At 43.0% G+C, this 118403-nt stretch overlaps 11 protein-coding genes across 33 annotated transcripts; 5 read left to right on the top strand and 6 right to left on the bottom strand.

Moving 5' to 3' along the window:
• Nucleotides 1-2856: 2856 nt before the first annotated feature.
• On the top strand, nucleotides 2857-13960 carry brdt (bromodomain, testis-specific). 8 transcript variants are annotated; one of them, XM_078790209.1, is made up of 20 exons: nucleotides 2857-2989; nucleotides 4303-4433; nucleotides 6287-6540; nucleotides 6606-6743; nucleotides 6829-6955; nucleotides 7458-7582; nucleotides 8918-9259; nucleotides 9323-9451; nucleotides 9727-9906; nucleotides 10508-10683; nucleotides 10773-11044; nucleotides 11135-11248; nucleotides 11406-11519; nucleotides 11654-11706; nucleotides 11780-11942; nucleotides 12070-12140; nucleotides 12280-12465; nucleotides 12687-12871; nucleotides 13022-13235; nucleotides 13311-13959. In XM_078790209.1, exons 3-20 carry the CDS (start codon nucleotides 6349-6351, stop codon nucleotides 13374-13376), a joined length of 2847 nt encoding a protein of 948 aa, XP_078646335.1. In that variant the 5' UTR covers nucleotides 2857-2989; nucleotides 4303-4433; nucleotides 6287-6348; the 3' UTR covers nucleotides 13377-13959. The 8 variants fall into 8 exon arrangements, with proteins under 8 accessions (XP_078646335.1, XP_078646338.1, XP_078646340.1 ...); XM_058073907.2 differs by lacking the exon at nucleotides 2857-2989 and adding an exon at nucleotides 3108-3274 and having other exon boundaries at nucleotides 7461-7582; nucleotides 13311-13960; XM_058073906.2 differs by lacking the exon at nucleotides 2857-2989 and adding an exon at nucleotides 3108-3274.
• A 730-nt stretch (nucleotides 13961-14690) lies between these two features.
• On the top strand, nucleotides 14691-24387 carry ephx4 (epoxide hydrolase 4). Its single transcript, XM_058073217.2, has 7 exons — nucleotides 14691-15011; nucleotides 15926-16011; nucleotides 18281-18438; nucleotides 19523-19651; nucleotides 20744-20847; nucleotides 21559-21707; nucleotides 23622-24387. The coding sequence occupies exons 1-7, from the start codon at nucleotides 14769-14771 to the stop codon at nucleotides 23860-23862; spliced, it is 1110 nt and encodes a 369-aa protein (XP_057929200.2). The 5' UTR covers nucleotides 14691-14768; the 3' UTR covers nucleotides 23863-24387.
• A 3523-nt stretch (nucleotides 24388-27910) lies between these two features.
• On the top strand, nucleotides 27911-37983 carry btbd8 (BTB domain containing 8). Of its 2 annotated transcripts, XM_058072457.2 has the most exons (6): nucleotides 27911-28223; nucleotides 30195-30679; nucleotides 32121-32196; nucleotides 32944-33056; nucleotides 33143-34888; nucleotides 37191-37983. In XM_058072457.2, the coding sequence occupies exons 2-6, from the start codon at nucleotides 30277-30279 to the stop codon at nucleotides 37685-37687; spliced, it is 2835 nt and encodes a 944-aa protein (XP_057928440.2). In that variant the 5' UTR covers nucleotides 27911-28223; nucleotides 30195-30276; the 3' UTR covers nucleotides 37688-37983. The 2 variants fall into 2 exon arrangements, with proteins under 2 accessions (XP_057928440.2, XP_057928441.2); XM_058072458.2 differs by lacking the exon at nucleotides 27911-28223 and having other exon boundaries at nucleotides 28231-30679.
• A 119-nt stretch (nucleotides 37984-38102) lies between these two features.
• On the top strand, nucleotides 38103-61443 carry lg4h1orf146 (linkage group 4 C1orf146 homolog). Of its 4 annotated transcripts, XR_013627292.1 has the most exons (9): nucleotides 38103-38394; nucleotides 39156-39249; nucleotides 39318-39489; nucleotides 39616-39694; nucleotides 57714-57834; nucleotides 58267-58392; nucleotides 59604-60039; nucleotides 60743-60799; nucleotides 61320-61443. XR_013627292.1 is itself a non-coding variant. In XM_078790208.1 (5 exons), the coding sequence occupies exons 1-5, from the start codon at nucleotides 38335-38337 to the stop codon at nucleotides 56167-56169; spliced, it is 429 nt and encodes a 142-aa protein (XP_078646334.1). In that variant the 5' UTR covers nucleotides 38103-38334; the 3' UTR covers nucleotides 56170-56184. The 4 variants fall into 4 exon arrangements, 2 of the variants coding, with proteins under 2 accessions (XP_078646334.1, XP_078646333.1); XR_013627293.1 differs by lacking the exon at nucleotides 58267-58392; XM_078790208.1 differs by lacking the exons at nucleotides 57714-57834; nucleotides 58267-58392; nucleotides 59604-60039; nucleotides 60743-60799; nucleotides 61320-61443 and adding an exon at nucleotides 56146-56184.
• Nucleotides 38834-45729, bottom strand: LOC131129198 (glomulin-like). The gene is made up of 18 exons (XM_058072467.2): nucleotides 45524-45729; nucleotides 45281-45406; nucleotides 44895-45005; nucleotides 44714-44822; nucleotides 44403-44634; nucleotides 44118-44208; nucleotides 43883-44049; nucleotides 43720-43773; nucleotides 43613-43643; nucleotides 43441-43530; nucleotides 43175-43216; nucleotides 43005-43078; nucleotides 42420-42504; nucleotides 41323-41432; nucleotides 41085-41148; nucleotides 40852-40987; nucleotides 40234-40322; nucleotides 38834-40157 (listed from the first exon to the last, which is right to left on the bottom strand). The coding sequence occupies exons 1-18, from the start codon at nucleotides 45563-45565 to the stop codon at nucleotides 40050-40052; spliced, it is 1761 nt and encodes a 586-aa protein (XP_057928450.2). The 5' UTR covers nucleotides 45566-45729; the 3' UTR covers nucleotides 38834-40049.
• LOC131129199 (zinc finger protein Gfi-1) lies at nucleotides 59246-62765 on the bottom strand. 2 transcript variants are annotated; one of them, XM_058072469.2, is made up of 6 exons: nucleotides 62640-62765; nucleotides 61955-62212; nucleotides 61476-61837; nucleotides 61259-61396; nucleotides 59851-60016; nucleotides 59246-59743 (listed from the first exon to the last, which is right to left on the bottom strand). In XM_058072469.2, the coding sequence occupies exons 1-6, from the start codon at nucleotides 62728-62730 to the stop codon at nucleotides 59565-59567; spliced, it is 1194 nt and encodes a 397-aa protein (XP_057928452.2). In that variant the 5' UTR covers nucleotides 62731-62765; the 3' UTR covers nucleotides 59246-59564. The 2 variants fall into 2 exon arrangements, with proteins under 2 accessions (XP_057928452.2, XP_057928453.2); XM_058072470.2 differs by having other exon boundaries at nucleotides 61476-61834.
• Nucleotides 62766-65081: 2316 nt separating this feature from the next.
• On the bottom strand, nucleotides 65082-83210 carry evi5b (ecotropic viral integration site 5b). Of its 10 annotated transcripts, none has more exons than XM_058072461.2 (20): nucleotides 83035-83210; nucleotides 78331-78557; nucleotides 76101-76290; nucleotides 74558-74782; nucleotides 74410-74484; nucleotides 74216-74341; nucleotides 74001-74144; nucleotides 73770-73859; nucleotides 73537-73634; nucleotides 73299-73359; nucleotides 73166-73219; nucleotides 72406-72438; nucleotides 71693-71842; nucleotides 71049-71180; nucleotides 70720-70860; nucleotides 70484-70642; nucleotides 69646-69792; nucleotides 69473-69568; nucleotides 67575-67670; nucleotides 65082-66272 (listed from the first exon to the last, which is right to left on the bottom strand). In XM_058072461.2, the coding sequence occupies exons 2-20, from the start codon at nucleotides 78474-78476 to the stop codon at nucleotides 65988-65990; spliced, it is 2448 nt and encodes an 815-aa protein (XP_057928444.2). In that variant the 5' UTR covers nucleotides 78477-78557; nucleotides 83035-83210; the 3' UTR covers nucleotides 65082-65987. The 10 variants fall into 10 exon arrangements, with proteins under 10 accessions (XP_057928444.2, XP_057928442.2, XP_078646326.1 ...); XM_058072459.2 differs by lacking the exon at nucleotides 83035-83210 and adding an exon at nucleotides 81881-82117; XM_078790200.1 differs by lacking the exon at nucleotides 83035-83210 and adding an exon at nucleotides 81881-82117 and having other exon boundaries at nucleotides 71049-71177.
• Nucleotides 83211-84481: 1271 nt separating this feature from the next.
• rpl5b (ribosomal protein L5b) lies at nucleotides 84482-88817 on the top strand. The gene is made up of 8 exons (XM_058073661.2): nucleotides 84482-84632; nucleotides 85093-85162; nucleotides 85247-85362; nucleotides 85529-85663; nucleotides 86639-86841; nucleotides 88246-88423; nucleotides 88496-88584; nucleotides 88659-88817. The coding sequence occupies exons 1-8, from the start codon at nucleotides 84630-84632 to the stop codon at nucleotides 88756-88758; spliced, it is 894 nt and encodes a 297-aa protein (XP_057929644.1). The 5' UTR covers nucleotides 84482-84629; the 3' UTR covers nucleotides 88759-88817.
• Nucleotides 88519-95342, bottom strand: dipk1ab (divergent protein kinase domain 1Ab). 2 transcript variants are annotated; one of them, XM_058073660.2, is made up of 5 exons: nucleotides 95101-95342; nucleotides 91075-91209; nucleotides 90867-90974; nucleotides 89980-90156; nucleotides 88519-89908 (listed from the first exon to the last, which is right to left on the bottom strand). In XM_058073660.2, the coding sequence occupies exons 1-5, from the start codon at nucleotides 95158-95160 to the stop codon at nucleotides 89093-89095; spliced, it is 1296 nt and encodes a 431-aa protein (XP_057929643.2). In that variant the 5' UTR covers nucleotides 95161-95342; the 3' UTR covers nucleotides 88519-89092. The 2 variants fall into 2 exon arrangements, with proteins under 2 accessions (XP_057929643.2, XP_078646325.1); XM_078790199.1 differs by having other exon boundaries at nucleotides 90867-90969.
• Nucleotides 95343-97587: 2245 nt separating this feature from the next.
• LOC131129792 (desmoglein-2.1-like) lies at nucleotides 97588-104859 on the bottom strand. The gene is made up of 14 exons (XM_058073659.2): nucleotides 104796-104859; nucleotides 104133-104246; nucleotides 103630-103785; nucleotides 102720-102858; nucleotides 102480-102649; nucleotides 102270-102404; nucleotides 101440-101625; nucleotides 100777-101357; nucleotides 100552-100694; nucleotides 99901-100122; nucleotides 99442-99681; nucleotides 98960-99093; nucleotides 98555-98800; nucleotides 97588-98484 (listed from the first exon to the last, which is right to left on the bottom strand). The coding sequence occupies exons 1-14, from the start codon at nucleotides 104832-104834 to the stop codon at nucleotides 97588-97590; spliced, it is 3402 nt and encodes a 1133-aa protein (XP_057929642.2). The 5' UTR covers nucleotides 104835-104859.
• A 3463-nt stretch (nucleotides 104860-108322) lies between these two features.
• Nucleotides 108323-117903, bottom strand: LOC131129872 (desmoglein-2.1-like). Its single transcript, XM_058073800.2, has 14 exons — nucleotides 117382-117903; nucleotides 114183-114311; nucleotides 113865-114023; nucleotides 113649-113790; nucleotides 113406-113572; nucleotides 113169-113303; nucleotides 112905-113090; nucleotides 111935-112335; nucleotides 111710-111852; nucleotides 111368-111589; nucleotides 111046-111273; nucleotides 110711-110841; nucleotides 110359-110598; nucleotides 108323-110249 (listed from the first exon to the last, which is right to left on the bottom strand). The coding sequence occupies exons 1-14, from the start codon at nucleotides 117433-117435 to the stop codon at nucleotides 109137-109139; spliced, it is 3450 nt and encodes a 1149-aa protein (XP_057929783.2). The 5' UTR covers nucleotides 117436-117903; the 3' UTR covers nucleotides 108323-109136.
• Between the last annotated feature and the right edge of the window lie 500 nt (nucleotides 117904-118403).

Here is a 118403-nt window from a genome sequence, read left to right as displayed (position 1 = left end):
ATGTTTTTGGAATGTGGGAGGAAACCGGAATACCCGGAGAAAACCCACACATGCACGGGGAGAACATGCAAACTCCACACAGAGATGCTTGAGGGTGGAATTGAACCCTGGTCTCCTAGCTGTGAGGTCTGCGCGCTAACCACACGACCGCCGTGCCGCCCACATCCTAAAAATATTCATTCAAATTCAACAAGAATGTTAAAAAAAAACAGCAGCAAAAAGAGAAAAAAACAGTCATTTTACAAAATGGCATTATGAGAATAACATGAAACTTTAGTAGCATAAAGTCGAAATATAAATACAATTTTTAAGTCGAGAAACGAACAAAACAACAAATAAAGTTGCAATTTTTGAAAAATGTTGTTGTTATATATAAAATATGAATTCAAAAAAATAAATTACAAGAAAGTTGAAATTTTACAAAATTAATGTCAAAATATGAAGAGAAAAAAGTCAGATTCTCACAAGAAAAAGTGGCAGTTTTATGAAGCAAGATGTCATATTGAATATTAAAGAATACATTATTTTTTAAAACTCATCAGAAAGTAAACACAAAGTTGTAATTAAAAAAATGTTCAAAAGCAAAATGGGGAAAAAGACTAATTTCAATCAAAGTTCATACTAATAATTGACTTTTAAAACAAGGCTTGGATGCATTTTTTTTTCTTTAAATATATTTAACTTCTTAGCATATCCACATGGACCAACACTAACTCTGCTACACTACTTAAATTGCCTGTACCCTAAACAAGCCTTTTATGGTGGCCACAATTTGATCCTGGAGCAGATTATTTTTTGCATAGTTTTTATGGAAGAAGGAGAGCCTTACTGTGACTTTTAAACAGACCCAGACAACGTCTCGGTGGCAGGAAAGATGAGATGACTTTCATTGTTGTCAAATGCTCCTGTAGGCCTTTCCTGTTCCTAAATCAAAACGGAGACGCAGCTGAGACGTGGACTTCCTACTCTGTGCATTTAAAAACCGAAGCACATGCCGGCGAAATACCTTAGACAGTTTTTAAAACTCCTCCTCAGCAAACATGGTCCTGTCAAAGAAATCCAGCCTGTTTACAAAAACCTTGCTGAAGTCTTCTAGAAACCTCTAATGCCCTGCAAGAGACTACAAGTAAATCAAAGATCTGATAAAGTATTGGGACCTCTGGTTGGTTATCTCACTGATTAGGAGCTTTATATTTAGTACAGGAGGCCGTCCAGTATTTACTCACAAATTCTTAGGCAATGCTTTCCTCCTGATACCCATCACTCAGGTTGACTTTTACTGAATTGACTTCCTGTCTTTGTGGAGCCAACACGTTCTCAACATGGCCACATTCAAGTCTAATTAACTCCATCTGACAATCTGAATCACCACCCATTCCTCTTCCTCCCTCAGTTTTCCTGCTGCTGCTTCTCATAGCAGTGCTGCTCTCTCAACTAATACGTGTCATTTGGTACACTGCCACTGCACACGTGTAATTCATCTAACTGTGTATTTATGATTGGTGACCTCAGCCAAGTATTACCAATGATGCTATCTACATATCACAAAATATATTTGGTCACCACTTTTTTATGACTAGTAAATACATATATGTGGTATTATACATCCCATTATAGTCTGTGAGAATTCATTTGGAGACATTTGTGATTGCTATAATTAGTACTACCTATATATAAAAGTACTACATAGGTTTTACTGTCGTTTTTGTACATTTCTACATGTACGTAAATGTATGTATTAAAAACATCTGTGGTCGTCATCTGTGTTAAATTCTAGTGGTCTTCACTCTTCGCAGTATTTGTTGCCAATAATTATAGTCAAAAGTGGATTGAACGTGCCTTAATGCAAAGGAACTTCAATGGCGCCATCTCGTGGATAAAATGAGAATGTATATGAAAAGTGACAGTTCACTTTGATATGGATCAATTGTTAGGTGATACGTGTTTTATACAGGTCTTTGGCACTCTGGAAAAAACGTTTAAGATTCTAAAGAGATTTCATTTGCTGGCCCCAAATATTTAAAGAGGACGAGTGAATGTCACGTCATAAAGAGAAAACACGTAACTAAATGTGTTTGTCGGAGCAAGACAACTTAACGCAGTACTGACCAATAACAATAGTTGAAAGTAATTGGTAATTAGTAATTAGTAATTAGTAATTAATTAGTAATTAGTAATTAATTAATCTGCATTGTATGTTTTTGCCATGTTATACACCGCCAACGTTATTTAGATGATAAAGTGTCAAATTCATACAAACGCGACAGCCACACGATGGACATTGCCAGTGAGTATGAATGATTTCAACTCATAATTGTATAAAATGTGTACTTGAGTACCATTTCTGCCCATTGTTGACACATTGGGCAACCATGTTTTGTGACGTCAGGTGTGGAAGCCATCTTTGTTGAGGTCCGAAATTGTGGGGTTCAGGGGGCATTTGGGGAATTGTTTACAGAAGTTGCACTTGCTTTTTACATTCATTTTACTCCTCAGGACTTTGTCATTTTCGTTCAATTGAGATGTTGTTGCGGTTGTTGTGTACGCTACGATGAAGAGCCTATCCATACAAAAGGCACGATTAATTTTCCATTGTTTTGTTGACATGATGTGTGTAGTTCATGGCCCGTGGTAATTTCATTATATCATGCTACTCTAAACACTTAATACTTGCTGTGCGGATGTTATTGGGTATCAAATGAGAAACCATATTTACTGTGGCCCTTTCTGCATGTAGGGAAAGTTCTGAATTATCATATCCTAGCCCTACGTATTGACGCATCTCACATGCTACTGTGTGAAAAAAACACGAGTATCGGTTTTTCCCATTGTGCAACTGAACGTGAAGGCATTAGCTCCGCCCTGTCTGGCGTTGTTGATGTGCTACAGCGACCAGTCTTCACTCAGTCAGTGCACTGTAGCTGGTCAACCTCTGCTGCATTCCCACCTCATTTGCTTGCGGACTGTGACTACCTCTCTTGGACGTCTGGTGATGGTTTGTTTTGGCTTTCACTTTGGCTATACATGTTCTAGCGTATTCTTTTGGTTTTGAACAACAACACACACGCGTAGCCAACGGCCCATTTAAAAAGTGGCGCGTGAAATTGACCAATTGGGTTTAAAGAGCTGACCTGTAGAAGAAGAAGTTTGAACTCATTGACAAAATCTGACCAATCAGTCGTAGAGCCAGCAGCACGGGTGTATAAATCTGGCAAGGTTTCTGTTAGCACATCAGCCGCTGAGGGGATGGTTGCAGGAGTCTGTGCCGTGTAAGGTAATAGTAGCATGATAATCTTTGTTGAGCATTCTCAGCCCATAGCAGAAAGCTTACGTTAACCCAGCAGTTGCAAACGTTAGTTTGTCGTTAGCTAGGGTAAACTGAGGTGAGTGGTCACCAGCATACAGCAGTTGTGGTCACTTTATGTAAAGAAATAATATATTATATGATAATGTTATGTATGTGACAATATACCCTAAACGGTGCTGATCTTTATTGTAATGTCGGTATGTACGTATAACGTTTGCCCTCTCGCCGATGAAAGTATAGTATGATTAGCAACGCTAACCGTTGTAAATTAACTACTGACATAACGTCACTAGCGCGGATTTGAAGTGAACGTTAAGTGCAACTGCTGTGCAATGTGCTATACGAGCGTATTTGTAAAAAAAAAAAGTGGAAGTAAAGCTAAATTTGGTTTGAAGTTGTAATGGTCGATGCTAGCTAATCGGCAGAATTAGCTTCGGTAGGCGGAGCTTTGGCTTCACGTGTAGGCATGAGTCAAGGCCATGCAGTTGACGAAAAATGCATTTGAATCATGAAGTGGGCATTTCTTCTGTTAATATGACACAGAGTACTATATAATGGATAAGTGACGTTTTATTACGCTTTAATATAAAACGTTGTTCAGACATTCTAGAACAGTGATCACCAACCTATGTGTGACTTTTTACAATTTTTGCTGTTTTTAATTTTTTAAATTTTGTTTCTGCAGTGACAAATGAACCAGATCTTCGGCGTGGTCGTAGGGCCCTATGATTACTGTGTTAACGGAATCTCCTGTTAAATGCGGAAATGCATTTTGTGCGGCATGGCCTCACAAACACTAACCAGCCCCCGCCTAATCCAAACATGTTGAGGCGGTGACCAGAAACGTTGGCTAAGTTGGCTAAAAAACATTAAAACTCTTACTTGTCACTCGGCCTGTCAGGATAATCAAATCGATTCATCAAACAATAAATAAAAACAAAGTCGATAATTTTGCTTGTTTGTTTTCCTCATTCTTTTCTCTGTGTACAACACAGGCCGGATGACACGAGGGTTCACTCTGCATCTTTTTGGCCGTGTTGGTTCCCTATTGGAATGAACGAAGAGAGTAAACCCTCCTCTCATCCATTCATCCTCTTTGTCCCAGCAGGTGGATGCGGGGCTGCTGGTGAGTTGATAAAGAAGTCCACCAGATTAGCATGAGCACAAGTTAGCGTTGTGAGATAACTTGAATATTCATGACAGCACAAAAGCGGTAGTTTCTAAGACAAATGCCACAACACCAGTATGGCATTGGTGTATTTCAACAGAATGAACAGGGTGAGCGCATGAACACCGACAAACTGATACTGCTACAGCTGGAGGTGCAGCAGAGCCTTTGTTGAGTGGAATTTTTGCTAAAAGAGACTTCATTTTATTTTCACTGGGGTTTTTCCTTTTTTTGTTTAATTTATTATGTTTATTTTATTTAAAAGGTTTTGACATTCCACCTACAATGGTAAATACAATGGAATTAAAGCTTCTTTTCTTTGGTACGATGTACTTGAATTACTATGCCATATATTTAATGGAAAAAAGGTCTCAAAAAATGTTTATCGACAATGATTTGTTGGGCAAATCAGTAAATCCAGTAAAATGTATTGTGACAGGCCTACTTGTCACCAAGCGTGAGAGAGCTTGGTTAGCTTAGTTAAGCGGCGCATGCTAATGTGGCTTTGCGTGCCACTCAGGCAGTAGGAGTTGTGCTTTTGTGCTTGATAATATAACCCCCTGACTTCACGCAAGCTGTGTGTGAAATGGGGACGAGGCACTTTGTTAGCTATCTCACTTAGTAACAATCAAAACATATTTTCAACACACCTCACTTTTCCGTTTTTCCAAAATAAAAGCGGCACATGTACTGTGCAGTAGTGGTAATAAAATAAGGGTTATAAAAATGGCTTGCATTAATAGATCTGTTAAGATTGCATCTGCAACTGTGTCTTCTTAAACCACAGACACAGATATTGTTGAGGATTTTGTAGCAATGAAAAGTTAGCAAAGCTACATCTGTTTCTCAAGTACTGATGTATTGCATGAATGCATGAATGTAAGGATCTTTGCATAACTGTAATTATATTCACTGACACAAGAAGCGCACGATCTATGATGATAAAATAAAAAGTAATATGGATTTTTTTGGGGGGGGGAATAATTTCAAATAATTAAAAATAAAAATAATTTAAATTAAAATGGAATCGGGCTTGTGGCGTCTGCTCTATGAGCAAACTACAAGTGCATTTGGATTAGTGTTGCGATGGTGGTTGAGGACAGAGGGTCTTGTCAGTGTTACAACAGTCAGCCTCAACACGTTTTTTGCAAACCCATAGAGTTATTACAGTAGTTTACAATAAATACTGTGCACAGGCACATTACTGTGGTCTGTCACTTCCTCTCTCCCACTCTCTCAACCTGTGAAGGCTTGCAGGGCTACGTGAGCTAGTGAGCGTGTGCTGGTAACAGGTTTAGGGGATTGGGCTCCTGGCTGGAGTTTGGCGGTTGTGTGCCTGGCGAGTGGTGAGACGTCGATCAACGGGTTGGTGACCCCTGTTGTAGATTATTCGAGACAATTCAAAACATTTTTTTTTTTTGCAAACTAGTGTACCATTTTAAAAAGGCCAACAGAGAAACAAGTCGCAAATTTCTCTAAATTACTTAAATAACACCAAATAACCTCAAATTAAGATATATGGAGTGGGTCTCCCACAACAAGCAAGAGGCAAGTTACAAACGTAACAAGATGAACATCCATAGCTGAACACTTGCAAGGGGTCGGTACGGCACAGAAAAACAATAACTACTAAAATATGGAGTTGATTTTGTGCTTAAAAATCTTGATATTTTAATAATATTGGTATACAGTATCACCCAGGCCTACTTACGCATATAAAAAGTCATAGGAGAAGCAAAAGTCGTGTGCAAATAGAATCCTAATTGTACCAGCCTTAGTGTGTCCTCACACTCTGTTGATTTCCTGTTCAGGTCGGCATGTGATGGTTTAGCGAGAGACCAGTGTCCCCTTTCAATGGTGTTTGAGTGGCGTCATGTCAGGCATGGAGGTCTGTCCCACGGTGAGCCAAAACCCGCCTCCACCGGAGGTGGTGAACCCGAGGAGGCCAGGACGTGTGACCAACCAGCTGCAGTACTTGGAGAAGGTGCTGCTCAAAGTTCTGTGGAAGCATCAGTTCTCATGGCCGTTCCGCCAGCCCGTTGACGCCGTCACGCTGAGGCTGCCCGTAAGTAGTCCTAATCCACCCACCCTATAGGACTTTTGTTCTCACGCTTTTTGCTTCTTTTCTAGGATTATTACACAATTATTCAAAAGCCGATGGATATGGGCACCATTAAGATGCGCCTCCAGAACAAATATTACTGGAAAGCACTGGAGTGCATACAAGACTTTAACACCATGTTCACTAACTGCTATGTGTACAACAAGGTAAGACCTGTCTACATGCTGCACAAATTAGGACGACAAGTCTGCTGTTTAGTTTCCTAATGAGGCGCACACCTCATCTCCTCAGCCTGGAGACGACATTGTTTTCATGGCCCAGACACTGGAGAAGCTTTTTCTGTTCGAAGTTTCCAAAATGCCTAAGGACGAATGTGAAGTTGCAACGGAACCAGCAAAAGGGAAGAAGACCAATACTGGTAAATTACTCTAAATTAAAATGTTATGTTTGGGTTTTTTTGTTGTTTTTGCAACTAAAATGCTGCGACCTTCACCCAACATCACTGAAAGAAATTACACAGTTTTAAGGGTCCATTGTATGCAGTGTGGGTGAACATGACAAAACCTGCAGTTTGTCAACTTAATTCAGTGTTGCAGCAGCTAAATGTGATGCAGTTCAGTGTTTCCTAACAGGGCTTAAATCCAACTGTGCTTCAGATATCTCTTAAAGCAGTAGAATGCTCACATGGGCAATGACTGACTGACCAGTGATTTTCAGTGACATGATAGAAAGTAAGCATTTGAGCACACATGCAGAAGTCATGCTTTCAAAATAAAGGTTTCAACATTCGAGTCTCTGCTTAAACATGAAGGTACCTTTATATAATAGGTAGCACCAAATGGATATACAGTAAACACAGCAGTGTGGGAAACACTGCAGTTACATAGACAGTGCTTTTATTCTTTCTGCTTCCTGTCCAGTAGGTGCGTTCAATGCAAGACCCCTGGTGTCAGAGGTCATCCTTCAGCAGACTGTGACAGTCATCCCGTCTGATGCCCATCACCCTGTGTCACCCATCCAAATCTCCACTCAAATGGATGAAACGGTAAGTAGTAAATGATACAATAAAATGTACTGATACAAGTCCATACAGTTGACCCTTGCCACTTTGCTCTTCGTATTTCACGGCTTCACTCTATCACGATCTCTCAGAATATATTAATAAATAACCACTGAGTACGTTTACATGCAGTCTGTGTGTTTTTTTGTTTGTTTATTTATTTATTTTTTTGTCACGCATGTACTGTAAATGGTTACTCCGAATGTTTCAGAAGCCGGAATATATACCTCAACCCCAATATTGACTGCATGTAAACATATCGATTGTTTTATGGTTGACTAAGACCTGTTATTAGTCAAAATATATACATATGTGTGTGTAATTAGAGCTGTCAAATGATTGTATTTTTTATCAGATTTATCACAGTTTTAAACTAATTAATCGTAATCACCATTTGTAACTGTCTGCCAAGTTTTACTGTAATTAATAGAACTATAAATGATGATATATACTGTGTGTATGTATTAAGCGCTCTAAATGAACTGAATAGGTAAAGCTAAAATACACCACAAGTCTATTTGTCCAACATTAGTCTTTTTAATAGCTTTAAAGCGTGTTGTTATGAGCAATGTGGGATAAAGGCATACTGCAAATGAGAAGAAATCATCAGTATGAGCTTAAATTCACTCATCTAATGTGCATATGATGATGTCACCAAGCTCAGAAATGGTCAGATCCATAGTCTTCTTTTCCCTCTCATGCTAACGCAGCCATCATCATCATTTACAGCTGAATTTTGAGCTGCCTACACTATATAAGTGCTGTGCATTCTGCCATGACTGTCCCTATAGTCATGTTTGTTTTTTTACACCCTCGCTCCGCACCCACCACCATAACGGTATTTTGACCAACGTTGCTACACGCACCATACGTTGTCGAGTAGAAACATGTGAATCCTTGGTGTCAGTTTCCGTGTGACTGCATGAGGACGCTCCACTGTGCCTCATGCTATTTGCTCAACTATGACATCTGACCCGAGGCGTGCTTAATATAAAGCGCATGTGTTAATTAGGACCCCAAAATTTAACGCAATTAATGAAGTGAATTAGTTGCCACCGTTAATACGTTATATAATATACACACACACCACGGGAAGTAATGTAAAGAACAGAAAGTTTAAAACAACAAGAAGGAACTCTCCCAATGCTAAAATTGGAGTCTAGAATATATCTTTTCTCATATATTTACTACAGTTTAGCAGTTTCATGTTTAAAAGGCTCTAATAATGATAAACGTATTTAGAAGGTTCAAACTCTATTTACTTGTGTAGTCTTGCCCAGAGATTACTCATCTTACTGATGGCATTTGATGTTTTTTCAGATAAAAAAGGGTATTAAGAGAAAACTGGACCCCACCCCTGCAGCAGTGATGAGCAGCATGCCGTCCGCTGTTAACGACCTGCCACCATCCTGTACACTGTTGGCGAGGCGTGGCAGCGGGAGGCCCATCAAAGTGCCAAAGAAAGACCTTCCCGCCTTCGAGGACAAGAAGGCCAGACTGTCTGAGCAGCTGCGGCACTGCGACGCCGTCTTGAAGGAGATGCTGTCCAAGAGACACTACGCCTACGCGTGGCCATTCTATACCCCCGTGGATGCCGTGGCTCTGGCCCTGCACGACTACCATGACATCATCAAGCAGCCCATGGACCTGAGCACCGTAAAGGTAAAGATGTCTGCTCAATATCAACACCAATGTCCTACTGACCAAACCATTTTGATTCAACAGAAAAAAATGGACCAGCGAGAGTACTTGACTGCCAAGGAGTTTGCCGCCGACGTAAGGCTAATGTTCTCCAACTGCTACAAGTACAATCCTCCTGCCCATGAGGTCGTCTACATGGCCCGAAAACTTCAGGTAGACTTTTGGATTGGCTTACTTGCCAAACAGGTCGTATTTCCATTGGCATACTTAATGTAAATATATTAATAGAGTATAACATGTTGAGAGACAAATGTCATCACATCAGGTGACATTTCCTGTCAGTGTGTAGTATCCATCACATTTTTGTTTCCTTACATCCAGCTGTCTCTCTCAGTGCCCCTTTTTTCTAATCCTGTTGAAGAACAAGAAGAGCATCATTCTTTTTTTTTTTTATTTTATTTTTTTTAAACGTGTCAACATTTGACCAGGAGGTTTTTGAGGCTCGCTACGCAAAGCTTCCACAGGAGCCACTCCGGCAGGTGGTGTCCAAAAGCGACCGAGTGGGAAGTCTGTCCACCGCGGGGAGTTCTTCCAAGAGTGAAAGTTCCTCAGACGAGGAAAGTTCATCAGAGGGGGTCGCCACACAGCTTGCCAACCTGGAAGAGCAGGTTGGTGTCAGGTAGATGTCAGGCATATTTGTGTTTTGTAGTGACATAAAAGATGCCTTTGGATTATATTCTATTTTAGGTGTGTACAACATACATTTTGTTTGTTTAGAGCAGTATTTTATATATAGTATAAACAAGACTCTGTTACAGCGTGCGACAGTGGCAGAATACACTGTCTGCTCAATATTGGCTGCACTAATATCAGTGCTGTGACTTTATGACCATCATTAAGCATAAAGATGGTATTCTAACTTCCACCCAGATCTTGTAAGAAAAACAAACAGGTGGTGGATCGACAATGTACTGCAAAAACACTAAACCACATCAAAATATCAGAACTGTCCTCACTGCATGCAGCCATCCTCCTCGCCCTGCACTGACACACACACAGTAAGGACTATTTCATATCCGACATTTGTTCTGTGACTTTTGGTATGGATTTTGTTCTCAAAGTATAATTTGACATAAAATGTGTCATATGAATGAAACTCATTTGGAACTCAAGAACCACCCGTGTGGGGAAAAAGTATGCTTCTATATCAGGTGGCATACATTGTGGTTGTCCACCACCTTGCATTTCTCATTCATTCGTGCGTTCTAGTTGAAAGCAGTCAGTGACCAGCTGAGGAGACTCACGCAGGATCCTCTGATGAAACCCAAGAAGAAAGACAAGTTGAGAAAGGAAAAGAGATCCAAAGAAAAGCACATCACTGCACTCAAAGACAAATCCTTGAAATATAAAAACATTGGCGAGAAACACGGCAAAAGCTCTTCTTGGTGAGTACGGTTGAACCCTTTAAGCTCATCTTACAAGTAGAAATTTTGGTGCTGATGCCTGTTCTTTGTGTGTGTGTGCGCGTGTGTAGTCATGGCAACACTATTCCCAGAGTAGCCATGGAGTGCAGAGCTGAGACGGTGCCTTTGACGCCCCAGGGGAAGAAGCATCCCAAGAAGGACGCTCTACCTGCGGACAAACTGGGCAAGCTGGTGAGCGTCATCAAAGCTGGTCAGGCCGCTTTGGCTGATGCCGCCTCCAAGGAGTTTGAAATCGATGTTGTGAAGATCAAGCCAGCGGCACACAGGGACCTGCAGAGGTTTGCAACCGCCTGCCGAAGGAAGTGCGACAAGACAGAGAGCAGTAAGTCCCGCGCCCACCCGCCCCCAGGCAACGATCAACACCTTGTGGGGAATGAAAGGGAATTCTCTGGATGTATGTGCATGTCTGTAGGGAAAAAGCAAGAGAAACACATGGTAGTGATGCATTGTGGGAAGGGGAAGGACACTGGCAGATGCGAGACGCTCGCAAAGCAACAACCGGCAGTGAAGAAAAAAAAAGCAGCAGGTGAGAGAAAAAGATGTGACACACTCTTTTCATGCATGAACCACAATAGATTCCTATAGTAATATGGGCGGGGGCAGTGATTAAGGACATTAGAAAATGGTCCAAAATGAAGGTGCCAGTCAAACCACTCAACCTGAATTGTTGGCGTCTTCTCCAGCCAAAGTGTCACCTGACTTCAGCTGTCCGTCTCAGCTGAGCAGCAGCAGCAGCTCGTCATCAACTTCTTGCAGCAGCAGCAGCTCATCCTCTTCTGACAGCGGCCGTTCTCCTGGTGAGCTTCTCTACTCCTCTGCAGCTTCAACATGACAACGTTTTTTTACTTTATTTGCATTTTAACCTCTGGTTTGTTGTCATAACATACAGTGACTTTTTTCTGACCCAGTGACACAAACAACTATCTTGCAGTGCCCAAAATGAAGAAGAGCGCCAAAGGGTGGTGTCAAAAGCCAAATAAAAAGGTAAACGTCTCCTGTGGATGTTGACCCGTTGACCCTTAGCGAGGATGCCAACGAGCTGCTTGTCACGCTGCAGGCTGCCAGTGGCAAGCAGACCCAGGGGGGGCGCTGTTTCCCCTCCTCCGGTGTCAGCCCATGTCATCCCGCTCCAGCTGTCTCGCTAACGCAGACCGGACGCCAGGCCGCACGGTCTCAAGGCGAGCCGTGGCGTACCGGCGGGATGACACTGCCGCCTCCAGGTAACTAATCCTGTTCTCATCCGTTATTTTTGTTATTAGCAGTAAAGCAATGATAGTGAGCAAAAATGGTAGTTACCTCAGAGAAAGTGCCATCAGCCAGAATAATCATGGTGTCACCTGTCAACAGACCTCGCCACACTTTTGTCCCCAATGACGTCACCTGACTCACTGCTGGACTGGACCGCTTCCAGATTTGAGGTGATGCCCTCAAACATGCTCAGTCTTATCACATCAAAAACACACATGAACATTAACCAATGGTCTGAACGTCTGACCGCCACATCCACATGCACCACCTTTCTCGTGTGTGCTAATGATGTAACTTTGTTTGTTTCAGATCTCCATGCTGTCCCCTCTGAAGGACAGTCCACAGCAAGCCAAATACGAGACAGCGTCCAGTAAGTCAGCAGAGGACGCTGACATGATGCCACAATTTCTTTCCAACACAAAACAAAGCACGGAAAATGGCCCCGACATTGGAGTGGCTGATGTACTGTCTCTACCGGAAAAGGGGCAGAAAAAGGTCAGTTTCTCCAGTAGAGATATTGTATTATATTATTGCTTGCTTAGCTATTGTGGCAGCAGATTTTTACAGGAAATGGACCACATTTTTCATGCTTACTATTCAGGTTGGGATTCTCTGGTTTGGGTTTGTCTTCTGCTTTTGAGGGGAGGGGGGCACAGCACTATTGGCTATCACCGTGATGTCTCATTGTGTTTGTTTTTTTAATAAATTTTTTTAAGGACATTGTTCTGAAAAACGCTGACTCATGGGCTCGACTGGTGAGGCAGGCCGCTGGCCCCCCAACAGCCATCAAGTCATCCAAGGAGAGCTTTGAGCACTTCCGAAAGGCCGCCATGGAGAAGGAAGAGCGCGAGAAGGCGCTGAAGAAGAAACAGCTGAAGGAGAACGAGCTTCCTGAACAGAGGTAATATTAGCAAGTTGATGCAGAACAAACTCAGCCTTTACTAAGTTAATAGTACTCACTTTTGATACGTATTCATTTCACCATATGTTGATTTTTTTTTGTGCCTGTGGTTTGTTGTCATGTATTAGCAATCTTCATTTCTCCTTTCAGCTTTTTAGGCCAAACAGATAAAAGTCTTCCATTGTGCAAAGAAGACGTTCCCTTTCCAGAGACAGTCTTCACCGAGACAGCGCCACACACGCCCACACACGGCGAGCAGCCGACATCTCCTGTGGAAACCCGGCTTGGGACAGCACAGGTCCCCGTGTGTCGAGAGCGGGAACTGGCCCGAAAGAAGGAGCAGGAGCGTCGCAGACGGGAGACCGTGAGTGTCTTTTGTCATATATCTCTGTCCCCAAGCGATGTTTGTTTTTTCTTTATTTCTATCTTTCTTTTGTAGCTGTCATGCATAGACATGACCATGCAGCAGGACATCATGACCACCTTTGAGCTTAACCTTGACTAAAAGGAAAGAAAACACTGACTAACTTGAAAAACGTGCCTTGAACGTGCCTGGAAGGAGACTAATGCGTCTCTGGGAGTATGGAGCCATGTTGAACGTCTTGAACACTTATATTACCCGATGAATGTCTGCACTGCTACACTTTTGAGAATGGCCTGAAACTGTATTTCACGTCTCAGGAAGTGCTCAGACGAGCTGTCCCACTGCTGGAAGCCAGCTGGAATTTAGTTGTCTTATGGCATTTTGTCGCCATGTTTGTGTTAAAAAAAAAAAACAAAAAAAAACGTGCACGCATTTGTCATTTTGTTTATGAAGAAAATGATCACTATTTTCCAAAGATCCTTTCTTAGCCACTGTGTACTCTTCTACAATCTCCGCACTTTACATCTTCTGTATGTTCCACTTTGGATATGTTCAAAACAAGAGTTTTTCTTTGGCTTGTTCGTTTTTTTTACTGAAAATAAAAGATATTTTCACAAAGCAATCATTGCCTTTGCATGGCCTTGTAGGCTGAATTTCCTCACAAGCCATCAATTGAAAGCAAGCAAGTTGACTCATTTATAAAGAATATACAGTGCAAGCTACGAATGCCATTGCAATTTGTAGAGGGGGGAAAGTGATGATAACCATAGAACAGGAACTGGAACTGCTGATGTTAAAATGTAGTCCACATGTTTGTGTTCTGGCCAGTAGACATTGTTAAAATAAAAATTCCAGGTACGGGTGAGTATGAAAGTTTTGTTTCACTCAAAAGCAATTAATTTTTTTTAATGCTTGTTTGACAGTTAACATTTTTAACTGGTCTCCAGCGAGCCTCCCTCTCCACTTCCTTAAACACCTTCTCATGCATCAAAGGGTGAAAAGTTTCATTTCTGTTTTATGTATGCCAGAGTTTGCCCTAGAATCGAATATTGGGGGGGGTTGTAGTCCAAACCTGGATCGTGTTCCACCTTAGTGCTGTAAAGCTTATTTTTCCATGCAGCACACACTTTAACCACAGGAGGGCGCTTGTGGCAACATTCTTGGTTTGTTTTGTTATAATGGCACGTTTTCCATTCCAAATTTGGATTGACCTCTGCAATCAAGTTTTTTTTTAATTTGTCAATTTGAACGTGTTTTATTCTGGCTGCAAAATATGAGCTAATAGCTCTCACATGCGCTAGCAGGGGTACCTGCCAGCAGTACAGGTGTCTAATGCATGTGTTAGCGTATTACCCTGTGTGTGTGTGTGTGTGTGTGTGCGCGCACCACAAACAATACTCCCCCTCCTCCCTTTGCTTTTTTTGCGCGTGAGCATGCACGCGCGTCCCTCTCCTCCGTCCCATTGAGCATCTCAGGGATCCTCCCTCCTTTCCTCCCCGCCTTCCTTCCTTTCAGACGGCGTCGGTGTTGAAGATGGCGAGGCTGCTGCACAACTTGCTGCTGCTCCTCGTCAGACTCGCCCTGCACGTCCGACTTTGTGCTTACTGGTCGCTGGTCTGCGCCTATTGTGCGCTTTGCACCGCCGTGGCGCTACTGAAACTTTGCTGGAGCGCCATCTTGCGGCCGACGGCCACCTTCCAGTGGACGCTGCGCGAAACTCCGCCGGCGTGTCTGCACGACACGTCCTTGGGCACGCACTGCTATGTGCGCATCAAGGTGAGGCGCGTGCACGAGGGCGGGGTGTCTGCGGAACAACCTGTCACGCGTGCGTGCTCGTGCGTGGATACACCTCTTTTGCTGCTGGCGTCGGTCGTGATCGCGCGCGAGCCCGATGCATGTTTGTTTTGGTTTGATTTGGCGCCGCCGTGCACGCGCCTCACGCAGCAGCACAACGTGTTTGCTCGAAGTGTGCGACTGTCACGTGACCGAACGCTTTAAACATAAGTTGTCATGGTATAGTCAGCTGTCATTGGCGCGTGCGTGTATTGATTATGGACACTTTTTTAGGTACACAAGCTCACGAGGTCTTCAAATGTGTTTGTTGTTGGGCTTGCTAGCTGAGACCTGTTCCTAATATTTTGACTCTCCTGCAACAACACTCATGATCACCCAGGCTGTGTTTCAGTTCGTACACTCCCATACTTAAATAAGTATACTATCCACACTGTGTACTTGTGTACTTAGTTCCTGAGGGCATCAAACTTGGCCGTGCTGCATGTGTACACTTAAGTCGTTTTTATGGACAAAAAGTGATCATGAAAACATAAAAAAGCAAAACAAATATGCTTAGAAATACAAACACATTTTGTTCTCTTGCTTCTTGGTGAGTGGCTATTTTTAGCTTTTATACCTGCTCTCCAAAAGTGTCCAGAAAGACCAGAAAAAGTTGCTCCATTTGTTGAGGAGTCTGAATACTTGCTAAAAAAAATGGCAAGTTAGCAAAACTGATCCCTCCCGCTACATCTTCTTTTTCTCTTGTAGTCCACTTGTGTTATGTACAGAGTTGGAAGGACATGCTACATTTACAGACGGTCCCTTACTATATGTTTATGAGTGAGTGCGAACAGATAGCGCCAAATCTAGTATTTGTGCCGTTCCGACCGTAATGTGTGCGTCTTGTCTTCCAACAGGAGTCTGGCCTCAGGTTTCACTACGTGGCGGGGGGCGAGAGGGGGAAGCCTCTCATGCTCTTCCTGCACGGCTTCCCTGAGTTCTGGTAGGTAAAGAAATTACCCACATTATTTTATTACATCCTAGTCCAGAAGATTCTTGACGTATCAGACGTCTGCGGCTGGCCTGATTATTGGTTTGTGAAACTAAGCGAACCGGAACTCCCTGAGGGCGAGAAAGTCGAAATCATTCTCTCCCCGCCCTTGATATGATAATAAAAACCCTAATGGATCGGGGTCAAAGAGGTTGTCAAGTTGTGTTCATGTCTCCTCGCCATACACACAGAACCAGAGCCCACCCAGCCATGGCGATTTGGGTCTTTCTATGTGACAGAAGTCAAGTGAGATGGAGCTCATTGTCTTAAAAGCCAGGAACTTTAAACCTCGTCTGAGAATTCAACAGTGAGATCTGATCCCGTTGTCATTACTGCAAGTGGAAAGTGGGAGAGAAGAGTTCAAGATTAGCCAGGAAATTGGGTGATCAAATAAAAGGTTTCTTAGCTTGCAGATGACTCTCCCAACAAGGCAAAAGTTATCATCATGGTAGTACCTTGGTATACAAGCGTCCCAACTAACAAGTGTTTTTTTTTTTGTTTTACATGTCGATTCAGAGTTTGCAGTGAAACATTATACATTTTACATTATAACCATCTAGTTTCTCTTATTTACTATGTGGGAAACATTAAATTAAAAGCACAAAATGAATACAGAGCCGCCATCCACCAGTAGGAGCCTGGACTTGTTTTTTTAGAGAGGTTGTGTACTACAAATATACACAGTAACTTTCCATAAGGTCATCAGATCTTACCTTGTTGCATTCCCATATAGTATCAGCATTTGGGAGCAAATATGAGGTGAAAGAAAAGGGTAGAATACAGTATAGTAGTCTATGTATCTGCGTTGAAAGACCGTCAAACACAGGGACACATTGACGCTCACATTAAAAATTAAAAAACTGGGGGGTTTCTAACTATATTATTTTTGAATTAATGGTTCTGGTTCTGCATCCAGTTTTGGGTCTCGACCCCTACTACTGTACAAAACTGCGTACTGAATTCCTAGTAGTATACTGATGAAAGTGGACAGAACCCCAGCATACAAAACAGCGATTGGAACCAGAAGTCAGCTACGTAGCCCATCTATGATGTCATCAGCAGTTGACTCTCAAAAATGTTAAAAATGACGTGTTTTTATCGTAATTCTAAATGAATTTAAATGATGAATGAAAGGGATAAATGAACATTTAAAGAGGACCTACTATGTTTTTCCGCTTTTCTGACCTATTTGTTTCTAACACTGCCTCTTTGTGACATGACAGTGTGCCAATAGTGAGCACAAGCTCGAATCGCAAAATCCCACAAAATACGACCAGTTTTCAAGTAGCTCTCCAAAGGGTCCATTTATTTATTATCAACTCAAAATTAGAAAGTGGGGTTCGGCAGTTGTCCGGAAGTCCTCGGGAACACTGTCACCAACCACAGCGGAATGGGTGAAATAAATTGGAAATCCAAGGAAATCCAGCTAGAATAGGTGCAGCTTCTGGAAAATCTAGACACGAACCACGGTTCCAATCTATTTCATTTGACACAGCTTGTGACCTAGTGTGTCCACCAATCAACACGCTGCACTGTCTAGCCCCACTCCTTTTGGTACCCTACCCCAAAAGGTGTTACTTTACTTGACAATTGTTGTTGATTAGCAGCAGAAATGAAGCAAACTACCTGAGGCGACTCGGTAGTGAGTGCTCGTTGTTTTGCATGATAGGAAATGCCCACTTCTGATCATCTGCTGTTTTTGCCTTGTGGGAAGGCTGTGAAAAATACCAATGACTCAGCTCTTGGTGACAGATTTCCAAACTGCACCACTCAGCCTGTGTGTGTGCTTGTGTGTGTGTGTCAACACCCAAGAGCCAAAGTCATAAAGCAGAAGAAAATTCCTGTGGGGCGAAAGGAAGTAATGACCATTAATGATCATTAAGAATGTTGTCCATCATTCTTGTCTTTGTATCAATGAGCTCAAGTTTGCATAGTTTCCAATTTTGCACCCATGTAGAACCACCCGTTAAAAGACAAAGTAAAATAAATGGAGTGAGGTTCCCAGGCTGGTGAAGTTAGCATGTCAATAACTTGTGGTTGCCCTCGTGTGCTTACCATATTTATTGATATAATCACATGTTTGTTACGTTTTTAGATTTAAATGTGAAGACTTTAAGCCTTGAGCTTCAGGTTCTGTAGCCTTGATGCGTGCTACTTTGGTGGTTGCGACAAAATGTCGTCGTAGTCCCATAAAGATATCATTTCTGATGTGCTGATGCAGGTTCTCATGGCGTTACCAGCTGCGGGAGTTCAAGAGCGAGTTCCGCGTGGTGGCCATCGACATGCGAGGCTACGGTGAATCGGACCTGCCGTTGGGCGTGGAGAGTTACCGCCCGGATCACCTGGTCACCGACATCAAGGACATTGTGGAGCACCTCGGTAAGAACACGACTGTTGTGAGCCACCATGACTGATAATGACATAAATGCTTTGAGGAGGCAGTAGCCATGGCAACGATATGACTTTTTTTTCTTTTTTTTTCTTTGGCCTTGATGCATCAGTGAGCTCTGAAAAGTGACCGAACTCAAGACGAGTCAGGACGTTGTTTTAGAAAGTCACATACAGCTAACATATATTGTGACTGGAAACATACACATAGAAACATGGCAACAATGCACACTTCCATGTAGCTGACTATAGTAAAAATAACAGTCATCATATAATGTTACGGGCTGCACGGCGCCCGAGTGGTTAGCGCACAGGCCCCACAGCTAGGAGTTAGATTCCACCCTTGGGCATCTGTGTGTGGCGTTTGCATGCGTGGGTTTTCTCCGGGTACTCCAGTTCCAAAAACATGCTAGGTTAATTGGAGACTCCAAATTGTCCATAGGTATGAATGTGAGTGTGAATGGTTGTTTGTCTATATGTGCCCTGTGATTGGCTGGCGACCAGTCCAGGGTGTACCCTGCCTCTCACTCGAAGACAGCTGGGATAGGCTCCAGCACCACAGCAACCCTTGTGAGGATAAGTGGTAAAAATGAATGAATATAATGTTACTATGTTATTGGTACTATAACACGCAGTGATTTTCTGCACACAATGTTATTCTTGTTATTCTTCCTTGCTCATAAACAAGGTGTTAATAGTCGGTATTAGCAAGTATAGCTAGTTCTTACTCTCCAAAACATGTTTCTTCAAATATAACAAGAAGCGAAATGTCCATGAGGGTAAAATGCATACTTTTTGTTGCTATTGTTTCTGTAACAATACCACTCCAGCCGAGCTCAATGGCGGCTGCTATCGGGTACTCCCTGCTGATGGGGATGCCATACAACTTCATGTCCAAAAATACAACCCATCCCTTTGACTGAATACTTTTACCCCAAACATCCTGATGTTGAATGTATGTGTCAATAAAGACACAATCAATTTTCACCTTCCCTTACTTTCTGACATTCCTTTCCTTTCATTCCTTCATCCAAATTCTTCCCCCCGTCCATCATCTTTGTTGCCTGTCTTCCAGGCTACAACCGGTGCTTCCTCGTGGGTCACGACTGGGGTGGGACTGTCGCCTGGTTGTTTGCAATCAACTATCCTGAGATGGTGACAAAGCTCATTGTCTTAAACTGTCCTCACCCATCCGTGTACGCAGGTGAGTGTCTCTTTAAGGAGGCTGCACTTTGGCCATGAGGCCCAATGTTGTAATGATGATGAATGAGGGATGTTGGTGGCATCCGTCTGCTGACTCTTCTTGTGGAAGATGATCAAGGCTAATTACAGGAGGATGCAGCAGATGCTTGGACTGCAAACAGCCCCCCCCCAACCCCATCCAACCCCCCAGCACCATCACTGCATAACCCTGCGATGTGACGTGGCCTTTGATTGCAATCTTAACGCATACTCTTCTTCTTTTTCTTCTTTCTCCTCCTTTGTCCTTGTTCTTCCTCTTGTGTCCTTCTTCTATCATACTTCAACTTGTACTCTTCCTCCGTTCTTCTTCTTCTTCTTCCTCCTTTTTCCTTTGTCTTTACTCCTCATTCTTTCTCCTTCTTTTCCTTCCTCCTCATTCGTTCTTCTGCATTCCTTTTTTGTCTTCCTCATTGTTTTTGCTCTTTCATTCCTTCTTCTATCATACTTCCTTCCTTCCTTCCATCTTTCTTTCTTTTTTGTTTCTTTCTTTCTTACTTTCTTTCCTTCTTTCCTTCTTTCCTTCTTTCCTTCTTTCCTTCTTTCCTTCTTTCCTTCTTTCCTTCTTTCCTTCTTTCCTTCTTTCCTTCTTTCCTTCTTTCCTTCTTTCCTTCTTTCCGTCTTTCCTTCTTTCTTTCTTTCTTTATTTCTTTATTTCTTTCTTTCCTTCTTTCTTTCTTTCTTTATTTCTTTCTTTCCTTCCTTCCTTCCTTCCTTCCTTCCTTCCTTCCTTCCTTCCTTCCTTACTCTTTCTCCTGCTCTCTTCTTTCTTTCTTTCCTTCCTTCCTTCCTTCCTTACTTACTCTTTTCTCCTGCTCTCTTCCTATTTGTGTACTTCTTTCATCTTCCCCCTTCTTCTTTGTCCTTCTTTCTACCTGTTTTTCATCCTTGTCCTTCATTCTTCTCCCTCTTTCCTCCTCCCGCCTTTTCCTTTCCTCTAACTTCTTTCTCCTTCTTTTTCCTGCCATTTTTCCATTTTTCTTCCCTCCTTTCATCTTGTTGTTGTTCTTCTACTTCTTCTACTTTTCATATTCGTTCCCTCCTTCTTCTTGTCCAGATTACGCCGTGCGTCATCCCAGCCAGATGCTGAAGTGCAGCCACTTCTTCTTCTTCCAACTGCCTCGCCTCCCTGAGCTTATGCTATCCATCAACGACTTCAAGGTGCCCCCCTCCTCCCTGACCTTGATGCTCAGGGTCAATCCTGCATAGACACATATATATGTGTGTGTGTGTCTGTGTGTGTGTTTTTCTGCGTTGCAGTCTATTTTAAGCGCCCATCAGAGTGGAGGCTAAAAATAGATGTGTGTGTGTAGGGGGGTGGGGGGTGCAATAATGCAGTGGAAATTCTCCTCCTGAAATAGTTTGAGTTTCATTATGGGATGGAGATCAAGTGTGTTCTTGTCCAAACATACAACTGTGATTTTATATTTTTAGCTAAGCTTAGCATTTATGGACAAAAGTATTGGGACGCAGCTTCCAATAAATGACTGACTGAGTGAGAGGCTGGGTTTGATTCCTTGAATCCTCGTTCTTCATCTCATCTTGTGTGCTTGCAGCATAGTGGGAACACTTTGGGCAAAGTCCTTTTCCGTTTCCAGCGAGCTTCCTGAAAACTTCCTGTTGGTGTCCCAATACTTTTGTCAGTGATAAATGTTTTCCAGTAGAGCAGACTAATGAAAAGTATGATTACATAAGACGTCCATATGGCGTTGCAGCAGCATGCGTGTCGTCGTGAACTCCGCAGGAAGTCACCGTGCCAGAGCGGCCATTGAGGGCATCACAAGCCAGTTTCCCGCCAAGTCCGCTTCCCTTCTCAGTGACTCGCATGGCGGCGACGGTGGCGCTGACTCAACACTTTCCTCCCCCCCACAGGCACTGAAGGCTCTCTTCACCAGCCGGAGCACCGGAATGGCCCGGAAAGGAAGATGGCTGACGGCGGAGGAGCTGGAAGCGTACCTGTATGCTCTCTCGCAGCCTGGTGCTTTAACCGCAGCACTCAACTACTACAGGAATGTTTTCAGGTATTTCTTATTTATTTATTGCTGTCGTTGATTTGCAGTCTGCTTATACAGTATCTCTCCACTTGCAAAGGATGCTGTGTGTTAGCGCTGCATACTTGGACATGCTCTATTGTTTCCACTTGTCACCTTGAAAACCATGTCACAGCTCCTCCTCCTGATGTGTTGCCATGACAACACACAGGACATACTGCCTGTGCATGCATGAGGGGGATACAAAGAGCCGGTGCCAAAAAAGCAAGCAAGGACTGAGTAAATGAAAATATATTTAGAATGAAATACCCATTTCATACCCAAGTCTCAAACATCCTTTTGGTTGTCAGTTTCACGTCTTATAACTCCCTTGTTGTACCTGAGACAGCATCTTAGGAGGAAAGCTTTTCCACCACGGGCCACATATTGGAAAAAACAAAGGATGTGTGAAGCCACTTTGATATTTTCATATACTGTTTATCTATATTTGTTTTATCTTGTAATAAGGCAAAAAGAGAGTTTTACTGTATATATACAGAAATATACAGTATATATATACATATATATTAGAGAGAGAGTGAATGTTAAAGACAAAGCTCTGTGTTATTAGTGTAAACAGTTCAGCCTTTTTTCTCTACATTGTGCCTTTTTGCCCCAGTTTTAAAAAAGGTTACCTATTATGTGCAATTTCCAGCCTTTGTATTTTATATAGATCTTCCAGAATCTGCACCTATTCCAGCTGTATTTTTGTTTTAATCTATTCCACTCATAGCCTGCCTCCGGGCACGCCCATTCGGCTGTGATTTTCCACTCAGCTTGGGCCCGCTTATATAAAGAAACCTGGCTCACTATGACGTCACTGGGAGTCGGTGTTTGAAAAAACTCTGAAACCCAGCGTTCAGAGCCATCTCAAACTTCTTTCAGGGCTCACTTTCAAATGTGCAAACCTTATTATATGAAGCTTTGGCATAGTTTAAAACAAGAATACAACATTCTAACTACATTTATAGGTCAGAAAAGTGTGAAAATTGTAAAAAAAAACTATAAGACTACCCTTGTTTCTTCAGTTTCTTGTGCATTTTAATGCCGGGCACAATTAAAGGTACCTTTGTTTGGACTGATATAATGATGAAAACAAGAACAGCTCATGCAAGTTCAATTTTCTCAGTCAGTACAATGCTATTGATGTAATAACATTAGCGATTTTGGTTATTACAAAGAAAACCATGGACGTTGCTACGTAGATATCAGTGTTTCAATGAAATTAAACTCTTCTGAGCTATTGTAGTTATCATCAACATATATTAGTTGTACCAGTCATTAAAACTGATCAATAAACTGAAGAAACAAGAGGTGGTCTAATATTTTATAGCAGCCTTGGGCCACTTTGGACACTCCTGTCCTAGAATCACAAACAAAATGTCATTAAGATGGTTCAATCTGAAGTCCTCACACATGACTTAGCACGCCATCTGCTGCCAACCAGAGTCCAATCAGACCTCTGCTCTATTTACTGTATACATGCTAGCAGCTATGTACGTCCATCTGTTTTATTAAGTAACATCTACCACCCTTTATTACCTTTAAGAACATGTGAAGGACATTGTATGGAAACAAGAACATCACAATATATATGTGCAGCCAATATGTGTATGTGTATGTGTATATGAAAAAAATTGAATTAACATTAATAGAATATTTATTTAATATAGTATACTATATCTGACACGTATAATATATGATAAAAAAAAATTAATACTTGTTTTTTCCAAAAGATGACAAAACATCATCACCCGAAGATCATAGAACTCACCTACACTTGTGCGTCACCAAGTCACTGCCCACAGCCACTAGGGGACACATTTGCATCTATGACACATATCTATAACTCCTTGACTTCTCTGTGTGTAAAATGTAATCTTGTGTTTGACGTTCCTCCCCCAGCTCCCTCCCGCTCCGGCAGCAACACGTCAGGTCTCCGGTGCTGCTGCTGTGGGGCGAGCGGGACGCCTTTCTGGATCAGGAAATGGCCGAGGCGTGTCGCTTGTACATCAGGAACCACTTCCGCCTCAACGTCATTTCAGGGGCGAGTCACTGGCTGCAGCAGGACCAGCCCGAAATCGTCAACACGCTCATGTGGACCTTCCTCAAGGAGGGCGAGGGGCGCAAAGGTCACAGGAACTAACACACCCAAACTCCCTCCCTCTCTCTCTCTCTGCAAGATGGCTGCGTTGCCTAGCAACAGAGTGATGATGCAATCAGTCGGCGGGATTAAAGCACACTTCAAGCCAGGGGGGCCCCAGCTGAGCAGGACACACGATGAAGACGTTCATTTTGACTGTTTTGATTTTTGCACTTTCAGCATCACACTTGTGACTCGTTTCTGTGTGGTGCTGTGTCACTTCTCACTTCCTGTAGGCGGGAGGAGGCGTCGCTCGCTCCAGAGTCCCACAAGATCCCTCAACCAGGTGTTGTTGTACATTTTCTTTGCTCCAAATGTAGAGAAAGTTGATTTTCCATGTGATGATCACTGTCCTCTTTTGTATCACTTCCTACTCTCCTCACTGCACACTTGGAAGTTGACTGAGCCACTATTTGCTTTTATAAATAAACACACTTGCTGTCGCCCTGTTTAAAAGTGCAACCTTTAAAAACAGAACTTTATACAGGCACTTATTTGTCTTTATCGGCAAAACAACGGAAATAAAACAAACACGAGAGATGGAAATAGATGGTTCTAAATGGACAGACTTCTACTTAAGTCAAAACATGCCCATATAGGGAGATTGTAGGATCATCAGGGCATTCCACAAGCCTGGATTATGCTTCAAGTTTGCTAGTTTTATATAAGTTTTTATTTATAAAAAGACTACAAAATTTATTTACATATATTTAAAGCGCACGGTTTGTGTTATTAATTACTTGTATCAGCATTTTGTGCTCTATTTTCCCCTTTTTGCTGTTTCATCCGTGTTTAGCTTTATTTCAACAATGTACCACAGGCCAATAAAGAACAGGTCACAGGCCACAAATCTCTTCTGAAACGCTCAGGCCGCTGTTTTCTGGAGTGGTTCAATTCCCTCCTTTCATCGTGAGCGAACAATGGCAATTAAGGAGCGATGGAGAGTGTTATGGGAGCTACAACTCATCAATGTGTTCAACAGTCACTTTTATTGCAAATATTGATCCAAAATCTCAGAGCAAGGAAAAGGCGGGCTGGAAATAAAATATTATACACAGGAAATAAAGTACTACAAGCCGACCAATCACATCCTTTACAGTCAGCACTAGTCTTCTCGCAAGAATTTCAATTTCTTTTTATGGTGTACTTTTATTTTGAAGGCCTGTTTTTACCAGCTACAGGATGAAGATGTTCTGCTCCCTGAATATCCAAGTGGATTTTTCCCCCAAAAAACTGGAAAAATACGAGTAACTATTAAAACTGGAGAGCACCAGGCAGAAGCTTTGTTTACACCACGCAGCGCAATTCTTATGCCTGGTGTCACGATTCGGCTTCATTGCTTTAAGGTTCGACCCCAGGATGCAGAGAGCAGGACCAAGTGCAGGTAAATAATATTTATTCTGTGCAATAACAGCAACAGAAGAAGAAAGCAACTCAGGGATTGACTGACAAACGATAATGATCCAACAAAGGGAGAAGCACACACCTGAACTAAATAGAGGGGACAAATTAGGGACAGGTGTGGGTAGCTATGGCAACGAAGGCAGAGGAGGCAAAACTGGAAGTCCAATACAAAACAAGAGTGTTCAAAAGGGAAACCAAAGCCCAGACAGGGAACATAGACAAACTGTCACACAGGAACCCACACAAGGCGTGACACCTGGGCTATGGGATCTCTACAGAGGCACAAAAGACAGCCGAATTAGCTAACAAATTAGCCCTCAATTTATTTATTCTAAACTTAAGAAAAGATGGGGAGAAGGGAAGAAGGACAAGAAGCCAAAAACGTACCACTTCCACATGGAATGGGAGGAGAAGTTTTTTGCACTGTCATGTCGGACTCTGCATCCATGGCTGACTTCATGCAGTGCAAGTTAAGGTAATGTAATGTAAGGTAATGGCTCATCATTGCATCCCATCAATTTGTAGACGAATGACAGGCCATAGTCAACCACAAAACTGCAATGATTTATAAATTAATTTTCAAAGCGATAAAGTGAGGGAGCAACAGAAATGAGGCGAGGGACGACTTTGATGTAAAGTACTACCAGTCTGTCTTTCTTTGGCACCATCAGCTCTCAGGATGGAGGTCATTCGAGGTTGAACGACCTTCCCGTCCTGCTTTGTGGCCATGCTGTAATCTCAGGCGTGATCCACTTAGGAGCTAATCATATCTAGATCCATCTCATTAGTGTTTGTGTCAGCAGGGCACGTCCAAAATGTTCACACAAACGTGTGTAGCGTTCATGATTTAGCATGGTTCATGACTACTGTCAAGCTAGCAGCAAGTGCTGGATTCAATGAGATCCTCAGACACAAGAGCACTTTAGAATCCGTCTTATGTCATGGGTGTACTTCCAGGTCTATATAATATCGTGGGTGTGTGTGTGTCCTCCCACATTCCAAAAACATGCTAGGTTAATTGGCGACTTCAAATTGTCCATAGGTATGAATGTGAGTGTGAATGGTGGTTTGACTATATGATTGGCTGGCGACCAGTCCAGGGTGTACCCCGCTGGGATAGGCTCCAGCACCCCCTGCGACCCTCGTGAGGATAAGCAGTAGAAAATGAATGAATGAATGATTTGCAGGACAACTCTGCATGCTATTCTTGAGCCAGGAAGTGCAGGAACAGTTAAGATGGGTAAGAATACTAGTGCTCATGGACCGTAGTCTCACTCAGTGTTTGCCTCCTGCTAAGCTACCACCTACTGGGCCGGGCATCATCCATCGTCCAAAAGAGTCCATGTGTCCCCCTCAGGGCATGGAGACGTAGCACTGTCCTCAGTATTGTTGATGCGAGGGTAACGTGGGCCGACACAGTGCGCCATCGTACATTGTACTGCCACTGAATGAGTTTACACAGTTTTTGTGGACTTTGTTCCCAGAATTCCCACTTGCTCCTTTATTCAGTGGAGTCGCACCTTGGTTTTCAAGTATACCAGTTTTATAAATGTTCCCACTTTTTGTAAACTAGCCCGCGCGTAACAAACTAGTTTGTGTTCTCTGTACTGAATCATTCCACAGTATCAGTGACTCACAGTGCATTGGAATGCTAAATAACTGGCCAGTCAAAGATGATGTTGCAAAGTCATGTTTTGCTTACGTTTGACTTGAGTAAATAACAAGAGTCTTCAATAAAGGTAAAAGCGGTAAATATTCATTTGTCTATTTCAGTTGTCATTTAGAATTAATTTGCATTGTTTTCTGCATGTAAAAATAGAATTTTGTAGAACATATGTTTTTGTTAATATTTTTCGGTGTCTAGAATGGACTCACTGGACATCATACATTTTGGTTTTCGTCCAACCTTTTGAAACAAAATAACAAAACCAGAGGCACCACTCAAGAGTAAAAAAAATAATTAGATTACCTGCCAGGTACAACTAAAGTCACACTTGTTTGGACAAATATAATGACGACAAAAATAGCTGATATGAGCGATTTTGGGGCAGTAAAATCCAAAAGCTATTGATGTACGAACTTATGTGATTTGGGATAGTTTCAAGAAAACTCTGACATTTTTTTTAACGTGTTTTAATCGTACCTAACTGTACCTTAGCTGCTCTAATTTCTGGGAGGGGACAACAAGGCCTTCCTCCTGCCTGCGTCGACTAAATATCATCTGATTGATTACCCCTTGTGTCTCCACAGGAAGGAAACATGAACATGATCTAATCAGAGATGGCCTTGATTCAATTGTCACTTATTACAGAGCAGCTCATTTAGGAAGAGGACGTAACGTGTCCGCACATGGGCAGTGTGGTGGATGTGGACACAGTCAGCCAAAACATCAAGTTGGCTCATTTGTGTTTTCGTCAGTGTATGGACTCTCACCAAAAGGAAGTTGCACACAAACAAACACACACGGATGAAAATATGACCTCCTTGGTAGAGGTAATAGACGCTAATCTTTGGAGGTGACCTGCAGTGGAAAGTAGCCCCCCTCCCGTCAAGCAAATATGGCAGCGTGCCCATATGGATTAAGCTGACGGCATCCTCTGCTAATCTGATGCAGCCGATACACACTAGCTCCTCCCGCCACATCACACACAAGATCTCCAGTGATTTCCAGTCTGCATTTCTGCGCCACAGACTGAGGAGGGAAGGAGGGACGGATGAAGGGAGGCGTGGTGTGTGTGTTGCCATGGGGATGAAAGGTCCATCAGGCAGCTGCTGATTCGCTGGCGCTGCACAGCACCATTTTTCCATTCTTGTCCCTTACCACGCGGTCCAATCACCAGAAGGAGCTATGCACGGTTCCTTTTGGACCTTCCCGAACCCGATCTGCTTCTGCCGCTGCTGCCATCACACATGGGGATGCACGATCCTGTAGAGTACAACTGAGGAGAGGATTCGAGCAGGTGAGCATTCTCTGTCGATGTTCCACTGTCTGCTTGCTTGCTGCACATCTGTTAGACCAGCCCTCCCGTTCTCTCATTGTTAGGCCTGTGCCTCGTGCTTGTATGATTTCTGGGGCTAAATGTGATCCTCTTGTTCCTGATGGGTGGGAATGCTGGGCTGAAATGGTGCACATGATTCCACTCATCCATGAATACAATTGCTGCGGTGAGCCAGCAATGTGCTGCATGAATAATTCATCATGGATGTATCGGCGTGTGCAGACTGTAATCAGACTGTAATCTGACATGCAAACACAACAAGCACACTGAACTGTCTCGATCCTACTTGTCCTCTTTTTAAAATAGCTGCTTTGTTCATGAAACAAAAAATTGATTGACTGAAGATCTGTTTTCTGTGCTCAGTGCACAATGAATGTGCTCAGCCTTGACAACGAAACACTAAACAAGATGCACTTAGCAGTGTGTGTGTGTGTTGTTATGACCATAAAAGAAAATGTATGTACTTAATTGCTAAGGTAGGCCGTCTAAGTGATTCTGCCTCCAGATGCTTTTAATACCACCTGACCAGAAGCTTGTTGGCACTAGCTCACCTGTAATTGTTGCCGTTTCCTTTTATTGTCTGAAAGGCGAGAATGGTCATTTCTTACAAAAGTCTGCTTTTGTGAGCCAGGATGCTATACTCTAGGATGCTATACTGTGGTCAACGTCGTAACCACTCGTCCACCATGCGGGTGAATACAACCAAATTTGCTGCCTAATTTATACAGCCATGACCAGTTTTTATACACATACAACTCTTTCTTCTGATGGCTAACAATCTAAAAAATATAATGAATGGGTGCATTTTGTTAGTTGCTGTGGTAGAATCTAAGCCCTTGAGCCTAGGGTAATACTTTGCACTTAACAGGAAGTCACTGTGTCACTAGACAGGAGTTACTATGTTGCTGTTGTTCACACGTCTTTGCGATAGTAACGACATTAACAATACTACAACACATATTGACTGAACTGACCCATTTTTCATTGAAATGGCCTCTTTGGCTCTTTGCTCTTGCCTTGTATGTCAACTAAAGCAATCAACCATATATGTGGACATCAACTTAAGCTGGCACTTTTGAGTAATGATAAGAACATGGTGGACCGGGACTTGACATTGGTTGTTGGCAACAGGGAAACCGACTTAAGCAGGTTCTACTGTATATATGTACAGTCATAATTTATTAATTGTATTGCTCCTATTGTATTGAGATTTCTTACTAGTAAATTCCGTTTTACTTGTTTCTCATTCATCACAATTTTACCCATCAGGTACTATTCTGTGTTGACTGTGGTCATCAGTCATGTGTTTTTTTTGGCTTACGTTTGACTTGAGTGAGTAACAAGTACAAACTTGAAGCATTATTGCCTTCAATTGTCTTTTTTTATAACTAATAGTGTGGCGTTAGCTAACTAGCGTACCTGTCACAAATGGATTGCATGAATTTGAATCACTTGAGCAAAGCTGTTGCAATGGTGGCCATGTTTCAGCATTGGCACGACGATCCCTTGACATTTGACAAGAAGCGAGGCATTGCAGCTGATGCAGCTTGTTGTAAGCGTGTTGTAATCTCAGCCAGTCATTACAGTGGCTTGCCATCAGACGCCATGTGACACAAATATAGGTTCAGCCTGAAATGAGCAGTAGAGCCTCTTTAAACAGATGTGTTGCTAAGATCCTCGTAGATGAGGCGGACTCGGCGGGATTGGGAGCAGCCGAGCTCGTTCTGGGTTTAGCAAAGGTCAGGCCTCTTAATGCTCATCTTTATAATCCTAATCACTTACAGGTCGATTCATTAGATTCTAATACCCATGAAACTAAACCAAGGGTTCGTCTCTTTAACTGCTGCAAGATGTTTTGTAGAATAAATGTTTGATCCTCCAATGAGTTCTGTTTCGTATGACCTTCCTGTGTTCTTGTCTCCTGAGCAACAGAGGGCAATAAAATGCCCTTCGGCTGCTGAGTCCAAGGGTGTCCAAGTACACTGATTCCTCCTCTCCCTGCACTGCATCAGCCATGAAGTCAGATGGTCTGGGGACTACTAATAAGTCAGGAGATGGACAAACGTCCAAGGCAAAGACAGAAAAAAAGCCAGGAGAGCGGAGTGCAGCGGCAGCAAAGCCAAAGATACCACCGGCCGGGGCGCCAGTTTTGAATGGCACTGGAGCGGCGTCAGGAGCCAGGCGGGAGGTCGCCAGCACCCATGTTTCTGCTCGCTCCCGTGCGGTGAAGGAGACGGAAAAGAAGCTGGGCACGAGACCTAAAACTTCTCCCCCGAGCTGCACTGCAGTGAGGACGCAGAGGAGCGTGACTGTGAAGGCCGACAGCACAACGCACCATGCCGCTTCTTCCACATCAGGTGGCGCCTCGCCAGAAAACGGCACCAGTAGCCCTCGAAACGGCACCCACGCTCTCCCAGGTACTCCTTTGTCCTTCGCCATTTTGATTGAATCGTTGCAAAGTCAGACTGATGGCAAGCAACAGAAAACAAGCAGGAGCAGACTGATGACTGAGACGACGATACTGTCACTACAGCGAGTAGTCCAGCATTGATAAAGCACACAGGTTGCTATCAGCGTGCCAACAGCTGCTGGATTGTCGGCGTCTAAGCCCTGCACAGCTGCTGCTTGACTGAGCACTTGGAGCTTTTGTAGCTTTGGTGGTTTTAGAATGACCGCTTAATCCCTGTGTCATTACTGATACCATTGTTCAATCCTTTGTGTACACAAACACTTGAAAAACACAGAGCGGAACCTCTAAGGTTGAACACAATTCCTTTGCAGTGATTTGTTTGTCAAATCAATATTTACCATAACAAATCTGACACATAATCTCTTCAGGGTCAAACTGCACTTTTTGGGGGAATTTTGCCCATGATTCACAATCCTTATGTGAAACGGAAATATATATTTATTTCCTTTTTCTGTGCATTATAACATGAGGACACAAGTTAATTTGAGCTAGCTTACAATGCTGTCACTGGGATACACCTACTATGAAGCCTACTATGAAACATTGCATCGTATTAAAAGTAGGCAGGTGCATACATTTGGGCACCCTAGTTGTTTTATTGATTTGAATACCTTTAACACATTTGTTTGGTAGGCTTATTGACCCTTGACCTGCAAAAAGAAGTAAAGCCAATCATGAAATGCATGTTGACTCTTCTCTGAAGAGTAGTAACATGGTAGCCTCAAACCAACTGTGAAATGACCTGGAAGCAAAGATTGTTCAACATCATGGTATAAGGGAAGGATACAAAAAGCTAGTGCAGAGATTTCAGCTGTCAGGTTCCATTCTGAGGAACATAGTGAGGAAATGGAAGACCACAGGCACAGGCACAGTCCTATCAAAGGACTGTTAAGGCCCGGAGTGATAGGCCAAGAAAAATCTCATAAGCAGAGGCCAAGGATGGTTCGAACTCAAAACTCAACCCACAGACCAGCTCCAAAGACCTACAACATAATCTTGGTGCAGATGGTGTCACTGTGCATCCTTCAGCTATTCAATGCACTTTACACAAAAGGATGCTGTACAGCAAAGTCATGCGGACGAAGCCGTTTCTGTGCACATGCCACAAACAGAGTCACTTAAGTCACTTAAGGTATCCTGAAGCACATTTAGTGTTTTAAATCATCAAAATATGACAAGATACTGCTGCTATTACATGTTACCAGTGTATGTGGGTGTTTTGGTTTTTTTTGTAAGTCACATTTTAACAGTCTTGTCAAACAAGTGTTGCCAAACAAAAAAAGCCAAAGAAAAATTTACTTTGGACAGTTTACCGTTTGATGCAGACTGAACTGATTGTAAGCTTTTATAGTCAACGTTTGCTCATGTGGTTTATGGCTGTGTTTTAGGAGCAAAGCCCAAACAGCAGGCAAAGCTGGTGAACAAACCCACACTGACAAAGTCAGATTCAACAAAGACCACCAGGTGAGTTTTTCCCATTCAACTCTACACGACACTCATCTGCTAATTGCTCCTAAGTACATATGGGAAAATGTGGTTGTTGTTGGTTTATTATAATGTGAAGATGCTTAACTCTGAGCATCAGATTCCTTCTTGTTTTTCTTCCATCACAAATTTACATGAAAAGTATCCAAGAATCAACTGGAACCCTACACATGCTTGCCACTTGTGTCCTTGGGAATGCCATTAGAAAAGCTGTGCTGCCCCCTGCTGGTGCTTATTAGTAATCCCAATTGCCTCTCCCTTAATCTCTCTTAAGTCTGCTTTGATCCATCCATCCGCTTTCTATGCCGCTTATCCTCACTATCCTGCAGCGGGGGTATGCTGAAGCCTATCCCGGCTGTCTTGGGCGAGAGATGGGGTGCACCCTGGACTGGTCGCCAGCCAATCACAGGGCACGCTCACATTCATACCTACATAGACAATTTGGAGCCAGCAATGAACACAACATGCTTGTTTTTGTTTTTGGAATGTGGGAGGAAACCGTAGAAAACCCACACATGCATGCACAGGGACAACATGCAAACTCCACACAGAGATGCCAAGCAGAGATTCAAATCCAAGTCTTCCCGATCTCGATCCCGATCATGAGGCCAACATGCTAACCACTCGGATACCATGCGACCAGTCTGTTAGGATGTTTGCAAAAATGATAAATTGGTACAATGACTGTGGGAAAACAATCTAGTTGTTGTGATTTTGTCCATTCAGTAGTCCTGCCAACAAGACCAGGGTGAAAGAAAGTGTCAACGTGAAGTCAGCAGAGGGTGCTGGAGCAGCATTAAGAGCAGAAAACAAAGGCAAAGGAGTCCAAGCCAACAATGGTGAGAGTGCTCTTCTCCAAATGTTTGTCTCTATCATGTACTTAAGTATAAGAGTCCGGTTGGCTTTTCTTCTTTCTGTTGTTTAGATGCCAAGCATGGACCTGCGGGGAAAAAGCTTACTTTGTCCAAGAAAGAATTAGACAGCAAGGAAGGGTTGAAATCCTCCACACCAAACAAGCCACAGGGTGAAACTGCCAAGAGGGTTCTCAGTCGAGCCTCTGCTAAATCCAGTACTAAACCTAGCAAAGTCTCTCTAACTCCTTCGAAGCAACTGACAACTGCTACTAAGTCAGGACCAAAGCTGAAAAACCGGACTGAGGCGACGAACAACACTGAAAAAGCCTCATCAAAATGTGGAGCAATTCTTAGAACTGCTATAGAGGCGAAAGAGACTGAGAATGATACAAATTTGGTCTGTAAAACTGAATCTGCGCCACATAAAAATGTAGAAGAAAATAATGATAGCAAGTGGCTAGCAAGCTCTGAGGAGCCGGAAGCACAACCACCAAGCCAAGACAAACACCAAGATTCACTAAGCCTCCATCTGGACTCAACATCTATTCACAGTGTCCACAAAAATGAAATGCAGACTACCACCCCACACGGGGCAGAGGAACTTAGCATTTCACCACAAGAAGTCAGATCTGTGAGTGCTATTAAACAGTCCGAAAGTAACACAAGGTTAAGGTCTCCATGTAGCCCTGTAGACACCCCTTGCAGTATGGGAAGCACTAGTACTCCTTTGGAGGACTCCTGGACCAGCATGCACCATCAGGTCAGCCCCGCGTCTGAGACTGGTAGCACACACTCCACTTCCTCGGACGACATCAAGCCCCGCTCTGAGGACTACGACGCTGGAGGCTCGCAAGACGATGACTGCTCCAATGACAGAGGCGTATCCAAGTGTGGCACCATGCGCTGCCATGACTTCCTGGGGCGCAGCAGCAGTGACACCAGCACCCCTGAGGAGTTGAAGATATACGAAGGTGGAGCGGGACTGAGAGTCGAAGTGAGGCTACGTGGCAGGGAGGCTGAGACTACAAGTGAGGAAGAGGGAACAAGGCGCCGTCCTCATTCATGGTTGCCAAGGGAGGAGCATTCAGGGGCCACTGTAACTACAAACAGTGTTCCTGAGCACCAAGCCTCTGAAGATGAGGACGATGATGAAGAAGAAACTGAGGAGGAAAGGTCTGAAGTTGAAGTGATCCCAAGTCAGGGCCCAACTGAACCCTCGCCACCGTTCCAGGGTATCGTCAACCTGGCGTTTGATGATGACACTCTAGACCAGGAGAACGAGCAACCAGACTTTCAGTCTACATCCAACTTCCGTCGATCCATTTTGCTCTCTGTGGACGAATGTGAGGAGTTGGGCTCAGAGGAAGGCTGCGCACAGACCCCGCAAGACCCTGACAATGCGGCCACACCATGTGATGTTTTTGAGTCCGATTCCATTACTCCTCAGTCACACTGTGCTCCCTCCCACTCGCCAAGTCAATGTGAACATTCAGGTACCAAGCATACAGAACAAAGTGAGGAACATCAAGAAAGGTCCTTGGTATTCCTGACGGAGGTTCATGAGCATGTACAAGAGGAGAGTAACGAAGCTCAAGCGGACGCAGAAAGGACCAGCCCCCCTCTGCTGAGCACTGACATCAGAGACCCCCCGCCCCAGGAGCGTCCATGTCACCTTGACCTGCGGCACACTCAACAGTACACCAATGGAACACTACGGAAAAATCAAGCAGAAACCAAGAAGGCCGATTTACATCTGGACTTAAATGAGCCACAAATTACAGGGGACTCTCCTGTTCATGCTGCACAATCTCCAGCAGGTAACGTATGATCTATGGACTCTTCCTTGACCCCAAAATCCATTCTCTTTGCCCGCAAGAGCCATTCCTCCGTTACGCTGACTCCTAGACCTTACCTACCTGCCATCCCTTCTGTAGAAAAAGGATATTACCAGTTAAAAATTCAGGTTCAAATTCAAATTAACTCAATCATATCTTCATGGCTAAACTTGTGCTCTCATCTCAACATATTGACAATTTGAATTTGCAACATCAATATCCTTTCCCAGAAATTACACTGTCATAATTTTTTTTTTGTGTTAGTTGCCCCAAAACGCACTTCTACGCACATAAGAACTTTCTTATTTTTATGATTTATTTCACTCACTTTTTGAGCAGCGAGGGATTGGACCTCTCCCGACTGAGGTTGCCACATATAGCATTTTAATATAAACACACTGTAGTCACTTTGAAGTTATGATGCAAGTTTTTTTTCAGCACAAGGTGCTCTGACTGCATTGTTTACAAAAGCACAGAAGAAAACCTCCTCCAAGGATTAATCCAGGGGTGTCCTTTTTCAGCCTGCACCTTGTTTTTTTTTTGGGCTGTTGGCAAATCGTAAAAAAATTAATCAGTATTAATTATATACTGTACGTTACTAGAAAGCACAATAATGGGCTTTGTCGGATAATACAAATCTAAGATGTGGATGTTTTGCTCAGATAGCCTAGCATGTATTCATTTATAATGGATTGGTTTTTAACTTTAAAATGGGGGCCTATCCTCCACTTTCAACAGCACACTCGCAATTCAGCCTCACATCCCTGGAAGTTTTCACATTTTTGGTCTTTTTTTTCTCAGAATATAGTAGTTTTTTGTCATTCACCAAAAGTCTGTAATAATTTCTACATACTTGATAATACATGTAAAATGCCCAGCATACATGTAGCACAGTTATGTTTATGTCTTTATGCTTTACTGATAATGTTTTTCAACAAGCATTCAGATTTTGCACTTTGTTCAGGAGCCCTTTAATGCACCATAGTACTGTGAAACGGACACCTACCTATGGTAAAAGAGTAGGCATGGTCAGGAAGCAGGTTGTGTTATCAGAATGTGTCAGCCAAGAGGAGAAGAATGCAGATTTATCCTGTGCACAGCTTATTTTCTGGAGTACTCTATCCAACACAATTTTAAAAGTGCCTGAGATGAGCAGGGCTCCTTTAATGTACAAAAATTGTACACCGAATCTTTACATTTCTTAGTATGTAGGCCTCGCTGGAAAACGTTTGGACACCCCTGGCTTAAATGTTTGTTTTGGTTATTACAGCCTCTGACCCAGCTTGCACATAAACAGTCTGTCAAACACGTATGACACTGGCAGATGATTGACAGCCACTGGTAACCAAAGATGATTGTGCTAAAAATCTATATTTTAATGTCATTACTTCCTAATATTGGTGTTCCACTCTAGTTAACTTTAACTGTACAAAAACGTTGCTGAAATGCTATATGTGATAACGATTAAAAATGTTTACAGTATATTTTTCATACAATCTGATTTATTTTATATTCTGCAGCAGAACAAGCTGACATAAAAAAGTAATTGGAGTCAATTTGCACTGCTTGTTTCTTTTGTTTTTTTTTTAAAGAGTGGGCTGGGAAACCTTTTGCTTTGCATCTCCTGGTTGCTCTTTATTTTGACTGTGACGACACCTACAGTGAGTTTTTATTATTTTGCACTGCACACATGCATGTTCCCCGACATCCATTTTTTTTGTGTTTGTCATGATCTTCTGTTGTGCCTGGTAGACTTGTGTCCTGATGCTTAAGAGATAAAAACAATGGTCTGTTGTCTATTTGCTTATGCTGGAGCGACATTGCGTAGTCTCTGTATTGTACGTTACGCCTATCTAGAGAAGCTCTCATGTGTCGCTTTTTTTCCACTGTCAAAAGAGAGAAAACCTGCTGAACTACAACATAGTTTGCATTTTGAAGACTAAAAAACTAAGAATATCTATGAGAGCTTACATTTTGTGCTGTTCATTAGGTCTTCTCAAAAGAAATTGCACATAGACTGGTGCGTGCAATGCATGGCTTTTTTTTTTTTAGATGCATTCAGAAGTGTGTTCCTCTCTACTCTACTTCACTGTAAATGCAGCCATTAAAGTCACTGCTTCCTAGTCTGTTTCACTGTGGGAAGTGTATTAAAGCTGCACTCAGGCTACAGTATTCTGTGTTGTTGTCGCCGGCAGTGGTTTATCTCTGAAATGTTAAAAACAAAAAAGACTTGTGAGCTTGTGATACACTTTTGTCATTTTGCAGTATTGTCAATTGTTTTTAGGCGACATTGCTTGTGACAGATTGGATCTAAGCGGCAATCATGAGCGGACGCCATCCAAAGCCCTCTCCCCCATTTACGAGACGGATGCGGGAGAAACGTTTGCGCACTGCATGGACAAGGACAGGAGACATCGGGCAGAGGAAGGAGAGCTGAGAGTGGATGATAAGTACAAAAGCATCGGGTTTGCCGAGCAGGACTGGAGCCTGCTCAGGCAACTCCTCTCGGAACATGAGTCCAATCTGGGTGTCATAAATCCGGTGCCCGAAGAGCTGAACCTTGCCCAGTACCTCATCAAGCAGACGCTGTCCTTGTCGCGAGACTGTCTTGACACCCAAGCCTTCCTGTCCCCAGAGAGGGAGACGTTCAAACGCTGGGCAGAGCTCATCTCACCCCTGGAGGACTCGTCCACCAGCATCACGGTGACCAGCTTCTCCCCAGAAGATGCAGCTTCACCACAGGGGGAGTGGACCATTGTGGAACTGGAAACCCACCACTGACTGCAAGGAGGGCCTGTCGCACAAATACGACATCATGTTTAGCCATTCATTCTGAGCATACAATATCATTTATTCTCATTAATACAAAATGCTATGTTTTGTCTGTTACACTCAATGGGGCTATTATGCATGCAGACCTTTTTTCCTTAATGGGTGACTCATGTTGTTTCAAAAGTTTTTAAAAAGTAGGGAAAAACACTCATGTCAGTTTGACTGATATACCTATAAGAAAACCAATTATTGGATACAGCCTTGCCTTTTGTGTCATGTAAAAATAAACATTTGTGTATAAGCAAGAGTTGACGTTGCTTGTTTATTTGCGTTAAAACAAACAGTAGCTGATAAACCGGAAGCTGTTATGTCTTCCGGTTATGCTACAAATTAAACGTGTAAGGGACCGGTTGAAACGTTAGACGAACAGACAGAAGCAAACTTCCATGGATAAGCATAATGACAGGAAAAATGCAGACAAGTACAAATGACGTGTGACACGTTCTAATAACATTTTACCTCCCCAAGTATGTAACCGAGTCGAATGAGTGAGTGTCTTTAGCTAGCGAGCTAACTAGCAACTCATACAAGACATTTTTGTGCCGTTTTGAACCGAATTTTCCTGTAAAAGAATACCCTCCAATTCTTCTCTGTTGATGGCGACAGCCGAAGAACCTCGGTGGACAACAACAATCATCATCAGCACGTCACTGCAGGTACAGTCTAATTTTGGACATCCGACATTGTTTGACTAGTGTATTACGTCAGAAAGGCCGCCATGCTAGCCCGACGTCATGCAAGCGCGCTAGCCCGCCAAAATAGAATCTCGATGTAACAAATGTCACAAATTCATCAATAAACCTTAACCCTGGAAGGCTAAATTGACTTAAATAAAGTTGGCTAATTTACCCACTTTCGTTTATTAACGTGCTGGCCCTCTTCAGCTGTAAACAACCACAATGTGTAAGTACACCACCGGCTGGCAGATGTTACAAATGGTGTTTTGATTTTAATGACACAAAAAATAGGTCAATAATATTTGTAAGAATTAAAAAAAAAAAAACGTTTCAAAAAATTGTTCGACCCAAATAAGATGAATGTCGTTCATGGATTTCGCTCACTGCTGTCTCCTATACACGTCCATATCCGTGGCAATTAAACATTCACTACAACAATCACAGCGAAACCACTGACAATTTGCAGTATAGTTATGATATGGACGGCACGGTGAGTGAGTGGTTTGCGAGAAGGCCACACAGTTTCCTCCCACATTCCAAAAACATGCATGCCTCTCGCCCAAAGACAGATGGAATAGGTTCCAGCATACCCGTGACATAGAAAGTGGATGGATGGTTATGATACGGCTATGCATTGAATGATAGTGAACATTAATAGCTCAACTTTGCCAATTGCAATTGCTCTTGTTAGCTGACAATACCGTGATTAATTTGTGTCTTTTTTTTTTTTTTTACCTCAGAGTCATGAAACAGTCAGGATGCTAACGGCTCAACAACACAGAATCCGACTGTCTTACGGCGTGGAGCGTGGATCCTTCATTTTTCCTCTGGCTGGTAAATTTGCTTTTTTCTTCTTTTCATTTAAATTAAAGCTAATGGGGTACATCTTCTTGGTTGTGTAGGTGTTGCATTCATGCTGGTGGAGCCTCAGGATTTGCCCCCAAACTTGGAAGAGTCTGGACTTATTGAACAGATAAAAAAGTTCTCGGAGGTCCATCGGAATTGCTTTGTGCTGCTGTATGCTCCTTTCAATGGCACGAAGGAAGTGGAAACACTGTGTCTCATTCAGCATAGGTAATTAAATTATAAGGTTGTTATCAGATAATAATTACATGCATGTGATTATGAAGTGTGTTGTTTATTTGTTTTTACTTCTAATCTAATCTACTAATCTTTGTTTTTTGTGTGTGTCTTTTTCAGATTCTTTGGCAGCACCCTCAGGATCTTGCCAGTGCGAAACAACACAGAGATTCTCAAAGGAATGTTGACCATAGCAAAGGTAAGTCGAATGGCACCCAGTAAAGACAGGATAGTATGCACTATTTGACGAAAAAGTACAGAAAATGTCCATCATACTTGTATTTTACTTGCATGCTTTTTATTGTTATTTTAGTATTTTTAAGTGTGCCAATGCACCTTAATCCATAGGCCACAAGCAAGCCTCATGTCGACCGTATACGGGACCGTATGGCTCTGGCTAGGGCTCACATCCTTGAAAGAAGTTCTGTGTGGGAGATGCTAGGAAACCTCATGTAAGCTCTTGTGTTGAGTCTTGAACGTGTTGCTGTGTTTGGGGTTGTTTTTTTTTTTTTTGACACAAACATTTACACTTGTGGAGTTAATTTTTTACTTAGTCACACAAATAAATGTTTAGCTTGTTGGGATGTTTCCTCCGTTATCTCCTCAATGCGCACAATGAGGCTCTCCATCAGGTCGAAGGTCACTAGAGCACTCTGGAGCACCTGAGGTACAGGAAAAAGGTCAGATGAATAGGACAAAGGCCCAATAATGTGATATACTGACTCATAATAGGGGTACCTGGTGCTTCACCTCTGGGGTCATCTTCGATAAATTCTCACTTTTTATTGTCATGCTTTGAAGGGATTTGCCAGTAGATGCTCTAGCCTCTAGAGGGCAGCAATGACAAGCAGAAATGATGGTAGCAACAATGCTCAACAGCATCCAAAAGCTCCAAATACAATAAATGATCCCAAACACACAAATGCAAAAGGGAAGTGCTGCAAATTAAAATTCCTTCATTCACATGAAGGATTCAATAACTAAAATAAATGCAAATGAAAAACCATGCAAATACCAAGTACACACAAACTACCAAAAACAACTGCACGAGAGAAATGCTGCAAATTAACGAAAAATATTTTTCTTTTGCTGCACTTTTCCATTACACCACAACTCCAGTGAGAATAAGCGGCATAGAAAATGGATGGATGGACTTTACCATTACAGATGTTTTATGGTGCTTTTAATTTTGTATAATTTTAATTCTGTGAATGTGCAGAGTTTATATTGCTCCAGACATACGTATATGACAAGTTACGCTTTAAGTGACACAAATACTATAATTCATTGCACTCATGATGAACTAAACTTAACTTCTGTATTGGCTCAACAATGGAGCTAACATTCCTTGCTTACCTCTCACTTTTTGCTTATGATCATCTCTCAGCGCCTTCAGTTCTGCCAAATAATAAGCTCTTGACATACTGATACACACGCGTAGCATTTTTGTGTACTCTTCTCTCATCCTGCTGAGTTGTTCCCACACGTCTGCCTGCGGATAGGTAGGAGGAGGAGGAAGAGGAGGACATCATTATTACCTGCTGCATTATCACCTCATGTGCGAGGAAGGTGTTATCCATTTAACCTACATTGCTGCTCAGTGGTTTGTCTCTGATCAGAAGGTAGCGCAGGAGGTTCAGACTCTCCATTATCCTGGACAGACAGAGCCAAGGTTCTGCTTTAATGGCTGCTTTCATGTTTATACAGTGAAGTGAGACTTCAGTGAGACTATTAGAAAGCTAGCATATTACATACATGTATTATAGACACATATAAGACACACTATGTCGCTGTTTCGTTTTATCGTAATGCTGCACACACACTTACTTGTCCATGTTGTGAAGCAGATCAGTTTGTGCACCCTGGGGTAAATTCAACACCAGCCCCAACAGTGAGAGAAGCTCCACCCCCAGGAACCATACTGTGGAGTTGCCTGGCTAGAGCATAATAATAGCATCATAATAATCAATTTTGATTGACAGTGTCAGAGAGGTATTAATTGTGTGAATGTGTTCAAATTCACGTGTTCATTCATGTGTTCAAATCCTCATTTAATTTTCAACTGATTCATACCTTTCAAGCATCACATCGTTCATCTTGTTGGGGAATAGTGTGTGACCATTTCATTTATATATATTTTTCATTCCTAGTTTTTCCAAAACCTCAAAAAATCCACTGCATTTTTCCCATTGAAAATGAATGGGCCCTTTCTCAAGCTTCCACCATTCGCACATGTCTCAACCGATTCCCACTTGAAACCACTCCACTTATTTGTGCTTTTAAACTGATAATTTTCAACATTCCAAAAATGTATACTTTTCCTGACATTCCCACTTTTCCTTAACACTAATTTCCTGTGATCTTAATTACTCTTACTCGTACTCTTACTCTAAGGTTTTCAACTGATTCTAACAATTCCAACATCAAATAAGTCAGCACAATCCAGAAATCCACATTTTTACCAAAATACCCACTTTTTCAGAAAACAAATTCTCTCATTACTTTTTAAAGAATGCTGCTACTTCAACATTTCTCAATTGCATCACCTCATTCCACCATCAACTCATTCTATAACTCAGGACCTTTGTACTGTTATCCATTACTGCAATTCCACTAGTTCCTTAATGCCTTTAAATCTATTTTGATCAAAGGCATTCAGCAACTACTTCCACATTTCTCAACAGACTCCAAACATTCCAACATCAACACTCTCCTGCCCATTTATGACCCCCCGCCACCCCCCCACCAAGCTCAGGCATTCACACGGGATGTCTCCTGATATTGCAATCATATAGTTTACCAGTATGTTATATTTTATATGGTTGCACATTCTGATGCAGCTTGATACAGGAACCAAAGTATTAGAAACAGTTGAGGTGCAAACACCCACTCCTCCAGGTTAGTTAGTGCATCGTTTGTCTCACCTTCAGGGAGGATTCTACTTGATTTCGAATGTTCTTCACAATGTAACCTTCCACTCCTGGATGATTGCTGGTCTTTAACAGACATCTGGAATTACAATACAGACAATTGATGGGAAACTTCATTCATTTTACTTATTATAGTTTTAATGAGTAACTTGTGATAAAGTGCATGCACAGGAACTCGCACAAGTGCAATCACTTCCCAAACCAGTGAAGCAACTGTCCGAGAGCACACAGTTAGATCACCAGAGGAGCTGTCGAGGCTTGTGAGTCAGTGAAACTTAAGTCTTCATGGAGGACCCAGGAGTCAGTGAAACTCCAGGCTTTTTGAGTACAAGTGAGTCAGTGAAATTTGAGTTTTCATCAAGTAACCATGAGTCTGTGAAACTCAAGTTTTTGTCGAGTACCCGTGAGTCAGTGAAACCAGAGTCGTCGTCGAGTACTTGTAAGTCAGTGAAACTCGAGATCTGTTGTTTTTTTTCATGTACGTAAATGCAGTAGAATAACAGCTCTACAATTACTGACATGTTAACTTGTAAGCGCAGCTGAGTAAGTGACAGCTATGTTAAATGCCCTTTGTCTTACCTGAACAACTTGTACTTTGCTTCAATTTCGAGTTTGTTGATGAGAAGTTGTAAAACCTTCAGGCCACTTTCTCTCTGAAGAAGGAGCAGCAACACAGTTTGTACTATTGTTACTCTTAGAAAGACAGGACTGCAGGCCAATGGCTGATTGTGCCAGACTAAGATGCTCACCAGATGTTGCATGGGACAGTCAGTCAGAACTTGCAGCAGGCTCTGGGAAATTTTATAGTTATACTTCAAATGCCACATATTACTTCAACAGCGGAATCTCTAAATCTCTAAAAGCCAATGTTCCTGGAGCTGCATGTTTGATTTATTTTTTTTTAAGCTTTTTCCGTGTCTTTTCCAAAAGTAGGATTAGCCTTTAGTGCTAAGAGAAGAATAAGGTGAGCAGATGGGCAATTCCTTTCTTTTGCTGAGTTTAAAGTGTGCCCCACCTGCTTCAAGTCGTGGAAGCTCTTCACTTCCAGCAGACTCCCTGACAGGCTGTTGTCTTGCACTCTCTCCAAGCTTCTTTCAAACAGTGCCTAGTCGATACAACTGTTACATACTTCCAATCTAATTTTCTTTCCTTAAACTGTATTCAGTGTTCAGTCCGCACGTTCTTACCATTCCTTTGAGCAAATGGGACTCCTTTTTACTGCCAATAAATACAATAAAACAATCAGATTTCAAATTAAAAATCGTGTTCTACCTATTTGGAGGTGATAGTATACCTGCTGAGGAGTTGATGGATGTATTCCACATTGCACTGAAGAATAAATTCTGGGCTGAGAACAACAGGAAAGATAAACTTCACCAAAATACATATACATCTTTTACATCATAGCTTTGCGGGGATCTCCTACATTGTTGGAATGTTTGGATTGGAGCGTTTACCTCAGTACTGTCGGGATGCATTCTATAGCCAGGAGCCTGACAAACAGGAGATACGCCAAACAGCCTTTGGACTCTGCTAACTGATTTTTGTCCATCTTGATGTTTTGTTTCACTGTGCTGAAGAAGAGGAGCTCTGTGATGGACTGTTGGATTGTAACTAAAGTGACCTGCGGGGTGACATGGCGGGAAAGCACTTATTTTTTATGTGTTGTCTTTGGAGGAAGAAGTCACCCACCATGATGTGTGATGCAAAGAGCCACAAGGGGGAGTTTCTCTGTGGAGTAAGTTCTGCTTCAAGCAAAGGTTCTCTGAGGCTTCTCATGCAGCTGTGTGGAAGAGATTAATACATCATCTTGCGTACCTTAATGTGCAAAAAACTCTTTGGCCTGAACTAGAAGAAGAAAAAACCTTAAGGCTTTCATTGTGCTGCATCTACATTATTACTACCTTAATGTCTCTAGGAAAGTATGCCAAAGTTGAAATGTCAGTTATTCACCAGGCTGGTTTTCAAGAAACTTACAAGTTGAGCAGCTCCAGCTTCATCTCTTGGTGATTTCCATCATTGCTCCTCACCTCCTGCAGGAACGGTTTAGTGAATGACGTCAAGGCAGCGCAACAGCGGCACACACCAAACTCATCATCTGCCTCCTGCTGCGCAGTGTATGGCACCGGCAGCCGAGACAGCTGCTTGTGCAGAACGGACAGAATCAAGCCTAGAGAGGATGCTCGATCTGCCTCCAGCCTGAGTAACCCTGTTGGATCACCATGGACTTTACGCTGTTGCACAGCAGGGGGAGCCAAATACTTTGCTTTACTCAGCATCACAAATACCTGTCTGAAGATGGGGGACAGTTGCCACCAGTGTCTCTGAAATGGCATCTGCATCAGCATCTTCGATGACTGCCAGCAAGTTCTGCAGGACTTCATGGGGTCTGCAGGTCTACACAACAGAAGTCTCATGAACACAAACAAGGATCCTTCTGCGTCTTGTCACGCTGATGTTTGCACTGACCGTGGTTACATGTGTGATGGATACACTGATATGGTCAGGACTCTTGTCCTTTTTCAGTGCTTCCTTCATGAGAGGGCTCAAGAGAACACAGCCCATGGACTTCACCATACTCTAAATATAAAGGAAAACACAGACTCATGATAGAAAGTTTAGATTAAATTGGATTCAGTGTACAAGCATTGTTCCCCTTTTCCTCAATCTGCCATTGTTCTTATTGTCTCTTCCAGAAATGACTCAGCAGGCCAAAATGGCCTCGCAGTTTGGGGTCATAGCACCACCTGCACGTGCATTTTCATGTGGACGTTGGTATGAATTTATATTTTTGATCCCCAAGGAGAAGTTGTGATTTTCATCTGGAGGATTGGTTGAGATTTGTTACTGTCTACCTGGTTTTTCTCATCTTGAAGGAATGTCAGAAAGTCTTGAATGCCTCCCTGAGTGAGACAGGCACATCCCAAATCCTTGAACTGCTGGTAGTCCTCTGGTTTCAGATCATCTTCTGGAGTAATTCTCTAGTATGAGCACATGACTGTTAGCTCAGCTGCATCCTACCACGTTTTAGCCATTTATTGCATACAATTTTACTGAACCGGACAGGTAATATGTTTTTAACAGCATTGTGGACTTACCCATCGCTGGATGAGGTCATTCACCAGATCCTCATTCATCATCTGTGTCACCTCCGTCCACTCAGCCAATCCGATTAGCGGTTTGCTTTTATTTGTGGTGCCCCAAACAGATGCTGGAAAAGCAGCAGTTGGTGTGGTGGAAGTGTCAGAACCAGCGTAGGGAGCAAGGTGCAGCTCTCTTGACACTGCGATTCAGTCTGAGAGGAGACCTGACATAAACCTCTTATCTCTCTTTGTGCTTGACATGTAAGAGGATTACTTGTTTGCTCACAGAACATGTTGGAAGAGTCTGGAAGGATCCAAGAAACCACTCAACCCAGTGACACAAATAGTGCAATGTGGAGCGGTTCTCATTTTACAGAAAATATGCACTTAAGGAACTTTCAATTCAAAGTATGTCACCCCATGCATGCACTTTAGGGGACAACTCGTGCTTTTGGAGAACAGTTGCCCGATACAATGGGCAAAACTACAGTAGTTCCTCAGGTTCTGTTAGTAATATGTTCCAAACTCAGTGAAAACTGAAACCTATGAAAACCAAATAGGGGATAATGTAAATCTAATGAATCCCTTCCAGGCACACACAAATGTAAACAAAAATAGATTTTGTCGAGAATAATTATAGCTTTTGAGCTCAATAGTGTTTATTAAAATTATTTAGGGCTGCATTCAATCAAAAATACACATAGTGAGTCAGCAGTGTGTATGGTGCTTTGTTTAAGAGCTTAATTCTGCTGAATGATGCAGAAGGACGAGTTTGTTTCTCATTATATTGTTTGATAACAGAGTGTATGAAAACTGGGGCAAAGCTTTTTTGAAAATGTCCGTTGTATTCCATTGAAATTTGGAGTTGTACCTCCTATGAAGCTACAACAGCTTCCACTCTTTGTGAAAGACTTTCTATAAGACTACGTAGTGTGTCTGTCCAAACTGTCACTGTTGGACCTGTTCTAGTTCTTCCACAACAAACTCCTTCTTCAAGTATGCTTTTATGGACACAGGACTTTCCCTTTGTATTCCTGCAAAGTTAGAAGCCTACAGTTGTCCAAAATATCTGGCTAATGTCCAGCCCTTATGGTCCACCACAGAAACATTACTGCAGGTCAATTCCATCCTGTTATTTCAGATTAATTTATTGTCCGCCTCATGGAATGAACAAGCTGTTTTACAAAGACTCATGTGGATTAAAAATGACTTTCCATGATTGCTCATATCAGCATTTTGCACTTAGTGTAAGCACCGAACCCTCTAAGACTCAGATCATCCCTTCCATAGAGCGTGTGCCAGTGTTTGTGTGTGTGTGCAACAATAGAAGGACAATCACAGACTTCCTGCTTGGGCAAAGCAGAAGCTCCAGTCTTGATTTTCCATGAAAGGGGAGGGATACGTGTTTGAACAATGGGATTTGGAAGCATCTGCTGCTCAGGTTGTACATCCGTGTGATGATAGAGTCCCACAAAAGCCACAAAGCAAATAAAAGTGCAGCTTGCCATTCTTAATTAGGAGCTGACGAGTTGTTTTGACATTGCTGTCAGGGTATAGAATTCAAGCATGCCCACAATTAGTTGAATTAGTTTTTATTTATGGCTATATACATCATTTTATAAGCAAAATGCTACAAACGTGCATTTATTAGCAGGCAACTTTTTAGATTTCAAATGATTAAAGAAGAACAAACTCATATACTGAAGACAAACAGCTCTTCCTATTTGTCTTGTTTTCAATAAGAGCAGAGACCACCTCCAAACTGAGGGGGGCGCTGTGTGTCCTAGATGCAATATGAAATGCACTTAGTTTAACCTAATTAATCACCAGTAAATCCCTTATACAAAAGCCAATTACCAGCCAGACCTTGAATGTTGACTGGCCAAGTTTTGGTATGATCTGGTTTTTGATTAAAACTTTTCCAACAAAATGTTCTTGATTATAGTACAATATTGCGTTAAATAAAGTAGTCTGTTTGCCCTGTACTGCTAGCACTGAATCGAGTATCCAAACAACGCAGCCTGTTTGTATCACACTGTCCATGCATTGTTTTTCTTTATTGGGTGTGGCTGCTGCATAACCCCCAAAAGAAAGTTGTGAGTGCTAGCAATTTGCTAAAGATGATGAGAAACACTATTGAATTCAAGAAAGAACTCATTAGAAAGAATGAGGATGGCTGCCGCATGACCGATCTTGCCAGGATGCAGGGGAAGTCCGCATCAGTAAGTTCCTTCCTGGCAAAGAAAAATAACTCAAGGAAGCTACTGCTGCAAACGGGGTTAAGGTGTTTAACAAAGTAGTGATCAGTAACAATTGGACATGTAGAGAACTTCTTGGTGTGGATCCCCACTCCTCCCCTCCCCTGCCTCCCTGTCCACTCATCATCGTCTTCACCAACAAATATCTGGCGAAAAAAATCAAAAATGTTAAAAGTGGAAGTAATGTTAATTGTTCATTTATCACTTTCATTCATCATTTATAATAATTTTCCATTGTTTTCTGCATGTAAAATTATAATTCTCTATAAAATGTAGTTTTGTTACTCTTTTTAAGTGACAGGAATTGATTAATTGGATTTGCTTTATTTCTGAGAGGAAAAATTGCTTCAGTTTTTGTACGTTTCTGTTTTTACCTGCCCTTGTAGAAAAAATTAACATAAATTGAGGTACCATTGTATTTGAATATTGTTGTCATAGTCATAGTTTTGTCAATGATTTAGCTAAATCAGTTTCAAATGTTCAGTCTTAGCCTGTTTCATGATGTATTTTCCAACCTGACAAATTATATTGCAGTAATCCCTCATTTATTACTGTTATTTTGTTCCACACTCGACAGTGATAAGTGAATTTCCTTATTTATAAATGGCAGATTGTTATAGTTATGTCATAGAAAACTTGGGAATGATCTGATCTTCTAAATACGTATATTTTTAACATTATTAGAGCCCTCTTAGACATGAAATGACACCTATATAGTCGTCTTTCCATTTGTATTACCAATATAGAAAAAAATAAACTATTTAAAGTGGACCTATTATGCTCATTTTCCAACCCTTTGTATTTAGTTGTGGTCTCCTATAGAGCAGCTACACACGATAACCCGCACCAAAAACTCTTTCGATTTTCCAGAATCTGCACCAACTCCAGTTGTATTTCCTTTGATTTGTGCTTCCTGCCAAAACGGTCTTGTTTTAATTTATTCCACAGTGGCAGTTTTACCATGCCTTTTCAAACTGAGTGTTTTAAGCCATCCTAAACTTCTTTCAAGGCTCACTTCCAAATGGGTAGACCTCATTATCTGAAACTTTGGCATTGTTTAACACGAGAATACAACATTCTAACTACATTTTTAGGTCACAAAAGTGGAAAAAGCATAATAGATATTCATCTCCAAGAGAAATTCATAATAGGTCCCCTTTAAGACCTAAATAAAAATTGTGGTCATTTCATGTCACAGTTTTCTGTTTCTATTACTGTGCCTGTTGCGGGATAATGTATTCCTGCAATAAAAGCCTGTTGTTTTGGCAGTCAAGTCACCAAAGAATTACTGACACTTGTAGAATACTACATTCACAATTTTAATAGTCTTCAGTACTGTAGATTCTGTTTGTATTGTAGTTCATTTAGCCATTTTTATGCTTGAAGGTGCTTAATTTAGAGCAAAAATACCTACAATTTGCTTAAATATGCATATTATTGGCCAGATTCAACCAGAAACCGCCATGATTTATTAATATATTTTTGTAAACCGTGATGAAGTGAACCTGCAAAGTTCAAAACATGATGTAACTAGGGAAGACTTTATTGAGCATGTTCACTGTGTAACCTTGTTGGCCTTAAGTATTTTTTCCATGATCCGTTGTTCAGGTCAGTAGCATGTGGGCAGCGCTTGGCCAGCATAACCCTGTCTCAGGTCACTGATATCAGATGTCCATTTATTTTTAATTGGGAGGTCTCCGTAAAGGTTGATACGTGGCATTGCATGGGAGCACATTTTAAATCATTGTGGGGTTTTTTTAAGATTTGGTTTGCTACAGTTAAACAATGCAAAATTCTAGAAGATATCCTACAAGAGTGGAAAAAAGCGTCTTCAATTTTCTTGCTTCGCATTGCTTTGCTTCGATGACCCTTTAGAGAGCACCAGTCTCTAAGTGAACTGTTTATCCAGTCCACTTCCCTCGCAGGCCTCTGCAGACCACCAGCAGCCTGCCTGCACTTGACAAGTTAAAAAAAAAACAAAAAAACGCCATTTTGACTCTCTCCTCAGGGGCCACTTTAGCTACACTGCTGCTTTCCACTGAGTTTGATTTGAAGATATTTTTATACTCTGATTTTCTTACGTGATTGATGCTTACGCAACAACACGTTTTTTGTCTATCTATGGAAGTTTTTCTTGTTGCATGGCTGTAGTTTGTCAATCAGGGAGTGCATATCGGGTCATCTGTCCAAAATGTGTACAGGGATTATGTGAATCTCATTGTTAATTTGTACAACTCGTATGAGTAGGCCATTGGATCTCAATAGCTTTTCTTTTGACCTGCTAAACATCAACCAAATAATGTAAACAATTCATTCGAACTAGAGGAGTGTTGGTTCATGCAGTACTTGGCGCTACCGTGGTTAATACGTGTTGTAATGAAGCAACAGTCGGCTCATGTTTAAAGAAATGGGGCACTATTGTTTTAAATAAAGAAATGTACAATGTTTACTTTTAACTTCAACAGGAATCCAAAATAATTAATTTATTTTTTAGCATCTACCAATACAAATTCTGTCCCACAATTCTAATGAGAACCCTTGGTGCAGGCTAAGTGTATACTACAGTATCATTTAATCACAATACATTACAGCCGTTAGTTAGTTAACAATTGTTCTTTTCTGCCTTTCATTGGGCTTTGTGGTGAAGTTGCCTCTACTGTGTTTGTTTGTTGTCACAATGTGTGACAGAGGTGCAAGAAGATGGCCAGCCGAGTGTAACGGAGATGATTTGACATCAGTCTTTAGCGCCTCCTCGTCTCTGGAATATCTTTGTGGCAGGGAGGAGTAGAGACCCCCCCAGTGGCCCTGAGAGCTAATGGAGTTGGTCGTCTCACCAGGGATATTCTTGACCTTTGCCCCCTTTTTGTAAAAGCTTTGCCTCTGTAGCAAACAATTGCATGGAGAACGGGAGCAGGGGCGCGGCTGCTCTGCGCTGGCTGTGTTTGTTCGCTGGCAAAGGCTGCTGGGAGAATCTTTTTCACATCTCTCAACATCCCATAATTTCGCTTTATGTAGCCGTGTGCTGTGAAGTGAAAGCTCCCAGGGTGAAACAGCGACAGCATCTGTCTGGTATCGAGCGCCACCAGGGTAGGTGTGTGTGCGTTAAGGGGGCGGGGGGGGAGTGTAAGGACCTCCTTGCACATCCCGCCACTGCTCATACTTTTGTAAATCGGCATTTCGATGACAATTCCCAGTGTCAAGTTGTTGCGGATCAATACACACAGACGGATGCTGGATCCCTGACAGCACCTCCTGATGATCAATAAGTGGCTGCGTGCACGCTCTGCCGGGGCTTGCTTTGCCGCCTGTGCCGGGCTAAAACTGCCCAGCAACTCCCCGAGGTGAATGAATCGAAGATGTTACATGTGAACTGGCTGTCAAAACGATTCTGTCATCCGGCCTCCTCTCCGGTGTTTAAAGATGCTGACACACCGTGTTTGGGGTACCGATGTCTTGTTGCAAGTGATGGAAGCTTTTAGACCCTTTTTTTTCTCCAAACTGCTTTAATCCATTTAAGTGTTCACTCGAGTGCGACCGTTCCTATTTCACCTGCCGGAGATGTCTCCTGACACTCCCTTCCTCTCACACCTTCCTTTCAGGTCATCCGCACGGGACCCTTTGACTTTATTTGGAAGCTTTCCTTAACTTTGGTCACTTATTTTAAGACATTACTGCATTTGTTGACATGCAATGGAGCAACTAAGTCACATACTATAGTGGAATCCGTTTACACCAATGCCCCGTCATTGCTCGCACCTGTACTTTCGCCCGAGACATGCAGTCCTCAATTTGTGCATATGTGTACAGCATCGCCTCAAGACATCATAATTGAGGCTTTATTATAGGGTCAGAAATATAGTCAATTTTATGGCCGTCTGTTTATTTCCTATTTGTGGGTGGTCCCGGTTGGTAATCCCTGCAAATCGCGGGTATCCACTGTAGTTGTGTTGCCCTGCTCAGGTTTGATACTGCTTAGCAATAATGATGACATTAACAATACAACACGTCGACATAAATGCTTCCACGGTACAGTATATAGAATTTCACTGTAGTAGTGAATATAGGGCTGCGACTGATTATTTTCTTAGTTGATTAATCTGATGCTCGTTGTGCTGATTAATCATTAATTGTTTGGACCTAGACCAGAGGTAGGGAACCTATGGCTCGGGAGCCAGGTAGGGCTCTTTTGATGACTGTATCTGGCTCTCAAGCATTTCTTACCACAATAAAAAATTATTTTTGCTAACATTTTAAACTAAACCATCACAGAAATGACTGTTAAAAATAATATTCAAAATCAACAACTTTCTTATGCATTTTAATTCGTCCATCTATATTCTGCTGCAATACGGCCAACCATATCTATCTTTCCTGATGATATTTTCCAGGTCAAACACCAAAACTTGATTATTACTGGGTAATGCTGTAGTCTACCTCGGTCATTGAGATGTCAAAAAACATGTAAATGTAAACTTTCCTCCTTTAGTCAAATAGCTAAAGCTGCAGAACCAAGCCTTCTGACGAAGATGGCCAAAAGAATGAAATACGTCTTTGGAGTACGGTGCAAAACTATGTAGCAGCAGAAGTTGTATTAATGGCAACAAGTATTTGATTTATTATTAGACACTGCGCTGCTCACGAAAGTGTGCTGGCCACACCCCATTGGCGTGGGGTAGTGTGCCTGGTCTACGTAATTAGAGCCCATTATCTAAAACTGTTGGTCTTACATAAAAATGCACACATTTTATTGCATTCAATGTTTATAAAAATGTATATGGCTCTCACAGATACACATTTTAAAATATCTGGCCTTCATGGCTCTCTTCGCCAAAAAGGTTCCCGACCCCTGACCTAGACGAACCAAACAAACAAACATTTAGTGGATTTCTTCACAACATATCAGAATGTTGATCACTGTTTTCCAAATGTGTGTGAATATCTTGTTTTTCTTAAAACACAAATATAATTCATAAATTCATTGATGAATAAGGAAATTAAAAAGTATTCACAAATAAAGGCTGAATTTAGAGGATATTTACATTTTTGAATTAAAAAAAAACAACTAAGCAAATATCAAAATAGTGATTGATTAATTGGATAATCAATGAATCATTGATTCTTGATTAGTTGATGCAGCTCTGAAGGGGTGATTTCAAAAGAACTTTTTTGACATGTAAACTGAAACAACTAATTCTGGCTGTGTGTTTTTGTTTTGTAATTTCTCCCCCCAAAATATTAACCAGAACCAGCAGCGTAGGCGAGGGGAAGAAGATTACAGATACTTGAACGAGGTCCTCCCATTCAAAGCAATAAGACTCTATGATAACCATCCATATCCACTTGTTTGGCCCAAAGACAGAACCCTAAGGATCTCTCGACTGAACCATTTACTAGTAATGATAGTCTTCTGTCTTTTTCCAATCCCTTCGTGTCATGATTATGAAACCTTTTCAGAGTGAGCAGAGTCGGATCAGATTCAGGTTGAGCTCATCAATGTTTCAGAGGATGCCAGAGGGACAATGGAAGAGCCGCTGCACTTCTGGGATCCATTTCTTTCAACGTGGCTTTGTCATTTTATTCAATCCCACGAATGCTGCATCTCTAATGGAGCGACATGCAACGAGCGGGCATTTGATGGAAAACAGACAAAGAATTTGTTACCAGGATGGTTCCACGGATAACTCCCCTGATGTGTGGAATTCATAAACATTTGAATATGATGTGTCTTACCCAGCGCGGACCTTTTGGGTCCCGTGGAAGTACTTCCCCTCCTTGTCTTTATGCCCTGATCTTTCACTAGAGCATCACTTTGGTTTGATCCTGCTGCAGTGTGACACATGACCACACAGACCCCTGAATGGGCATTAGTGCAGGCTTCAGCACACCCGACATCAGTGCCTCGCAGCGCCGCCACCGCTCAAATCATTCATTAAATCAGAACACAAAAAGTAACTTTACTTGAATGCCTCGGCATCAATATTTCATCACGGCTGAGGATAAATCTTTGTCATTTTGTACTGCTTCCTGCGGCTGTGGGCTACTCTTATAGATCCTCCTCGCCTGGCGGCCCTCTTTGCTATTTGGTTGCGGGCGTGCGCGTTCGGCTCGTTCATGACTGATGGCATGAATATTTTAGGGTGATTCATGGGCGCAATCGGATCACACTGTAACATTGTGCTCGCTCACATAGATGATGTATGCTGGAAGAGCCCCACTCCCCTGTTTGTGTTTTAACACATGGTGCTGCTTCATTTACATATGTATGTTTACTTATTTAAGCATAGGTGCATGCTAATGTGCACGCGTTAACCTGTTATACTACGAATCTGTCTGGTAGGGCATGAAAACACAAAAATGAGTCTCTGGCCTTTGAAAATAATACTTAAGTACTAAGTACTGAATGATTGAATAGAATGAACATGAATCCGTACCTGTCAGCTTTTTTCTCAAAGCTAATCTGTCTTTGTTAGTTCGGTAGCCCAATCAGTTATTGCCAGTTTTTCGTCTGTCCAGTCTTGAAATTTAGTTTGAATCAAAAACAAACTTTGCTTAGTCCAGTGCCGATTGCTGGCCTCCATTTTTAAAACTGAAGAACGTCTGGATCTGCGTGTTACGTCATATCTGAGCATGCGCTGAAAGAATGCATCCGGGATCAATTTAAACAGGAAAAGATCAAATTCAATCTTGCTAATATTTTATAATTAAACTCAGGACATGTTTTATATAGATATATATTTTCTTTTTTTAATAAAACTGCACTTGTGAATAAAGTATAGAAGGGTTTAGATTATGTTTCACAGATGGCGGTAATGCATACAAAAGCTGCTTGCCAACCGCCAATAAACAACAGAAGAAGAAAAACGCCACGAAAAAGAACGCACCCTGACATCTTTCCGTTTGAGCGGGCACAAGATACCTCAATCGGATTGGTTAAAGGAATATTCCATCCCTGTTCAATTCTTTCTGTTGGAGCAAATAAACCAAATGCAATTGGAATATTTGGGTCCATGTATACTATTGACATAATGGCTATTGACATAATATTTGCATTGATGATTAATAAATGTTAATTATAAAAAATGATATTGGATAATTCCTCACCGCACACCTGACGGTTTCTCAAGGTACACTAGTGTGCCACGGCACAGTGGTTGAAAATCACTGGTCTATGTAACCATATCACCATTTTTCAAAACTAATGGTCTTTCTTTCTTTAAAATAGTCAAGATTCATTAACTTTCATTCATTCTTTCTTGGAAACAAATCTTTTCTGGTACTGACTGGAGCAACAGAGTTTCTGTTCCACTTGGCCAACATTTTCGACACGCATCGCTTTTTCTTACCGCAACTAAGGTTCTTGTGTGGCAAAACAGGGCTGATTTCTAAAAAAAGAAGGTTCCAGCAAAGACAAGAACACGATCAGACACTCACTAAAAGGCCGTAAAGCCCCCTCACTTGTCACTTGTGTTTTATTCACCCCAAAGACAAGAAGCCTTCATCATGGAGCCTTTTAACCTTCAGTGCGCATCCTTTTAATGTCACCTATAGAGCATCCGCTGCCTGTCTTATCAAACACGCCTCTGGACTCAGTGGCCGGGAAAGAGCACGCCGACACGGTGAGTCGGGTCTTGTTGAGGAACATCACAAGCAGGAAGCAGACAAGCTGGTGGTTGGCAGCTCACATGCATTCATCTGCTGATATGTGATGCTAAATGAAGCGGCTAAACACACACACACACACACACACACACAAACCCTCCCTCTCCGACTCACGCTGTTCAGGGCCAAAGACCCGACTAATGGAAAGCTTTCAAGATGGCCACAGAGAAATGTTGTCTCTCATTTTTGGCCCCCACTATATTTTAATGCCACTGTGTTTGGGGGGGATTTCCGCTCACTCACACACAAGCACCTTGGGACATGCCATTATAAGCAGGTCCAAGTACTGAAAACAACACCTACCACCCCGACTCCTCCTTACACACACACACAGACGTCAGGGTATCGTTTGATGTCATTTTATCATTATCGTCCCTACATCATTTCTAAGGAAGCTTTTTGGAGATACGAATGTATGATTGTGCTTTTACAACTATCCTGCCTCATACTGAGCATACTTTGCCACAAGTATGGTGTGTTCAAGGTGCCAATGCCAAAGTGGGAAAAACATGTAAATGTTTTGCATGGGCTTGTATCTGTATGTTACACATTTTGCCTGTTTTATCATGTATTTATAAATTATTACTATTTATTATTATTATAAGAGTGTCTGAGGAAAAAAAACAGCCTATTTTTTTTTAGACTTTTTTCAGCCACAAATCAGCAAGGTTGCAGTACAGTACAGGTGTTCAAGGTGTTAAGGTTATTATCTTCATGCAGGTGTACATAATGAGGTGGCAATGAAGAAAGTCTTCCATAGGAAGTCCCGCTTTCCTCTTCTTTAAACACACCATCGGGGGGTGAGTAGTTTTTATTTAATTTTATTTTATGGCTATTCATTGGTTTACACTTGTATTACAGTGTTATATGGTGAAAAGTGTGCATGTGTTCAAGCTGCGTGTTATTATTTTCCTCTCATTCTGCAGCCTTTTCTTCCCGGCATCATGAATAATTTGTGGCCATGCCTTGTTGCACGCTGACAGCCGTGCAGCTGCTTTGCAGTGTTTTTGTCACATCAGGTGAATAATGAATAAGACACAACACAGGCAAGGCCTCCGTCCTCGCAGGGAGGGGCGGCCGGATTGTACACTTTCTCCCAAACTTTGCAGAACCTAGTGTGCAGAGACCGGTGTCCACCATCAGTTAATCAGTGCCTCCAGTTCACAGGTTTGATGCCCAAACTTGTTTAACCGGCGTGCTCGGCGCCAACAAAGCAGAGAAAAGAGCAAATATTATGACAACACACACACAACGTGCACCTCTGATGTGCACCCTCAGGGCAATCATCACATGCACTCTTTGTGGGAACTGATCATGATGATGATAATCTTTACATGTGCTGTTCTCTTTAAAAAAAACATGTTTTGACCAGAGGTGTCCGAAGTGCGGCGATATTTGTCATTCATTGTTTAAGGCAGGGGTCTCAAACTCAATTTACTTGAGAGCCACTGGAGCTAGGGTCTGGGTGAGACTGGGCCGCATCAGGTTTTCAAAAAAAAAAAAAAACGCATTTATTAAAAACAGAAAAATGAATAAACTTTGTTTTGGTTCCGATTTTCTACAAGAAAAGCTCAGATAAAACATTCCACTGTTCTCAAATATCTTACTTTTTATTTTTCTACACAAAATAAGATGAAAAATAAATAAACAAATCAAGAATAAAGAAAATTAATCAGTAATAAATAAAAAAATATAATAATAAAATAATAATAATAAAACGGCAAATAATAAAAACTGAAGAAACCACATATAGTTGGTGGGTAGGCAAATTATTTTTTTCAGATTATAATTAACAAAGCATTATCAGAGCCCTGTAGACATGACAAAACACGACTATAGTCACATTTATACTCTTTTTATTTACAACATATTGCGCAACTGCAGGGTCTTGAGACACATGCTAACTCCCAAACTAGAGAGCTAGCGACCTAAACGGTAGCCTGTAAGTGGACTCATGAACAGATCAGAATCAAGCCTTTAGCTTGGTCGTTAGGCTAGCGCTCGCAGGCTATATAGGGAAGGTGTCCCCTGTACTGTGGTCACCTTTTGGTAGAGATTTTACATTTATTTTGTAGCTCCCTCCTATAGCTCCCTTTGTTTCAATCTAGGGTTTAAATCCTATATTTCCAATGTGCAGTAACCCTCAAAGTGCCTGTAGAAAGCCTCTTTTATAATTCATTCTTAATTGAAGATGAATAATAAAGCAGCAAAAACCACAAGAGGTGAGCTTTTTTCCTAATTGGGCTTCATTCTGGCTGATGTCTGTCAAGACTGGTTCATGTGTGCAGGTCCAACGATGAGGCAGAGATGTGGGCCAGATCCAGGCGTGATTGATTGTGGACTTCTTCCATGGATGCACACTGGAACGTGGCCCGAGGCAGCGCGGGAATGTGGTCACGTTTAATGGAGGTTTGTTGGTCATGAAGCCTCTCTGAGATTGACCTGATCTCTGGGGAGTCTGATACCTGCATGCGTCTTGTAGAAATAATATTACTAATACATTAACTATAGTCAACTAATGCAGTCCACCATTTCATCATCATTTTTAACTTCATTGTGCTGATTGTGAAATTATATTCAAACAGCAAGAGCTGATGTTTTATATCTCGCCTGCTTCCTCTACTTGTTCTTCCAAGCCTTTGAAATATTCAAAGGCTCTGCAGGCCTCCTCCATGTTGAAGTGAGCCAAGCAGAAAGAAAATCTTTGTGAGTCACTGATTTCAATCATGGTGGATTAGTGGCGTGCAAAACAAAACTCATATTTTTATATTTCAACTCAAGTAGTGCAAACACTAACATTACCTTAACGTGTGTGTGTGTTTGTGTGTGTGTGTGTTGCAGACACTTCATCACCTTCCCAGCCGCCATGAGGGTGCAATCCTTGCTTGGCAGGGAAAGTTAAAAACCAAAGCAAACACACAAAAGAAGAAATCTGCTTGGTGTTTAAGGTGCAAACACATGATTCAGGTTGGCAAAACAAACAGCAGGCAGCAGGGACACAATCACAGCAACAACACAACTTTCTTTGCCCTCAATCTGGCCCTGTAGTACATTTTGCCAAAAAAGTCAAAATACATTTTAAAAAATCTTATTTTGGGGGTAGTTGTCAGCCTGGTTTTTTATCTATTTGTGCTTATTTTTTGCACCAGCTCTGTTTCATGTATTTGTCATCATTGTGTGTACACATTTGCCATACACACACGCGGAGATCATGGCCAATGCATAGGACCCCTATTGGGGGTGGGCATTTGGCAAATCCTCAAAGCATCAACTCATAACATAATGAAGGACATATGTAACAGACTTCACCTGTCAATCGCTGGTAGTGTAATGGTACAGCTGCTACCACTAAAGGAAGACAGCGCACGTTCAATTCCAGCCCCAGATACATTTGCATTTGAATGCATTTTGCACTACAAAATTATGCTTTGAACAATTTCTTTTCCTTGAGAGCTGTAACAATTAATCAATAAATCCATGATTAAACGACGATCCAATTAATTAGCAACTATTTTGAAAAGTGATTAATCGTTTTGTTTTAAAAATGTAAAAATCATCTAATTTTAGCCTCTCAAATGGGATTTTTTAAATATACTTAGTCATCCATGAAAGGAGATGTATTAAGTAATTGACTAATAAAATCATTGTTAGCTTCAACCCTATATTTGTTTTGCACTCCAAAACCTGCATGTGTATTTCAAAGATGTGGTGACCACACATGCCCACCCCCCACCTCCAGTGGCACACAATAATGACCACAATTCTGCTTGATACTAAATATGTTTCCCCAAATAAACAGAGGCACGTTTAATATCACATGTATAGTTTTAATGCAGCTGTCAAAGCAGGAAAAAAAACAAGCACACCTCCACCGTGTGACGTCATGACTTCGTTTTGTCAACAGCCAAAAGCTTCATGAGTGGTGAGAAGAAATGAAGTTTTTCAGTGCTCATCATTAAATGTCTTGTGTTGTTTTGCCAGCATAACCAATATGTCCATCTCTCCTCACGGTTAAATCCAACATTGTAGTGTTTAACGCTGCGCATAACAATATTTCGTTCATAAAAAATAAATTATGTTTTTGTTTTTTTTTACACAATCGATGATATACTGTACATTATGCGTCGCTTCCGGTGAAGCTATTTGAGTCCATGTTGCGTGTCTTTGTGTCTCCGCAGGTCCACTTTCCTCTGGAAACCTTTTCCACACAGCTCGCAGCCAAACGGCTTGTAGCCGGTGTGTTTGCGGCTATGGGTGATCAGGTTGGAGCTTTGGCTGAAGGCTTTGCCACACACCTGACACTTGTGTGGCTTCTCACCTGCAAACACACCACCACCCCCCAAAAAAATGAATGTCCAATCCCTCATCCCACCACCACTAACCTATTGGACTCCCCACCCCACCCACGCTCCTCAGACAACTTACCCGTGTGGATGAAGGTGTGCTTCTTCATGTCGGACTTCTGGTGGAACCTCTTGCCGCAGTACTGACACGGGTAGGGCCGCGTGTCCGAGTGGATGAGGAGGTGCGTGGACAGCGTGGACGACCTCTTGAAACTTTTGCCGCAAATTTTGCAGTCGAAACTTCTCTCCTGCACGAGGCGAGATGAATGCAGTAAGTGGACGGCGCTCATTAACATTTTCATTTTAGCATACCTAAAAAGGCATATCATGATAATTATTTTTATATGCATTACATATAGGAATATTATTTGAAAAAGTATGTTCATTTTATATAGGCCTACATGCAGTCCATGATTATCAATATATGATTATTACGATATGCGTTTTGGCATGCATGAGATTATCATTAGTATATCGATATATGCATATAATGATGATTATAAATACATGCACTTTAGCATACCTAAATGATTAGCATTTTATACTGTATAGAGCCCCGTGCATATAAAGCTATATGCATTTTATGTATATGCGATAATGATCATGATCATTCGATGCATTCATTATATACGCATGTGATGATTATGATTATATGGATTTTTATATAGCGTATAGCCTATGCAAAATGGTGATTATTGCATGCATTTTAGTACGCATGTGATGTAATGATAAATGCATATCATGATGACTACTTTAGCTATAAAAACAAATTGTTAGCAATTTTAATTGCATTTTCAAAATAATAATGTGACCAATTTTTTTAAAATAGTATTTTATGGGATAAAATAAGAAGTATATAGAGTACTTTAAAGCTTTAAATGAATAGGTTTTATTGTTCAGTGTTTAATGTATATTTGATGCAAATGGCATGCTTTGACATTGACATCCTTTGTTTTGTTTTATTTTTCTTACAGGGAAATATCCCAGAGATGTTAAAATATGGATGCACTTTTGGGCCTGAGTTCCAAAAGGTACAGTATGTTTGGCCTATAAGAAATCAGCAGAACTATCATCTGGGGGTGGGGTGTCAATCACGTTTTCATTGAGGGCCACATTGCAGTTATGGCTGCCCTCAATATAAATATGAATATAACCTTGTGATATTAATAGACAATTGTCCGTACATTTGATTATATTTTTTACTTTAATGTGCATTATTGACACACATTATTCCCAGGCTTCAGCAGGCTGCATAAATTGATTTTAAATTAATGTAGTGGCCCATTTGTGGCCCCCGGGCCTTGACACCTGTGATCTCATTCAGTCCATAACTGAAAGTTAAAAATCTTAGCAGTTTGCATATACCTGCACTAATTAATAAAGTGTATTACTGGGCAACACCATTAACTTTTTTTGTATTAATTGCAATTTGCACTATGCAGACCATGTTTTTTTATGAGCATCCCAATTGACGTCACAAGTGGACTCACCTGAGAGTGCACGGCCTTGTGTTGCTCCAGACTGACCGCATGTCCGAATGTTTTGTTGCAGATGTGACAAGCAAACGGTCTGGTGCCGCTGTGAGACCTGCGCACGTGGACCTCCAGGCCGTGTGGCGTGGAAAACACCTGGTGAACGAGCAGCATAAACACGTCATCACATCATTATCATCATCCAGCTGTGTGACGTGTCCGTCTGCATCCGCACCTTGCTACACTTGACGCATTTGTATGCACCATTCAACATCAGACTGGTGCACAGAACATCCGGCGGGGGCCGGGATTCGTGGACGTCGTGGGCCGCTGCGTGGAGGCCCCCCTCCTGGAAGAGCAGCGCGGCGGCGTGTCGACCGTACGTCCTTAACGTCTCATGCGCGAACACGGACGAGTGCACAGGATCACCGGGATAGAAACCCTGCACAGAGGAGGCCGGGGCCCTTTCCACCTCCACGCCGGGATAGAGGCCCTGGACTGCCGGGCCTGCGTAGCCGCTCCAGTCATACGGCCGGAAGGGTGCCGCGAAGGGCTGCGTGTCGTCCGCCAGAGGTGAGAAAGACTTGACCGAATCTACTGGAGGAAGACGAGGAGGACACTTTAATGACACAGAACATGTGACGTCATAGACAGTAATCCATGCGATCCTAATGATACTGTATATTATGGCTTCCCCTGCAAAGGTGAGCGTACCTGGCGACGCAGACGGGGACGGCGGCCTCCAGAAGCCCTCGTAGTCCGGTGAAGGAGCGCACAGACTTCCCGTGCAGCTCAGCGGAGACTTGGGCGAGAAGTCAGCAGCGTCCGTGACGTGAGAGCCGGGAGAGAAAGCCAACGAGTCCACGGTCACGTCCGCCGAGTCCTCTGCAGAGACGGTCTCAGCTGGACCAACGCGATCCGGGAGATCCGGGACACAAGGTGGGGGACACCCGGCATCTTCACTCCAAGGACCTGTATCAGAACACTTATAATATTAACAATAGTCATAATTGTCATTTGGGATGTACTTGGTCGGCTTTTTATTGTACATTAATTACTGTATGCTACATTCATTTCAAATATTGCCACATTTAAAATTATCTTTACAAAAATACCACAACTAAAACATTGTGCACATACACATGCTTTGCATGTGAAATAATACTGCAGATAAGGTTCTAAAATACCGTTTTGCTTCACTATGGGGGCTAAGCAGTCACATAACAGTGAAACAACAATTTTTCATATTTAACGGGTTTTACATTAGATATTGCTGAATAAAAGCTGAATTCCACTCCACAATTTCCAGACAATTTCACACCTGTCTAAAGATGAAATGAGGCAGCGGTATAATGAACTAAATGTGACGTCATGGCATATGGTGTATAAAAGTCGTTACCTGTGCAGAAGTGTGCCAGAATGTGGTCCAGTGTGCGGGGCTGGTGGTAACTGTGCGCCCTCTTACTCTTCACCAGGAAGGAGCGAGGCATCCTCCCTCCCTCGCAGCGTCTCTCTGCCGGGGAGACGCGCCTCAGGACGCCCTTAAAGAGGTCAGGCCGGAGACTGTGCGCATGCGCGCGTGGGGGTGGAGGACTGCGCGCCGCCTGCCAGGTGTCGCGCGGACAGGTGACGCTGGAGACGATGGCCCGCGGCTCTTTCGCTCTGGTTACAAGTAAGAGAAAAAGAAAAGATGCTTTTATTTACTGATTTAAGACGCACATAAACACCTGTGGATTCGACACGATGTTTTACAACAATATGTGGTCATTTTTGCATGATGCATGTTATGCTGCATATGCAAAACGTGTGTGTGTGTGTGAGAGAGAGAGAGTGTGAGTATGTATGTTTTGTGCTCGTGTTTATGTGTGACCGTGCACTGTTGTGTTTGAATGTTTGTGTTCAGTGTGACGTGTGCACGTGCTAACGATGTTTATGTTGTGTATTATAGGAGTTTGTTGCAGGTGCATGTTGCCCGTGTGTGTTGCTAATACATGTATATTATTTGTTGTGTGTTGGTGTATGCACCCATGTGTATGTGCACGTTATATTTGTGTTGTGGTTGTATACGAGGTCGTGTGTTTGTCCCGGGTGGGCTGGGACAAAAATTTTGCCCAGGACTTGATAGTCCAGACTTGTACTCCACTACAATCCACGCTCACAGACACTGTGCCAACTCGCTCTACTGATGAACACACAAACACACATGCCCTTAATAACACCACTACACTGAACAATACCCTTTTATATTCTATTGTCTTGATCGTGAAATCATTCATGCGTGGGCTCACGGGGCTGCTGTGGTATCTGATGAGATCAATTGGAGCGGTCACTGGGTCACAAATCTGGACATGAACGGTGTAGAGGAATAGTTTTTCAACATATTTACACGCATTAAATTAGTTCTGGTGTCATTAAATGAGTCTGAACTTTGACTATTTGACTAAAGAATAAAAAACATTAATATAACATCTGAGAAATGGACAAAAACGTTTTGATTTGAGAACTGAAACAGTGAAAAGGAAAAGGAGTGACAGCCTGAACGGCCAATTATACGTTAGCAAAAAAAAAACCCAAAACGCAGAGCCAATCGATGAGCTTGTGGGCGGTCTTAAAGGGAAACTCCTTCAGCTTAAGCGGTGTTTTTCAATTGGTCCTAGTACTTGACATGTCTCAAATGCCATTTCATATAGTACAATATATATTTTTGTGTACTATAAATGAATATATATGTTGTTTGTGTGTACAGAGCGAGCGTCCCTTAGTTTGAAAACCACTGTGTTACTGTTAATGTGTGGTTCGGCATGTGCAAACGTGTGTGTGTGTACAAATGTTGTATGGTGTAGTCGCCTGTTTTGTGCGCACGTGGTGCTCGTGTGCTGATTGGTTTGTGTATGCATTTTGTGCGTGTTGTATGCGCATGCACAGTTCTATCAAGTTGGCAAACGTCATAGTGAACCACGTGCATCCCCTTACATTGACACTGTGCACGTTTGTTCTCGGCATGTCTGTGTGTTTGTGTGTGTGGTTCGTCTTGCTTGGTTGCGTTCAACGCGGTCATTACAGTGACAGACACTTGGTGGGCTGCAGCCTGCGGTGATTCTTAATTATTCTCCTTTTTGGACACGCCCCCCTGCGCGTGCATGTAATGATCAGGTTAATCGACAGCTTATTATTTTTTAATGACTAGCTCTGTAGGGGTCACCAATCAGAAGGAGCAGACTCAAGACAGGAAATCAGACCGACCACATGCTCCAGCTCGATTAGACTTCCGCTTGGCGCGTGTCAGCTAGATATGACGTCGTGTCAGATAAACGTGGACGCACACTGGCGAGTTTCCTGCCTACACACGCACGATAGTGATGACTGGTTGCGTATTCAGCCAAGCGAAAGATGCGCAACTTTTACCTTATAGTATTGACATTTGTCTAAATGCTAACTCAAATGTTATCTTTCTTACTTGATGCCAATGATGCCACAGTCCTGATGGAAGATCATAGCACTTACCAAGTGGGCATATTAAACATACATCATTCAGTAGAGCCTCTAACCACAAACAATGTGTGCCAGGATGCTCCTGTTTGCTTGCATCCAAAGGAAATATAAATGATCTCTTCCACAGTCAAACCGTGGCCATCTTAAAAACTTTAAGAGTAAACTAAACGGCAGCTAATATTCTTAAAAAACAAATCACGGCCTAGATCTGAACATAGACTCAGCAGCTCTCAGCATGTCAGACTGTTCTTTATCTCCACAGTCCAGCGCATCTCCAATGTGGTTTGCAGCATGACATCAACAGCAGCCACAAATCACTTCCTGCCTGCATTCTAAGCACACCAAGATGTCTTGTCAGCGTTCATCAACCATTTTATTGTGAACTCCTCACACAACAAGCTCATGTTATCCGTGTGTGTGTGTGTGTGTGTTCTCTCACTGCACTAGACTCCCAAACCCCACCCTCCCCTCCCTTGCCCCTCAACACCCAGTGGACACCAAATTTGATGGGTTCACTGCCCCCAAGTCAAGTGTTAGTGTTACATTCAGGTCCAGGTGCGTGAAATGGAGTGAACACAACTTTGGTAACACAACGCGTCATTAAAACAAACAAAAACACAAACAATAGTGAACTTTTTGTCTGTTACCATGACAACCATCCCTTTTTTTGTCTTCCTCCCCTTGATGCAGTACAGCTAAAGTGCTACGAAGGCCCAGAGAAGTCATCAAGTCCATTTTAGTTCCATTTTCAGTTTGTATGGTAGACATGAGCATCATACAATAATGCATGATGTGATACACTCAGACCTCAAGGCAAATACATAACACATCATTACAAACTATAAACCAAACATGTACAAGACACACACACACACACACACAGTAGTATAACACTGAAGAGCTGTTGATTTATAAAATAATGTTAAGAAGTATAAAATCCCATTGAATGAAGTGTGATATAGAATAAAATGTTTTATTGTCTCTTTCTGTGTGCCTAGTGCCCACCCCCCCCAAGGGTGTCCTACCACCACACACACCCCCTTCTGATTTCTGTGGTCCAGTCCTGTTTGATAAGCTCCACAAATGTTCCATGTAAGGTCCAGTCCAGTTTCGAGCACCTCACAGCTGATGGGCGTTCAGCGACCTTACAAAAAAAGCTAACACGAGGTAAAGAGGGGAGGAAAAAAAAAGTGTGTCTCATGCTGTGAAATGATTCCCATTGGGATAATACAGCCCCGTCCCCGTCGTCTTCCTGTCACACGGTCGTGGACCTGTGGCTGACGGCGGCAGGCACACAGAGCTGCAAAGCCTCGCCGTCCTCATCTTCCTCCTCATCCTCGCTGTCCGTGTCCCCCTGTTTGGGGTGCAGTACGACTCGGCCGCCGCCCCTCCGCTCGCCGTCCCGGAGGTGACTGTCCTTGGGGCTGTCCTCCTCTGAAGAGTTATAAGACTCATCGTCATCGCCGTAGTGGTTGATAATGTGGATGCCGTCATAGGTTGAGGGCTTGGCCACGCCCCGTTGCCCCTTTAAGCAGCAGATCTGTGCAAAGAAGATAATTACATACAGACTGTACACACGTGTACTGATGCAGCGTTTCCCATTCATCTATTTCTGGTGGCCCCCACAAATAGATATGGCGCTACCTGTTTTTTTTGCTTTTTCAAAAAAGTCACAAAAGTGAAGTCTTTTAGAGACTCAAATAAAAGCACATATTTATAATTATTAATTGGCGACTCCAAATTGTCCATTGGTATGAATGTGAGTGTGAATGGCTGTTTGTCTTAGTGCCCTGTGATTGGCTGGCGACCAGTCCAGGGTGTACCAATGACAGCTGGGATAGGCTCCAGCACGCCCGCAATCCTCATGCGGATAAGCGGTAGAATATGAATTAATGAAATGGATGAACTGAATTTACATGATTTTCTATGGGAAAATTTGCTTTGGTTAGAGTCTGTTTTGGTTTGAGTCGGACCATCTGGATTAACAATGTTAACCAAGGCACCACTCTACTTATTTTGCTTTTTTTTATTGACTTTTTGTAAATGTGTCATGGCCAATCATGCAAACCCTCCCCCAACCGCCACAATGCAGTCCTGTGGAAAACTCTGATGATCCAAACACACATGATTCCAGAGCACTTGTTGATGAAACACAACATTAAAATTCTGATTTTGTATGGACACAAGTCTTGGGACACTCCCCTTAATTAATTTCTGTTTATTTTATTTAACCAATAAAATTCCACTAAGCTCTTTTTCAAAGTGTTCTGGCCAAGTTTTTCCCCACTTTTCCACTGTCAAAAGCAGATACCACCAGTAGTAGTAGTAGTAGTACCAGCCTTTTTCCTCTTCCGAAGACCCCATATTGACCTCACTTTTCCCTTCCTGTAGCTGTCCCAATACTTTTGTCCCTGTGGCACTATGCTTGTGCCAACTCACCTGTGTCCGCCGGCTGTGTGACACACACACACACACACACACACACAAGTAGAAAGAAACACATTAAGTTAAACAACTGAAAACAACCTTGGTAACGAGTGTGCATGCACATCTTGTAGTGGCCATGCAAAACCAAGGATGTTGTGCATTTATCCGATCGTGGCGGCAGTGTGACAAAAAAACTTGCCACCTTAACCTTAAAGTAAAAAGTAGTGGTCGACGGCTTGTTTTCACACTTGCCAGAAGGTGTGAAGATGTTGGCGTGGCGTGCAGGAAGTGTTTGGGTGTAGTTGACACTTTGACTTGTCTGTTCGCCTCAAACTAAACCCAAAGCAGGCACATCGGCAGCGAAACAAATCTGGACCGCTACGAGGTGTCACCAGCTGCGTTTTAAAAGACTCACCTCGTGTTTAAGCTCCGCTATTTGATCTTTGAGGTCCCTGATGTACTGGTTTGAGTCGCTGTGGTTCAGCTGGCCTTGGACCTTCCCTTCTTCTTTCTGTGGACAGCAAGACGTACAGGGTTAGAGGTCTTTCACAAGCTACAAATTCCACTACGTTTCTTCTAGTGCAGTTTCCCCACCTTTGGGAAATTTCATGGCACACCACAAATCAATTTGTGACCAGGTCACCTTTACTCATAAACATTATACTGTACATTAAGGGAAAGTCGCTTATGGTAACAATTCTGTACAGTAGATGTGTCGTAATGCTGCTCATTAACATAGCAACTACTACAGATATCTATCCAATATAACCACAAATCATTCATTCAGCTTGATCAAGTGATATTACTCAAACTTGGCAATAATCAGGAACAGTAGGTTTGAGAAAAATGGACCCATTTAATTTATTATGAATGTAATTTCATTATTATGCACCAATGAACTGAAATTGGATAGACATGATCTCTTCTGGCACACAAAGGGGCCGTGGCACAGTCGTATGGAGTCACTGATCGATGCACACCACCCCTATATAACCCATCGTATATACTGTAGTTACTAATAAAACTGTATGTGTAGCATAAAATGTCCAGCTAACTGCCTCCAAACTGTCACAGTGAGAAAGACTCAATGCTGTTGTACTAAAAATACTGCCAACTTCCTGCGGTGAAGAGGGGCTGCTGTGGCAGGTCCCAGTAGCCCTCCCCATGCCCAAGAAGTCCAAAACAAGTGCGATTGTGTTGTTTTTGTTTTTTTTTCAGCATTTTCCAGCTCCCAAACACGTTACAATCACTTCCTGGAGCTCAGCTGCGACATGCTCCAGGTGTCAGGCAACGGCCGTTAAACGTCTCCCTCACGTTCAGCCAGGAATGTTTTTATGCAAAGTGACAACAATGTCAGGACTTTTACCTTTTTTTTTGTTGTATCTGCCAGCCTGTCACCGAAGCCTTCAAAGTGCAGTGGTCATATAACATTCATATAACATATAACAAGTCAGGAGAATAGTGAAACCACTTCCTGTGAGCAGCAAACGTCACCACCGGTCACACACTAATGTGGTGCTGCTAAAGCACTAACAAAAAAAGCCACATGTTGACAAAGATGACACCTTCTTGTAAGATGCAAATCAAGTCGAACTTAGTGTACAGAATGTAGCCAATCAATTGCCTGAAAAAGTTACAAAAAAGACAAACACTAGGACAAGGTCTTAGTCACAACAAACAGCTGAAGCAGCCGTGATTTAAGCGACAATCTTTAATCCCATTGCAGCCAATCACAGAAAAACATGCATGACATCTATGTGAAACTGCAGCAGATGCGTGTATGTGCATGCTGCACCTCTTGGTGAGTACACCGGGGGTTAGTGTCATGCCTATAAATAGTGTTTTGATCAACCTGAAACTGCTTCACATTTTCACAACGTCAGTCATCACATTACTTCACATTGAGGGGGCGTCTGTGAGCTTGTCAGCCAAAGGGCAGGATCAAACAAATGTAATCTTGGTACAGTGGAACCTGCTTAAGTCTGTCCTGCTTATGTCACCAACAAGTCCGGTTCCAAGATGTTGTTATTGTTGAAGAGTGTCCACCTAAGTGACATCAACAGGCACGGTTGATTGCTTTTGTTAACATACAATTTGAGACACAAATGGGCCATTTCTTTCAAATTGTTTCGTATCGTATCTGGTTAGCAGCCTGCTGCAAAATAACTACCGTCTAGAGGAGCATGGAGATAGGCGGATTCCACTGTCATCTTGTTGTCACTGTGCAAGGAACACTGAATTGTGGCTATACATGCATTGGCACTGCATAATGAGTGTGGTGCAGTGAGCCCTCATATGGACAAAAAACATTACCTGAATCTCCAGCTCGGAGATCTGCTGCTGCAGTTCAGCCATGGCGGCGATGTTGTCAGCCTCTCGTAGCCTCACCGCCATCACTTCCTCTTTACTCTGAGAAATGTTTACATTCATGAGACTGGGCGTGACGACTCTTGAGTCACATTCTATACATTCAGGGTCAGTAGCACCTTGCATTCGATCTCCGCTTGTCGGCGTTTGATCTCTTGCAGTTGCCCGTGGAGGTCTTTGTTCTGCGTGGTCAATGTTTGCACGCGCTCCTGAAGACTTCGACCCTCTTGCTCCGCCCGCCGCAACTGATTGTTGTGAATTTGATTCTGTGGGGGAAAAAAAACAGTTGAAGGTTTGCACACAAGGCAATTTGTACCCTGCTGGCGCAATTCCCCGTGTCATGGCCCATTGTCCAATCACTTCTATTCTGCTGTATCTGTCATTTATCTGATTATTATTATTATTGGACTATTTGCTTTTTTTTAGTCTGATTATTATTCTGCACAAATTTGCAACTGTCAATTACAAAAGGGGTGATCGCATTAATTGAATGACATGTTTTATTTTGCTGTAATACTCCAATATGGATGACTAGTGGATTAATTCCAGTCTTATTTGGAGTGCTGATTATTCATCACATGCAAGGCTGCGGCTGTTCAATTTTGGCACCTACCGCATGAATTAAGAGATGTTTTTATTACCCACACACACAGATCTGAGTGATCAAGTCTGCTGTGGTTTTGACTGTTGACTATTCAAACTTTTTTTTGTATTTTGTTTTTCATTATGAATTGTGCCAATCTTCATTGAGAACCAGCTATAAGTCTCCATTATGTTGCGCTTGTGCATGGAATCATGACGGGCCCTTGACCACCTCTTCCAATCGTGCACCCATCCCTACATACTGTGTTTCCACTCAGAGAGACACACCGGCAGAGATGACTGCTGCCCTCTGGAGGCCACTGCATGCCAGCATGGTCAAAGTGCTTTTATTGTGAAGGTCGCAGCGTGTCTGACCTGGGTTTCCAGCTCCAACATCCTCTGCCGGTTCTCTCGCAGCTCTGCCTGAGCCTCAGCCTCCCGCAGCCGGACGGTCATTAGCTCATCCTGCAGCTCGCTCAGGGTGTTCTTCTTGGGGCTTTCCCTCCAGCGACCGGACGTGCGGGCCAGGTGGCGCTGCAGGGGGTGGAGCTACGGTCAGTACAACTGCAATTGTTTGTACCTTCCATAATGATGCAATAATCCATTCCCACCTGCCAGTGATCCTCCAGGTCTCGCACTTGTTGCCGCAGCTCCTTCAGGCCAGTGAGGGCTTCGGCCTCCCTCAGCTTGACTCCAATCAGCTCCTCTTGTAGTCGCGCCACATTAGTGTCATCCGGAAGCGACGTGTTCCTCTAAAGGAGGTAAAAAAAATACAAATAAGTAAAGGCATTGTCATGTTGTGTAGTTATTACCAGCACCAATGACTTTAGCTTTAGAAAAATATACAATGAACAGATTTCTACAAAATGTTGTGAATGAGTAGATGAGTTATCCAAAATAAGCTTGCTTGGCCTTGATGGAGGACTTTTCATCCACACACCTTCTCCATGTCCAGAATCTTGTCTTGCATCTCCTTGAGGGCACACTGGGACTCCGCCTCCTTTAGTCTGGCCTGCACAAGCTCTCTCTCCAGCTGCAGGACCGCCTCCTCCGAGCAGCGTGACGCCGCCTTCTGCGAGCAGCAAGCACCACAGGTGAGCAGGTCATCACTCGTTAACAAAATATCACGTGTATCGAGCACTTTCCCTCTTGTGAAAGGTCTAATTGGGAAAAATCCAAACACACTGGCCATGTTGCTTCCTGCGTGAATAACTCAAGGTGCTCATTGTGCAGCCACATGACACATTATGTAAAAGACACAGTGTGCATCAATAATTAACTGTGTCGTGTCAACAGATTTTGCAAACAGAACATGCAGTGCGCAGACGTGGGTGTGAAAAGTGGCCCTCACATGTCGCTGCACACTTGTGACATTTAAACAGAAGGGTATCTAAATGTGACTTCATGCATTGCAAATCCCAGCTCCTTTGCTCGCTCTGCCGCCGCGTCCTTGCTGTTGCTTGGTGCGGCAACAGGACATTAGATTCCTATAGAACACATCCTCAAAGGTTTTTGCACTACACAAACAAGTTTGGAAGACTCCTGTCCCAGCCTGCCAGTAGCGTCATCCTGTGGCCATCTTACCGCTTGCGGCTGCTGCTGCTGAAGCTGCCAGATGGTTTTCTTGGCCTGCTCCAGTTGAGCACCAGCCTCCTCGCTTTGCTGTTTGATTGTGGCCAACTCCCGCTTGACCAGGTAGTTCTCCTCCGCCTCCTGAGCCCGAGTCACTTGTCCCTTTAGGACGCAACCAACCGAGGCCAGGGGGACGGTAAAGTGAGCACGACAGGAGGTGGAAGAGAAAAGAACAAACGAAATGGGGGGGTGGGGGGAATACATTAGAAGAAGAGAAGGAAGTTGGGGTTGTCTGGAATAGCATGCTTGTTTTAAAAGGAGCATTTTTGTAAACACCTGAACAAGCTAGTGTGCTTGTAATACCAATTTGTTCCTCCAAAGTTGATACAGCCATCAGCAGTGTGATGATGGTTGAGTTTCACTTCAATAGTTTTCGGGCATTTTTAGGGGCATTTTTGACAGCATGCCGCCCCCTGTCGGTTAGAAAACGTGCTTGCTTCTTCAGGTGAAATACACATTGTATATTTTGGTTATATTTTATTATTCTGTCAGTGTGATTATTTCATGCACTGATATGACCTGGTTATTTTTTTAATGATAATTATGCCCTTTGTTAATGTTCCCAAATTGTCGTCATCTTCCTATATGACTTTCTTCATGGTGCTATGATTACTTTAGCATGCGATGCTTAAGAGAAAGGGTGCGGGGAAAAAAAAAAAATATACCTGGATCAATCTATCTGCCAGGGAAGCGCTTTCCTACAAAACAGAAATATCGACAAGAGAGCAGAGAGACAATGCAGAGGACAGTTTAAGCACACACAAGATAACTGATTTGGTTTTCAGAAAAGAAATGCAATGTTCATTTCCCCCCTCCAGGGCTTGGCTAAGCATTTTTATTGTGCACACCGTGCTTGTGTCGGGGGTTGCAAAAGGAACATCGCATGCAAGATGTGGTAACAGATGAGGGTGAGAATGAAGATGAAGGGGGGTGAGTGGGAGGAGCCAGTTATACGGCGACTGGAAGCAGCGAGCGTTAGTGACATGAGAGCGTGCAAAGGGCAAGTGGGCGCAAAAACGAGCTTCCAGATATTGTGGGTCCACTTGGCTTTTGGGCCAGTTAGTGACAAGAAGGTCCAAAGAGTTATGAGATGAAGAGCGATGAAGATAAGGAAGCATCCAGCTTCTTCTTGTAAAGAACTGTTCACTAATCTGAGGTGGGTTAGACTCCCCCCACCCTCCCGAATACATCCGCCTCATGCTTGGCATTGGCGCACAAGGCTACACGGTGCAACTTCACATGCACAAGCACACTGTCGGCCTCAGTTAGTGATGTCAGCGCAAATGATTGCCATGGCAACCAACTGTCCACTTGTCTCTGATGCTATTGCATCAGAAAAACATCCAGCTCCGTTAGTGCAAGCTGATGCGCCACCACAGGGGAGTGACGATGGAGATATGAGGATGAAGAGCGTGCGCCACTCACCTTCTCCAGCGTGTCGATCCTTTGCTTGAGGAGGCGGTTCTCCGTCCGCAGCCTCTGCAAAGATGCGGCAGACACAGGATGTGAGGAGGCAGCAACGAAATTTCGCAACATGAGGCAGACACGCTCCACTCACCTTTATCTCCACCTGCTCCTCCATCTCTTTGGTTTTGATGGTCGTGTACTCCTTCTCCAACCTGCAGGGAGTCAAGACAAGAAGGTGAAACAGGTGCACTGTGATATTTCCATACTTGGCCACACGGTGGCGATGCAGAGCAACTATTCATTCTTCTACTCTTATCGCCACCCTTTAATGCACATGGAGGAAATGGAAAGATTATGTTTTCAAGCATAAAAATGGCACCTCGTCTTACTTTTTCATTTTCTTGGCGTTGTACTTGACTTGATAGGCCGCCTGGATGACCTTGTCGGGTCCGCTGTCCATTTGCCGTGGGATGACCCTCTGAAAGTGCTGCAATTTGGGAGCAGAAGCCGCATGAGTTGCAAGAAACTGTCAAAACATGTACCCTGATGGGCTGGTTCTCTGACCCCACCAATCCGAAATCACAGATCATGTCACAACAAAGTGGGCAGGGCCGAGACGTACCTGTAACATTCCCTCCATGTCGAGCTGGATGAGCTCCGCCTGGTTCATCTGCAAGATGGCCAGTCCCACTCGGAACACAATCTCCAGACCCTGATGATGGATGGCACAGTTAATTATGTTCTGATTCTGTCGAGTGAATGGAGATTAGCAACTTGCCAGTGGGTGGTGCTAAAGGTTGACAATTCCAGCCAACTGAACAAGATATCAGAAGGTAAACATTGAGGAACCAACCTCACACATAAAGATGTCAAAGATCCTGGTGGCAACGGATAGCGGAAAGCAAGTGAGGAAGATGGTGAGAAACCAGGAGGAGGCATACATGGAGGTGTGAAAGCTCTGTGCCTGAAAGTGCACATGGAGCTCCGGCAGATGTTCCTGTAGGGCAGATGTTCACATGGTCACCATGCCAGTGTGACTATTGTCATGTGTGTATGCGAGATTCCTACCTGGATCATGCACTCAAATTGGTACATGCACAGGCCCAGCTCTGCCATACTTGGCTTGAAGAGCTCCCGTAACCTGTAGTCCTGCATCAGCTTCACAAAGACGCAGAAGGCCTCCTCCTCTGGCATCTGGAGGGGGACCTCAGTGAGGAATAGCTTGGGGGTGATGTTGTCGTGCATACATGAGCGAATGTTACCTGCATGAGCAGCAGCCCGACGATGAAGGCACTTCCTTGGCAATAACCCACCTCACGATCCACCAGAGAATACGCCTCAAGAGCCAAGATGCAATCATTCTTGGATTCATCAATAAATGATACTCACAACATCAGAACTGAACTTTACCTTCATGACATTGAAGAGAACCTCCTGGCCAAGGCTGTCCTTCTCCTTGAAGAACTCATGTTCGGGATAAGTGCGGGCGATGTCTCTACGAATCAGCTTCTCGCAGGGTGAGGTCATCTTGAGGAGATCCGAGTACTGATCCTTAATGGGCATGTTCTGGGCATTACACAACAGTTGCCACACGATGGCCCGGAAGTGGTGTGGGATCCCTTTTCGGACAAGATCCTAGAGAAGGAGGTGGGTCAGAAGGTGCTGGGTGTTTTGGAAACAATGTGGTTCTACTTCCTACTTTCCTGGGACGACAGCAAGAAATGCACACGCATAGCGTCATCTATATTCCGTGACAAACTGACCGGTCCAGAACCACACAATTCCATTACATGGTAAAGATGCTACAACTAAATCTGACTCTCAAGCACGTTGTGGGGTTTGTTTCCTCCTATTCCTGCTGACACAATCTGATGAAGCAACTTCCTGTGCTGACGAGGCACACTGGTCTTTCCTGCTATGGCATTTGGATGCACGTGAGCGTGCATCTGGACGGTCCAGGGCGCATCTGGGCCAGAGGTTCACTTTCAGCAGGACTTCTGCAAGTTTAGACAAGACACGCGCACACACAATGACTTGAAGACAAGTCCCATGCACACAGATGTGCCTCTCCATCCCATTAGGGAGCATGTGCAATGTTCTTCAGCACATCTTCATTCTGCGACTGGCAGAATGTGACATTATCTGACAGCAGTTGGTGGTATCAGTAGTACAGATGGTGAAACATTCCTTTGTTTATGGCGGCCCACCAAAATTCATTTTGGACAGCCACAGAAAGATTTGGTGCGCTTTTTTTTTTTTTTTAGATTTACATTTTTATATCTGGTCGCAATTACATGTGCCTAATCCAAAGTACTTGCTTGGCTAAGGCTAGGCGCTTGGCTAAGGAAGGGGAGCACAATTTGCAAACGGTAGCCAACAACTAGCATGGCAATACGGTGCAAAGGGACACAGCGCAACACATAACGGACACCCTGGACTGGTCGCCAGCCAATCAAAGGGCACATATAGACAACCATTCACACTCACATTCATACCTATGGACAATTTGGAGTTGCCAATTAACCTAGCATGTTTTTGGAATGTGGGAGGAAACCGGGTACCCACGCATGCACTTGGGAGAGCATGCAAACTCCACACAGAGGTCAGAGGGTGGAACATATTCCACACTATTTGTTCCACACTACTTTTAAAGAGGGTTTCACAAGTTTTACTACTTCTCCGTCTCCCACTGGAGCTTTAAAGAGGGGGCCGCAGGAGAGAGGTGCTCTAAAATTAGCTTTAGATGTCGTCGGCTAAAATAAGTTGAAGGACTCGTGGCAAGCTCGCCAGGCACAAAGATAGCAAAGGAAAAACAGTTCTGCGCAAACACAACACAGCAGCCTGTTGAATATGTGTGCGTGAAGCTCTTTCCTACAAGTAATTATGTCTTCCATCACAATCAAAACCAGCACAAGCTTTTGTCTCACGTTATGTACAAATGGCTTATCCTCACCTTGAGCTGCTTCTCCTTCTTCTTACGCACATCCTCCCATTCATTGACGATTCGCCCCCACAGGATCCATGTATCCTCCTCCAGGTGTGAGAGGTTGGACGAGGCAGAGGAGCTGGACACCAGTGACGAACCGCTGTTTCTCCTGGAGCCGTTCATGGAGCGTAGTGACTTGCTGTCCGTCTCCAGGAGCCTGCAAACGTCCACACACAAGTTAGATCATCAGTTACACACACATACACACTTACAGTTAGTTTGAAAATTATTTAAAATGTTTCTTGTATTGACTTTCGCTTTGTGTCTTATTATCGTCAGGGTGAATGATAGCCCGTACAATGTGTAGTCATTTGACGACAGCTTGTCACATGCTAAGCCTATTCATGCCAGCGTGACTTTTTGGAATTTTTGTTTACATGCATGGCTGGTAGCATCTACTGTAGCCAGCTCTGCAGTACAAGTGGCTAATACATTCATGGGATACATCAATCATTATCACATCTTACGTTATGAAACTGTCACTAAACAATGTTGCTCTCTTATCACAATAATACTTATGGCTTGTCTTCAAAACACTAGTTGTGTGTGTCAAAGCTTTGGCACGTGTTCTATTCCAACCCATTATTATTCCAACTCAATGCCATTCCAAATGGTTCCACAGGCCGGATGAAACTGTGGGGCGTTTTACGGGTACGTTGTCTGTTTTTTCGCCATTGGCTGGAGGTCTTGCAACGTAACCCTGACAGTGGGCAATCGACTCTGTGTGTACTGTATCCTGCTTGGTTGCTTTTCTCCATGCAGGCACACAACAAGGAAAGGACTCGGAGTGTAGAGGAGTCTTGGCATCAATTTCAATTGTACTGGCACCAGAACAAATCCAGACCAGGGGAGGTCTGTCAAATATTTCCTGTGTGGTGTCTACAGTCGCTGTCTGAAGCAGCTCCCTGGGATGCCCCCCCCAAAAACATTTCTTGTGACCTTTGACAGTGCACACACAAACTCTCAGGCACCTGATCTTGGAAAATGGCAGCGGCCGTCAGCGCACAACAGTGGACTCGGGTTTCAGCAGCATTTGGGTCGCGTGGGCGGAACCCGCGGCCACAAAGAGCAAGGGAGCTTCTCACTCGGCTCGGACAACAAGCTGAACAAAAGGAACGACTTTACGCTGGATTTTAGAGAGCCTGTTCGGAAACACACCAGCAGCTCTGCAAATAATTCACCAACATGCATATTTGGATCAAGCAGGGTTTACCATAAGCACGAGGAACTACAAACCACAGCTGGGTGCTTTCCGTCAACACCATGACACACGTTCTAACTCCTTCAAGTCCACAATAAGTTCCCCCTAAAAAGCCATACCATGACAAGTTCATGATGTTACCCTCATGGTGCTAATCTTCAAGAAGATCCAGAGCAACAGCTGCTTGAAACAGACTTCCTCCTATATGTGTGTTACACACGGCTGGACTGGTTTATCTGCAACGGCAGGGTCCAAAGGCCTCAGCAAACACACAAGCACAAACGGACCGTCCCTGTGTCCCAAGTGCACAAGCCTACCCAATCAACTCTTTAGAACAGAATCATGAGAAGAAGCTTGATTGGCCGGGCGTCGACACAGAGCCGTGTTGTTGAAGGGTCCAGCTGTGTCTCTACGCGCCGGAGTGGTGGTCAAAGTTCACATGAACACTACAACCTCTGTTGCACACGAGAGTCAATGAGGACATGACTTTCTCATCCTCTTTACTGGTGAGTCCACATTACTGACGAGCACAACAAATCCATTGTTAATGAGGATATGTTGTAGAGTCGCTACGTTGGACAACGTTATAGGAAGCAAACAGCAGTGTAGACTGAATGGACTGAAGTTCCCCAGGTCGGTGACGTTAACACACCAGTGTCTGCTGCACTGACTCACTAGACGGCTTGGCAAGAGTCACTGGACTGGACCTTAATTGATTTTGTTACACTCGGGTTGTCAATTTGAACTTGAACATGTTTAGCTCTGAGCCTCAGGCAAAAACATTTCTTTGACTGCCCATCCCAAGTCAGAGCATTTGACCCTGCTTTGCCTCCAGAGCTGCACAAACAAGCCCTCGGTGAGCCAAATGAAAGATTTTCATCTGAAAGGTTTCTGTCAGGAAGCAAGATCATCCCGTGCTCCTCTTTTGAAAGCACTGACCAATTCGACTTAAACCCACGGCGAACAATGCGGGGGAATTTTCTGCGGCCCACTCACCTGTTCTGCTCCTCCAGCTTGGCGAGCAGCTCCACGTCATCCGGGCTGAGCAACGGCGGCGAGGACGGCGAGAGGGCCGGCGAGGACAGAGACGTGGAGGAGGAGGTGGTCGGCAGGGACGTGGGCGCGGCCACCTGGCTAGCCATCTGACTGACCGTGTGCGACACAGAGTTCTTCACCCATGAGAGAGTAGAACTCAGCTTACCAGCAACCTTGTCTGTCGCCACCTGCAGAGGGCGCAAGCCGGAAAAACACAAGGACAAGTGTGCGTTTAAAGAGGTTGAAAGCTTCAGAGACCACACACTGATATCTCATTGTGTCCAAGCAGGACAACAACACAATTACTTGAACCTACACAAGACAAAAGCAAAAGTGAAAAAGTAGCCTCCACCAGGAAATTACCCCGGAAACTCACTCGGTGACAATGCCTATTTGGCGTTACACTTCTGAAAGATAGCACCTCATCATTGGACGTCCTCTGCTGCACTCACCTGGACAACTCAGTGATCGACCCAAGTGATCCCAGGCAGCCCAGAAACCTGACTGAATCTTTTAATTTCCCCACAAACGTCCCTTTTAATTCAGCCCCTCCCATGTGCAACTCCAGGTGGCTGTGGAGGACATTCCTTCTCTTTAGCCCGGCGAGGCTTGCCCATAAATCCTCAAGGCTCGCAGCCGACCCTCCTTTGTGTGCACCGGGGAACTCAAAAAGAAGCAGGGGCGGTGGGGCGTTGAGACGCGGCGAGCATGCTTAATGAGTGAGAAAAACTCGGGCAAGGAAACTTTCGACTCATTCAGATGTTTCACAATCAGAGGACGTCGGTGACACATGACTTATTTTAAGCTTTGTTCCTGTTTGCATGGGCTGCATAGCAACTTACATACAACTACATGAAAAGTACACATTTTGTGTTGCTTACAGCAATGATACAATACAGTCCACTAAGTCGATAATGTGGCTGTGATGGATCATGGGGTAGATCAGGTTGTCCAGTAATCCGAGGGTTGGCAGTTAAATCCCAATCATGGTCAGATAGGCTGCTGCCCATGTTTCTGTCCCTAAAGTCACACTGCGGTACTTTTTGGTTGCAATATACATATGTGTAGAGTCTGAGTCATTCAAGTCATGGTAATCCGCACAGGTTGAATAAAAGGCATCTGGACTCTTCCTGTTTGCCCCATTCCATGGAAGAGCAGTGGCCAAAGGGATGGTTTTCCACCAGCCAAGCTGACAACTTCAGCATACGGTATGCAGGACGGTCATTGGGGGTGATAAGGGATTTATGTAATGTGCCATATATTGTAAATCCAACCCATTATGAGAACTAGCAGTGTGTGCAAGACAAAAACATGAGGACTTGTCATTAACATTCAGTTACAGTCCAGACTGCACACCTCAAGCCAACAGAGATGACATCAACTTTCACAGTGAAACTTTCTTTGCATATGAAAAAGGAAGCTTAAAGAAGCTGCAAAGTTTGCATGCAAATGTTGTCCTGCTTTCTCATTCGACGGACTGTGCTTGACTTCTGGCTACATAAACATGATGGCATTAAGCTGATGACAATTTAACAAAATAAGCACTAAGTACGGCAGTGGAACCCCACTCTGCAATGTACAGTACTCACAAGTACAAGTTAGAGCTCATCTACACCTGGAAAATGTTTTTGTGAGAATTGTTAAAACAGAAGTGTCCAAAGTTTGATGTATTTCAAGAAAGGAAACTGCACCTCAGCTTTGTCTTCACTTCTTGTCCCCCATTTTTTGCTGTGGGTCTTTCTTCTTAAAGGGGACCCATTATGCTCATTTTTCAGCCCTTTGTATTGAGTTATGGACTCCTATAGGATAACCAGCACAGAAAGCTTTCTAGATCTTCCAGAATCTGCACCTATCCAGCTGTATTTCTTTGGATTTCGTGCTGCCTATGAAAACTGTCTTTTTTGATGTATTCAACTCATGGCCCGCGTGGCGTCGTTATGAATTGTTAACAAATGTGGCCCTCCCTGACGAGCCGTTACTCGCAATGTAAACAGAGAAGCAGAGCTTGGGAGAGGACAGCAAGTGTATCTCACCGACAGGCATGCCCATAAGGAAGCCCGCTCCTCTGTGACATCCCAAAGAAACAGTTTTGCAACACCCTCTGGAACCGAGCGTTTTGAGACATCCCAAACCAGCTTTTGTCATTTTTTTCTCAGGTTTCTGAATTTATTCCAATAACTCCACACAGAGATGGCCGAGGGTGGAATTGAACCCACACAGAGATGGCCGAGGGTGGATGGCCCTGGTCTCCCAGCTGTGAGGTCTGCACGCTAATCACTTGACCGCCATGCCGCCTACTAGAATGACATTTCCCTCATAATATTACACTATTGTAATCATCATATTGTGAGCTTTTCTTGTGAAATTACTTTTTTCCATTTTGGCTGCTACGAACGATATTTTTAGAATGTGCAGTGGGCCAATTAAAAAAAACGTTTTTCTCGTACTTATGAATTTATTCCCATAACATATAACTATATATAACTATATTCTCGTAACATCACCTTTTTGGCAACCTAATGTTCCAAACAACTTCATTTACTGTTTTGTTTGGTTCCCATGATAGTACAACCTTAAAAAAAACAATGTTGCTTTTGTTTAATATTTCAACTTTATGTTACTAAAATGCCATTTTCTTCCATGGTATATCATCTTCATAAAACGTATACATTTTCTCATTAGACTACACCTTTTTCCTTGTAATATTTTCCATTTATCCTTGTAAAATTCCTGTTTGCTCTTGTTTTCTTGTTGAATTATATTTTTAGACTGTGCAGGGGGTCAATAAAAGAACAGCCACAGGCCCAAATGGCACTTTGGACACCCCTGTGTTAAAAGAGCATTTAAATTGACCTCAAGTGCTCAGTCAACACATCAATGGTCACCTTTACGCCACATTAACACTTTTATTTACTCCATAGCCCTGCTCTTCTCCTGCAGACTCTCATATCATCCGCACCCTCACATCTGTTGGCTGGAGTCTTAACAAGGAGTCATTGCATCCAACAGAAGGCAGACATGATGGATTTATTGAACCTGCCTCGGAGCTCAGTGTGTGCTTGTTGCAGCTTGCACCGGTCACTGCGGTCCTGCCGATCACATAACATTATTATCATGTTCCTCACTAGACTCATGCCTGACTTGTGTAGGCACTGCAATGCTCCTTTTATGGCTCCCTGGTGTTGAGTGTTGGGGCTGAAATGAGATCAGCATAGAACATCAACACTGCTAGCAGCTCTCTCCCAGCTGGAGCTCATCGACACTTTCAATAGTGTAAACACGACATTGAAATAAATATACTTTATGGCCATGACTATAGCAAGACATAGCACACACAAGAGAAGCTAACGAGGCAACTAGCTATGTGCTAACTAACAAAACAATGTCTAACAAAACAGACCCATGCTGTGATGCTGACAAACTATTTCCCAATCGCCGTGTTAAGACTATACAGTACGAGTCAGTAATTAGACAGAGCCCGAGGGAGGAAAAAGACAACGTCCATATTTACCTTGAAGCGATCTCAACAAGCCTCGCCAAACTTCCTTGCCTGCCTGCCCGAGTCCCATGCGTCAAACCGTCGTCCGCATTGTTTTGCGGAAGGCAATTTTTCTGACACTTACACCGGCTTTATTTTCTCAAGCGAAGCCGACTGGGTGTCTTCTTGCGTGGGCTGGGTGCCATAGCGGCCGACTAATACGTGGACACCAACGAGCAACGTCTCAGGCAGGCGGCCTACCGGGTGTTTACATGGCAGTGCGCATGCGCCACTTCCCCCTTACCTTGACGGTACCGCCACCTTGTGACCATAATGCAAAACTGCACTTTCAAACATGACAATGAAAATCCACATATTATTTTATATAAATCAAATAAGCGGTAGAAAATGAATGAATGAATGAAATAATGTTCTCTTGCTTTTCTTCATGGTTTCATTGAACACTTTAAGCCACTTTGTATTTATTTTCACCCCAAGTATATTTAAAGGAACTCAATGCACAACATTTATACATTAAGTGGCTAACATACTATGTCAGCAAATAATCAGATTTTTTTCGGTTTTAGCTATTATTTTCATCATACTAAAAATGTTATGCAAGACTAATAATGTAAGGCATTATATACATCCATTACACACAGAGAGTGCAATATTTTAACAATATATTCCTTGATTTCTTCATTATTTTAATGAAGATAGCTTACAGCTAATAAAAATCTCCAATTGAATATCACAGAAAATATGAAAAATGGTGAAAGAAGAGTTGAATAATGTAAACAACTGGCTGGTTCTCTCGGTAATGGTTTTATTTTATTTGAACACGCATCAGATTACAATTGAGTGCATCACATAATCAGTTCACAGTTCCACGTGTCCAAAAGGAGTAGGAAGAAGCAAAGCTTATTAAATCCTACCCCTCCATCTGGTACTTTTACAATCAGTAACTGTTGCATTTGTTCACTTCCTGCCTTTCTAATATAATTGAAGTTTTTATTTATTTATTTTTTCAAGAAAGAAGTGTATTAAACCTGCTGAGCCTTTAACTGGTCTTTTATTCTGAAGTGTACCCCTGAAATGGAATATTTTGCAGTTACTCTATAACACTGCGTCTCCCTGAAACTATGTTGTACTTATCTAATCAGCACCTGATTCCGAGAATGTCTTACCTGAACTCCATGGATGAGATAGCAAAACCAGACACCTGAGTGGAACTTGTGACACCGGTGACCTATTCGGTGAAGGCATCTTGTTTGGATTGCAGAAAAGTCAAATACCTCTCCAAGTTTACAACACACACACACTTATTGTGTGTTTAGTTGTCTGAATCGGCTAAAAAAAATACAAAAAGTCAAAATGTATGACTAGAAAGGTGAAACTTGCTGATGAAGGCACGGCGTCAGAACAAACGTGCAAGCGTGGACGTGTGACTCATGAGACCTCTTCCATTCACATACCAAGCAGATGTGAAACCGACTTTTCTGGTTTGTAGCCTGCCAGCACTGACGCATGTCTATTGTCGTCTGCCGGGCACTCCTGCAAACATGCAGAAGGAAAAAAGGGGATGGGTCTGTGGCCAGGCCTCCCATCCTGCACTTTCACCACAGTGTGCTGCTCTCATGTGACTAAATGTACTTTGAGCTGGGAGAGGCCCAAAGGCATCAAGCATCAAATCTCATGCAGGGATGAATCCAATAGCCCTGAAATGCTGTAGGAAAAACAGCAGTTCAGCTTTCTGATAGCGAAAAAGCCTATTTCCCCCTCCCAACCATTTTTGCTGTAGTTTTCAAAAAAATATATTTTCTTTTTAGAATATTATGACTTTATTCCCATAATATAGCGACTTTATTTCCAAAACACAACTTTCACCCCATAACCTACATTTTGCCTAAGATTCAACTTTTTCTTTCATTTCACATAAGCGTTTTAAAAAGTTTGTAATTTTCCTCATATTATGTGACTTTTTTCAGAATAAATTGAATGCCTTTAATTAAAAAAAATACAGCTCTTTAACAATTTCCCAGTTATTTCAACTTTCTTATACATTTTCTCATAATTATGAATTTATTCCCATAATATTTTGACTTTATTCTCTTAACTTTTTTTGCAACATAATGTTCCAAAAATAAGGGGAGTTCTATTTTTCATGCTGTTTTTTGCAGTTTTCTTGTTGAATTACATTTTTAGAATGTGAAGTGGGGCATTAAAAAAACAGCAGTGGGCTGCAAAAGGCCCCCGGGTTGCACTTTTAAACATTTGAATTGACATGACATTTTCATTGGCAGAATAGTTACATGAAGTAACATCACATAGTTACATTTATAATCCATAAATGTTGAATGTCAAACAAGCAGCCATGTTCTCAAATGTTGATCGTTATTATGCGAATATTATTAGAAGATATCCACCAATGACGTGGAAATTACATTTATAATTGTATGGTGTGTTTTGTGCCGTATTTACAAAAGCATTCAGAAAATTTCACGTGATTAAGTGGTGAAAACAACTGACAAAACCAGATTCATGCTTTCATATTGCTTGATGTGGTTGTGGTCAAACGCCAACGCTCTCTGGTGCAATACCACCCCGGCTTGCTAGAGGGCACAGGCTCAATCAGAGCATCCTAACACTACAGGTTCTCGTCCTGTGACGAAGTATTTATCGCGCATGCGCACAGCGCTTCTTCCTTTTCTCCCGTGCAGCGGAGTCAATCCCCAGTCTTTGACTCCGGGCTCCTTCGTAAGGAGGCCAAAAGACTGCAAAAATGGTTTGTAATCCTCCCAATATGTTTATCCGTGCCTTCCTAAAATGTCCATACTGTGCTCGGTGGTGTTTGTTGTGAAAAAACACGCAAGTGTGCCAATGATGAGCGTAGATTGTGTTCCAGTAGCACACAGCCGGCGCAGTCTAAACGTGGCCTTGTGGGGTCTGTGGACAAATGCAGCACTTCCCGTTGCATGTGTACACTTTCACTGTGAAATTGTCACAAGAATGTCGCCACTTGATTTAATTACTCTCACACTGCCTGACAGTAAATGCAACTTGTCATTTAGCATGTTAGCTGTTAGCTTGTGCTAGCTCCTGTCGTTGACTTGCAATGGCGCTATATGCTAACGTTAGCAAGTGACAGCCCGTTGTGAAGCATGTGCACTCCTCCGAATTAAGTCAACAAATTGACTGTTTAGAATATAGGCCTGAATTTGCTTCTGTTTGTGTCCTCCATGCAGGGTTTTGTTAAAGTGGTGAAGAATAAGGCCTACTTCAAGAGATACCAGGTCAAGTTCCGTAGGAGGAGAGGTATGACCATGTCTACCCCACTCATGGACACTTTTGATGATCCTCCTTTTAAATGTCAAAATCAAATGTTTGTGCTTTTCCTAGAGGGGAAAACGGACTACTTTGCCCGCAAGCGCCTGGTCATCCAAGATAAGAACAAGTACAACACACCCAAGTACCGCATGATTGTCCGCCTCACCAACAGGGACATCATCTGCCAGGTGAGTCCTGTGCCGTCAGCTTCGATGTTACTGTGGTGACGAAGCGAATGTCACACTCGGTCAATGACTCTGTAAAGTCAAGTGACCTGTGGGACTTTTGTGACACTTTTGACGTGCCATTAAGTGATTTTTATTTAAGTCACGCTTAACCTTCCACCTTCTACAGATTGCCTATGCCAAGATTGAGGGTGACATGATTGTGGTTGCCGCCTACTCCCACGAGCTGCCCAAATACGGTATCTCTGTGGGCTTGACGAACTACGCAGCGGCGTACTGCACTGGTCTGCTGATGGCTCGCAGAGTACGTATATTGTCTTTTACGCATAGTACACCCCTATGTTTAAGTGTGGGCGTGATTTGGGAACAAAATTATGTAATGTTGACTGCTTGTTAGCATTCTTTGTTGGGACCTCACCTTTTGGAATATGCGTTGATTCTGTTGTAGATTTTCTATACTGTGTAATCATTGGGTTGCGGGGGTATGCTGGAGCCTATCCTACCAGTCTTTCAGCGAGAGGCAGGGTACACCTTGGAGTGGTCACATGTAGACAACCATTCACACTCTCATTCATACTTAAGGAAAACTCAGTCGCCGGTTGACTAGCTTACAATGCAGTCACACCTATTTTGATTTATGAAGCCCTCCTAAAGCACTTCTAATGTTGCATGGTGTGATCAGGCATTAACATGCACACTAATAACATGTAACAGGTGTAGTATATTGCCATATTTTGATGATTTTAAACACTACCGAGACGTTTTTCCTCACCTTTTTAGGCTTATGTGGATTGTGTTGCGAGTGAACAATGGCAATTGAAGAGAAGTGGAAGGCTCTGAATCTATTACATTTTTCATTATATTACGTCTACATCAAGTGAGCAGTTAGGTTTGTAGGGGATCGGCAATCTGTGTATGGGGGTGTGAGATGTTTGCACTTCCACGGGTGTGTTAATTGCTTGCGTTTTTTTTTCGGGATTTCCTGGTGGACCTGGAAGGTTATCCCTATGAAAAGCAGGGATCTTGCACATTTGGTCCAGATGGACGTTTTTACCCACTTGACACTAGTCCTAATTGTCAAACATTGCACATCTTTGTTTTTAAATAAATTGTCTTAATTCAGAGCATGTTTCCACTTCAATGTAGTGATCGTTCGTATAAAAGTTCTGGTATTTTTTTTTTTTTTTCCCCCCTATGGCTTTTATAAAGATTTATTCAAGTGTACTTTCTGCTTGGCTGTTTGAAAAGTTTAACGTTTTCTTCTCCCGCACATCCTCAGCTTCTGAACAAGTTTGGCCTGGACAAAGTGTATGAAGGACAGGTAGAGGTGACTGGTGATGAGTTCAACGTGGAGAGTGTCGATGGGCAGCCGGGTGCGTTCACCTGCTATCTGGATGCCGGGCTGGCCAGGACCACCACAGGCAACAAGGTGTTTGGAGCCCTAAAAGGTGCTGTGGATGGAGGCCTGAGCATCCCTCACAGGTCAGCTGCGCTCAAATTTTTAGGACATGGTCTGCCGGCGTTTTATCTTGATCTGATGATACATCTCTTGGAAACGGCAAGATTTATTTGACTCCTACTCTACATGGCTTTTTTGGTCCATTCCCTGGGGAGTTTTAAAGTAGAACAGCCTGTGTGAAACTGACTCATCCCGCTCAGGATTGTTTTGACAGAATTTGTACAGTAGTGTTTTTGTTAAAGGGTTGTATGTCACATTTGAGAATCTTCTGTTGAGGTGTTTTAAGTCGGGGCCAAGTTAAAAATAATCTCATGGAATGTCTCAAAATGGTCTCTGGTGACCCACTTTTCTAGTCTGTATGAATAACTAGTTGGACTTCGGCCCTCCCGTTCGTTGCACCTGCACCAACATCACATGGCCACATGCACTGTTTGACTCCCAATTCAACAATCTGCCTCTCCACACATTGAAGTAGTTTTTGATTCATTTCAACATATACTCTGGCTATGTGTTCAATTCATAGGACGGTATCAATCAAAATGTAGCGGTGTCTTTGAAGGCACTGGTTGATCTATTGCATCTGGTTAAAGGGCCACATGGCGCTTTGTATATGTATAGTTTGTACATAGTAAGTAAAGAATGGCTGTCTTGAGCTAATAGTTGTCCAATGTTTTATTTTTATCAAATCATTTTGAATGCATCAGTACAGTCTCCAAATTTAGCTTTAAAAGTGGTGTGTAAGACAGGACAATATACCCATAATTCCCGACTAGCACCTGAATTTAAGATACAGCCACCAAATTGAGAAAAATGTGTGTGTAACATGGGATATTGAGACAAAGACACACTATAAACCTTTTACAATCCTACCCCACTCGATGTCAGTGTCACTTGCTAGCGCTGGTGAGTGAAACAGAGTTGAACAGCGGCTGTGTTCCAAGCAGTCCTATCACAGGCTGTAGTAACTCCACACTAGGCCAAATTATGTTAAATGTGTCTTATCCAAGCATAATTGCTGCATTAGACTCAGACCTTGATATTAGTGTCCACTAGTCCCAATTTGTTACTTCATGACTCAATAGCGTCATAGAAACAAGTTCCTTAGGCTCTAGATTACCTGCAACATTTTCAAAAGTACAGTGGTAATCTATGTAATGTGTCGGCATGCAGGATACTAACATATTTTGGTGCATTACTTGGACTTGTGATTTCCCCAAACAGCACGTCTTTGCATCTTCCTGCCTGTCAGAGGTTCTATAGTTTAGTTAGTTCTATAGTTTTACCCTTTGAGCAGAAAGATGTTGACCTGAAAGTTTTTGATTTTTTTTTCTTGAAGTTATTGTATTCAGTGTGCGTGTTGATGAAAATATGATCAGAAAGCTGTACATAGTACTTGGATTTAACTGGAAGGTATTTTCCCTCCTCAGCACCAAGCGCTTCCCAGGATACGACACAGAGAGCAAGGAGTTCAATGCTGAGGTCCATCGCAAACACATCCTGGGCATCAACGTGTCTGAGTACATGAGCTACCTGATGGAGGAGGACGAGGAGGCCTACAAGAAGCAGTTCTCCCGCTTCATCAAGAACGGCGTGACTCCTGATATGGTAGGTGATCTTGTCACACCTCGACCCAAAAGCCCAGTACCTCCTCCTGAGTCTTGAGTGGTTTTGTTTTAGATTGAGGAAATGTACAAAAAGGCTCATGCTGCCATTCGAGAGAACCCAGTCCATGAAAAGAAACCTCCCAGAGAGGTCAAGAAGAAGAGGTGAGCAACACCGCCTCCCAAAAAATAAAAATAGACCTGTTGTTACTGATGCCAATGGGATGTTTGTAATGCAGGTGGAACCGTGCCAAGCTGTCTCTGGCCCAGAGGAAAGACCGCGTCGCCCAGAAGAAAGCCAGCTTCCTTCGGGCTCAGGAGAAGGAGGAAGCAGAGTGAGGCCTCGCTCTGCTCCGGTCTTTTGCAGAAATTTTGTTCTAATAAATCTATGGAAAACATTCACTTATGTCCTGCTTTCATCCAACTTTCCAATGTCCTCAAGGCAGGCTTATTTCTGGTTTTAAATAAATGAGGTCATTGAGTAAAATCTTGGGGAAAAGTCATAGAATATCCTCTATGGGTCAAGTTCTCCTGTTCATGGACCTTCCAGTGTTGAAACCACTGCAGCAGGGTAGAATCCAAATGGATTCCCAAAGCCATAACACTAGTTCAGTCCTTAAGATGGTCAGTTCTACACCATCTCGTCACAAGTCTGGAAACATTTGGGATTATGTTAGGAGTCTTTGGTGTTGGAGATCTTCTTCCAAAGTAGCGTCTTTAGGTTGTTGAGGATGAGTGAGTGTTCGATCTCAGTCTGCTCAGCCGACCCTCTGAGCGCCATGCAAGCATACAGCTGCTTCTCCAGCTCCTCGCGTATATCTGAGGGTGCCCCACGCAGGATGTAGTCCTTAAGGGTGTCGCAGGCTTTGGCCAAGTTTGGCTTCGTGACCTCTGTTGTGCAGCGGTGCTTGGTGAGGTCACAGGACGTGAGGCAGTCGACGCCGTACAGACAATTGTTGTCTGTGTCGCACCTCTGCTGTCTGATTTCCTCCTGGAATGTTGCCTCCGGGATGATGTGCCGCGCGTCCACCACCTTCAGGTCGTGACGCTTTGTGTAGCCAAAGCTGGATGGGCTCAGGTTGCACATGAGGAAGCTGCCAAAGGTGCCATGGAAAAGGTCTTCAACCAGCTCCAGCAGCCCAATGGAGATCTTTGCTCTGTGCGGCCAGGCTGGTGTGAACCATTGGTCCACGCTGCGACGCAGACCTCCAGGCATCCACACCTCCATGACCCAGGGCAGACTCAGGCCATACAAGGGTGAGTGAGGCACCTTCTCCATCATGTACAGATCTCCACAGAAGCCCAGAACTTTGGGCATGTGGCCTCGGTCTTGGAGGGCTAGTGCCAGCAGGAACTCATTGAGCTGCAGCAAAGCCCAGGAGGACCGTGCCTCGGCCAGCGAGATGTGACCATCCTTGTTGGCATCAGCTGCTGTCAATGTCCGCGTGGCAAGGTCGCCTAGATTGGCCTGGTCGTCCCCCACTTTGGCCTGGAAAGACCACGTCCACATTTAAAACATGCTAACTTCTGATGCTGCCCCAAGGCTTTAAACGTCCTCACCTTCAGGTGGGTGAGGATCATCTCCCTGAACCTCTCCACTGATGTCCCTTTGGTAGGCTTGTCAAAGGCGGCAGCTTCCTTCCTGGGCTCCATGTCACCAGCCAAATCATAACGAGGAGCCTCATCCAGCTGGCACTTGATGACCCCCTCCAGGTCGCCCCAGGTACCCAAATACACCTGAAACCATATCAACATAATCTTTGTCCTTTTGCTAGCAAGATGAAAAACTATGTGGATAGGTGAGGCATTCAATTTGAGTTCCACGTGTCCTGGAAAATGATTGACACATTTTTTAGTCATGGAAAATTGGGAAGAAAAGGTCAAATGTCATGGAAAATTATTTACACCTTTGTATGTTGTCACCTTATTGTCTGGGCAACAACCAACCAATCACATTTGCAATTCTGTTCGCAAAATTGTGCAAGCAGTGCTTCCAACTGACTGCCAGGGAGACCCTGTTAAGGATTGACAAGACTTGTCCGTATTGATCCATGTGACATAACGTCTTTCTGCAGTGGCTGCAAAAGTCCGGGGAAATAATTTTAAGTGAAGAATGGAAAAGTGAGAAAGTTTTACTTTTACTCAACCTGTGATCACAACAAAAATGCCACAGTGGGTGGACATGGGGAAATTGTAATGACCCACCGTCCCCACTAGATGGAACAACAACACCTCCTCTTGAAAGGCAATCGGACAATGACAGGTGGGAAACATTGTGGTCATCTACAACTGTACTGTTTAAATCTTGTCATTCATGTCCAACCAATGTTTGTTTTATTTAGATTAAACACATTGTATGAATTAATGTGTATCTATTGCCAATGGACTGGATTAATCACATATATGCATCCAAGTAAAGGTTCTAGAGCCGAATCAAGGAATCATACCTGGTTGTCAGCCTCTGTGGAGAGACACTTGGTCAAGTATAAAGTGTCCTTCTCACACAAGCCGCTGCAGGCTGAGCCGTCCACGATGCCTTTCCTGTATTTGCTGCACTGAAAACAGGAAGAACGCCAAGGTGAGGATGCTACAATATTGTCTGCATTCCTTATTGTTAATCCTCAACATGTTTTTATATATATATATATATAGTACCATGGATTTTGTACACTGATGTCCGCGGCACAGCTCAGTATAAGAAGAATACTCCACATAGATCACCCAGCTGCCCACAAAGACCACCAGCCAGGAGAAGAACAGGTACTTCATGTGCACGTAGGTCACTCGGGCCTGTGGGAGACACCGCAGGAGGTCACTGCTAGGAGGAGAGAGTGGGCTTGATTTGTGCACCAGCACAATTCCTTTTTTCGTCATCTTGGACTAGATACCTCAGAGGCTAATAATTAAGCTTAATGTGTCCATTAGTGTAGAGTGGACCTTGATGGACAGCTCCTGTCCCTCCTATTTATGACTGAATTCACTATTTATTGCGTCACGCCCTCTCTTCTAGTAACCCTACACTCCTCCTTAATGTCTTCTCTGGCCACACACTCAGTGTAGATGATGAAATAAGACCTTTTATCTCCCTAAATGCATCTTACATGCACTTTGTGTCACAGATAATTCAAAAACAAAGCTCCCAGCAGCAGGCAGCATGTGTCTTTTGTCCTGCAGGCCTTGCCGGTGATCATATCCTGAAGGTAAGTGTGTTTGTCTTAAATACAAAATGCACAATACTTTGGTTATTTTTAGTGTTTGGGAGGATTTGTCCTGTTGGTTTTAGTTCAAGAGGTTTGTTGACGGTCTTTAAAGCTGCAATGATGCCCTTTGGCCACTTGGAGGGAAACAAAAATGTGTGCATTAAACCATAGAAGGTATTACAAAGATTGCAATATATACAATATATACATTCATTCATTCATTTTTACCGCTTATCCTCACAAGGGTCGCAGGTGTGCTGGAGCCTATCCCAGCTGTCTTCGGGTGAGAGGCGGGGTACACCCTGGACTGGTCGCCACGCCAGCCAATCACAGGGCACATATAGACAAACAACCATTCACACTCACATTCATACCTATGGACAATTTGGAGTCGCCAATTCACCAAGCATGCACAGGGAGAACATGCAAACTCCACACAGAGATGGCCGAGGGTGGAATTGAACTCCGGTCTCCTAGCTGTGTGGCCTGCGTGCTAACCACTTGCAGCCCACAATATATACATTTTTTCTTAATTGTGACAAATAAGGATAACAAAGTTAGCAAAACAAAAAGAAAATAAAAAAAAATTAGGAAAGGCCTCCATGACTTCTCCGGGCTTTCGTAGGCACTGCATTAAACTCACTTATTTTCTGCAGCTTTTGCTTGTTTTTCCTCGCAAAGCCGCAAGGCCGCCCGACCCTTCGGATCGATACTTGTGGCCTTCAGTGTAAGTGTGGCTGACGCCGAAGTGTGTTCGTGTGCGATTACGCGCTGAGCCTTTATGAGGAAGCACACGTCCACAAAGACGCCTAATGACGGCGTATTGATTGTGGCTGCTGGGCCAGCTATTAATTAGAGGCTGCTACTTCATGCTGAGGTGGGCGGAAAGAGCAGCTTGCTAAGCATTCATGCTCATTGCGGCCCATACACTCATTAGGTACACTATCTGATGGCAGCAATACAAAAAAATTAACCATAAAGACGTGATAGAGCTACAAGTGCTAGTATCTTGCAGTGGAGCTCCTAAGAGGCGTACCTAATGAAGAGTCCATAAAAATGGGATGCTGCAGACACATTTTCCAGCCAGTGCAATCAAAGCTGATGAAGAGCCGCACATTTCTGTTCAGCGTGCATCCCACTCATCCATTATTTATGACGCTAAAGCTCAGAGGTTTATGGTTAATGGGCTCCAGTGGAACCCTGGGAAGAGATTGCAGGGGGGCGGGACTGTGCGACGGGGTGATTTCATTAGAATTTCATGCACAAATATTATAGAAACATTCCAAACAGCTTTACAAAGCAACCATTTGTTGAGAATAGAGTGTAGAAATGACTAATAAGAGCAGGAATCTGTCGTCAAATTTATAGTGGTGTGGATCCTCTTGGAAAGGGGTGTCCAAAGTGCGGCGCAGAAGCCATTTTTACAGACAGGAAAATCAATCAATCACGTAAATGCTGCAAGAGTAAAAAAAAACATGCAAAGCCAAAAACATACACAAACTGCCAAAAGACAATCAAAAGGTATAATTTTCTTTGTTTTTGTTAAAGGGGACCTATTATGCTTTTTCCACTTTTCTGACTTATAAATGTAGTTAGAATATTGTATTCTCGTGGATGCCAAAGTTTTAAATAACGAGGTTTGTGCATTTTTCTAACATATGGGCATTTCCTTATATGGGTGTTCCATGATACGCGAAATTGAGAGCCTAATGGCAGGAAAACTGCAGAAAACTGTAACTTCAGAAAACTAAGAAACCTGCAAATAGAAAAGAGAAATGTACAATCACAGAATATCAGCTTCAAGAAAAGCTTCTCTGAGATCAATGATGAGGTCAAGAACCACTAGGAGGGAAAATAGTGCTTATGTGCAATGATATCAAGGTACCACAGGATGATAACACTACTTTGTGTGTTGCTCCTAAGGAAGATAACAAACGAAAACAGAAAACATCAACAAAAATTGCCAAAATACAGTACAACTTTTTTTTTAAGTGACTTCAGATCGTCACGATGCATGTTTGTAAAGAGAAAGTGTGCGCACTGCAAAGTGTTAATTTGATTCTGAGCCATTCCACCGCATAATTCTTCTTTTGGGGGGTCCCTAAACCCCCCAAAAATTGTTTCATTGGTGGCATAAAGTACGACCTTGTTTCTTTAAGTGACTTCAGATTATCATGATGAAAGTTCTTGACCAGAAAGTGAGTCATTCTACCATAACCCATGTAAGTACAGTAGCTAAAGTTAGAATGAGACCAAGCATATGTACCTTGAGGTCTCAAACGCAATATTTTGTAGCCCCCTACATCAAAGTTTCGTGTTGTACTATTCATGACAGTACAACATGTAACAGGTAAATAAACACACATAAGGCAGCTATTAATTCTATGGGATCAATAAACAACAAGTATGTTTTTTTTTCAACCACACATTGGCCAAGTGGTTAGTATTTGGACACAGTCAGGACATCTGGAAGATCTGGGTTCAAATCGCACGGGCATCTTTGTGTACAGTTTGTAGGTGTAGTTTTTTGCTGGCTACTCTGGTTTGCGCCCACATGCATGTTAAGTGAGTGTGAATGATAGTTTGTCTATATGTGCCATGCCATTGACTTTGATTGGCTGGGTGTACCCCGCCTCTCACCTGAGGTCAGCTGTGATAGGCTTCAGCATAACCCCCCTAGTGAGTATAAGCGGCGTACAAAAAGGATGATGTTATCTCTAAACACACAACTTTAGCAAATTTATTTGAAACAATTACTGCAAGGCATGCTGGGTAACCTGAAGCCCCACCCAGCCCCATGTAAGTTGAGTTTGTTTGATGGAACAGGTGCTTCATGACTGTTAAAGTTGGGTGCTGAAATGTGAGCAAAGCAGCTCTTCATGCACGCTCTAGCATGAGACAATCGTGAAGAATGGCAGGCATGATTGGAGCCTAATCCCAGACTTCCTGTGCTCACAGCCAACAAGCAACACCATCTATTCCACAGTCAGTGCTACTGTGACTTATGTGAGTCAGGTGTCTCAGTGAGGCTGAGGGGAAGTGATCTGATATATTTGCGGATTTAGAGGGGTTTCACTGCAGGGTTTCATTTCCCTTAACATTGCATGTCACCTGCGTCCTTCACGCCAGACTTGAAACACACTATTGAGATTTACACCAAAGAGATCTCAGTCCCAATACTTTTGTCCATACAGTTTCCTGACCCGAGTGTCCTAATTCTACACCAGCATCAAGCCTGTGATCTGTGATCTTTGTGTTGCATTCAGGTACAAAACCCCAAAACAACTTTTTACATCACCCATGAACGCACAGTATCAATATGATGACGAGCTGGCTGCATCATGGCAGCGGTTGCCATGGCAACAGAGATGAGGGAGCTGCAGATGGCTGATGTTTGAAGTCATTCCCTGAGAGAGATGATGCATTCATGTGTCGCCACACACACACACACCCACACACACGAGGAAGAACATCTCTTTACCTGCATGTTCTTCCAGAAGAAGAAGAAGAAGAAGCTCCATGGAAGCTGAGCTCTCGCCATGGCCAAGCCGAGAGGAGAGGAGAGGAGAGGAGAAGAGAGTAGAGGAAGGCAAAGTGGGGCTCTTAGCTCGGCGTTAGGCCACGCCCACTGGACCGGCTCTGATCACATGATGCTAATCCCTGAGGAAGGACCACGTGATAACCTGTAAGGACCATCACATTCATGCTGTAGTTGTATTTTACTCTGACCAAAAAACACCACAATACCGCAAAATATGTTACACACATGAAATTAGGAAAAAAAATCTACATTTAAAAATAATAATAAGCCTATAACACTAATTATTTATTAGTGTTATTTTTATTTAATTTCATACTATTTTGTATTTATTAAATTATAATATTTAATATATACAATATCATATTTATTTATATCTGAACTGCTGAACCGTAATGTTAATAATAATGTACAGCATATTTTTGATATTATTTTAGCATCTTTAAGTACCCCAAAATTGAAATAAATCCAACAATAATAATTCAAATTATCTTTTTTAAATATGATTATTATTAAAGATATTTATTTCAACAAAAAAACTAAACTAAAGTAAAAAATTTCATACAATGAAAGAAAAGCCATTTTTTAAACACTGTTCACAAAACGTCCTCTAGTGGCTCGTAGCAGTATAACATGTCATACCTGTAACAGTAAATACTGTCCTAATTTCTTCATCAGCTAACAATGAGTGTGTTCTTGAGAAGGTTTGAAGTTGCTGGGTTTTATTTGCTTGGAGAGCAAAATGCCAAAGTGGATTTTTCCTGTCATTATCCCTTGCTGATTACCTCTAGATTACCTTCTTCAGTGGGAGGGTCAAAACGTCCGGTTTCCAAACATAATAACCTGCACAAGGCCATAACAAGATGAAGACAGTAACAGCTCACGAGAAACACTTAAAAGCTGCTGCATGCACTCACTGGCCAAAAAATTAAGTACACCGACATCCAATACAGTCGTTTTAAAGATAATAATCTTTGCTTTTGATTGAAAATGTCAGAGAGGTACTGATGTGGCAATGTGTTTATTATTGTGCTGTACCACTGGACAGCATCACAGCTGTTTCTAATATTCTGACTTTTATTTAGCTGCATGATGACTAATAGTGTCTACGCAAATGCAGGCTGGAAAAATAAGATTGTTGTAAATATGGGGCCCTCTTATGGTGGTGAATGTACATGACGTTCTTCTGCAGACGACCGATTGTTGTACCTTTGGCGCCCTCTTGTGGTGAAGATGGCGAACGGCTTACAGTAACTACAGTAGTTGTACAAGACGCTTTCTCAAAAAAATATACTTTGTATTTTTCTTTTTTCCACTGAAAATAGGCATTTTTTCCCAAGAAAAAACATTTCATTAACCCTAAGTCAAAATTAATGTATGGATATATGCTCCGATCAAGGCGGCACGGCGGTCGAGTGGTTAGCGCGCAGACCTCACAGCTAGGAGGACCAGGGTTCGACTCCACCCTCGGTCATCTCTGTGTGGAGTTTGCATGTTCTCCCCGTGGGTTTTCTCCGGGTACTCCGGTTTCCTCCCACATTCCAAAAACATGCTAGGTTAATTGGCGACTCCAAATTGTCCATAGGTATGAATGTGAGTGTGAATGGTTGTTTGTCTATATGTGCCCTGTGATTGGCTGGCGACCAGTTCAGGGTGTACACCGCCTCTCGCCTGAAGACAGCTGGGATAGGCTCCAGCACCCCCGTGACCCTCGTGAGGAAAAGCGGTAGAAAATGATATATATATATATATATATTTTTTTTTTTCTGGGCATAACAAGTACTTGCTAGAAGGCTCAATACGTAACCCAATTACGACAGAGAGCGTACAACAACAGAGAGAGTACAACAACAAGGGAAATGATCATGAAAATGATGTCATGTATTTTATTAAACGTACTACAAATGAATGTAAAAATGTGAACAAGAATCATCATTGCAGATTTACACTGTAAGCCCTATTACAACTTAGTGTCTTTATTTCTTCATTTTGACTATTTACAACCACCATATCTGATATCGATGTAGGTACACAACATTGCAACACAAATTGCTACCGGGGGCTTCTGTGATTTTTATTTGGTTGAGTTTACCATCCAGGTATTCCAGGCTTGTTCTAACAAGCGCATGCTGGAGGGACTGTTATGTCTATCTCACAGCTGGTCTGGGAACACTTCTAGAACCAAAGTGGAACCCAGTGGAGATTGGAGGTGGCTTGAGATAAGGAGGTCTGGGTATACTAATTTACACTAGACTGGATCCGGATAAGCTGGAACTGATTTTTCTGACATTTAGCTTCCATGTAATCTTCATGGCTTTCAGACTTGCAGAAATAGCATGTAGCTGCTTGACAACCAATTGCTTGTTCTTCAGCTGTCACCACATCCCATAATCTCAATTATTGCTACCCAACACTGATTAGATAGTGACTTTAACCCAAATAACTGTTCAGTAGAACCTTACCGGGCTCCACTCCCCCTGGCTTACCTTGACCACCCTTCTTCTTCACTAACACCCCAGGACCATTTGGACCTTTTACTCTCCAGCCCTCTAGAGAAATTGGGCCGTTTCCCACATCAGGATGTCCAGAGAGTAACATTGTGGGGATGGTGGAGCCTTGGGGAGTGTTTTGAAGGACCACTGAAGAAGACCCTTGAGGTCTACTGACTACAAGCTCAGTGGGAGAGCTCTGGAGACCATTGACAAGTCCAGAGGGATGTTTTTTCGATCCTTTCACTACAAGCCCAGCGGGAGGACTTTGGAGCTCAACCACAAGTCCAGAGGTAGGACTTGGGGGTCCATTGACAACATACAGGCCCTGTAAACCAGCTCCTTGGACGCCATCTGCCAGCAGAAGTGTGCTCTGTGCCTGGGGCTGCAGCACATAGTTAATCGGCTGAAGCACGGTGCTGGCGGTGTAGTAAAGTGGCTGCTGCTGCTGTAAAACCACCGTTTGAGCATGACGAGGCACAGAGGACATACTACTACCTGAGGAATGCACACTGCTTCTGGACCTGACAGAGGACTTAAGAGTAGAGGACATCTCCTTCTCTGTGCTTGACCCAACAAGTTGCTCAACCTGAACTGCTGGTGCCGCACCTTCAGCGATGACAGATCCTGATACTTTCATAGATGGTTTGGGTGATGGTGGCAGAGGGGAGCAGATCTCAGCCAGAGTCTTGAACTTGGGTCCCAAGTCATCGAGGAACGTCAAGTCCTTTTCAGACTCCAAGAGGCTGCAGCAGCCCACTGAGCCAGAAGAAGATGGTGGTCCTTCGTAGTGAAACACCAGCTGACTGTCCATGACTGGAAGGACACAGCCTGACTTCTGTTGGGGGAAGTAAACCAAACGAAGAGCTGTGTGAGAGAACAGAGAACATCTAGAGCTAACACAGTACCTGAGAATAGTAGTCCTCCAGGACAGCATCAGGTAGCGCCAAATCATCAAAGGCTACATGTTTGCTTTGCCCGCTGAACATGTTAGAACCTGCACCGAGGAGCAACATCCCCCTATCCACTTCCACCAGACCTTTGCTCCTGGATTCATTGTAAATTGATGTCACTCTCCGGTCGAAGACTGATGCTTTTCTCTCCACCAGAGTCTGGCTGTCTAACATGATGGGGACACTCTGAAGCGGCACTTCCTGTAAAGGATGCAAGTCATTATGGAGTGGAACCTCAGAATTCCAACAGAGTGTGCAGTCTGAAAAGATGTTTGGGAAACATTGACTGCTTTCAATGTGTTGCCTTCCAGCAACATCTAAGCATGTGCTAGAAGGACTCGTGACGATGTGGCATCCCACCTTGTCCTCCCCTTTGCCCTCTGTGTGGTACAATATGAGGTGTTCCTTGGTGTCAAATGGCAGGTCATTAAACTGATCGGCAAAGATGGTGTCTGTTCCTCCACACTGACAGAACAGTAGCAGCAGAGGAACCACTGCAGACATATAAGAACATGCAGAAGAATGTCAGGGTTTTCAGAGTATAACTATTTTACTACATTTTTTCAGGTCTTTCAGGCTTTGCAGGCCATTAAATATGTCTTTCTCTCACTCGCGGGAATCTAACAGTAGAAAAAACACCAATCAGCAAAGTAAACCCAAAGTCAAAATGCTCAGAGCAATTTTAAAGCGATTGTTTGACTCTTCTCTTGGAAGAGAAGAACTAGTTAAAGTCCTCATTGACTGACTTGACAAGAAATAAAACAAAGCCTCTACCTTGATCACCTACTGTACCTGCTATTTATCACCTAGCAATTGGAACAGGAAGTAACGTTCATACTCACGCATCAGTAAGCAAAACGCCAGCAGGAACAGTCCAATGGCGGAGGCGGAGAGTTCAGCTGATGGACGGCCGAGTCTTTCCGCTCGCACGCTGCAGTGTTTGTTGTCCATGCAGGTGCAAACGTCCACGGTGAAGATCTGGTTGTCAGGGCAGGATAAACCTTGGGCGTCCATCACTTCCATGTGTATCTCGTATGATCCTGGCCATAAGGCCTCGTGGGAGTAAAGGGCGGCGCTTGTCTCTGAGGATTTAACATTTTTCACCTGATTACCTTGACTGTCCACTGACTGACTGAGCATAGATCTAACCTTTCTTGGCCAGTTTTAAGCACCCAGTACTTTTGGTTTTGCTACACATCTAAAAATGTTCACTAGCTCTAGTAATGTTAGCACTAGCTCTCCCTAATGTCACATTATATGTTATATATGGAGTGCATATGTAAAAAGTGGGGAGTGCTTACCATTAATGACTTCCACATCCCATCTGCCACGTGTCCCGTCCGACATTATATGGAAGGTGAATGGTGCAGCGTTGGGGCTGGCGTCCTTATCGAAGGCAGTGACATGAACCACTTTTTCGTCCGAGCACACGTTGGTGTGGGTGGTGGTCAGGGTGGGGCAGTTGTCATTAGAGTCAGACACTTGGATGGCCAGGGTCCCTGTGGCGGTCTTTGGTGGCTTGTCTGAGGAGGACATGTTTATGTTGGCGTTATGGCTATTTTAACTCATTTAAATTGAGTTACTGTGATGACGCCATATTTAAAACTAAAGCTGATGGTCTTTCCATAGACCTCAACCTGCCTTCAAACTGTACACAACGTATTCACCAGTGTGTAAATATTTTCTCCTGTTAGAGCAGTTGATTTAAAGCAGTTTGGCCTCGGGTTTTTTTGTTGTCAATTTATGACTGTAAGGTGTAGAAGTTGTTTGTCAGGTTCAGTCAAAGACCAGTTAGCTTCATTCAGGAATTCTTCATGCAATCATGTTTATAATGGCCTTTAGTCACTGTCAAAGAAGTTAACCACATCAAGCTGCGAAGGCAACGGCTCACCCAACATGTACATACTGTCGAGAATAATAAAGCAATAGTTTCCTTTGTTGTAATATTTTACCTTTGCTTATGGCTAGAATCTTTGCAACGTAGGTGCCATTCACTAAAAAAGGTGACTCTCTGTCTGGTGCCTTGTTGAGTTTGATTTCCGCCGTCTCTTCATCAACAGTAAACCAGTTATCTGGATCATAAGCTTTGGCGTAGCTGGAAGAGGGAATGAGAAAATGTCAATCAGGATTTGACTAATGTTCAACTGGAATAGTCTAGAATCAAGTCTCTGACTAACCTGACATCCTCTGCTGGTTTTCCAGTGTCTGGATCTATAGCTGCAAACACAGTCAGCACACCATCTTCCGGTGCTTCCTCTGGGTTCTCGGACACAGGAACATTCTTGGTTTCAGGTCGAAATGTTGGATCTTCTGGCAAGTTATTCACTGTGATCTTGATGGGGTAGCTCTTGGCGGGTGCTTTTGGCTTCGCTCCTGTTTGGACGTCTGGCATCCCCTCAACGCTGACTCCTGTTCCCACATCTAAACCGGGTCCCACGTTGCCTTTGACACCAGCATCAGGATGCACATTCCCACCTGCATCCACACCGGCATCCACACCGGCGTCCACACCGGCGTCCACACCAGCACCTACACCTGCACCAGCTCCTGCACTCACACCTACATCTACTCCGACTGCCACCCCGGATCCTGCACCAACTCCAGGCCCCACCAGTGTTCCAGGGCCAACTGCAGAAGGATCTCCCTCTCCAACCCGAAGATCTACATCCATCAAAATGGCACCACCCTCCACAAACGGAGCAACGTTCTCAATGAGTAGGCCCAACTCCAGATTTTGGACTTCTTCAAAGTCTACAGCCTGCTCAAACAATCGGAAAGTTATGGACCTGCAGGACCAGAACATTCCATTCAGTCTCCACACAAGTGAGTAGAGTACATACCTTAATCAGCTTCAGGATGCCCTCGTTGGTGTCTTTGTCTGTTTCAATGCTAAAGAGATTGTCTTCATTCCCTTTGGCGATGTTGAAGACAGTCAGCCAGTTGTCTGTGTGCTCCAGGTCTTTGTCCAGAGACTTGATCCTCATCACTACCACGTCGGCAACGTTTTCATCCACTGATCCAGCGTACTGCAAGAAAAACAACATTTACGTTGCACCAAGCTTGAATATTTTTATACATTCAGAACCTTTGAGTTGACAAAGTTCTCTGACTTCTACCAACATAAGAAGGTGGTCTCCATCATCAACATATCATTCATCGCTAAAATGGATTTTAACCAATCGTCCACAGGCGACAAAGACCTTGAAATTTAACTTTGGAGTATTTACAGTGAAGAACTATTAAATGGGACCTATTATGCTTTTTCAACTTTTCTGACTTATAAATGTTGTTAGAATTTTTAGTTATTGTGTTAAACGTTGCCAAAGTTTCAGATAATTAGCTTTGCGCATTTGGAAGTGAGCCCTTAAAGAAGTTTGGGATGGCTCTGAACGCTCGGTTTCAAACACAGGCTCACCAAGCCTGACTTCCGTATATGGGCAAGCTGTACAAGCTATTAGCTGTACAAACTGAGTGGGACCAATCACAGTGGAATAAATTAAAACTGATCATTTTGGAAATCCAAGGAAATACATCTGGAATAGGTGCAGATTTTGGAAGATCTAGAAAGCTTGTCTTGTGTTGCTGGTCTATAGGAGTCCACAACTCAATAAATGGTCCGAAAATGAGCACAATATGTCCCCTTTTAAGAAACAACTGTCTTAATTCTCACCTCAGCCTTCTCCAAGGTGGGGATGTTGTCATTGATATCCAAGACCCTAATCTCCACAGTTCCTGTCCCCACGAGGCCTCCTGGAGCCCCTCCCAAGTCTGCTCCTTCTATGACCAGTTTGTAGAAGTCATTTGTCTGTGAAAAATCACAACACACCCACCATTTCGAGAAAATCTCTTAAAATATTGCCTGGCACTCAGGAGGACTTACCTCTCTGTCCAGTATGGGACTTTGGACATACAGTTTCCCAGTCTTCTTGTCTATAGTGAACATGGGAGCTGGACCTTCTGGCACTTGACTGATGATACTGTATGCTATCTCTGAATTAATTGTCCCTGCTTGGTCTGCATCTTTGCCTATAATCTGCATAACAAAGGTTCCTACAACCGAACAAACAGTAAACAGTCTTCATAACATCTTTATGTAAGGACCAGAGATGTTACTATCTACCTTCTTTGCTGGCCTCTGTGACGTTGCCAGTATGCATCTCAAAATAAGGGGTCTGGTCATTCTGATCCAGAACATGGACGGTCAGGGGGATTGCTACTTCTGCATTTGTCCCGTCGGCATATCTAGCACTTCCTGTTAGCTGCATGAGGAAAAAACAAGGATTAGATGTAGTCTATCCCCAAAAAGGATACTGGAACATGCCTACACTACAAAAGCCCCTATTTTACCACAGAAAATGGATGGATGGATGAATGTGCTCTGAGAACCCGTTTATGAGCACATGTGCGGAAAAGATTTACATTTAAAGTTACGGCTTTTCACTCCATCATGAAGAAAAATCTCCTTTCTCCTGGACATGATACCCCCTCTGACCTGCGTCTAACTAGAGGTGCCCACCATTTGTAACAGCTTTGTAACAAACAGCCTTCACTACACATCTTTAAAACAACTATAATATGATACCTTGAGCAAATTCTCCTCTTGGTTAAGTGTAGTAAATTCTGACTAAGGTTAGCAAAACATTCACTCTGGTTGTCCAATTTGGTTTCTAAAGAATAGTGATGAAAAGTTTAGCTCTATTTATAGTACAGGCTCTTTTGGCTTAGCTCACAGCCCTATGATTGGCTGGCGACCAGTCCAGGGTGTACCACGCCTTGCTCAAAGTCAGCTGGGATAGGATCCAGCATACCTCCGTGACTCTAGTGAGGATAAGCGGCATAGAAAACGGATGAATGGATGGATCATTAAAAAGAGTCAGATCCTTTGGTTCTCAAACAGTGTCATTTTGTTTCGGACTGCTCATTTTCCTCAACTTTGCACCTGGCTAATCGTGTAACTCCTCCCTGCTCCTTGTTCCCCCTCGTCTGCTTAGTCTCAACACATACATATGGTCAATACTTGGTAGACTTACATTGAAGGATGGGTATTGCTCCCGGTCCAAAACACCAGTGACACGCACAAAGCCGCTTTTAGGATCCACCACAAAGAGGTTGTACGGGGGGCGGTCAGCTCCTGCTCCGGACAGAAAGTACTCCACATTGACAAATCTGTCTTTGTCAGAGCGGATCTAAAAAGTAGCATAAAAAAGACACATGTTTACACTGAGGTAGTTTAGCCTTGGTGGTTCCATGGTAATCGTATGTAAACATGCTTTATGTCTTTGTCACCTGAAGCCATTCCTTCTGCATCTGAGTCTAACAATACAAAGATGGGTGACTAAAGTAGTACTATAGTATGTGACATAGCCTTGGAATGTAGAACCCAATTTCAGAGAACAGTGGGAAGGTTTTCGCCAGAATTTGCCTCTTTTCAACTACTACAATCTCAATTTATTCACTCAAGGACTGAAGCACAACAATAACAACCTTCTGTTTTCATTACTTGGTCAGCACCCGAGACTCCAAGTTGCTTTACCTTTGCAATAAATTCCCGACCTGTGTAGTCCACGTTCTCCATCAGCTTGGTGGGAGGAATGATCCACTCTCGCCTCGTCCTCTTCGGAGGCTCTTTAGCTAGAGCACCGGGCACCTTGGAGCATGCACACGTCACAACATTTCAATGTGAAATACTAAATCATGGCCGGTGTAAAACTGGAGCCTCTCTAACAAACTTTATCATTTTACAGTTACGTTTTTATGTTTTTGCGTCATTGTAATCTCTGTTATTATATAGTACAGGCCAAAAGTCTGGACACATACAATACAATCCTATGGTCCCACTCCATTACCAACTCCATAACCCTGACAAGGCGCCAAAAACCAAGGAAAACCAAAGATTTGTAAAAAGGCTAAAAGTCAACATCTGAAATATGCTAAAATAGCGGGTAAATCAATTAATAGAGAATATCATTCAAAAATGTTTTTTAGTGTTTCCCATATAAATGCTATCATTTGCAATCAACATTTATTACCATAACTTTTTCTTAACAATTCTATAAATATATTTGGTTGATTCGTTTTTTAAATTGTAATTCTAACTGTTGCAGAAAAAAGTGTCTTAAGACTCAAACAATTCCAATAAAAAAAAGGATGTACTCAATTTCGGGGGTCCCTGTGTGAGAGCTTTGTGGAGACTCACCAGCATGAAGATCAGCACCAGGTGCATCCGGGGGTCCATATTTGCAGGACGGCCGCTCCCAGTTGTCCTGAGGATGGAAGTGGGAGAGGAGAACAAACAGATGTGTCTTAAATCACTCCACCTGAAGACACTCCTGTCCCCCTCCCATTAGTCTTGCAACCACTCCCCCATTCCACTCCACATCATTCTTTATCACTGAATGGAACAGAAACAGCTGTTCCACTCCAGTCCTCTCGGAGGTGCTAATGTGTTTCACCCGCAAAGTTTCACAAAAATCACGTAAAAGACATGAAAAGCAAAACGAAAATGCTTCGATGACACCATGAACTATGTTGTGTTGCTCATGTTTGACTTTTCAGTTTAATGCCTGGGAGTGCTTTTGAATGGGGGAGGGGGCCACGGCAGCACTCAGTTATTGAGAACAGCAATACTATAGTCTGTTCACTACATTTGTTGCTTGTTGTTGCTGTTTTGAAAGAGTATCTAGAGTGGTCTGATAACTCAGTAGTCATAGCGACAAAGTTGGCAACACACTGATCCCTCCTGCTACGTCGACTTATTCTCTGGCAGACCAGGGGTGTTATAATATGTTATAATATGAGGACAGGTAACCCCAATTGAATATACAGATTGCATGGGAAACACTGCAATGGTGGTGAAAGTGCATGCAGTACATATGTCAACATACATGTTGCCATTCAAGTAAAGTTTGTGCTCAGGCAAGAATTTATGACTTTTGACTGCTTCAAATTCTTGGTGATTACAACTTTACGACTACGGCTCAAGTAGCACCTGGATTTACGAACTTCAAGACAGCTGAAGAAACTGACCCCCAAAAAATGTATTTTCCAAACAAGTATTTCAGCTTTGCAGCCTTAAGTGGAAATCATTGTGTTGCTTTTTGAGTTGACGTGCCTGAGAGACAAAACTTTTTATTGAATTGATGCTTTCTTGGGCAGTATAGTCACAAGTCACATGACATGACGGTTATGTAGCTTCATAAAGGCAGTTGAAATATTAGAAACAGACAGCTGTGGAATCAGCCTATGAATTTGAAGATATAGTTTAAAAATGTATTTTAACAGGAGTGAGTACAAACAATTACAATGCCAGCACTGGAGAGAGAAATTAGCTGCCAACAAAAGTTTAAGTCCCTGCACATTTAAAGGCACCTCTTATCTATTCCATGCATGCCTGCTTTATGTATTTCACATTTTAATCCATCTACATACTCTACACTACAGTATAGTGTACAACAGGGGTCTCAAACACATGGCCCGCAGGACACTAGTTTGAGGCCCCAGCCTTGATATGAAAGTTTAATGTTAGTGCGGCCCGCACAAGTTTGATATGGATGCTGTATGGTATCATGTACCCAGAAAAAAATATTACATTTGATTAATGTTCATGTTAAAGGTTAAATAACTGTTAATAGTTATCCTCCCTATCCGTGTGGAAGTGGTAAGCTTTTGGCTATTTAAGTTTAAAGGAAATAACTTGAAGGCTACCGTTTAGGTCGCTAGCTCTCTAGTTTGCGAGTTAGCATGTGTCTCAAGACCCTGCAGTTGCGCAATATGTTGTAAATAAAAAAAGTATAAATGTGACTATAGTCGTGTTTTGTCATGTCTACAGGGCTCTAATAATGCTTTGTTAATTTTAATCTGAAAAAAATAATTTGTCTACCCACCAACTATATGTGGTTTCTTAAGTTTTTATTATTTGCTGTTTTATTATTATTATTATATTTATTTATTTATTACTGATTGATTGATTTTCTTTATTCTTGATTTGATTATTTATTTTTCATCTTATTTTGTGTATTTTTTTGTATATAAGATATTTGAGAACAGTGGAATGTTTTATCAGAGCTTTTCTTGGAGAAACCAAAAGGTACCAAAGCGAAGTTTTTAAAATTTTTTTGTTTTTAATAAATGTGTGTTTTTTTGTTGTTTTTTTTTTTAAAACCTGATGCGGCCCAGTCTCACCCAGACCCGAGCTCCAGTGGCCCCCAAGTAAATTGAGTTTGAGACCCCTGGTGTACAATGATGTGTCATTTGTTTTTCATTCATTTTCTACTGCTTATCCTCACAAGGGTCTCGGGGGTGTTGGAGCCTATCCCAGCTGTCTTCGGGCGAGAGGCGGGGTACACCCTGGACTGGTCGCCAGCCAATCACAGGGCACATATAGACATTATATAACCTATCGACAATTTGGAGTCACCAATTAACCTAACATGTTTTTTGAATGTGGGTGAAAGCCGGAAAGCATTTTCTGAAGTCAAAACTTTCTTAATACAATTGTTTCCTATTACTTGGCCAGAAGAAACTTTCGTGAATTCCACTTCCTGTCATTCCAATTCAACTTCCTGTGGTGAGGAACGAGTCGAATGGTGTACACAAAATCACAAATCATCATGTTGACGGTTACGATCCGTAATTGCTTTGAAATAGATCGATGGATACATTACACATGCCTCACAAGTGTTTGCCGAAAAGCAGGCTAACCGGATGTAGACGCGTTCTGCACCTGCGTAGAACCTATCGTATTTGTGGTATGGCTCGCCTCATGACAGGCGGTGTGGCGTTTTTTCTTCACAGACAGACAGAAGACTAACTTGCAGTGGGAGTGTCATTGAATGCAATAGCCCTTTTCACCGGTAGAGGGCAATCGTCCTTATTTGCGATGCTGTACACTAAAATGGATGCGTGAAGTTCCTATTTGACCTGCAAGGAGGAACCTCATCCACACTTCAGGTAGGCTGGATTCCCCACATGTTTGATAGTAATAATACTCACTCAATTCATGGAAAAATTATGTTTGAACATCACTTTGTGTGTGTGTTTGTGTGAGAGAAAGCAGGTAGATTTATTGTATTGTTTTTTTATACCTACTTGACATAGTCACGACCAGCCCAGTAATTAACTAAATAGCTAACTAATTAGCTAGTCTGAGGCTTAAAATGGTGACTGTCATGATACATGTGATTCATGTCTCAAACACTAAGATTGTGCTTGGAGATAGTGTGCCGGTGTGAACCACATTAGCTCAAGACAGGAAGTACCTGTATGTATGTTGTTGGCTCGTTGCAAGTTGAGATAAGTAAAATAAGATTGAGATCAACTCTGTTGTTGTTCTTAATGTTTCACTGAAACATTACAGTGGCTTCCAATCAAATAGCAGACTACTGATTTTACAGTTTATTTTAATTAAATAAATTGTCCTCAATATTACCCCTGGCCATTGTGTTATGATTAGTCAAAGTAGTCGACCGTGGTTTGAATTGTCTTCTGTTTTCCTGAGAGAGGTTTTGTTGACTTCTCTCCCAGTAAAGGGTGGAGGGCCATGTTCTGGTCCGGGATGAAGTCCGGCCCCAAGTGGAGGAGTCTGTACCTCCAGGAACGTGAGATTGACAGGCGGTTTTGTAGAGTGTCTGTAGTGATGCAGGGTCTAGCGGTGGACTGATTAAGTATACTTGCAGACAAGTTGAACAAGTTGCAGTGTTGAGAGATGAAAGAAGCGGTGACAAATTTAAATCTTTCCACACTGTCTTTTATTCTTGTATAGAAAACATCTTGTATAGACTAAAATTAAATGACAACCTTCTCCTGGCTTATAAAAACAAAAATAGCCCTCCCATGCATCTTCTTTTTACACACAAACACACAATGAATAACTTTTTGGCACTTTTGACTTGAGATGATGTGTTGTCGTTTGCATAACAAGCGCCTGTGCAGCATCCTCTTTAAAACCATCGTTAATCTCAGGGTGGGATTTCAGCTGTAACAGCAGTCATAACTTGACAGACACACAAAATGTTGAAATCCTCTGCATATTTCTATCGAGTGGGAGCGTTTCTAGATGTCATGATAGTATGTTGTTATTATTTTGTACACACAGTACGTATATGCTGATGTAATTGCATTTGCCAAAACAGCAAAAATGTAGACAAAAGCAAGAATTAGATGGACATTGATGATGGACGTCTGAACTGTTCCTGGTTAGGAGCCAACATATCATACTGGGGTAGGATATATATGTATATATGGATATACTCAAGAAACTTTTGTGTAATGAGTAGGCCCACAGTGGGCGATATTGCATAGATATGCAATACTGCATATTGTTGGGTCTCCTAGATGGCCTTCCATGGATGTGCTGATGGTGAGGATGTTTAAGCGTCAAGTAGGAGCCTTAATATGAACAGGCTGCCACATAAAGAGTCACTTGGAGGCAAACTGCTGCAGAACACCCGCCACCAAAAAATGGCATGCACAGTAAGAAAATACTAGAGGAATTGCCCTGACAAAAGTTGGCGTTGCTTTAAAGAGTCATTTGGCGGGGTCACAATTCAGTGAGTTTCTCCTCCTGCACCACCACTTTGCGGTAAGTAGGGACTCTGCTCACTGTGGTGCTGGACTTAGTCGTCATGCTGGTCTGTGATGCAGGGATGTTGCTTTTCAGGGACATTCCTCCCTCTGCTAGGAGGGTTTGTCCTTGTCCGCCAGCGGACACTCCTGGCAGTAGAATGCCGCCTTGTTTGAGGGAGGTTTGGCTTGACCTCAGGACTTTCCCTACTGGGACGTTGCCTTCTATCACGGTGTGGGAACTTGCAAGGCCCCCAGTGTTGATCAGATTTACTCCACCGGCCGGGATCCCACTGTTCTCTACCAGTACTACACCGGGGGCACCGGGAGCTTTTCCACCTGTTACCATTGATTGTCCCTGAAGTATCACACCTGGTGCAGAGGCTGCCTGGGTGCCAGTCACCAGCACCATGCCAGGCCCATGAGCCTTTCTACCGGACACCACCTTCTGTCCTCGGACTACCATGCCTTGTGCAGGGGCTGCTTGGGTACCAGTAACCAGCATCATGCCAGGGGCCTGGGCTTGTCCACCAGACACCATTGTCTGCCCCTGTACGAACATGCCTTGTGTGGGTGCTGCTAGCACCATTCCCTGGAGGTTAGTAGCTGGTGCCTCAGCCAGCAGCATGGTGTTCTGGACTTGTGGCTGGACCACGTACTGCATGGGTTGCAGGACAGGGGCAGTGGTGGTGTAGTAAACGGGCTGCTGCTGCTGGAGCAGGAACATCTGGCCTTGATTTTGTACCCCTTCCACCACTTTAGTCGTTGTGTTTTCCTTCAGCACCTGAGTGCGATCCGTCTCCTTGATCACTGTATGCTCTACTTTGGGGACTGGAACTGGTGGAAGCTTGGGAATTTCTGGCAGAGGTTCGGGTACCTTAGGGATCACAACATCTTGTTGGATGGTCTTGCCACCACACACTTCTGCCAGCGTCTTAAACTTTGGCCCGAGGTCATCGAGGAACTGCAGGTCGTTGTCGGTCTCCAGGAGGCTGCAGCAGCCTACTGACCCAGCGGAGGAGCCTTGGCCCTCAAAGTCATATGTCAAGAGACTGTCCTTTACAGCAAGGTCCCCTCCACTGTTGATCTTCTGTTGAGAGAAGACAAAAACATATTTTGATTTATTTCTGATATCTGTACCTAAACTCTAAGAACCTGAACATTCTGCCACTGGGACATAAAAATGGGACTGTTCACACCTGAGCATAGTACTGTTCGAGGATGTGATGTGGTAGAGCAATGTCATCATAACTTCCTGCTGCCGTTCTGCTTTCAAACTCTGAGTAGAACCCGCTGCCTCGCATGTTCCTCAGGCCCAGTGTGGACTCTCTGAAGTTACGCTCCATGCTCTCTTGAAAGATGGAAGTTTTGACTCCTTCATTTTTAGTGGCTATGTCCACAGCGTCCACTTGTGTTGGCATGTTCATTAGCGGCACCTCCTGCAAAAAGTTCAGACCAAAGATTAGGTTTCTTTTACAGATTTAAAAAATAGTAAGACAAATAACAAATGCACACAGTCAAATAAAGATAGGAAACTGTTCCACTACAAACCGTATTCTCTCCTTGGCCCTCAGTGCGGTAATTAATGAGGTGTGCTTTGGTGTCGAATGGCAACTCAGTAAAGGTTCCTGGCATGCCTGCAGCACTACCACATTGGCAGAAGAGCAGCAGAAGAGGGATGACTGTTGAAGCAAGAATGAGGCAGCATAAGAGGGCACGGTTTAACCAATAGAACAACAAATATTGACAACGACTATTGTGATGCATGTACCGAAAACCTTTCCAGAGTGAACTCCTATATAATTCTATATGAGCCAGGTAGGTTTCAAAATAAATGTCAGGTAGCTTGTAAAAACTCCCCACAAGTGCCAGTTGGACACACTTACGTAGTAGAAGCAGCAAGCCCAGCAACAGCAGTCCAATGCCTGCAGGTCCTAATCCTGCTTTGTGGCCACCTCGCACTCCACACATCAATCCCTCCTTGCAGGTACACACTTGGACCGTCACCTTCTGCGGCTCCACGCACGCCACCCCCTGCTCGTCCTTCACCAGCAATTCTACTTCATGTAAACCAGGCCACATGGACTCCTGGGCCCTTAGGATGGCTGTCGTATCTGCACACAGCGATATACACAATGAGAACATCAATAAGGTTTTACCTTAAGCTAAAAGTCCACTCAGATCCAAACTAGTCTCCAGTCTCCTTACCATTAAGATGTTCCACCTGCCATTTTCCATTAGTGCCTTCTGGAATGATTTCAAAGGTGAAAGGAGCTCCGTTTGGGAAGTCATCCTTGTCGATAGCGCTGACAAAAACAGCATCCTGTGGAATGCACATCTTCTCGATGGTACTGGTCAGGGTGGGACAGTGGTCGTTAAAATCTTCCACCTGGATGGCCACAGTGCCAGTGGCGGTGCTGGAGGGCATGTCTGTTGGTGGAAATCCATAAAAAACAATCAGCTTTTCTTCCATTTCTTTTTAAAACACTGTTCTTCCATGACATGAGGGTCTGGAGCCGACCATGTTCATTGTGTAGTTCAAGAATGTACCTTCTGAAATGCAGAGTACTTTGGCATAGTACGTCCCATTAACCAGGAAAGTAGACTCTCTGTCAGGCATCTTGTTCATTTTGATCTCAGCCGTGTCTGGGTCGATGGTAAGCCAGTTGTCAGGGTCAGCACCTTTAACATATCTACAACAGAGTGCACACAGTCAGTCTGGTGATGTGTTTGTGTGTTTGGACACAATCACCATGACAATGTTTTTCCGCTCACCTGACGTTCTCAGCTATTTTCCCAGTGTCCTGGTCCATCGCTTGGTAGCGGGCAATAACTTTTGAAATGCTGGTGGAGCCTCCCTCTGACATGGTAATCACTTTGACTTTGGGGTCAAAATGTGGTCCTTCACGCTGATTCTTTACCTTGATTTTGATGGGATAGGTCTTATACGACTTATATGTTGTGCTTTGCCATGATGAGGATGATGATGACGAGAATGATGATGATGATCCGCCTCCGCCTCCACCTCCACCTCCGCCGCCTCCGCCTCCGCCTCCGCCTCCGCCTCCGCCTCCGCCTCCCCCATTGAAATTAATGGTACTTTCACTATAGGGTCCAGCCTTGTTCCTTACAGCAATCCCTAGGTCCAGGTTCTTTACATTCTCATAGTCCACTGCCTGTAAAAGAGCATATAATTGGGGAATGGGATTTGTGTACATTGACCCTGTCGCTACATCTTTTTTGGAATGATTTAGCACACTGTAAACTACTGTGAAAATATTAGTGGCTACAATGTTGACTCGTCCACATATAGACAAACAACCATTCACACTCACATTCATACCTATGGAAAATTTGGAGTCGGCAATTAACCGAGCATGTTTTTGAAAATGTGTACTCGGGTCTCCTAGCTGTGAGGCCTGCATGCCAACCACTCGTCCACCGTGCAGCCCGTTTTGTTTATGCTATTTCTGCAATGTGCTTCGGGCCCATAAAAAATGATCTGTGGTCCACACAATTCCCCCTGGCCACACTTTGGACACCCCGGTTTTACATATTTCAGTGGGCACGCAACGTGTTACCAAAGGACGGAAAAGTGTCTCCAAACTGTGACTCCTTTGTCTTCGATTACCCAGTGATGCAAGAAACACTTTTGTCTTTCACTTTGAATGCATTTCTCAATACAAATACTCCCTTCAATCCCTTCTCCTCCTAACTGTAAGCCATTCATGAATGATCACATTACCTTATCAAGCATGAGGATGCCCTCGTTGGTCTTTGGGTCCGATATGATGCTGAAGTAGCCAGCCTCGTTACCTTTGAGGATGGCAAACTCAGATTCCCAGTTTTCTGTGCCCTTCAGGTCCAAGTCTTTTGCTTGGATTCTCATCACCTCCACACCATACGTGTTCTCCTCAATGCTGCCCTCATACTGCCAGAAGACCACCGCATGATTTAAGAACACACTTTCAGAATTATTTGTCAGCATCAGGGCTGAGTTTGTACATACCGCTTCCTTCTCCAGAGTGGGGACGTTGTCATTCACATCGTTGATTTTAATGGCGACAGTACTAGTTGCACTATTCCCACCTGCCGCACCATTTAGATCCTGGCCTTTTACCGTCAGAGTGTACATATCCACTTCCTGAAATATAAAACAGCATGATGGGAAGATTACAATAAAAAAATAAATAAATGGTTGTAAAATCCAAATCTATGGCATGAACCCATGCAGTTTTTTGCGTACCTCTCTGTCCAAGTCAGCCCGATTGACGAAGATGGTTCCATCACTCCCCACACTGAACATGTTTGCTGGCCCTGGTGGGTTCTGATCCACGATGCTATAGAAGATCTGAGAGTTAGGATTCCCTGGTTCATCAGCATCGGTTGCAGTGATTTGCATGATGGATGTCCCTGGAAACAACCATCAAGAGTGATAAGTGGACCAAACAAGTTCTTTTGCTGGACTACACGGGTCTTCAACACTCACCTATAGGGCTAAGCTCGTTCACCGCCCCGGGCGGGATGGCAGAAAATATGGGAGAGTTGTCGTTCTCGTCCACGACTCTGAAGCGTATGTCAATATTTTTCTCTGCCTCTCTGCCATCATTGTACTTTGCGACACCTGACAGCTGAAACCACAGCCGACAAAAGTTGTCTTCAGTCTGCCTTGCATGAATTGAAGAAAATTTGCTTTTCTACTTACATTGTACATGCTGATGAACTCCCTGTCGAGCACTTTGGTCACCCTTATGACCCCGGTTTTACGGTCGACCACAAACACGTTTGATGGGGACTGGCTCGCCCCGATACCTTCCAGAAAGTACTGCATGTTGCCTTTGCCATCATCAAAGTCAGAATGGATCTAAAACAAAAAGGATAAAACATAAGAATGAGATTTGGACATTACTTGTATATGTGATGTGTTTTTTTTACAACATGGGTATTGGTGATTTCAGTTTGATCACATGGGGTAGCCACAGCAACCAAGCAAGCGCTGTCTCCATCAAGGCTTTTTACTCACCTTGGCAACTGATGGCAACTGGGTGTAGTCCTTGTTTTCCGTGAGAGGTTTTGGCGGGGGAACCCAGTGCCTTTTTTGTCTTGACAGAAGGACGTCCCCGTTAGCCTCCACTGGAGCAACGTTTTGGAGCTGTAAAATAATTTGTATCATTGTTATTGTCCCAAAAATAGTCTTAGTCTCATGTTGAAGAACATTTTCACTCATTGAGCTAACATTTAGTCATGAGTCAAAAGTACCTCAAAACATTGAGTACACTCCTCACATTTCTATAAATATTGTATTATATCTTTTCATGCAACAAAGTAGTCAGTGTACAGTTTGAATCTTCTTTCTTTTTCAGCTTTTCCCTTCAGGGGTCGCCACTGCAAATCAATCGCTTCCATCCAACCCTGTCCTCTGCATCTGTCTCTCTCACGCCAACCACCCTCATGTCCTCCATCCATAAACCTTCTCTTTGGTCTTCCTCTACGCCTCCTACCCGGTAGCTCTAAACGAGCATCCTTCTACTAATATATTCACTATCTCTCCTCTGGACATGTCCCAACCATCTCAGTCTGGCCTCTTAGACTTTATCTCCAAGGCCTCTAACATGTAATGTCCCTCTGATGGATTTGTTACTGATTCTATCCATCCTGGTCACTCGCAATGAGAACCTCAGCGTCCGCATCTTCTTTCAGTTCTGCTTTCTGTCTTTTCCTCAGTGGCATTGTCTCTAGGCCAAACAACATGGCTGGTCTCACTCACTCACAGTTTTGTATACCTGTCCTTTCATTTTAGCTGACCTGACACTTTTCTCCACCCGTTCCATCCTGCCTGTACACGCTTCTTCACCTCCTTTTCGCAATCTACATTGTTCTGAACTGTTGACTCCAATCTCCACCTTCTGTAGCTCTTCTCCCTGTAACCTCACTCTTCCACTTGGGTCCCTCTCGGTCACACACACATACTCCGTCTTGCTGCGGCTAATCTTCATAACCTCTCCTTTTCAACCACCACTCTTGTGGTGTGGAGCCCCTTGACAAAAGACTCAACAGGCGTTATGTTAGATGATGCATCATCTGCAGTGTGCAAGTTAGCCTGGGCTCCGGCACCAACAAAACAAAGAACACAAATTTGTGGCAACACCTAAAAGTAAATTAATTAAACTAATTCAACTTCCTTATTTTAATTTAGTAGTCTCCTGCCTCTGTGTGTTGAATCATATTTTGGGTTTATGTTCATTTATGTACAGTATACAGTATGTATGCTGTGTATATCAATGCTCTTATTATTCGAATGGACTAGGATGAAACAGCGTACACGTGTCTCTTCCGTCCCCCACCCTCTTTCCACCACTACCTCACCAGTTCAGGTGCAAGGAAGTAGTGGGACAAGTTTAGGCACCTGATGGTTGTTTTGTAAGTTCCTCCGCTTCCAGCATGTCCATATTACAACTGAAACGGCTTCAGTAAGTTTTTGAACTACTGGAAAGAATGCTGGTAGTGTGAGTCTACAGGGTTGAAGCTGACAAATTACTGCAGGCGAAAGTGGAAGCTGAATGTGGATTAACCTGTCACACCTCCAACCAGAAAGTCCCGGGTGAGAAATAAGAGTGAGTGTGCTGGTTGTGCACTGCGCGCATGAGCAGTGATAATTCAATAGTAAGTCTATGATAAGTCAGCTGGTGCTGCCACCCAGCAGGGCTGCATCATCCGTCACGACAGACGCATTTTTCACAAACCAGGCAAAGTCGACACACCCTGCCACACCTGCATGCTGAACTCACAGCTCGGGCATGTGAGCGTGACATAAACAGACACAAGGCGTGGCCTGGCGTCCTTTCACTGCCAGAATCATCAAGCCAGCACACGTTACGCCTCAAAGAATGCATCAAATAGACTCTTCCACTCTACCGTGCTGAAGAACCCATCCCAGAGGGCATTGCGGCCTGCTAATGAATCTTTCTAGATGTAGCAACTGAACACAACAGTTTGCTTGGCCACCAAGGTCTTACACAGCAAAAGAATCACTTTGTGCTTAAAACTCATCTGAAACACACACATGCAGTGTCATGATCCATATTGTTAGAACTCCTATTGAATGTATAAAAATAATATGATGTGATATTACAGCCAACCAGCAGAATTGTGATCTGAAATTCAGAAATTCAATATAGTTATGGGAGGTTCAAAACAATGAATACTATCAGGGTTGCCGGTTATAACATGGTTAAGGAATTGCTGTGTTCTTCTCTGGGGGAACCAACTGAGTCTGGATTTCTGCATATAATATTGATGCCAAGGCAACATCGATATGAGTTCGGTAACCGTACATTTGTTTACTTCCTGTGTTCCAAATATATTCTGTGCTAGTTCACATGACAAGGTAATATAACAATATGGTAAAACAGCAGTCAAGTATCGGTGATACTGGGCTGCATAGTATATACTTGGTATTTTGGTTGATACAAGTCATAGTAGTAGCAGTGGTAATCCTGTTTCTCGTGCTTCATTTGACTTTTTGAACATTTTGTAATTAAATATAGTTCCCCCATTAAAGGGAGTTCTTTATACTGGAAGTCATTAAGGTTCGGGTTGATCCCCCCCCCCCCCCAACATGGTGTTGGGGGGGGGTGGGCAAGATTATTCCCACGTGGGTAGTTAGCATTGTGAGTCATTTAGCTTGTAATTGGTTTGATTAACAGTAGTTCTTACCGCGATACACTGCGGTACAGTAGCGACATCAGATATCGATACTGTATTGAAAACGATTTAATAACTCGAGGTTTTTTGCTTTGCTACTTCATGCAACACAGTTTGTTTTGTTTTGCCAACATCGAAGGTTTGCGAAGCCGCCCAGAATGGAGGCAACTGTCGCTCCTAGATGATCTGAGATAATAAATGTCATGTTTGGAGAAGGTGATGAATGACCAAGGTGTCATTTACCTGAGACGAGTCAGACTGAAGCAAGCAGGTCAAACATTAACAATGAATGATGCTGCTTTCAAGCTGTCGCTATGTTGCCATGGTAGCCAGCTATTTTTTTTTCGGAATCAACAACTCAAATAGCGACTGTATTTTACAGATGGTTTATGGCCAATAACGAAAGCCCGGAAGGCTCAAACTTCACATTTCAAGATTCCAGACATAGTTGAGACAAGGCAGCGAGAATGTCAAAACACAAAGCAGTGTGCAAAAGCATGTCAAAGTTTTGTACTTACAGCCAACAGCAGCAACACAAATGTTGAAATCATGACTGGCGAAGTCCATGACATGACGGCCACACCAGTTTCTGGTAAAATGAGAGTCCACGGGCAGTGGAGGTGGCTTATAAGGGGAGGAGTGCTTTATTTGTACCACACACACCCTTAGGCAGAGACAGGTTACGCTGTGTGTGTGTGTGAGCGAGAGACATAGACAAGTCACATATTTTGCCTCACAGCAGAGTGAGAACACGTCTATCCTGTCAGCGAGGGCTTGCGACCTCGCCATGCTGTCACTGTCACTATTCACGAATTAATGACCAAATAAACAGTTTTTATAATATTAAAGTTCTGCACATCATTATTATGATATACTGTACTAGTAGATATACACATCTTTATTTCCTGCATATGCACCAAAGGTTTTATTTCTTCCTGTGGGAATGACCTTTCTCATTTACGTTTCTTCAGTGTATTTGTTCAATTTAATGCCTGGTACAACTCATGGTACAGTTTTTTTTGGACAGATATAATAATGATAACAAAAATAGCTCATAAGAGTTTAATTTAAGAGCTGATATCTAGCATCTTGAAAAGTTCTTACATCCATAGCTGCAGCATTGTACTGCCAAAGAATTAAACGCGTATGAGCTATTTTGCTGTCATCAGTATATTTGTTCCAAAAACAGTACCTTTAGTTGTGCCTGGAATTAAAATTAATGGATAAACTGAAGAAACAAGGGTGGTCTCAGCATTTTTTCCATGTATAAATACTGCTGCATCGGCTACTACCAGGAATTTTGTTGGCTTTGGAGTGAAGTTTGCATTAGGTGCGTTTGTAGAAACTAAAGAAACCTAACTTAAGTACCCTGGTGTAGCTAGCTGATAGCTCTCAGTATGATCACTTCAGTATGAGCACATCAACAAATATCGTCTTGTGGCTTTTCCAATGATAAATGTCTGGTTTGCCTAATATAATGGCCTGTCAATGTAAATTGATCTATTGTTGTAAAATAGTAAACATAGCAGCGGACACAATG

This window comes from Doryrhamphus excisus, linkage group LG4, assembly GCF_037039965.1.
Source record: "Doryrhamphus excisus strain RoL-2023G ecotype Guam linkage group LG4, RoL_Dexc_Guam_v1.1, whole genome shotgun sequence".
NCBI lineage: Eukaryota > Metazoa > Chordata > Actinopteri > Syngnathiformes > Syngnathidae > Doryrhamphus > Doryrhamphus excisus.
The sequence above is the reverse complement of the archived record's forward strand: the minus strand, read 5'-3'. Positions and strand labels throughout refer to the sequence as shown.

Excerpts from the sequence above, each read along its gene's own strand:
- brdt (XM_078790212.1), top strand. The coding sequence starts at position 6,349 with ATGTCAGGCATGGAGGTCTGTCCCACGGTGAGCCAAAACCCGCCTCCA. Across the intron at positions 9,452-9,726 it reads ACATGGCCCGAAAACTTCAG|GAGGTTTTTGAGGCTCGCTA; the intron begins GTAGACTTTTGG and ends ACATTTGACCAG. Across the intron at positions 13,236-13,310 it reads AGCGTCGCAGACGGGAGACC|CTGTCATGCATAGACATGAC; the intron begins GTGAGTGTCTTT and ends TTTCTTTTGTAG.
- ephx4 (XM_058073217.2), top strand. The coding sequence starts at position 14,769 with ATGGCGAGGCTGCTGCACAACTTGCTGCTGCTCCTCGTCAGACTCGCC. Across the intron at positions 15,012-15,925 it reads ACTGCTATGTGCGCATCAAG|GAGTCTGGCCTCAGGTTTCA; the intron begins GTGAGGCGCGTG and ends GTCTTCCAACAG. Across the intron at positions 21,708-23,621 it reads TACTACAGGAATGTTTTCAG|CTCCCTCCCGCTCCGGCAGC; the intron begins GTATTTCTTATT and ends TTCCTCCCCCAG.
- btbd8 (XM_058072457.2), top strand. The coding sequence starts at position 30,277 with ATGAAGTCAGATGGTCTGGGGACTACTAATAAGTCAGGAGATGGACAA. Across the intron at positions 30,680-32,120 it reads CGGCACCCACGCTCTCCCAG|GAGCAAAGCCCAAACAGCAG; the intron begins GTACTCCTTTGT and ends GCTGTGTTTTAG. Across the intron at positions 33,057-33,142 it reads AGGAGTCCAAGCCAACAATG|ATGCCAAGCATGGACCTGCG; the intron begins GTGAGAGTGCTC and ends TCTGTTGTTTAG.
- lg4h1orf146 (XM_078790207.1), top strand. The coding sequence starts at position 38,335 with ATGGCGACAGCCGAAGAACCTCGGTGGACAACAACAATCATCATCAGC. Across the intron at positions 38,395-39,155 it reads TCATCAGCACGTCACTGCAG|AGTCATGAAACAGTCAGGAT; the intron begins GTACAGTCTAAT and ends TTTTTACCTCAG. Across the intron at positions 39,490-39,615 it reads CTGTGTCTCATTCAGCATAG|ATTCTTTGGCAGCACCCTCA; the intron begins GTAATTAAATTA and ends TGTCTTTTTCAG.
- LOC131129198 (XM_058072467.2), bottom strand. The coding sequence starts at position 45,565 with ATGATGAATGAGGATCTGGTGAATGACCTCATCCAGCGATGG. Across the intron at positions 43,531-43,612 it reads CCCATTTGCTCAAAGGAATG|GCACTGTTTGAAAGAAGCTT; the intron begins GTAAGAACGTGC and ends TGTATCGACTAG. Across the intron at positions 43,217-43,440 it reads GCTTCCACGACTTGAAGCAG|AGCCTGCTGCAAGTTCTGAC; the intron begins GTGGGGCACACT and ends AAAATTTCCCAG.
- LOC131129199 (XM_058072469.2), bottom strand. The coding sequence starts at position 62,730 with ATGCCTCGCTCCTTCCTGGTGAAGAGTAAGAGGGCGCACAGTTACCAC. Across the intron at positions 61,838-61,954 it reads GTCCCCGTCTGCGTCGCCAG|TAGATTCGGTCAAGTCTTTC; the intron begins GTACGCTCACCT and ends GTCTTCCTCCAG. Across the intron at positions 59,744-59,850 it reads GCACACCTTCATCCACACGG|GTGAGAAGCCACACAAGTGT; the intron begins GTAAGTTGTCTG and ends GTGTGTTTGCAG.
- evi5b (XM_058072461.2), bottom strand. The coding sequence starts at position 78,476 with ATGGCTAGCCAGGTGGCCGCGCCCACGTCCCTGCCGACCACCTCCTCC. Across the intron at positions 74,342-74,409 it reads TCGGGCTGCTGCTCATGCAG|ATGCCAGAGGAGGAGGCCTT; the intron begins GTAACATTCGCT and ends GTCCCCCTCCAG. Across the intron at positions 69,793-70,483 it reads TGTTGGAGCTGGAAACCCAG|AATCAAATTCACAACAATCA; the intron begins GTCAGACACGCT and ends TTTCCCCCACAG.
- rpl5b (XM_058073661.2), top strand. Across the intron at positions 85,163-85,246 it reads CAAGTTCCGTAGGAGGAGAG|AGGGGAAAACGGACTACTTT; the intron begins GTATGACCATGT and ends TGCTTTTCCTAG. Across the intron at positions 85,664-86,638 it reads GTCTGCTGATGGCTCGCAGA|CTTCTGAACAAGTTTGGCCT; the intron begins GTACGTATATTG and ends GCACATCCTCAG.
- dipk1ab (XM_058073660.2), bottom strand. The coding sequence starts at position 95,160 with ATGGCGAGAGCTCAGCTTCCATGGAGCTTCTTCTTCTTCTTCTTCTGG. Across the intron at positions 90,157-90,866 it reads CCACAGAGGCTGACAACCAG|GTGTATTTGGGTACCTGGGG; the intron begins GTATGATTCCTT and ends ATATGGTTTCAG. Across the intron at positions 89,909-89,979 it reads TGATCCTCACCCACCTGAAG|GCCAAAGTGGGGGACGACCA; the intron begins GTGAGGACGTTT and ends TGGTCTTTCCAG.
- LOC131129792 (XM_058073659.2), bottom strand. The coding sequence starts at position 104,834 with ATGGACCCCCGGATGCACCTGGTGCTGATCTTCATGCTG. Across the intron at positions 104,247-104,795 it reads TGGTGCTGATCTTCATGCTG|GTGCCCGGTGCTCTAGCTAA; the intron begins GTGAGTCTCCAC and ends GCATGCTCCAAG. Across the intron at positions 102,859-103,629 it reads AGCAATACCCATCCTTCAAT|CTAACAGGAAGTGCTAGATA; the intron begins GTAAGTCTACCA and ends TTCCTCATGCAG.
- LOC131129872 (XM_058073800.2), bottom strand. The coding sequence starts at position 117,435 with ATGTCATGGACTTCGCCAGTCATGATTTCAACATTTGTGTTGCTGCTG. Across the intron at positions 113,791-113,864 it reads AGTTCATCAGCATGTACAAT|CTGTCAGGTGTCGCAAAGTA; the intron begins GTAAGTAGAAAA and ends CTGTGGTTTCAG. Across the intron at positions 112,336-112,904 it reads GCATCCTCATGCTTGATAAG|GCAGTGGACTATGAGAATGT; the intron begins GTAATGTGATCA and ends GCTCTTTTACAG.